This window comes from Lemur catta, chromosome 26 (genome assembly GCF_020740605.2).
Source record: "Lemur catta isolate mLemCat1 chromosome 26, mLemCat1.pri, whole genome shotgun sequence".
Classification (NCBI taxonomy): Eukaryota; Metazoa; Chordata; class Mammalia; order Primates; family Lemuridae; genus Lemur; species Lemur catta.
In genome coordinates, this window is record NC_059153.1 from 15,411 (window position 1) to 151,710 (window position 136,300).

The 136,300-nt window shown below is 37.3% G+C and overlaps 2 protein-coding genes and 1 long non-coding RNA gene across 7 annotated transcripts; 1 reads left to right on the top strand and 2 right to left on the bottom strand.

Moving 5' to 3' along the window:
- Positions 1-720: 720 nt before the first annotated feature.
- CENPE (centromere protein E) lies at positions 721-68,961 on the bottom strand. Of its 5 annotated transcripts, XM_045537336.1 has the most exons (43): positions 68,864-68,961; positions 67,821-67,912; positions 66,952-67,041; positions 66,710-66,828; positions 65,913-66,032; positions 65,518-65,599; positions 65,289-65,356; positions 64,948-65,013; positions 60,985-61,036; positions 58,118-58,205; positions 57,692-57,821; positions 56,503-56,622; positions 55,506-55,664; positions 51,728-51,875; positions 50,949-51,037; positions 49,574-49,741; positions 44,193-44,267; positions 43,850-43,969; positions 42,278-42,400; positions 42,028-42,193; positions 41,191-41,345; positions 39,686-40,000; positions 39,254-39,526; positions 38,950-39,105; positions 37,115-37,318; positions 35,324-35,482; positions 33,544-33,834; positions 33,269-33,427; positions 31,357-31,644; positions 30,637-30,795; positions 30,178-30,459; positions 29,445-29,603; positions 26,829-26,933; positions 24,683-24,901; positions 22,314-22,508; positions 21,280-21,483; positions 13,469-13,690; positions 11,992-12,177; positions 9,671-9,783; positions 8,164-8,261; positions 6,312-6,495; positions 4,041-4,327; positions 721-1,675 (listed from the first exon to the last, which is right to left on the bottom strand). In XM_045537336.1, the coding sequence occupies exons 1-43, from the start codon at positions 68,917-68,919 to the stop codon at positions 1,581-1,583; spliced, it is 6,639 nt and encodes a 2,212-aa protein (XP_045393292.1). In that variant the 5' UTR covers positions 68,920-68,961; the 3' UTR covers positions 721-1,580. The 5 variants fall into 5 exon arrangements, with proteins under 5 accessions (XP_045393292.1, XP_045393293.1, XP_045393296.1 ...); XM_045537337.1 differs by lacking the exon at positions 44,193-44,267 and having other exon boundaries at positions 68,864-68,943; XM_045537340.1 differs by lacking the exon at positions 37,115-37,318 and having other exon boundaries at positions 68,864-68,943.
- A 245-nt stretch (positions 68,962-69,206) lies between these two features.
- On the top strand, positions 69,207-88,800 carry LOC123627678. The gene is made up of 3 exons (XR_006731420.1): positions 69,207-69,351; positions 69,990-70,144; positions 88,770-88,800. It is a non-coding gene; the product is annotated as an uncharacterized LOC123627678 (long non-coding RNA).
- Positions 88,801-91,939: 3,139 nt separating this feature from the next.
- On the bottom strand, positions 91,940-121,347 carry TACR3 (tachykinin receptor 3). Its single transcript, XM_045537310.1, has 6 exons — positions 121,144-121,347; positions 119,692-120,995; positions 106,836-107,024; positions 104,446-104,596; positions 93,588-93,784; positions 91,940-92,201 (listed from the first exon to the last, which is right to left on the bottom strand). Exons 1-6 carry the CDS (start codon positions 121,345-121,347, stop codon positions 91,940-91,942), a joined length of 2,307 nt encoding a protein of 768 aa, XP_045393266.1.
- Positions 121,348-136,300: the final 14,953 nt, after the last annotated feature.

Here is a 136,300-nt window from a genome sequence, read left to right on the forward strand (position 1 = left end):
AGGAAGAGATAATTTCCCCTTAGTCCTAGTGAACTCCTAAGGTAGTGTTAGGAGAAGAAAAAAATACCCAGTGCACAGATTTTACAATAATGGATATGATGCAATTAATAATCTCTCCCTTTGAATGAATCTTCTTACCAGAGTCAAGAATACCTTGAAATCACTTTAACTGTCCTATAACCTTGTGCAACTTGTTTTAAGCAGTTTTTCAAAGTTATATAATATAAAATTAATAGCAAATAATCTATATAACCATAGTCTCTTTTTTTGAGACAGAATCTCACTGTGTTGCCCGGGCTAGAGTGAGTGCCGTGGCATCAGCCTAGCTCACAGCAACCTCAAACTCCTGGGCTTAAGCGATCCTACTGCCTCAGCCTTCCTAGTAGCTGGAACTACAGGCATGCGCCACCATGCCCGGCTAATTTTTTCTGTATCTATATTTTAATTGGCCAGATAATTTCTATTTTTTTTTTTTTTTTTTTTTTTTTTTAGCAGAGACGGGGTCTTGCTCTTGCTGAGGCTGGTCTCGAACTCCTGACCTCGAGGAATCCACCCGCCTCGGCCTCCCAGAGTGCTAGGATTACAGGCGTGAGCCACTGCGCCTGGCCAAACCATAGTCTTTTAAATTTTATACAGTCACAGACTGCTCTGGGAATGTGACAAAAGAAAGTACGAACCCTAGGATCCCAGAAAAATAAATCCACACACTAAAAGTCCACAAAAAATTTCAAAAGTTTTATAGATCACATGAAGTTCATGTTTACATCCTTTATGTATCTGTGGGGACTCCAGGTTTAGAAAACATTACTTTGATAGAAACTCTGGTACTGTTTCTTCACGTCTAACATAAAGAGATAGAACAAATGATCTATAAGGTTCTTCCAGCTGGGAGTGAGGTATGATGGAGAACAAAGTCCATAGTAAACCAACCAATTTACAGTGCTTACAGGGATTGGGGTGGCTGGGTTAACAGAAAAGAAAGAACTTTTACACTTATTACAGCAAAAGGAAGATTAGGACTAGAAAGTTAAGAGGATATAGGGTCTGCTATCTTTTAAGAATTTCAATCTAGAAAGCATGGGTATATTTTCACAGCAAAATTCTGAAAGTCAACAAGAGAGTACCCCACCAAGAAAACATTAATATTACGTGGAGTTGTGATTCAGAACTACTAAACATTTATTGAACTGTGTAAGGTACTAAAAAATAGATTATAATTTTGTTAAGAAAACATATTTTATGTTAATACATGTATTATACTTTGGAATTACCTAAGTCGCATGTGGATAACTTTACATTGCCTTCAATAACTTTATTCTTTATAAAATATATAAATAATAAATATATATATAATTCAACTTTTACAAGCATTATCACATGCAAGAAGGTATTGCCATCAGCATTACACATTACTGCAAAACTTTCATTTCCTGTGCGTCTTCCAATGCTAGTGGCAAAGTGAAAGGTGAATTGAGATTAAGCCGGACTGTGTGACATCATTCCCAGGGGTAGACACATAAGGAAGCAAAGTCATTCCCAGAGGAGGAACGTTGGGCCCCCAGGAAAGTGAAAGAAATGAGTTACTGAGTTCTGCACTCAGGCGCATCTTTTTCTGGGGGCGCGTGCCTGGGACCTGGCTGAGGATCCACACTGTCTGTTCCTGAACTCTGTACCTCTGAGAAACAAAAGAAAAAGAATTAATTCTATTAAAAAACACACAAAAAGCAAGCACAGCTGGAAGTGGAAAAATTAAGACAAGAGAGCTATGAGGATGAAAAATAACAATGCAGTTCATTGTGTTTGGTCATTAACAAGGTGTATTTCACTTCATCAAAGCTGGAGTTTACTCTTCATTTTGTCATAAAATGAACTGTTAGATAAACCAAATTATATGTAAAACTGAGGCGTAATACAGTTTTATTTGGAATTCATCATTTTGAGATTCCATGAGAATCAGACTGAATTTGACTTTCTTTTGTCCTATTTTTTTGGGAAACAAAAGGCATGCTAAGCAAACAATAATATGTATTTTAGTCATCTTTGGAAAACTTTGAGTCTTTAAAAAGCATTTCAGCTACATCTATTTATAAGTAATACTTTAAAATTATTATATTTATAAAAGTAAATAAATTTAGCATAACTGGTCCTGGCAATTGTCTTAATTTGTAGAGGTATTTTAGAATAACTTTTATAATTAAAAGTAAAAACTGACATTAACTTTTTTTTAGACTAATATTACTAATTCAAGCTGGGACTAGCTTCTTTAATTCTGAATTGGTCAGTTTTTGATTTATGCATTCCTCCAGCCTACTTTTATTTATTTCACCTAAAAATAGTACCAGAAAGATCCATATATTGCTCAAATGTTTTTATTTGCATTTGGATGAATTCATTTTATACACATGCCTCTGGCCCTATCAGATAAAATCAAAAGGTGATTATAGCTGGGCACAGTGGCACATGCCTAAGCTATCTGGGAGACTAAGGTGGGAGGATCACTTGAGCTCAGGAGTTGGAGGTCAGCTTGGAAACACAGCGAGACCCTCTTAAAAAAGAATTGATTATAAGTTTCTCACTTTTTTCAAGAGAGTCTTTTGAAATGGTGAGTGTACAGCAGAAGTTCCATGTAAGTGGCAGCCAATGAAAGGTCCTTAAGTGTTTGTTAAATGCTATTCAATGAAGGGAACAGTGCAAACAGTTTTTCCGAATGGTTTTATGCCTATCTCCCTAAGAGCACTTTCACACTGCCAACTTGATCTAATTTTGATGTGTAGTGGATGAGAATGGATGGATTTCTTCACAGTCACCAAGTAGATGTCTCATAAACTCTGGAACCTTTGCTCAAGGCTTTAAACGATTTGGAAGCTGCCTTTCTTGATGTACGATCTTGCTGCTTTAGATTTCCACAGTTGCGTAACAGGGTACTTCTACAGGCAGATACACTATCACAAACAGAAGTGTACACCTGGGCACATAATAGATGCTATGTGTGAGAAAGACTACCAGAAACCCACTGTTGCATTTTCTCCTGTAAGACTCCCCACCTTTGTGCAGTGCCCCCTGCAGAGCTGGGGTGATCCCTGATCCCTCCCCACTGCTTCATTCATTCAGATGCCTGCATTATCTGTCCTCTCCATCTCTCCTGCAAGTCCATGCTACCATCACGTCTCGTTTAAACAATGCCATAACCTTGCTCCCAGTACTTGTTGGTCGCCTTAGAGATGAGGTGATGTTTTCAAACCTTATAACTCGTGCTCCCTTGCTGTTGCTTAAAATCTTTTGAAAGCTTTCTCTATATGCTCTCAAGATAAATTAAAAATGCCTTTGTATAATTTATAACAGTCCTGCATGCCCAGCTCTTACTCTTTGGCCTCACCGACTTCACCCACATAAGCCTGTACTCGCTGTGCTCTGGCCACACCACATGTCTTTCAACCCTTCCCCTGGGCATGTTTCCTCCTACTCCAAAGTTGTCACTGTTCCATTTGCCTGGGATGCTTTCCCCTCCCCTCTTTGTTAAGCTAACTCATATTAGCCTTTCAGATCTCAGTTCCCTTCCTCAAGGAAGACTCCCCTCAATTCCTAAAACAAATGCCTATCATATGCCTCACGGCCTTTTGCACTGCTAGAATTTCACTTCTTTGACTATTTGATTACTGTCTGTACCTCCCATTAGACTGTAAGCTCTGAGGGCAGGGACTACGTCTGGTTTTGCTTATCAAGGCACCATCAGAGTCTAATATCTAACACATAGTAGGGCTCAAAAAATTTTGTTGATTTGATGAATAAGTAAATAATACAAGTCTATGATCTGCCTTGTGTAAAGTGAATATAATGCTATTAGATATACTGGCCCATTGAACTGATAAGAGACTTTTCCAGTAAAAGTTATTTTGTTTTTAGCGTAGTATCTTCATGTCTTTGAGAGAGTTGCTTGTCTATCTTTGGAGAAAACTGAGGGTTTAAGGGACACAATAAGGACTTTACTTGGGGCAAAAGTGATTGAACTTCAGTGCTGTGTTTGGAGAAACGTTACCTACCTGGACAAAGGCCTAAACTTGAGTTATCAAAATAACGAATTGGATGAGGTGCTGGTAGAGACTTTGATCGGCTATCAAAAAACCAAGATTTTGGTGACTCCTTTGGCACAGGATCTTGTAAATTCCATTCCTTACACTGAGAAGGTGTAACCTGTCTCTTTTCAGAAGCTGTTCCAGTCACCTTAGGAGACTTTGGAAAATTCTCACAAAATACTTCTTTGTGAGCCTCTCTTTTAAAGGTTCTTTCCTTCCAAGTTTTGACCTCGTTGGAAAGACGATGATTATTGCTTAAATGTGGGGAGGACAAAAAGAGAGACTGTAAGACTTCTCAATTCTTAAAATGTATACGCAGTTACATTAAAATTTTAAAAATGCTATGATGAAATATACCTAATAAAATTTACCATTTTATAACATTTACATTTTATTTTTAACCTAATGCTTCCTGTTTGGACTAATGCTACTGTTCAGAAAATGAAATGGATCTATATAGATTGAATGATCGTAGTAAACTTCCATGATCATGGAGTCTTGAAAAGAAAGCTCAAAGTATGACATTAGGTTTTCAAACGAATCAGTGATGTCATCTGGAGTGGTTTATCTATTGACACTCTGCCATAATAATTTAATAAATTAGTCTCCTGGATATAGGAATCTCTGATGTACCTTTATTATTGTAAGGGAAATATTACACTGTACTTTCTAAAAGATTAGGTAGTTACAGTCTCGGTTCTACAGAAAATGCCAGCAGCACTTATCTAGTTCCTCCAGAGAGAAACCTGGGACGCAATCCTAGAAGCCTGGCTCTCCTATTTATTTTGCCTATTATTTTACCAGTCATCTGTCTGTTGACACAATCTCATGCCTATCTTTCACAGTCATCTTATGTTTACCATATTGGTGACATTCTGGTCCATGCCAAAACTATCTTTTACCTGGGCTACCATACGCAGACTCTGAATTCAGGTTCCCCTATGATGCTCTAGCAGCCCAAGATGCCATATGATCTCATCAGGCCCTCAGCTTAAAACCCCCCAGTGCAGGTCATCCTCCCATTCCATTCAGGAGAACAGCCCAACATCCTCTGAATGACCTAGAAGGGCCTGTGTGATCTGGATCCAGTTACCTCTGGCACCTCATCTCATACCTTACTCTGCCTCACTCTCTACACCTGGCACAGTGGGTCTCTCAGCCCCACCACTGGTCATTCTTCCTGACTCAAATCCTGTGCATATGCTGTTCCCTTGGCCTTGAAGGTTTACCCCTCTTCTCTCATCTAACCTAATTTCCACTCATTTTTCAGATCTATTCTTATATAGGCATACCTTAGAGATATTGCAGGTTAGTGCCAGACCACAGCAAAAAACCAAGTCACACAAAACTTCTGGTTTCCTAGTGTATATGTAAGTTTATGTTTACACTATAGTCTATTCAGTGTGAAATAGCATATCTTAAAAATAAACAATGCACATACATTACATAAGAAATACTCATGGCTAAAAATGCTGCTAGAGACATGAGGTGAGCACATGCTCCTGGAAAAATGGCACAAATACATTTGCTTCATGCAGGGTTGCCACAAACATTCAAGTGGTTTGAAAAAAAAAAAAAAAAGCAATATCTGCAAAGTGCAATAAAGCAAAGTGCAGTAAAACAAGGTCTGCCTGTGTATTAGTTTCCTGATCACCACCCTTCCTCTCCCACACCTAAGTAATGTTAGGTCCCTCTTTCACAGTAGCATCCTTTTAGACTGTCTTTTGGGGATTTGTTTTTTGCTCATTTTAATAGCACTCATTGCAAAGAACCAGTTATTTGTAAAATTATTGAATGTCTATTTGTCTTCCACTGTCCATTAGCAGAGTGCTTGGCACAAAGATCTTTCATGGAGGCAGAAGCCCAGTAGTTAAATTTGTTAGCTCTGTTTATAAAGTCAAAAGGCCACGATAATGTCCTTAAGGGGTCTTCTCTGAGTCAGGCCTCCCTGGCCTGGGCATATGAACTTGTGGTGTATTTCAGCTGCCCCCTCAAAGGTCTTTGTTTACTCCCTGGTTCCTGGCTTAGTTAAAAATAGTCAGCTGATGGATAGCAAACATTGGGAATGGTGCTACCGTATTCTTATTTTTTTTTAAAAGACATTTACTACTTGAGCTCAAAAAATTACTTTCTTCATAATGTGTGGATAGTTACCACCTGCAAATGTATGCATACTATGCCCCTACTCATATATAAAAGCCATAAGCATAATATCTATATCATGTCAGCAGATCTTACCTTAGCAGTTCATTCTTTTGCTTTGTTAGCTGTTCATTTTGCTGCTTCAATTTAGAAATTTCCTTTTGTAGCCTTACATATTCACTTTTCAAAATAAGAGCTTTTGTGTTTTGTACAATGCCACTGCCACCCCCACAGGTTAAGGGTTTATTTGAAGGCTGAGAATCAATATGTTCTGATACCACTGTGGGAGGCAAATACACAAATAGGTGATAATTTCAACTATTTTCAAAGTTCAAAATAAAGGAAATATTACTAAGTACAGTAAGCCACTACAAAAACCCAACCACCTTAACCACCATGTGCCTGGAAGTCACCCTTGACTTTTTCCTTTTACCTCACCTACCCTGCCTATTCGATCATCAATTCAAAATATCTCTAGAATCTATCTCAACCAATTCCACTACAATATCTAGCCCACTAAGATCTTTCATCTTGACTGCACCAGTAGCAATCCTCCTCTGTTAGAGCTGTCTTTCAATGATCTACCTTCTGTATCAGTGCTCACCTGGAGGGCTTGTTATAACCCAGTGTGTGCTTGTGTGTGTAAGTGCGTGTGGTCCACGCCCAGTCATTCACTGCACTTTAAGTATTCAATACATACTTGTTAATAAACCTTGGTATGATATGGAAGCATATATTATTAAGTATTCTATACTATGTGTGTAAAAGTAACATAAGAGACTGTACATTGTAGGTACAGTTGCATAAAAATGTGAGGTGTTTATAAAGTGGAATAATCCATTGGGTCACCAACAATTCACAAGAGTGGTAGGGGGTGTGTGTGTGTGTGTGTGTGTGTGTGTGTGTGTGTGTGTGTGTGTGTGTGTGTAGATTCTTGCTGTTCATTTTATTTTGAATTTACGTGTACTATGTACCTGAAAGTTGGCTGCAAATTAAGAGTATCCTGACCCTTCTATAACAAAGAATCCTCACTTCCACTTTTATCCCTTGAAGTTTTCCAGGTAGGAGCTGTGATTGTCCTGCAACAGACACTGGGAAAGTTCAGCTACAATAGGTACTAGGCAACATCTTTAACACCATCTCTATTGTTTTAATGAGTGGATAATAATGCAAGCAAATATCATCTTATATTTTGCTTTTCACTTAGAATCTTCAATGTGCTTTCACACATGACTTTTGGCTTGATCTTTATAACAAGTATATATATGTATAAGCTGATCCTGCGATTTCACACAGCCATTAAATGAGGCCTGTGCTGGACTTTCAGTTCAGTGCTTACTGTACTATACAAAGCCATCCCAAGCACTGTTCAGCATTCTCTTTTCAAATAAAACCCAAGAGACAGAAATATGGAAAAAGATAGTTTGAGAAATGTTTAAGCAGAAACATGACCATTAGATCTAAAACGTATATTTAAATTTCAGAGTTTTGCAAGTACATATTAACTTGGTATTTTTAGTTTTAAGAACACTAATTATTTATTCTTATTGCACACTGATTATAATTTATTAGTTGCATAAAATGAAAACCTATTAAGAAATGTGTTTGATTTTTATTAGGAAGGGTACTTCTACTTTGATTATTAAGTCATTCTTTTATAGTATTGAAGGTATCTTCATTAATATGTAAAAATATGATAATGTAAAAGTAGAATTCACATATTTTTCCATAATCTATAATGGATAAACACTTGAGATTATCATAAACTAAGGAGATGTCAATCACAAGATAAATATGATTCCAATAAATTCATGTGAAAAATAGATTAGAGGTTAACTTAGGTTTACTCCTGACTGTCACATATATAATAGTAGTCTCCAAACTCTGTTATAAGTGTGTTGAGAAGTAAAATGGAAAGGATCTGAAAATATCTGCACTTTATACTTACTTGAGGTATCTTGGGCCTGTTGAATTCTTCGAAGATTTTCTCTCAGTAGCCTTATAACTTCTTTTTGATGTTCTATGGTGGCTTTTGTGGAAGTAATTCTAACAAGAACGATAAAAACACAGAATTAATTTTTTATGGGAGAATAACAGAACTGCTGTCAAGAATTTTCAAATACATCATATTGATATAATATCCATCAGCTGCAGCAGATAGGCCCTCATGATATCTCTCTGGTATCATGCCCTTTATGGCTGTAACGCCATCAAATTAGAAGTAGTTTGTTTAGTTATAGGGACAGTCCAATATTCTGTCCGAAATTGAAAAACCAGTTCTTTTAAAATTTCTGTAGGCCCCAGAGCTATTAATTGGATGTTGAACAAAATTATATTTGGAGGTACCATAAAACAAATAATTGAGCTGTTACCATGGGGTCCTGGAAACATCTTAAAGGTAGAACTAATAAAACACCAAAGAGAAAAAGCAGTTTCATTTCTACACTGTCAGGAAGGCAAACCCTGACTGGAGCTCTGGTCTAAAGTGCTACAGTCAAAGGTCAAATTCTGATCATTGTGCCCCATTAGAGAAATTTTATGAATTGTTGGCTTGGGCATTAATTATCAGTGATAAGTTATAAGACTTCCTGCCTTTCTTAACTACTATGAAAGTATCTGCTGACTTCATTCTATAAGTAACATTGCTTTTTATAATTAAACCTAATAGGTATATATTTCATTAAAATCAATAGGTCTTATCAATGGAAGTCTGGTTAGACAGAATGAAGATTCAGAGTGCTACTTTGGGGACAGAATGAGAGGTGATCATTAAATATTTATTCAAGATTTATAGGAAGAATGAAGTGTTAGGAGCCAGAAGACATCTTAAGAAATCCTCTAATATAAACCTCTCTTTTTACTGATTATGAATGTGAGGACCAGAGAGATTAAATGGTTTAAGGTGATGCATTAATAAGTGGGAAGAGATTTCTAATTTAGTTTCCTTGACTCTCTGTTTAATGTTCTCTTCCTTATGCTTTACCACATAGAAATTTAGGCATGCTATTATGCACAATGCTACTTATAAATAAATCAATAAGAAGGCATGCTCTTGGGCCCTAGGAAATATAACCTTTACACAAAAACACAACAGGAAGAACAAATGAAATTAAGAGAAACAGCAGAAACCTTGGTCAAACTGCTAAAGACCCCTCAGACTCATAAAGGTTAACATAACTTTCAAGCATAAAAAAGCCATTTTCAAGTTGTTTTACATCATTAAAGAAGCATTCATAGACACTGTGTATTAACTGATTGGAATTGTGCTTATTTTTAAAAACTTTGCATATGTAATGAGAATTAAATAAGTTAAAAAATCTATGTTTGTATTTTTATAAAAAGCAATAACAATATTTAAATTGTATTTTAAACAGTTAACTAATCAAAGAGATTTATGTAATTTACAATGGAAATTTAAGCTATTAAAGCCACATTCAGTTAAGGCAAAGACATACTCTTTTTCAAATTCTTTGGCATTTTTCATTTTCTCTAGGTCTGTTTTCACCAGCTTTGTCTTCAGATCTTCAATTTCTTCTTTATAGGGCTTCGATCCTAAAGCAACTTTGTCCTAATTTTTTAGAGAAAATAAAAATGAAATAATTATTAGAGCAGTTTCAGTTTCTCCAGTGTTAAAGAGTAGTTAGATGCCTTTGCTGTAACAAAAATGTTTTGAAATAGCAAGCAACTCCAAATATATGAAAACAGGAAACCCATGAATTTTAACTGACTGATAATAACTATTTGATATGAATTATATTTGAAGCTAATATGTATAGATATAACTTCTATTTCTTAAAATGAACATTTTTTCCCCATTAGAAAATGATATACCGACGACATGAAACGGTTTGAAAATAATGAAATGGGTGGACCAAGGTAAATCAGGAAATTAAACAGAAAGATGTCAGAGGAGCAATATAAACATCAAGGGAGAATTAAGTTCAAGCCACAAAGCAAAGCACTACTGGGTATATTTTGTAGCAAAAGACAGTCCAACCTAGTGGTATAAATATATCTATTATCCATGCAGAGTATATGTGTGTGTACAAAATTTTAAAAAAATGATACACTATTTTTTACAGCAATTTTAGGTTTACAGAGAATTGAATGGAAAATACTGAGCGTTCCTATATATTCCTGTACCCACCCCTTTTTCTTCATTTTTCTTTCTTTATTTTTTTGAGGCAGGGTTTCACTCTGTCGTTTGGGCTGGAGTGCAGTGGCATTATCACAGCTCACTGCAACCTCAAACTCCTGGGCTAAAGCAATCCTTCTGCCTCAGTCTCCTGAGTAGCTGGGACAACATGTGTGTGCCACCATGCCCATGTAATTATTCTATTTTTTGCAGAGGCAGGGTCATACTGGTCTTGAACTCATGGCCTCAAGTGATCCTCCTGCCTCGGCCTCCCAGAGTGCTTGGATTACAGGTGTGAGCCACTGTGCCCAGCCCTTTTTCCCTATTATCAACATCATGCATTAGTATGGTACATTTCTTACAAGTAATGAACTAAGATTGAGATATTATTAATTACATAATTAAAATCCATAGTTTACATTAGGGCTTCTTACTGGTATTATACATCTGACAAATGTATAATGACATGCCTATCATTATATTTAATAGTATCATACAGGTTAGTTTCACTGCTCTAAAAATCTCTTGTGCTCTGCCTATTCATCCCTCCCACCCCTCACCAATCCCTGGTAACAGCTAATCTTCTTACAGTGTCCACTGCCTTTCCCAAAATGTCATATATTTGGAAACATATAGCATGTAGCCCTTTTAGATTGGCTTCTTTCACTTAGCAATACACATTTAACATTCTCCCATGTCTTTTTATGGTTTGATAGCTCATTTCTTTTCATTGCAGAATAATATTCCATTGCATGAATATACTGCAGTTTATTTATCCATTCACCTATTGAAAGACAGCTTGGTTGTTTCTAAGTTTTGGCAATTTTGAATATAGCAGCTATAAACATACGCATGCAGCTTTTGTGTACGCTATGTTTTCAACTCATCTGAGTAAATACAAACGAGAATAATTGCTGGATCATATGGTAAGAATATGTTTAGTTTTGTAAGAAACGGCCAAACTGTCTTACAAATGGCTATACTATTTTGTATTCCCACCAGCAACGAATGATGTTCCTGTCATTTCCCATCCTCACCAGAATTTGGTGTTCTCAGTGTTTTGGATTTTGGTATTCTAGTAGGTGTGGCTCTCATTGTTGTTTTAATTTGCAATTCCCTGATGATATATGATCTCTTTATATGGTTATTTGCTATCTACGTATCTTCTTTGGTGAGGTGGCTGTTCAGATCTTTTGCTTTTTGTTTTATAATGCAAACTATTTTGCTAGCACACTGCTAATTTTGGGGATATACAGATGCACCTGATTAGATGTCAGGGTTCAATTTGGGCTGGGCAGGTAAGGAAAGGGTGAGAAGCAGCCGATTCTAAGAATAATGTGAATTTGCACTCAAAAACAAATCCTGTTAAAATTGTATTTATTTTTAGTTCATTAAATTGTTCATTGTAAAAAAAATAATTTATTTTTCTAGCATATAAAAGCAATATTTCATATGACAATATTGCATTTCATTTCTAATTAAGTTACTTCCTTTTTTCATGCTTGAGTATTGAACTTCAGACACACATAGGTATAATAAGAATCTGTGGTGAGAGGGAAGAACACAGCCCCAAATTATTTGTCACATTCAATAGGTGAAAAAAAACCAACAATTTTTATTTATAAAATAAGTTTAAGTTACCTGAAGTACTTGGATTGTTTCTTTTGTTTTTTCAAGGCATCTATTTGATTCATTAACTTCGGCTTGAAGTTTTGCTATTATGTCATTAGTCACTTTAAGTTCCTTCTCCATCTTTATAATCTTGTCTTCCTTATGCATAGCATTTTCTTTTGCTACACGTAGCGAAGTTTCCAGCTCCTGAATTTTCTATTAGAAAAGCACACATTCATAAGGTCTATCACGAAGACAGAATCAGAATCACAGTGCACAAACTTGGGACTAAGATGATCACATTTAGATACTATGAATTTTTCCAAAGATTGCATTAACAAAGAATAGAAAAGAAAGGCCAAATGTCAATCTACATATGTTATTTTCTTCATTTAAAGGATGATTTTTGGTTTAAAAAAATGCCAAAATTTTACATTATAACCTGTCCACAAATTCTTAAACCATGCAGATGAATACGGTATAGTTGTTATGCTATTTATTGGTTAGCAGAGTGCTAAGCATATTCAATAGGCACTCCCATTTTAGGTGAACACGACCTAAAGAAAGTACATTTCTTAATTCACTCTCTAAAGTAATACCTGTAACATCCCTTTCCTTTCATTTTTATTAGTCTTAAATGGAAAAATACAAATATGTGGAAAATATTAAGAAGCACATAAGAATAAGCTTCCCTACTCTCAGATCCCCAGCTGACCCTAGAGCAATGACTAATACACTATTTCAAGAGTATCCTTCTAGAAATTTTCTATCTGTATTCAAACATATATGAATATATAGTTTTAAAGTCAGTAATACACACTATATACTACAGTTCTGCTTTTAACTTGACAACATATTTTCCATATCTTTCTATTATCAACACATAGATCGTTCATATTTTTTGTCTTCATTGACACACAGAATCTCATTTCATGAAGATATCATAAATTATTTAATCAGTTACCTACTATTTGAATGTTTGGGTTGTTTCTAGTTTTTTAGTATTTGGATTATTCAAATAATGCACTGACAATTTTGTTATATTTTTAGCCTCTTTCACTTTTATGGTGATTATAACAGTAAGCAATATTAGAGACACTAATGATAATTAGAGAAAAGCTAAGTTGCTATTTCTTTCCAAGCTATTATTTGTTCTGCATACAGACACAGGCTAGAGTTTAATACAAAGTCACATGATTTAGAAAATTTATAATGTGTGATAATACCTAAAATGGCAGTAACTTAAATATACTGTATAAATTTAATAATCAAATAAGCTACAGTTTACTTCTCTATTATAGTCCAAAGTGAAGAGGTTACCTGATATCTAGCTTTATCATTAATTCAGTTGAATGACGGCCACAGTAGAACTAACTGTATGTAAAAAACAAGGCCGTCACACGAAAATGTTGTTCTCATTCCTTAATAAATATATTCAATACTATAATTTTGCTCTAAACTCCATGATGAAGCTGCATATTGAAGATATCTTACAAAAATTCCGTACCTCTGTGGTTAGTTGTATAGCACTTGAGGTAACATGAGGATTCTTACTGTCTTGTGTGTTGGGATTATTAACATGGGCACCAGAAGCCTGGGTGATCTTCAAAGTTTGGTAGTTTTTAAATAGTTTTTCATTTTGATCCTTCAATGATTTCAGGTCATGCTCCCAGTCTTTAGATATGATAGCACTTCTTTCCTCAAACTCTGTTGATTCATTCATTATGGCCTACAAAACAGTAAAAAATACCATTATAGTTCTAAAATCATTTATAGTAGTCCCTCCTTTTCTGTGGTTTCAGTTATCCATGTTCAAAAGTTCTCTGAAAACATTAGATGGAAAATTCCAGAAATAAACCATTCATAAATTTTAAATTGCATGCTGTTCTGAGTAGCATGATGAAATCTCAAGCCATTCTGCTCAGTCTCACCTGGGATGTGAATCATCCCTGTGTTCAGCATATCCATACTGTATATGCTACCTGTCCATTAGGCACTTAGTAGCCATCTTGGTTATCAGATTGACTGCTGCTGTGTCACAGTGTTTGTGTCCAAGTAACTCTTTTTTTTTTTTTTGAGACAAAGTCTCACTCTGTTGCCTGGGCTAGAGTGCCATGGCATCAGCCTGGCTCACAGCAACCTCAAACTCCTGGGCTCAAGACATCCTACTGCCTCAGCCTCCCAAGTAGCTGGGACTACAGGCATGCACCACCATACCCGGCTAATTTTTTCTATATATTTTTAGTCGTCCAGCTAATTTCTTTCTAATTTTTTGGTAGAGAAGGGGTCTTGCTCTTGCTCAGGCTGGTCTCAAACTCCTAGGCTCAAACGATCCGCCCACCTCAGCCTCCCAGAGTGTTGGGATTACAGGCGTGAGCCACCATGCCCGGCCCCAAGTAACTCTTATTTTACTTAACAATGCCCCCAAAATGCAAGAGTAGTAATGCTAAAAATTCAGATATAACAAGAGGAGCTGTCAAGTGCTTCCTTTAAGTGAAAAGGTGAAAGTCCTCAACTAAATAAGAAAAAAGTCATATGCTGAGGTTGCTAAGATCTATGGTAAAAACAAATCTTCCCATGAAATTGTAAAGAAGGAAAAAGAAATTCATGCTGGTTTTGCTATTGCATCTCAAATCTGCAAAAGTTACAGCCCCAGTGCATGACAGTGCTCAGTTAAGATGGAAAAAGCCTCACATTTGTGGGTGGAAGACATCAACAGAAAAGTGTTCAAATTAATGACAAAACGCTGCACCAGAAAGTGTTGAGCCTGTACGAAGACTTCAGCAAGGGATCCCCTAAAGCAAATGACATCAAGCCATTTACTCTAGGTAAGGGATGGTTATACAGATCCAGGAATACAGAAGATCAATGTTAGCCTGCTAGATCACAGTGCCTACATGGTTCAGTTCACTTCATCTTATCACGTAGAATTGTATCGTCGCACATCATCATAAGAAGGATGAGTATAGTACAATAAGCTATTTTGAGAGAGATACACCACATTCATATAACTTTTACTACAGTATATTGTTATAACTGTTCCATTTTATCATTAGTTATTATTAGTAATCTCTTATGGTGCCTAGTTTATAAATTAAGCTTTATCATAGGTATGTATACATAGGAAAAACAGAATATATAGGGTTCAGTACTACCTACGTGGAGGGTTTCAGGCACCCACTGGGGATTTTGGAACGTATCCCTATGGGTAAGGTGTGTGTGTGGGGGGGACTACTGTACATATAAAAAACCCTAAGAAAAAAACTAGAATTCTAGGACAATGTATGTGCTGAAATTCATTATTTAGAATAATGTTTTAAAAGAATGTGAACATTCTTTGTGGTTTGCATCAGTTACTGAGATTTGAGATGTTGGAAGTGGATGATAGGAATGAAAATAAGGACTGGAGAGGATTCATATTGATCTGCAAGATGATAATCTCACTTTATTAGATTTATACTCACATATAAAGAGAAACTGAAGAATGATGCAGATTAAAATCATTATATATGCTATCACTGATAAGGAAACATTAACTGACATCAAATAGCAAAGCACACCTAGAAACTTAACAATTATCTATTTCTCTACTTCATTTCAAACCTCAGTGTTAATATGGAAAATAACTCACTGACTTTTGGTAATTAATCTGGAAATCTTATATTTCTGTGCAAGGAGTAGCAGTCAATCTATACTTTTTTTTTATACCGAAGGCTAACTCACTCTAAAATTATTTATATCTTTTTTACTTCCTAATTCCTATGGAATGCACTTTGTGTTCTCATCTGCAACTTCTTTGTGGCTTTGTGGTCATTCTCCCAGGTTTGGACTTTAGGTTGGTTGTATTTCTGGTATCCTGGACTCTCCTTGGCTCTGCACTACTGACCTCACACTGTATCAATTCCGACTCTCACGGCGCTGGAAGAAGCCCCATATCCACGCTGATCCACACAGTAGAAATCCCTACTTTCTAACTGCAGCTGGGCCCTCAATATTACAAGAAAAACACCAAATTACATAGAGTTTATCTTTTCCAGACACTGGTTTTGTGCCTTTCTCAATTGATTGTACTTTTTTCTTTTTTCCTTAAAGAGTTCAATTGCTATTTTGTTAACTCTGGCTATTCTACAAATGGGATGAACTATGCATGGGAAGACCCATTGCTCCAATTTCATATAAACAAGCAACCTTTTGAATACTACATATTTTACCAAATATATGGAGAAGAGATTACTTCAGGAAGCAGGATGAATATACCCATCACCGAAAAATAAAACAAGTCAACAAACTGGTCTTAGGCAATGTTGGTTTTTATGAATTAGTAAATTAGGACCAACCAACCACCTTGGGAACAATGATAAAAATCACAACTTTGCAGTTTCTGGTATAGCAGGTCAGGAGCACAGAAGTTGCCAGTCTATGCTAACAACAAATAAAAAGCAAAACACTGAAAACTCTCAACAACTCTGCATAGATCCGTCAGAGAAGTGTGGTCATAGAACAAAGGGCTGGCCCCAAAATTGGAGAGACAGAGGCAGATACAGAGAACCACAGAAACCTTTGCAGGAATCAATTAACAGGTAGGAAAACCTGAACTGTAATTGATGAACTGTTGGAGGCTCAGTGTGGACAACTGTACCTGATTCTGGCAGGAGAGGAGAAAAGGAACCATTTTGAAATAAAACATACCATTTTGTTTTTCTTAACAAGGCCTGGTCTCAGGAGAAACTATTGACCAGATCCTAACATGCTCAGCTTAGACCAGGGCCTAATATAACTGGGGGAAGGGGAAATACCCAGTTCTAGGTGGCTCTTGCCTTCCATGTGGGCAAATACCCAACTCTAGCTTCCTCTAACCTTCCATAGGGGCAAAGGAAAAAGTCCTCAATTCCAGGCACCCCTAGCCTTCCATGTGGGGAGAGGCAAATACACTACTTCAGCCCCATCCAGCCATCCTGTTCCACCTAAGGAGGGGGTACTGAAAAGCACTGGTGAAGTTTACAGCCCCAGGGCACAGGCTCACCAAAAGACTGAGAGCTAGTCATAGGGTGATACAATGCTCCCCCACCACACCTGACCACTGCATTACTAAAGGCCTACTTACTGCACTTCCTTTTACCTAGTACATCATGCCTGACTGCCAACAAAACATTACCAAGGCAAAACCCAGTTTGAAGAGATTGAACAAGCATCGGAAACAAAGTCAGAAATGGCAGGAACATTGGAGTTATCATACCAGGAATTAAAAAAACAGATGGATGATATAAACAGAGAGATGAAAATTCTAAGAAAAAATAAAAAAGAAATGCTAGAGATCAAGAATACTGTTAACAAAAATGAAGAATACCTTTGATGAGCTTATTAGTAGATGGGCTCAGGAAAGAAAATTACAATAGAAATTTTCCAAATTAAAAAGCAAAGAGAAAAAAGGACTGAAAAAAAAAATTCAGAATGTCCAAGAACTCTGGGCAACACAGAAGGTGTAGTATATACATAATGGGAATACCAGAAGCAGAGGAAAAGAAGAAACAGAAGGAATATCTGAAGCAATAATGACTAAGAATTTCTGCCAAATTAATGTCAGACACCAAACCACAGACGCAGGAAGCTCAGAGAATGCCAAACAGGACAAATGCCAAAAAAACTATATCTAAGCATATTATATTTAAACTTCAGAAAAATCAAAGATAAAGGAAAAATATCTTGAAAGAAGCCAGAGGAGAAGAAACATCTTACCTTAGCAAGGCTAAGAATTACACCCAATTTCTCAGAAACCATGCAATCAAGAAGAGCAGAGTGAAATAATTAAAATGTTAAGACAAAAAACACACCAACCTATAATTCTAGACCTTGTGAAATTATCCTTCAAAAGCGAAGAAATAAAGACTTTCTGAGAAAAACAAAAAATGAAGGAATTTGTTGCCAGTAGACCTCCCTGCAAGACATGTTAAAAAGAAGTTATGCCGAGGACAAGAAAATAATGTAGGTCAGAAACTTGGATCTACATAAAGAAAGGAAGAGCATTAAAGACAGAATAAGTGAGTTCTTAACTGAGCTAACAAATAAGTTTGTTCGAAATAATAATAGCAACAATGCATTTGATTACATAAGTGCATATATATGCATGCTTATCAGTGAAATGAATGAAATCAATGATACACGGGATGGGAGGGAGGAATTAGAAATATTTTGTTATAAGGTATTCATACTACTCATGAAGTGGTATAGTGTTATTTGCAAGTAGACTCGGATTAGTTGTAAATCTATATTGCAAATTCTAGAGCAATCACTGAAAAAGTACAGAAAGAGGTATACTTGACATGCTAAGGAAGGAGAGAAAAATGGAATCAATATAATCAATTAAAACCATAAAAGGCATAAAAAGTATGGAAGACAAAAACAGAAACAAAGAATAAGGGCAACAAATAGAAAACGGTAACAACATGGTAGATATTAGTCCAACTATATTGATCATCACTTTAAATGTCAATAGCCTAAATACACCAATTAAAAGATTGTCAGATCTGATCAAAACACAAGACTCAACTATATGTTGTCTACAAGAAACCCACTTCAATATAAAAGCACATAGAGACTAACAGTAAAAAGATGGAGAAACGTATACCATGGTAACATTAATCAAAAAAAGTGAGAATAGCTGTATAAATTTCTCCAGCCCTTTACTTTAAAATCCAGCAATAGCACATTACACATTCTGCTCAAAATCACATAGAACATTTACCAAGACAGACCACATTCTGGGCCATAAAGCATATCTTAACAAACTTAAAAGAAATCATACCGGGTCTGCTCTCAAACTGCAATGCAATTACATTAGAAACCAGTAAGATAGCTGGAAAATCCCCCAAATACTTGGAGATTAAACAACACACTTCTAAATAACATAAAGCTCAAAGGAGAAATATTAAGAGAAATTAAAAAATATTTTGAACTAAATAAAAATGAAAATACAACTTATCAAAATCTGTGAAAGCAGCACTTAAAGGAAACCTTATAGCATTGAATACATATATTAGAAAAGAAGAAAGATCTAAATCAATAAAGTAGGCTTTAACTTTAGGACACTAAAAATGAACAACAAATTAAATTTAAAGCAAGCAGAATTCAATGAAATTGAAACAGGAAATCAATAGAGAAAATTAAAAACCCCAAACACTGGTTCTTTGAAAAGTACAATAAAATAAATAAGTCTCTAGGTGGGCAAACTAAGGAAAAAGAGAGAGAAAGGACCCAAATTACTAATATCAGAAATGGTTGAGGAGACATCACTACAGATCTCATGGAATATTATGGACAACTCTAACCCACAAATTTGATAACATGGATGAAATGGACCAATTCTTTGAAAGATACAATCTACAAATACTCAGCAGAAGAAATTGACAGTCTCAATAGGCCTACATCTATCAAAGAAATGAAATCAATAATTAAGAGCCTTCTAAAACAGAAAGTACCAAGCTCACATGAGTTAACTGGTGAATTCTACCAAATGCTCAAGAAATTCAAGGAAAAAATTATAGCCATTCTCTATAATCTCTTTCAGAAAATAGAAACAGAAGGAATACCTCTCAACTTATTCTATGAGGCCAGGATTATCCTAATATGAAAACCAGAGGATGACATTACACAAGAAAACTACAGAGTAACATGTTTCAACATAGATGCAAAAATCCTCAGCACCTGAACACTGCACCAAGAGAATGAGGAGACAAGCCACAAAGTAGGAGAAGATATTTGCAAAAGACATATCTGATAAAGGACTGTTATTCAAAATATACAAAGGATTCTTGAACCTCAATAATAAGAAAGCATATATTAATAACATCACTGAAAAATGGGCAAAAGACCTGAATAGACACTTTATCAAAAAAGATACAAAGGTGGCAAATAATCATATGAAAGATGTTCAACCTCATATGCCATGAGGGACTTGCAAATTAAACAATGGGATATCACTGCATACTTAGTAGAGTGGCCCAAATCCAAAAGTGACAACACCACAATCTGGAGAGGATGTAGAGCAACAGGAACTCTTATTCACTGCCGGTGGGAATGCAAAATGGTATACCCCCTTTGGAAGACAGGCTGGCAGTTTCTTACAAAACTAAACATACTTTTACTATCGGATCCAGCAACTGCATTCCTTGATATTTACTCAAATGAGTTGAAAATGTATGTCTCCACAAATAGATGCCTATGTATGTTTACAGTAGCTATATTCATAATTACCAAAACTTAGAAGCAACCAAGATGTCCTACAGGAGATGAGTAAATTGGTACATCCAGATAATGGAATATTATTCAGTGGTAAAAACAAATAAGCTATAAAACCATGAAAAGGCATGGAGGAAACTTAAATACATTACTACTAGGTGAAGGAAGCCAATCTGAGAAGGCTAAATACTGTATGACTCCAACATACGACATTCTGGAAAAGGCAACACTATGGACACAGTAAAAAGATTAGCACTCGCCAGGGGTTGGAGAAGAGAGTGATGAGTATGGGCAGAGCCCACAAGGGATTTTTAGGGCAGTGAAACTATTCTGTATGATAACTGTAAAAACGGATACATGTCATTATACATTTGTCAAAACTCACAGAATGTATCACACCAAGTGTGAACTCTAATGTAAACTATGGACTTTGGGTGATAATGAGATATCAATGTAGGTTCATCAGTTGTGCCAATATTCCACTCTGGGATGGGATGACGACAGTGGGAGAGACTGTGTGCTTGTGGAGATGAGGTATCTGAGCATTCTCTGTACTTGCTGCTCAATTTTGCTGTGAACTGAAAACTGCTCTTGAAAAATAAAGTTTATTAATAAAAAACAAACTACATTTTTGAACCTCAAAGTTCAAGCATTAGCACATGGGGCCCTACTAATGTAGCTGGCCAGGCTTGGCTATGGCTTTACTGCAGCTGCTGCCCAAAGCCCTGAAGTGGATTCATGTCTCACCATCTCTGAGGCTACTCGGGGAAAAGGCTCAATTCTTACAAAAGCTGTGAGGAGATGGGACAGAGAACAGTAAGAGGATTCAAGATTCCACAAGTGGAAACTGAATATTACACATCGATATTTTGTTACCTTTATCAGCATAAATTGATATATTTAATTATCTTAAGGAACCATAATACATTAGAGGAAGAACGTGTTTTACAAAACCAATTTTTATAAAGCATATACAAATAAATTTTAAAAAAATACTTTAAGTTGCTCTAAACCCCTTTAAGGAGGTAAAAAAATTAAAGCAAATAACAAGAATGTGGTGGTATAATAAAAATTAATACTTACAATTATTTTGTTGTTAAAGAAGTAATTCACTTGACAAATTCTATCGTTTTCTTTCTGGATGCAATTTTTAAACTTTTCTATATCAAAATGAGTATTCAACCACTCTTCCAAAAACTGCGTCATTTCTTTCCTGTTACTTAAAACTTGTTGAAATTTAGTCTTTAGGCTGGGGAAGTCACTTTCTGAGAAATCTTTAAGAATTTCCTAAGTGAAGAATAAGCATTGAAGGGCCTGAACATTAGGAAAGTTTTTATCCAAATATGATATAAATTTTATCATATATGATACAAATATCATAAAAAAAGGAAAAGTATCTACTGGCCTTTTATTCTTAATGTCTTAAAGTAAACTAAGAAATATAACTCTAATTTAAAACTTTATTCTAGTTATTTGTGTAATAAAATTTTGGCAGTATAGGTAATGTAACAGATTCTACCCGTTAGAATTAGAACCTGTCAAAATGATAAATCTACGGTTCATTATCATAATACATGAAGTGCTGCTTTTTTTTTTCCTGAGTCTCCCTATGTTGCCCGCGCTGGTCTTGAACTCCTGGGCTCAAGTGATCCTCCCACTTTAGCCTCTAGAGGAGCTGGAATTATAGTGCACGCCACCATGCCCAGCTTCATGAAGTGCTTCTGAATGTAGCTTTTTACATACAACATGCATGCTGGGAGCTGGATGCCAGCCTCACATTTTGGGGTTAAAGCAACACACTCCACGTGGAGTTGTTGCAATAAAAAGTTTCTGACTCCTAGCACAGATGAAAGAAGTTTTAGAAGGCATTTTGGAAACTTATTCTGAGGTTCCATGAATTCCCACTTGCTAACATTAAATCTGTTTTTCTCTGTCTACGGAGGTCAGTAGGGAGGCTAGTCCATTACTTGGCAGCCTTTAAGTCTGGCCAGTTGTCACTCTGCAACCCTATCTTTAACTTATGTTAAATAAAAATGGCTCTAGGCACATGAGAAGACCCCTTTCTACTTGTTAAAATGACTTAAAGTCTAATTAAATCCATTTAAAATAAATTATACCTCAATATGTAGATCCATATTCTGGTTCAACTTGAGGTCCCTGAATTCCTTGCATGGTACATCACAATCTTGAAGGTGCTGTATTTTAATTAGCAATTTGTTTTGCTTTTCCACTTCACCAATAAAATCCATTTCCAATTTATTGATGGATTCATGTTGTTCTTCTTTCATCTTTGTAATATAGCTTAATACATACTGGCAGAAAAAAATTAAACAAATTGGAAAATGAAACTTTTATCACATTTACAGGAAGTCTTAATCCTTGAAACTATGAGGTAGGATGGCATTTCTTATTTATCTATATACTCTGATAAGTGAGGAACAGGTAAGGAACTTCTCTCTATCCCTAATTTTTTCTTCTCAGCATCTTGGGAGAATAACTTCCAGACCTCTACTTCCATACTTCTGACTTCCTAATAGATATACCTCATGGATGTCTTGTAAGTACCTCAAATTCAGTATGTTTAAAATGTAACATGATCCCTTTCCCTATAATGATTCCTCCTTTTTCTATTGCCCTCTTTTTGGTTAATTACATTGCCAATCACCCAGGTTTCCTAGTTAGACACTTGAGATTCGTTTTCAACATCTTCTCTTGCCCTACTTGATTGGGTAACGAAACAGATGATGTTACATACCTCAAAACTTCCTTGGTAATCATATTTAGGTGTCTGACTTCAAGGTGACAATGACTTGAATGCCATATGTATCTGCGGACCTCAGGAATAAGTTCTGGATGTCTGATTGCCAGGATTTCAGGAAGCATTATCAGGGCCTGAGGGGCAGTCTACCTGGGAGATAACTGCTCTCCAATTGCTCAACTTCCACCATTTGTTAACCTCTTATAATTTGGCCTCTTCCCTAACCACCCAATGAAAACGGTTCTGACAATGGTCACCAATGAGCTCTATTATCACCAAATTGAGAGGATATCACCAGTCCATATTCTGGCTCTCTGAAGTCTTTGTCTCTCTAGACCATTTCATCTTTTTTTTTTGGGGGGGGGAGGGGGGACAGATCTTGCTCTGTTGCCCAAGCTAGAGAGCAGTGGCATTATCACAGCTCACTGCAACCTCAAACTCCTGGGCTCAAGTGATTCTCCTTCCTCAAGTGGTGGTATGGTGCATGGCTCCCAGGACTATAGGTGTGCACCACTATGTCCGGCTAATTTTTTCTATTTTTTGTAGAGATGCAATCTTGCTCTTGCTCAGGCTGGTCTCAAACTCCTGGCTTCAAGCAATCCTCCTGCCTCAGCCTCTCAGAGTGCTAGGATTACAGCTGTGAGCCACTCCACTGGGTCTTGACCATTTCACTTTTTATACTCTTCTCCACTGACTAAAGCAATACCACTTTTACTCGGTTCTCTCCTATCTCATTGACTTTTCCAACCTTGAACCCATGTATTGCTCCCTTTTCTGCTACTGCCTCTTAGACATTTATCTTTTCCAGAGTTCTCTTCTTAGCCCAAGGCTCTTATTCTTCAAATGCTTTCTGCATGATCTTACCTCACACTTCTATTATCTATTCACCTGTATTGCTGATGAATCTCAAATCTTAGCCCCGACTTTTCTCCTGCCAAACCTCAAAATCACAACTAAATGCCTACTTGGTTTTTCTTCTTGGATATTCTATTATAAGGTTTCAACCTCAAAATATCTGAATCTAATCACCTGGTCTCTCTTGCCTCACCTACCAAGATTCTCTTCCTTTTTTATCTCATTTAATGATACCACTGTTCACAAACCTGACTGAGCCCAAACCTGAGACTCCATCTAAATTGTTCTCCCTTACCACCACCATCTATCATGTGGACCTACCATTTTAAGCTGCTAAATATTGCTTTAATCCCTTTTGTCTTCTCCAGCCCTAGGAAACCTTCCCTAGTAGTATAGTCACACATAGTACCTCATCTGGACTATTGTAACTGCCTCTTGTCTCTTCTTTCTGCCACTAGGAGGATAATATCCCTCCTCAAATTCACTTCTTCTTTATTCTGCACTGAAGTACCTCAATGGTTGTCTGATCCTGTTACTGCCGCCACTCAAAATAACCGTCCAATGACTCCCTATCATCTACAAAATGAACTCCAAGCTGGACTGAGATCTTTGAGATGTTGTTCACATCTGCCTCCTGAGCACCCTGGCAGTGTCTAGACCCATAGGCAGAGCTCAGGGCTTGTTGAATGAACAAGTATTAGGAACACTGCAGATCTTGCACGTAGTATTCACAGACCTGTGTAATATTTAATTTGGTAGTAAGTACATAAAATAGCAAATATGCCAGCACCCATAGCAGGACTTAAATACACTGAAGTTTGTAACTGAAATTTATAGCTATATCTATAAAGATATTACTAAAAAAGGCAGTACCTTAAATTTCTTCACGATTCTATGAAATTCCATGGAACATCTCTGATTTGCAGTAAGAAGTTTTTGAATCTGTTTGATTTGCGAATCCGGAAGTGAGAGGTTTGCTTTTACTCTAATTGAAAGCTCTTTTTGGGTTTCAATTTCTGTCTCCAAGTCAAGAGACAATCCATTTAAGCACTCATAGTGATTATTCATCTCTGAGTATCTCTTCAGGAGCTCCTAAAGGAAATTAGAATTCATTCAACTTAACAATGCATTCAAATTTAGCAGTAAGTAAAATTGTTTTTTACAATTTTCCTGTTAAAATTTAACAGTAAGTAAAACTTACGTTTTTACATGTTCTGTAGACCAGAAATAAATTAAGACCTTTATGCTTAAAACCAAAAGGAAATTGTTATTTTTGATTTTGGATTAAAGAAATAATATACCATTATTGTGGAAATTTAAAAAATTTTAAACATTACAAAGAAAACCAGGAACAAACATTCTTATCATTTTGATGCTTTTTCTTTTAGTCTTTAAATGAACATTGACAAAGTCAGATGAGAAATTTGAGTGAATTCAATCTAGTACACATTGTAGCTCAAAGCTGAATGCTGGCTTATGTTTATAGTAGGCAGTGTGAATTAGCAGCTAAAACAAGAGAACCAAACTGCCTGTCTGCCAGCTTGGTATAGCCACTTCACATGTTTCTATTATCTGCCTAGAATCTGCTTTCTAGCCCTCTATCAGTGCTAGAGTTCAGGTTCTAGCTCTGGCACTTCTTAACTGGGGAAGTTTCTGAGCCATTTCCATCAACAACAGCACAACTACAATAACTGCCACAAAGTTTTCCAGGGAATTAAGTAAAACATTAACCCCATCTATGTATCTATGTACTCTATAAAAAGATACAGACATTAAGCTTGAGGGAAATAAAATTACGTTTGTAAAAATGTTTCTATACCCAAGTTTTAATCTTAGACTTGGTTTCCAATTATTCTACCAATTTATTAGCTGTGTAAACTTGGGCAACTGCTAAATCTCCTTTCTGAGCCCTAGTTTCCTTGTGTATAAATGGAGCGATAAAGCCTATCTCCTGAGGTAAGGCACCCAGCATGCGACCTGGCATGTGGTAGACATGTAATAAACCTGGGCCCACAAACCCCAAAGACTAGGGGCCAGGAAGGTGACACACTGGTCAGAGCACAGGTGGAGGAGCATGTTCAAGTTGCTGCAATCATGTCATCAGTGACATGTTTCAATCAGGGTGTGAAAAGTAGAACAGGGGGCTTCTCACAGTGATGACCCTGTTTTTCACAATTTAAGAAAAGCTCCGTGTTCCTTACTCTGTGATGCTGGAGAGCGGATCCCTACTCCTGCTCTGGGACGAACCATGTCATGGTACGCAGCGGCACAGTGAGCACTGACTTCTGTCAGGACTGTGCTAAATGATAGAACCATAAACTCTACAAAAAGTCCTTCGTGATCTTCCATTCTGATAGGGGTGACGGCAAATCCTGTTGGCTTTATCTTCAGAATCTAAATACTTCCCACTACCTTCCACTGCTCCTTCTCTGGGCAAAAGCACGATCACCTCTGCCTGGATTATTGAAATTAGTCTTTGAAGTGCTCTTCCTGCTTCCACTCTGTCCATTTTCAATACAACAGTAGGAGTTATCCCTTTAAAATGTAAGTCACATATGTCTCTCTTGTAGTCAAAACCCTCCAATGGATCTCCATCTTACTCTGAATAAAATCCAAAGTCCTTTTAATGTCCCGCAGCCTGCCTCCTCCCTGTTAACTTGCTGACCGTATTTCTTATTACCTTCTCTCCTTCTTCACGTTCCTTCAATCCACCACGCAGGCTTCTACCTTAGGAGATTTGTACTTGGTGGTCCCTCTGCCTAGAATGCTCTTCTCCTAGATACCTGTATGGCTTGACCTGGTGTCACCTCTTTCAGGTATTTGCTCAAATGTCACCTTTCCAGAGAGGCCTTACATCACAAACCGCTATTGTTTGTGTATGTATGTATATATGCACACGCATACATACCTGTACTAGATTAGAACCTTTAGAAAATCACTGAGCACCAACTATTCATTCCACAGAGATCCCTCTGAATCCTTTTTAGGAATCCTTAAAGTTTTAACAGGGAGCACTTACTTTTATCCTAAAGCACTTTTCCCTCAGGCTTTCTGTAAGGTGCTGCTGTCCATCGCTTAGTAACCTTTTTTCATATGTTACTACCTCTTCATGGTTCTGATGGTTCTATTTTGGTACAAAGAAATAAACAGGACTTCAGCTGTAATTACATTCTCACATAATGTCTAATTAATTACATACTTTTTTATCACTTTTTTACATTAACTTTCAATAGAATTAAATATTTCACTTATAACTCAAAAGCAATGTTAAAATGATCTGAAAATGAATAACCGTATCACTAAATCTGATACTGAGTGACCTCAACTCATTGGGGGAAGAAAAAGTGGGAGAATCATGTACTTTTTGGAGATAAGATTTATTCTTCATGGCTGTAAAATAAGGTTTTAGATTTATTTCCGACTTTTCCAAATCTCTCCATTATTCATTTGTAGTTTCGACAGGGGGCACTAACTTTCATCCTAAAGCACTTTATTGCCACCAACCAAAAACACTAGCAAAGCTACCTGTACTGTCCAGTGTTCCAAGCCCTAGTCATATATTCTTCCCAGCACCTGGGAACAGAAAGCTCATAACCTGTTTATGTTTTGCATTTCTGATTAAAAAGTACAAAACAAAACACTTTCTCCCACTTGTTTTATCTTGTTCACTAGAGTATATAGGAGAATGACTGTTCAATAAATATTTGTTGAATGAATTAAATCTCTATATAAATTTAGTTAGGAAACACAAATGTCTAGTGTTTCTGCTCAGATAGCAAATGAAATTGTTTTCTACTTTACTATTGATTGAAAATGAAAAGCAGTTTTACAGACTTATTTCATACAACTTATTTACTTGAACTTTCTGTTACTTTTTAGAGGATTCAATCAAGTTTTTAAAAAATATATGTTTCTGGCACTCTGGGAGGTCAAGCAAGACAGCAGGATCATTTGAGGCCAGGAGTTTGAGACCAGTTTAGGCCTGGGCAACATAGAGAGATCTTGTCTCTACAAAAAAAAAAAAAAAAAAAAAGACTACATAATTTTGGGCTGGGTGCAGTGGCTCACTTTGGTGAGACCTTGTCTTTACAAAAAATAAGAAAAATTAGCTGGGAGTGGTGGCACACAACTGTAGTCCTAGCTATTTAGGAGGCTGAGGCAGGAGCATTGCTCGAGCCCAGAAGTTCAAGGTTACAGTGAACTATGACCATGCCCCTGGCACTCTATCACTCTATCCTGGGCAACAGAGCAAGACTTTGTCTTAAAAAATATATATATATATTTTTTCATAAATATTCTCATAAATATATATATGAGATTCTGAATATTTATCAATAGTCATACCAGAAAAACTTCTCTTTTTTGTATTTATCTTGTCTTTTTCCCTTTTAACTTCACCAAAAAGAGCCCATCTCTAGAACTATATCATGTAGTGTAGAGAAATGAGATTATTTGCTCTTTTACAAATCTAATCCTTCAAATATTTCTTCATTTAGAATAATGCTATTTCTTGGTTTAAAAAAGATTTAAAAAATTATATTAAGGAAAATAGTTGCTTTAGCAAATCTTTTCTTAAAAATAATGAATTAAATGGTATTTTCTAAAAAAAAATTTGACTTCATTTAAAACTGTTTACTATTTGTGTGAAAGTTATAGTAATAGTTTTCCCACTACCCTTTACTGTTCATAGAGGTTTCCAGAAAAAAAAATATTGTTATCCTTTTCAAAAAAGCTTGGTTCTTTGGCTGGGTGCAGTGGCTCACACCTACAATCCTAGCACTCTGGGAGGCTGAGGCGGTCAATCATTTGAGCTCAGGAGTTCGAGACCAGCCTGAGCAAGAGTGAGACCCCATCTCTACTAAAAAAATAGAAAGAAATTATATGGACAGCTAAAAATATACATAGAAAAAATTAGCCAGGCATGGTGGTGCATGCCTGTAGTCCCAGCTACTCGGGAGGCTAAGGCGGGAGGATCGCTTGAGCCCAGGAGTTTGAGGTTGCTGTGAGCTAGGCTGATGCCACGGCACTCTAGCCTGGGCAACAGAGTGAGACTCTGTCTCAAAAAAAAAAAAAAAAAAAAAAAGTCTACCTATGTTACTGTCACTGATACCCTGCATAATTCCATAGAATTTAATTTTCTTTTGAAGTACAATATACATTAAGTGCATTAATCTTAGGTATATAACTCAATTATTTGTGACACGTTATACGGCTGTGTAACTACAACCCAGATTAAAACAGAATATTTCCAGTACTTCATAAGGTTTCCCTTCTTAGAGGGAGCCACTGTTCTGACCTTTATCATCCTAGATTAGTTTTGCCTGCTTTTGACCTTATATATCACAATATATGTATCCATTCTCTTACTGATAGCAAACAACTGGAAACAATTCAAATGCCTATTTTTGAATAAAGCTGGTATGAATATTCCTGTACATGTCTTTTCGTGGAAGTATACACTCTTCTGTTGGGAACATCCCCAAGGAGTCAAAATGCTAGGCTTTAAGGCTGGCTATGTTCAGCATTAGTAAATACTGTTATACTGTTTTCCTAAGTGGTTGAACCATTTCACATCCCCCAAATTTTAGGCACAGGTAAATCAGACATCCAATCAAACAAACCCCCACAAAAATACCTTTTCTCGTAATTTAGCATTTGAATTTTCTAAATCTATTTGCATATTTGATATTTCATCTGTCTTCTCAGAAACAATTCCCCTGAGTTTATCGATAGTTTCCTGGTGCTCTTTCAGATGCACGTAAGCAATTCTTAGTTCCTCTTGTTTTTTCAGATCCTTTATCATTAGAGAAATTTTAAGAACAATGACATATCTTAATGTTAACTGAACTAGTACTTTTTTTTATAAAGTGATACATTTTCTTAGTAAAAATAATAGCACTTTTACTCTACACTTTTGTTGTTTTTAGAAAGTTGTAGGCTTCCTTCTTCCCTTGTTCTCATCTCCCCATAATCTTCTCCTGCTTTCCATGAAGCAAACACATTACACACATAATATTTTTTTTAAGTGTTGCATACTATTTTGACTTATTGCTCACACTTACTCAGTTTCCTTCTAAGGAACATTTAAATTATTTCCCATTACAAACTACTACGATGAATAACCTTGTGGTAAATATACATATACACACATATATACACATATTCATTTAACATTGAGTCAATATATATGTATGATAAAGTCCATAAAGAAAATGCTATTTTAAAATTTTCAAGAACAATACCAAATTATGCACTTAAAGGTTATACCATTTCACTCTTGCCAACTATACTGCTCGTTTCAAAGAAGGGTTCATTGCTTTGAGAAACAATACATTTACTTGCTAGGAAGAGGAATGAGTATAACTTACTTTAGCTTCTGTTTCTCTAAGGCTTTCCCTAAGTTGGTCTCGCTCCATTTTGAGAGTTTCCTCTGCTCTTCTTAGGCTATTATTTTCCTTAGTAACAAATCCTATTTCCTCAAGGTTTTCATGAAGTTTCTGAGTCAACCTTAATTTCTCCATTTTAATACTTTCCAGAGTTGAACTCTGGGCCTCTAATTGTTTCTTCAGTTGCTCTGTTTGATACATAGCTTCCTCAAGATCATTTTTTCCTTTAAGAAGTTGATGTTCTTTCTCCTGAAGTTCTTGGATCTTGAGATAATGATACAATAGATTTGAATATCAAGATATACATAAAAATCTAAATAACAGTCTCTGAATAGGCAAGTCTTCACTTGCCTTCAGTTTTCAGCTAATTCATATCTTGTTTCATTACACAAAATATCTGATTCAAACTCTGTTACTCAGTAACAACTTAAAAATAAATACCTGTGCTTTTAAGGCAGCATCAGAGTTTTCTAACTGTATTTGCATATTTGATATTTCATCTGTTTTCTGTGACACAATCCCTCTGAGTTTATCAATAGTTTCTTGGTGCCCTTTCACATGTCTGTGAGCAATTTTTAGTTCTTCTTGTTTTTCTAGGTCCTTTATTATTAGAGAAAGAAAAATAATACACTAAGAGTAAAATAATTCATAGTATAGAAAGATCTAGGGTAGGAAGTAAACATCTTCCTACCCCCTTCTGAGGCCTCCCAGTCCTCACCCACACTACTCTGCAACTTACCCCTTTCCCTAATAGGACACTTCCAAATCAGCACTCCACCCCTACACAACACTCTTTATCTGTGGTGTAGTATTCCATGATGCGAATGTGCTGCATCTATTCATCCAGTCCCCTACCAATGGACGGTTAGAAGCTTTCCCATTCTTTGTTTGCTTTATGTCATTATTGCAACTTGCTGTAATAAATATTCTACAAATATCTTTGAATACTTATGCAAATGTGTGCAGGATGAATAGCCACGATTGAACTTTTTGGGTCAATGAATAAACTTATTGAAAAATGTGGAAGGTATTACCAAATATACTCACTCCAATCTTCCCCAAGATTGGACCTATTTTACACTCCCACTAACGCTACGGCCAATTGTTCTTTTAGGACACAAGGTCTTAGCTACTGAGGGGTGGTAGGAGATGGTAACTCACTAGAATTATGGTTTCTCTTAGCTTTTCCTTGAGCTGGTCTCTCTCTACTTTGAGAGTCTCCTCCATACTCCTAAGGTCATCTCTTTCTTTTGTTATAGATTTCATTTCTTCCAGGTTTTCATGGAGTCTCTGAGTCAATTTAACATTCTCCATTTTTGTATTTTCCAGAGTTAACTTCTGGGCCTCAAATTGCTCCTTCAAGTGTTCCATTTCATGAGTTTCTTCTTGAGCTTCCTTGACAGCTTTCATCTTAAGAAATTGATCTTCTTTTTCCTGAAGTTCTTGTATCTGAGAAAATCATAAAATCAGTTAGGATACAAGCAGAGTCTTTTAGGAAAACAGAATTATTCCTAAATTAAGGCAATCATCTCCACATTGTAATCTAACGTATGTTCTGTTTTCTTTCATAAAGGGATACAAATAACACAATAATCAGATGTCATTTTCCAAATTAACAAAACAAATCCTACTTTTTCCTTTAATCCAACATCTGAATTTCCTAAATCCCAATGAATATTTGCTACTTGAGCTGTCCTCTCTGAAATATTCCCTCTACTAACAGTTTCTTTGTACTCATTCAGATGAATGTAAGCAGTTCTTAGTTCCTCTTTTGTTTCCAGTCCCTTTATGATTAGAGGAAAATTAATAAAACCTAATAGTGAACATCATTGTCACCTTAACATTATTTTTATGCCCAAAAAACATTAGAAGAGAGAAACTTACTCTAGCTATACTGGCTTTAATGTTTCCCTTCACAGTTGGTCTGTCTCCACCTGAAGGGCCTCCAGCACCCTTTTCAGCTCATCTCTTTCCTTAATCATAATTTTTATTTCTTCTTGACTTTCTTGAAGTTTCTCAGTCAACCTGAGCCTTTCTGTTTCTATGCTTACCAGTGTTGTTGAGTCCTTGGTTGTGGACTGTTCTTTTAATAACTCCAATTCATTTATTGTTTCCTGAGACAAGCTGCCTACTCTCACATTGGGAAATAGCTCCTGCTCCTCATGAAGCTCTGGGATCTTATGATATTGATAAAATCAAGGTTACTGTTTGAAGGTCACTATTAATATCATAATTTTTTGAAGGGAAAAGATCAGGATACTTTCTACAACAATGAAAGTGATCTTGAACCCTCAGAGCCTACCTTGGGTCACAACTCCTAGTTATTTTCTCTCATTTCCAACTAAAGCTATTCATGACTTTTCTGCTAGGCATTTTCTATCATAATTTTCTTTCCAGCTTAGACCAGAAGTGAACCAATCCTTACGCTTTACCAACAAACTGTTGATTCAGTCAGTTGCACCCTTATTTCTATACTAGTTTCCAAATGCTACAAGAGCAAAATCATAGTTAAGCAGGCTGTATTCCAATCAATATATGGTTCCCATTTTCAAATGGGTCCCCATGCTACTTTTCAATTTTTCTGTGTGTACAGATTTATTCCCCTTCCCATGGTCATTAGTGGTACCATGTAATTTTGCATTATCATATTTCTGTATTTACCATATTGGACTTGAGGGATTTTCTATATGCCTATATCAGGGGCACAGAACTACGCCTTATTTATATCCATAGTCTCAATGTTGGGCACAGAGTAGGCGTTTAACACGTCGGCCCAGTTATCTCAATGTTTCACTTCTCCATAGCATTTACCATTACCTGATGTTATCTTGTATATTCGCCTGCTTATTTATCAGCTATTTTCTTCCACCACAAATGGATCACAGGGATTTTGTCCACCTTGTTACCATTGTATTTCCATAACCTAGGACTATGCCTGACACATTAGACACTCAACAAATCCTTACCAAATAAATGAATGAACTATAACTTAGCCACTACTTACTGCTTATCTTTTCTTTAAGGAGAAAGGAAGGAAAGAAGTGTCAAAGGATGAGAGGAAGAAAAGACATACCTTTTCTTGTAATTCGGTTTTGGATTTTTCCAAGTCCTGCTGAATACTTATTATTTGAGCTGTCTTCTCAGAAATGCTTCTTCTTAGTTCATCAATAGTTTCTTGGTGTTCTTTTAGATGCATATGAGCAATTTTTAGTTCTTCTTTTGTTTGTAGGCCCTTAATTAGCAAGTGAAATTTCAGAAATACAACAACATTATCCCAACATTGCCTCCCCCTTTGCTCAGTTTTTGAAAGAAACATTTTAACAGATGAAGGAAAAGGGTATAACTTACTGCAGCTTCAATTTCTCTTATATATCCTTTAAGTTGGTCCCTCTCTGTTTCAAATGATTCCTGTAATTCCTTCAGATCATTTCTTTCTTTGGTTATAGATTTCATTTCCTCATAATTTTCATGAAGTTTCTGAGCCAACTTCAGTCGTTCCATTTCCATATGTTCCATTGTTAATTCGTGATTCTTTAACTCATTCTTTAAATTCTCCATTTCATTCACCTTTTCCTGCTTCTCACTCATCTCTTCCTGTACACTAAGAAGTTCTTGCTGTTTTTCTTGGAGTTGCTGGCTCTTAAGATGTACAATTTTTATAATTACCATTTTGCCTGCATTCTCTCAAGATTCTTATGTAAAATCATTAATAGCCCTGCCTCCCCTCCCCACAGGAAACAGACAAGTAGCACTAAAAGTAAACGAATCTTCCAGGCATACGTGTCTGTAGTGGGCTGAATAGTGTCCCACCCAAATTCATGTCTACCTAAAACCTCAGAATATGAATTTATTTGGAAATAGGGCCTTTGCAGATGCAATTAGATTATGATTAAGAAGAGACCCTACTGAGTAGTCTCTCAATCCAATGAGAGCGTACTTGCAGGAGACAGAAAAGGACACATGAAGACCCAGATTACAGAAGGTCTGTGAAGATGGAGGCGGGGCTGGAGGGTGCAGTAACAAGCCAGGGAACGCCACGGGGGCTGGGAGGCGCCGCAAGCGAGGAGGGGCAAGGAGCCTTCCCTAGGGCCTTCAGAAGGAACATGGCACCGCTGACACTTCAATTCGGGACTTCCAGTTTCTAGAGCTGTGACAGGACAAAGTTCTGTTGTTGTAAGCTGCCAATTTTACGGCAGTTGGATATGGCAGCCCTAGGACACTGATACAGGTTCATTAAGGAGGTAAGGGGAAAATGAGATAAAGTAAAAAAGCAAAGAGACTAATGAAATGTACATATATAGCTATCAAATAACTAATTCCTCACTCTCTTAAAAACTTTTTGGATGATTTACTTTCATGTCTAATAAAATGCTTATGAGGGGTGACCCCCCAAATACTGAGACATTGACCTTCACAGGCTATTGATTTTGCTTCTTTAGCAGAAGCATGAAATAGACATAAGGTTTTAGTAAACTCAATTAGGTGAAATGGTGAGACGGATCAGAATTGAAAGAAAACACTTATTAGGAAAAAACACTTGACAGGAGAACAACAGAGACCACAATATATTATCTATCATACATGTGGCACTGCCCTCAGCTTCTCTAGAAATATCTTTGTGGGTGCATTTTAGAATCGCCCGGGCTAAAATGCCCAGGTTGTTACAGGGGTCTTAGCTCTTAGGCAAAGATTACAACAGCACTTTACTTCTATAAAATAAATGATTCAGGAAACTGCAAGACAAAGACATGGTGATAGTCATAATCTTACATTTTAGAGAATGACTAATATATCTTTATAAGGAGAGGATATTTGTTTTGTTGTCTAATGCATCTCAGTGCCTGGTCCATGGTAGTGCTCAATATATATCTGATGAATGAATATATATGATTTCTTTAAATGACACGGGCCATCTCTCACCTAAAGACTCTAGAATAATATAATCCTTACAAAGTAGGTTAATGTAGATCTCAGTACAAGTTGAAAATGTCTAAAATATTAGCATTAAGATCTGGTCATTTGGGAGGTACATGTTATTTCTGGATTTAGGTCTATGGGAATCAAAATACAGTACCAAAAAAAAGTTTAATCAGGAAAAATGGCCAGGAAGACAATTTCAAAAATTCACCTTTTCCTTTAGCTTTTCTTCAACTTCTGCCAGTCTCTCACAGGTCCTAGAAAGCTCTTCTTCTTTCTTTATGGTATGGCTCTTTTCTTGAGCAACTATCTCTTGTTGCTTTTTAAGTTCGTCTCCAAGAATTCTTAATTCTTCTTGGTTTTCAATGGTCTAGAATTAAAAAAAAAAGTTGATATTAAAATATTAACTTATATTTATGAAATCAGGTAAAAATCAGCATTTACCTCAGCCTACAAATGAAGACATCAGGGCAAACTATTTAGGAAAAGACTAATTCAAAAAAGAAAGTGAGTCCTTAATCATATAGATGTTAAGAGTATGTTTTATATATTGTTTCTTTATTGTTCAATTTACATTCCTATTGTGAGAATTAGAACTGGATTCTGCATTCTATCACAAGAGCTTAGCTCACTTCTACCTGTAAGCTAAAGAAGACTTTTGCCAAACTATCATCGACTAATAATGAGATTGTAGCTATGGGATTTTCAAACACTGGGATGGCTTTGATTTGCGGCACGGATCACCAGCAAGCTCAGAATGGCAGCCACCCTTTGAGGGCATGTCTTGGGCTAATCCCAGTCAGTAAGCTCACACAGTGACATTCTCACATCAAGATAAAAACAAAAAACAAACAAAAAACAAAACTAGCCAGAGAAAGAGAAGAGAATATAGTTTTTGTTTGTATGCTGATTTACATTCAGCTCTTTAGACCAAGCTGACAATACCAAGAAACTTAGAAAATTAAAACTCAAATGGTCAAGTTTGACTGTGACCCATAGTGAACTTCTCCAAATATTAATTTCAACCTATACACATTATATTGCTCCTAAACAAAGATACAAAAACTAAATTAGGTGTGAAAATATTGGCAAACACCAATAATAAACAATTAAAATGAAATTAAAACATTACGACAGCATAGATAAGAGAAATTTACCAACAAATTTAACAAAATATGTAAACCTCTTCACTGAAAATCTACAGCACACCACTCAGAGAACACATAAATTATAGAAGATATACAATGGCATAAGAAAAAGTGTTCAATATCTTTTGTCATTAGGGAAAGACAAATTACACACCTACTAGAATGGCTAAAATTAAAAGCAACAATAAATAGGAAGTGTTGGTAAGGAAGGATGTGGAGCCACCAGAATTCTCTTAATTTATTGATGGGAATGTAAAACGGTATAACTACTTTGGAAATCAATCTAGCAAATTCTCATGAAGTTACATACACCTCCCTATGACCCAGCAATTCCATTTAGATATTTACCTTAGAGAAATAAAAAACAAGTGTACATACATAAAGAGTTGTGTTTACAAAGTTTTTTTCAAAACAGCCAAATACTGGAAGTGACCCAGATTTCCATCAATAGGAGAAGCAATAAGAAAAAAAACAGAGGCACATTCATACAAGGACTAATACTCGCAATAAAAAGCAATGTAGAAACAAGTCAAACACAAAACACTACATACTACATGATTCTACTTGTATGAAGTTCTAGAAGAGACAGAATGAGGTGAACACATCAGGATGGTATTTGGGGCAAAAGGGGAGATGAGGATCAGCTGGTAGGGCTATGAGGAAACTTTGGGATGATGAAAATATTTTCTATCTTGACTGGGGTGGGGACTACACAAGGTAAAGACATTTGCCAAAGGTCATCAGACTGTACACTTCCATCAGATACATTTATTGCTGGTAAATTATACTTAAAGTTGATAAAAATCTAAAACAAAGATGAAAATGTATTGCCAATATACAGTGCTAAATTCTACCATTTCGATATTTTCCTTTAGGTCAGTCTTCAATTGTTCCTTTTCCATTGTAACACTCTCTAACATTTGTTGGAGTTCATTTTTCTCCTGTATTAAAGAAAATATTTTCCTCTGTTGCTCAATTACTTCATCATCCTTAACATCTGCAATCAGCGTTTGGGTGTTTTTAGCATCCAAATTCTTTTTTTTATCTATGCCATCTATCTAAAATACAAATATATTAAAGTTGTAGTTAATAACAACTTCAGTAATATTAATAATAAAATAGCCAATACATATATTATGTACCAGGTACTATTCTCATATCTTAACACATTTAATCTTGACTATCACTTTATGAGGTAGGCATTATTATAATCCCCATTTGAGAGATAAAGAAACTGAACTTCAGAGAGGTAAAGTCACTTGCCCATGGTCACTCAGAGAGATATAACCAGGTTTAGCACCCAAATGGCTGGTCCCAGAGTTTGTGCTCTCATCCCTGTTCACTGCTAAGAATTACTATAATAATTATCTTCATATATGATAGGTTAACCTGACTGTATGCATATTCGCTTACTTCAAACCAATTACATAATAAATAAAAGATATTTGCCTTTCCTTTGTACATATCTTCCATAAATACTTTCTAAGTTTCACACTACTAGTAGTTTGTTTTTTTACTACTATAGGAGTGGAATGAGCAACTTTGAACTCTATCACTTTACCTATTCTCCCCTACCCCAAAGCTGGAAATCATTCCCTATCCCCCACTCCCAGCAAATCTATATTTTCCGAGGCACTTGTACTCACAAAAGGCTAGAGAGTGTTATTATATGTAGAGGGTAAAATAATTTTGATAGAGACCTATCTCATAATATTATAGCATAATTCAATTCATCTTTTCTTAATATACTTATTTTTATATACTGATAAGAAAAGCAAGCTATATATATTCAGGTATCCATAAATGTTATAATCCATAAGTCATAACCAACCAAAGGTAACCTAATATATGAACTCATTGGTAAAGGGAGACAGAAACTGACATTACAATTGTTGGCACGACATTAGGGTATTATTCCATAACCTTACATTAGCCCACTAAACATGTTCAGCTCCACATTGGCCACACATGTATTTAAAAGTTTTTATGATAATCTGTAATCACATTAGAAAAAAATGGAAAGATAAAGGAAAGACATCTAATATTAGCAACTTCATATAACCAACTATTAGAATTCTGGTATATTTCCTTCCAGAGTTTTTTCTATTAAAATTTTTCTTACACATAGCTATTGTAATTAATTTATATACATATGATTATTTTAAGCTTGTCTTTTCTATCCACTTAGAGCATATCTATTTTCCCATGCTGTTATGTAATCTTCAAATCATAATTTTTAGTAGCTGCTTCATTCTCTAGAGTGGATATGGATAAACCATACTTTACTGAAATACTCTTTTATTGTTGGCAACATGCATGAGCTTCTGACAATGGTGAGCACAGAGCTAACTACATGAGAAATTAAGGTGGGGAACACATAATCTTTGGGATTAGTCTGTTAGATATCATAATTTAGAATGTTGCATCTTTATTCCTAAAAACAGTAGTATACATAAATACAAAGTAGACTGAGCCAGAGTATTCTGTAGCGATAGTCAAGGTACATTCCAATCTGAATTTAGCCTAAAAGGCATTTCAGCTACCATGGTTATCAGCAAAATCTAACAGATCTAATTATTACATAAAGAAAAAAATTTTGTCCTTTATAAGAGAATAAGTTTACTAATCACAAAGTTTAAAATCTTTGTTGAGATATGCTAAAGCAACTCTGAAAATAAACACCCTTTACCTTTTGCTGAAATTCTTTCGTTTCTCCTATGTTTTCCACCGTATGCAAATTCCTGGAAGTTTCCTTGGAAATTTTCAATTGTAGTGTGTTAATTGTTTCTTGGTGTAGTTTCAAAGACTCAAGAGCATTTCGCAATTGTTCTTGAGCGTCTATATTCTTTGTCAGAGAAACATAAAATAATTTCCATTAGCATATGAAACAAAATTATTTTATAGTTACTACTTGATCATAAATAATAAATGATGGCTCTTAAAATGTTTTTAGAGGCTCTGATTTTTCAAAGTTTAATCAATCAAAACCTTACCATGTTTACAGTATCCTGAATATCACTTTTGAGTTGGTCCCTCTCAATTTGAAGGCTCTCTTGGAGTTGTTTTAGTTCATCTCTTTCTTGGGTTAAAATTCTTACTTCTCCTAAGGTTTGCTGAAGTTTCTCAGTAATCAGTGTTTTCTCCTCTTCTACAGTTTGCAGCATAGAGCCTCTATTTTCCAATTGTTTCTTTAGTTGTTCCACCTCACTTAACCTTTCATGATCTTCAAATGTTTTCTGCTGAAGTTCCTGGGTCTTGTGAGAAAGCTTTAAAAAAAAAAAAAAGTAAACGTGACACAGTAAAAGCAGAGTTTATGCTGTGGCTGTGCATGTGTGTGCATGCACACACTCAAACACAAACACACACTCACACAACAAACCCAAGAAGACTAAAGGTCATTTCTCTAGACAGCATCTTGTACCAACCTCAGTCTTCAAAGCATCCAAACTTATACCAAAGTTTTGTGCTTCTTTAGAGAGATTTCCTATTTCCTGATTCATTCTCTCATTCTCCTCAAGGACCATCTTATACTTTTGCTCAAATTCCATATGAAAGCTTTTGAAATCTTGGAATTCTTGATCAGTGCTTTTATAATTCGACTGGGCAGTTGTTAAGTCATCTTTAGTTTTACCAATTTCTTCAAGTAAACCTTGAATTCTACTCTCCTTATGAACTACCTCAGAGAACAATTTGTCTTTTTCTGATGTTATTATGCAGAGCTCTTCAGATTTATCATGAATCTGTGAAAAGAAATAAGGGTTAGCACTATATAATTCATTGAAGCCATTTTCAGGAAAAAATTTCTCTGCAAAAAAAAGTCATTTAAATTAAAGAATTGACTGAGGAAAGGCAATACAGTATTCTTATTGTCACATTTCTCTAACTTAGTCGGTTTACCTTCAATATTGTGTTTTCTAATCTCTTTGGGTCTAGTAAGGACTGCATGGAGAACAGTCAGTGAAAACACTTCAGTAGGATGTGTCTTTATTTTCTTATCTTTCTAAAGAGTTTTCTAACTTTATTGCGTGCCAGGTATTTTATGGTTTTCCTCAGAATTTGACTTATTTCTTTTCCCTAAAGGCTTTGAATGCAGGTCAGATGTCCCAAAACTTAATCCATGAATAATTTAAATGCTTAATTGTTTAAAGTTATTATTTAAAAAGCATTACTTAAATAATTTAAATAATCCATATCCAGTTTACAAACTGTTTAATCACTGTGAAAGACACAGGTAGAGGGAGATGAGAAAAAGAGGAGAGATAAAGGAGAGACAAAGCAAAGAGGAGGAAGATGGCACAGTGGTTACCATGACAGGCGTAGGAGGCGGATCTCTGTGGCTCAACCATTAGTTTGATAACTGGTTGCTGGGGCTAAAGAGTAGTACCTACTTTCAAAGAATTTATAGGATGACTAAATAAAATAACGTTCCTGAAGTTCTTCACCATGATGTTTGCTGTATAGTAAGGACTCAAATTCTTGCCATTTTTATTTCTTTTAGAAAGGCGGAAGGAAAGAACAGCCATGGATTTACAGAATCATATTCACTAGCCTGTAAGATTTGTACTGACCTCTAAAAGTATATCAGGGCTGCCCCTTTACCTCATTACTCTCTTGGCTACTACCAAGAAAAAAGAGGTAAAGACGAAGGGTGGGCCATTTGAGGACTAGAGGAATGGCTACTACATGGATTATGTTATGAAGTATACTGTCAAATACACTTTGAAAATAAGTATTTTTTTCATCCAGTAGCATAAGAACAAATTAAAAGATGAACTATATTCATTTTTAGTCCTAACGAGTTGAGTCAAATGTTTCAGTGTCTCTTGCTACTAGTTTAAAATAAATGACATCAAAATATTTAAGGTACTATTACAATGTTTTTTATTTCAAAACAAAGGTTTCTGTTTTAAGTGCTTAAAACTGTGTTTACCTCTTTCCTCAGCATTTCTACTTCAGGGGGCAAAGATTTTAATTCTGAGAGCAAATTAACTTCTTTCTGCAAAGTCTCATTTTCTTCAACTTTTTTTTTCAGTTCTTTTTGGAGATCAGTAATCTTTCTTTCCAGTTCCATATTAGAGAGCAAATCTAGGAAGTATTGGTAAATTAAATAAAGAGCCAATGTTGGGAAACATAATTTGTTTTTTTTTTTTTGAGACAGAGTCTTGGTCTGTTGCCCGGGCTAGAATGAGTGCCGTGGCATCAGCCTAGCTCACAGCAACCTCAGACTCCTGGGCTTAAGCAATCCTACTGCCTCAGCCTCCCGAGTAGCTGGGACTACAGACATGCGCCACCATGCCCAGCTAATTTTTTCTATACATATTTTTAGTTGTCTGGTTAATTTCTTTCTATTTTTAGTAGAGACCGGGTCTCGCTCTTGCTCAGGCTGGTCTCGAACTCCTGAGCTCCAGCGATCCACTCGCCTCGGCCTCCCAGAGTGCTAGGATTACAGGTGTGAGCCACCGCGCCCGGCTCATAATTTGTTTTTAATAATCTTCGAATCACCTTTTTAAAGATCAGGCCCAGTATATTTGAAAAATACTTTTTAAATCCTTATGATTTGAAGCCCATGGAAATCATTATAAGTACTAATACCAGTGATACCCATATCTTACATACCGATACCAACAATCTTAAAACTTAATATTAAGTTATTTAAAAAATCAGAGTACAGTGGATGTTTAATCCTTGGAATACAGTTGTCAAATCATTTAGGTACATTTCTAGAGGAAGTCAGATTTGCAAAGAAATATTTGAAATTAAAAAATACCTTTCGGAACTTTTCCATCGATAAAGGAGGTGAGTTTTGTTATTTCATTAAAAGCAGATTGTAATTCTTTCTCCAGATCAATTTGCATTTTCTTTTTTGCCTCCAACTGGCTTTGATATAATTGAGTATCATTTTCCATTTGTTTGCATGTAGTTGCAAGTTCTTTCTAGTGAAAAAAAACACTGTAAACTCACAAAAATGTACTGATCATTACAATTGCTTTATTATAAATATGACCAAAATTACTTACCATTTTCTCTTTCAGCTCCAGATTTTCACTTCTAAGAAAGGCTGATACTCTGTTGGCATCAAGGGCTACAGTTTCAGCATCAAACAGAGTCTGTCTCATCTTTTTAAGGTCTTCAGTGTTTTCCTAGACAGATGACAAAAGGGCCTCAGTGAAATATAATTTTCATAGAGTTGGAAAATACTGTTGCTAACTAAAAATATGCTAATTACCAATAAATGAAAAGAAATCATGTTTTCCTTAATAAAAATATTTTTAAAAATTCCAGTCATATTTTTCCAAAATACAAAAGCAATGTATGGAAGTATCATAATTTAGAAATGTTACTGTTTAATTAAAGGTTAACACAATTGTTGTTTCAACTATGCTGTTTAAGTTCCCTACATATTTTTATTTTGAGTTATTCTCTCGAACACATGACAGGTGAGTAGTTAACAACTAAAAATAAGGATAGTAAACCAGAAATTGAATAGAAAAAGACAATCCAATAGAAAAATATAAAAAAGATATGAACAGGTAACTCACAGAAGAGAAAATGCAAATGACAAATACATGAAAAAATCTATAACTTCATTTTTTAGAGAGCAGTGGCATTTTAAAGTGACTTTAGCTTACATGAATTCAACAATGTGTCTTTGGCAATAAATTAATACATGAATGAAGGAATAAATGAATTGAATGGATAAGAAAAAAAACTGGGCAACTCTGCTTGCCATGCTATGAATAGATACTCCAGAAACATATGAAAGAACCTTCCTACCCAGGCTTTCAGAATAGTGTGGTGTAAAACGGTGTGAACCCTTTTAAAGAGAAACATTTGTGACAAATAGAAGGCAAAAAAAGAATATAATAGAAGGTAACAAAAAGTACTCTGAAAAAGTCAAATGGAAGCAAAAGAACAACTGAAACTAACAGTTTAAGAGCCCCAGCTACAAACTGTTGCCTTAAAAAAGGGTGTTAAAAACGAGAACCAAACTGATACATTCTGGAAGTAATCAGGCAGACTGAAAGCAAATTGAAAAGAGATTATCAATTTCACTACCAGATTCAGTGTTAATGTTAATGTCAACTCAAATCTAGAGATATAAAATTCTGAAAAACTACTCACCAAACTGTTAAAACAGTTACTTAAATTATGAGAATGCATTAATATCTATTAATTAAATTAATAAATTTTAGGAAACCATGTTCCATTCCTTATGTATTTTAAAGCTTCAGTTACTTATCAATTCCGATATAAGTGCTCATCTTAAGATCTTGACTATATACTTCTGCATGAATTTGAATAAAACAATTGAAAAAATCCAAATTTTTTAACATTATTGCTTTTTAATGGAAGCTTGTCCCTAACTTCCTTACATTTCTTCAAAGAATATGATCAACTCTCTATGAATGTTACATTATCTGTAAAAATGGCATTTAATTATACTAATAGTCACTTTCTCATACGGTTATTGACAAATTAAATGAAATATATGTAAATTGATTATAGCAATGCAATATAAGAATTTGCTATGATGATGCTATACTATAAATGCCAATATGATTACATAACAAAATAAACCTGATTTTTACCGATGAGTAGGACAAGTCCATTTTCATATTTTCTAACTGTTGAGAGGCTATGTATTGCTGTAGCTTCTTAATCTGGTCTTCCTTTTCTATAAGCAGGTCTGCTTTTGAACTTAGTTCATTCTAAAAGAACCAAAGGAGAGGGCAACATGATTTAGCATCCGATTGCAATTCTAAGGAATTAAAAAACAACTTGTATATACCAATTTAAATTCATAGTAAAATTCAAAGTTATTAATGTTTCAAAAATAATTCCTCTATTTTCTGAAATCATGTACAATTATATAAGTTGCATGTTTTATAGTTCTAGTTACTTATCAACAGAATTACCAACATGAATGCTCACCTCAAGATCTTGATTATATACTTCTGCATGCTTAACTAAATTCTTTAAGTTGGAAATTTCATGAATTAGTTGCATCTGTAAGAGCATGTGAACAGGCAATAGAGCAAACCAATAGTTAATAAAGCAAAAAAAAAAAAAAAAAAAAAACCTCACCAAAAAACAAAAAAAAAACAAAAACAAAAAAAGATAGCAATCATTCCCTGCTTCAGAATCATCCAAGACAATTAGAAGGGACTGAGAGATCAACTGTTTAAGCTACTACACAACAGAGTACCTCATTATTTAAAAATATAAAAAATAATCACCAAAACCCCATAAAACAAGCAAATAAGAAAAAAAATTTCAGTTTCAGCATGACCCCAGTAGTTATCTGTTAAAGCTACAATAATGCCAATATCAAATTAGTATGCACCATTTCGAGGAGGTAGTGAAGTGGTAATCAAACTTTAAACATTACACTTTTAATAGATTTTTGTTTTCGGCAAGTTAAGCATAGAAATGTATTAATGCTATAAAGATGTTTTTTCATCCCATAAATTATCCATCTGGCTCTACACTGACATAATTTGTAACAAGTTCTGATTTAGAATCTAGGTTTGGACTAGGGTCGTTTCATGTAGTCCCTTTACAATATTATTACTGTTCATCAAAGTTATAGAGGTATGGGATTATCAACTATTACCTTGTTGATTTATTCTACAGGAAATATTGGAAAGATGATGCTATTGTTCAACTGCATAAAAGTATAAAGATACAAGTATTTCTACTAAAGTTGCCTTTCTATCAAAATACCTATAGCATTAAATATTTGAGTAGAAATGTGTTGTGTTCAAAACAAATAAACCACAACTTACCAAGGATAAACATATTTTCCCTTAAAAGTATTTAGCTTCTCAATCAGATGAACACTTACAGAGTGAAAACAAATTCTAATAGTATGTAAGGGATTTAAGAAAAGCGTCTTGTTTAAACACTATTTTCTGAATGTTTAATTCAGTCCTGACTAGTTTTAGATTTCAGACTAGTAATAACGTTGAAATTCCTATTTTAGGTCAGTGCTGTCCAATAGTAAAATAATGTGAGTCACATATGTAATTCAAAATTTTCTAGCAGACACATTAAAAAACATAAATGAAACATTTTACATTCTTTTCCCCATACTTAAGTCAATTTAGACAGGTCCCGTTTCAAGTGCTTAACTGCCACATGTGGTTAGCGGTTACCCTATTGGACAGCACAGTCTCAGACATTTGTACTCGTTATAACTTAAAGTGGCTTCCATCCTTGACCTTTTCTTTCCTATTTCTACTGTCTGGACAAGAAAATCACATTTACCAATAAAGAAGGACCAAATAATCTTTATTTTTGAAAACATTTAGGAAATAACCATTTAGAAAGAAAAACTCTCCCACTTCTCATAGCACTTCATCTTAAGTTTGGTTCTTATATACAGAAAATATTAACTTTTGTGAAGATAAAAGTGTAGTCTGTGACATGTTGCTTAAGTTGCTGAGCAAAGAGAAAGTGTGTGAAAACCAAAAATGATTTAAACATATGACCGTATCAAGAGTTAACCCATTGCTACATAAGAAAATATTACAGATTTCAACTGTAATTTTCAGCAGGGGAAATGAAATATTTAAATCTCTAAGTTGTGAAAATTATAAAATTAAATAAACCAGATTAGAATAGGTAAATGGTTAAGATTTTTCTTGTTCCTCAGCATGATGACACTTGATCTTTTTTATTCTTCCCTTTAAAATTTACTATTTAAGCATCCTATATTAGTATATTCCCACTTGAAAATTACCCACAGCTTTGACAATTTTTGACAAAACCCTTAGTAAAACCAGAAAAATGACCACATGTCCTACTGCCATAATTTGACTTTTATTCCCTTTGATTTAACTCTTCCCCAAAATGCAGGTTTTGGAACATATTTTGCTGCTTACACATAGACTTATATTTTTAGTAACATGGAATAGATACTGCAAGACTGTTTTTGAACAGGGCAAGTCTTTATTACATAATCTTTTCGGTAACCTTAAATTTTGTGTCCATTTAAAAATGAAGGGAGCAGGATTAATTTTCTCCTCAACTGGGGTTAAAATGGAAGAAATGCAGGGATGTGAAAGAAGTCATATACCCTGTGGTATTTTGTAATCTCTCAGTGTGCTGACTCAATTCAATGAGCTTCAGTTTTCGTTATCAACTAGATATAGTAATGATGTGAGAAAAAAATTAAGATAAATTGTTGCCATACTTATGCCCATAGTTTTACGTAATATTATTACCAATAAGAAATATGCAAAAATTAGATGAAATTTTGGAGTCAGAAGAGACCCTAGTGAGCACCTAGTCTCTATTCTCAAGGGTGGAGAAATACAGGAAACTATGAGAGATTCAACGACTTGCTCGAGGCCTTGCCAATAATTCATGATGGGTTTGGATCCGCAGTGAGTTTGTAAGCAGCAAAACTAGGGCTTTAATCCTGGCAGCTTTGCTCTTAACCATGACACTAGACCACCTTCCTCAATAAAACTCAATTTTATGGATTGAAATCCAACGTTGTTTTCATGACATTTTTCACTTTATTAATAAGTACATTTTAAAACAAATTAATGAAACCCTGTGGAGAACTTATAGACTTTTACCTCTCTGAATGTCATACCTGTGAAATGTAGGACTAACTTTAATTTATAGGAAGAATGGAAATAATAGCTTTGGCACAGAATTCTTTTTTCCTTTAAAAAGAAAAAGAGGGTGGGAAAGTAAGCAATGATACTGAGGGAAAAGGGAGAATGTCCTTTAGGATTAGCCACACAGAAATCTAAAAAGCAGCTGCAAATTAACTTATTTTAACTATATCAAAGCACTAGCTCATATTTCGTGGGGGGTTGGTTCATGGATAACATTGTAAGTCTGATAACAGGTATGGTTTTGTGTTTCAGAAAAATGAATATGCATTTAAAAATTTTATAAAATAATTTCATAGTGTCTGTGGACTCTAGGTTAAGGACACGTTGCACTAAGAAGTCTTTTAAATCTTTTGGATAATTTGTGATTGTATAGCCTGATGGTTTCCGGATTAGGGTCTCCTAACATGTAGCCTAATATTAATATTACATACTTAGAAAATGAGTTATATGCTTTATTTCTAAAAAGTTCCATTAAAACTATTTAGTATTAGGTAGACTAATTTTCACAATAACTCTCTTATATGGAGAAAGAAAAATAAAATATGCAAAATCACCTTCTCCAGTTATTCTAATGTTTTAACTATTTAGGAAAATTCTTTCTAAGGAAAAGGAATCCACTAATATGCAACATCCATATATAAAACAGTCAGCTAAGTATGAAAATTCATATTGGTCTCAGCAAGAAATGGCTACGCTCTAGGCGCATTTATGGCATGCTCAATAAATTAAATATTGATAATATAGGAACTGTAAGGAAACTATTTCCTCAAGATAAGTCTACCAAGAGGCAGATACACCAAACGCTCCCATAGATACTTTTAATTCTTCTCTTGTGTAAGCACAAGGGAAACAAATATGACTCAACTATTTTTAAAACAGCATAAATGAATTAAATATTTCTTACATTCTCTAAATTGTGTGTACATCTGAAAAATGGTTAGATACTCAATATCTCAATCTTAGAAATAAATATCTTTCAGAGAATACTTCTGAGGGATATCAGAAAGACGGCGGAACAGGAGGTTACCTGTTTCTATCCCCCCAGAAGAATTCTGCACCCATTACAGACAAAACTTTCTGTGGGAGACTTTGGATTCAGGCAGGAGGTTGTGAAACCCCTGTGGAGCCCCAGACCTAGGAGGGTTGTTTTGAGAGTGCCTAGCAATGTACAGGTGACAGACCTGGCAATTGCACTCCCAGGTTTAAACCTGGAAACAGCTTTGTTTCTCAAAGGGCTTAGCTAAAGGGATGAAAATGGAGACATTACAACTGAAGCCACAGAAATACCAAGGAGCATGAGAGAATATTATGAACAATTATATGCCAACAAATTGGAAAACCTAGAAGAAATGGATAAATTTCTGTAACCTACCAAGACTGAATTACCAAGAAATAAAAAATCTAACCAGACCACTAATGAGACAGGATACTTGGCAAGAATTTTTTGGATAAGTCCTCAAAATCATAAGTAACAAAAGCAAAAATAGACAAATGGGATTACATCGAACTAAAAAGCTTCTGCACAGCAAAGAAACCAATTAACAGAGTGAAGAGACAATCTACAGAATGGGAGAAAATGCTTGGACACTATATATCTGATCAACTATTAATATCCAAAATATATAAGGAGCTCAAAACACTCAATAGCAAAAATCCAAATAACCAAATAACCCTAGTAAAAGATGGGTATAAGTCCTGAAGAAATGTTTCTCCAAAGAAGACATACAAATGGCCCAGAGGTCCATGAAAAAATGCTCAACATCGCTCATGCAAACCACAGTGAAGTATTACACCTCAACTTAGTTAGAATGGCTATTATCAAAAAGATAAAGAGAACATTTTGGCAAGTATGTGGAGAAAATGGAACTCTTTTATAATATTGGTGGGATTGTAGGGATAATAGGAGGGTTCCTTGAAAAATTGAAAATAGAATTCCCGTATGATCCAGCAATCCCAGTACTGGGTATACACACAAAGCAAACTGTATCAGTATGTCAGAGAGAGCTCTGCACCCTCATGTTTATTGCAGCACTATCCACAACAGGCAGGACATGGAACCAACCTAAGTGTCCATCAACTGAAGAATGGATAAAGAAAGCTTGGTATATAGACACAATGCACTACCATTGAATCACATGAAAGAATGAAATCCTGCCATTTGCAACAATATGAATCAACCTGAAGAATATGATGTTAAGTGAATGAAATAAGCCAGTCAGAGAAAGACAAATACTACATGATCTCACACAAATGTAGAACCTACAAAAGTTGATCTCTTAGAGAAAGTAAACGGTGGCTCCGAGGAAGGGGGAGAGGGAAATCTTGGTCAGATGATACGTAAGTACTATGAGATAGGAAGAATAAATTTCAAGAGATCTACTACTATTAATTAGTACAGTAGATGACTAATTAATGACAATATATTATATTCCTAAAACCTATAAAAAGTAGATGTTATGGGCTATCACCACAAAAATGATATCTATCTGAGGCAGTGGATTTGTTATTTAGCTAGATTAGCTGTATCACAATACCTCAAAACATGCTGTACACAATTAAAACATAATGTTATCTGTGAATTTAAAAATAAAATTTAATAAATGTTTACTTTATCAAAAAAGAGAATGACACTTCTTTTAAAAGTATACTTTAGAGTAGTTTCACATTTTCTATCTCTCTTACCTCTTGATCTTTTTTAGTTTTTCTTTCCAGAGCCTCAAATTCATCTAAATCATTCTTTTCTTTTAATTTCAATTCCATTTCTTCTTTTTCTGTTCTTAGTTGTTCATAGTCTATTACCAGGTTATCGTAGTTAGCACGAAGTGAGTTCAACTCACTTTCTACATTTTCCTATTATAAACAAAAACAGATTTTCCAATCAGAGGGAATTCATATCATATATGCTTTGTTTCCTTAACTAAAAGTTGGATTAAGTAATTAATTTAACTTTGATTCATTTGGTGGTTTAAGCCATTCTTTTCTTTAATAACTTTCTAATGGTCTACATTTTGGTAAAGTGGCTCATTTAGAATAGATTATTTTGAAAGGAGTAGAATACAAAAAAATCATGTAAAAAAATCATGTTGCCTGTGTGTGACAGGCACAGTTCAACTGGGAAGGTAGGGTGCATATTGGAAAGTTTATTTGGCTACAAATCCTCAAGTTCTTCAGTAATAAAGCTGATAATTTAATTCCCCAAATCCTATTTTATGTTTCCGATGGCTCCGAATTCAGGAAGGGAAACATATTATTTATTGACTTCTAAAACTAATAGTATGGGTTTGAGTATGGCTATATTTTACCATACTCAAAGAGGCCTATCCCTACTTTCTCTACTATGATGAGAAAGAGTTATACTACAAGTTAAAAAAAAGCTTACACCAGGGATTTTTAAAAAAACAACAAACCTTTAGAGTATGTCTGAGGAACACAAAAGCACTTTGTCTATGAACTTTATAGGCATTAACTAATGATAGTAAGAAGCACTGCAATTGTATTCCAAAATAAAAATGAAATTTCCTTTAATAAATACATTATACAACTATGTGTTTTTGAACATGAACAATCTAGAAAGTAAACATGGAATCTAAACTTATTTTATTATTTACCACAGTATTCCTTCTTTCTTAAGGTTTTTGATGAAAATACAAATCTTTATAGTATTATCTGGAAAAATTACCCCTCCCTAATGTATAGATCTATACATTCTACCTGCCTCAAAATTTTGACACTTTTAAAATCAATCTTTTTATCCTCATGGTATTTCCTAAGGCAAAACAGAAACTTCACAGACATCATAGAGACCAAGGTCTGCTAGTGAAGAGCTAGAAGCAAAGTTTACCTATTAGTACACACTTGCCTTGTGAAATTTTTAGCCTTCCTCTAGATGCCTCATAGGCGTCAAGTGTAAATATAAAGAGAGAGCGAAGCCTTCTTCAGTGCCACAATTGTTACTGAAATTAAGTCAGAGCTAGTAACGTGCTACAAACAAAATCCAATCAGAAAAGAATTTTAAAAAGAGCAAAAAGATTATGTTCTATAAACTACATTGAATTACCTGATTTAGTAGCTTTGTTGCTGGATTCCACTCTATTTCACTTAATGTATCAAGAGTGTTACTGCAAAAATCAGACTCTGAACAGAGAGCTGTAATTAGGGGAAAAAGAAATTTACCCATAAACATATTTGTTGAATTTCCTAATTCAAAGATCTCTAAAAAAATTCAATCAGAGGTAATAAATAATAAGCTCAAATTAGCTTATACGTGTTTAGAGTATGAATGCCAAAAATACATTAACAGATGTGGTCTTTCTTTTTTGTGTGACTTAAGATAACTGGTATGAATGAGTGATAAAATATAAGATCCTTAATGAAATATAGGTAAAAAGGACAAATTCTGAATTTGAAATTTGGTCCCTGTAAGTAGATTTTAAAATGCTCCCCAAAGAAGATTATAATGTTGGAGACATAATTTTGAAACAGATTCTTATGTAAATGCCACCCTTTCAAGATTAGCAATGTTTAAGGTAGATGTTATATCATTAATAATTTAATTGGATAATGATTAGAACAAAGAAACAAACATCTTTCTCTTGTGTGTTTCCCTATAGTGCATCATTCTTAAGAGATTTGGAATTAATAAAGAACTTCATAAATGTTTACTTTCTTAAAATTACTTATTTTTATCATAATCTCCATTGTAATCACATCCGGAATACACACACTTTATTTAAAAATCATGTTTATCACATGAACTAAGTTATAATTAGCTTCTCTTTATAAGGAGGCTTTTATAATTTTATAATTACAAGTAGATTCACTTGAAAAAGAACTCACATTCATCAATTTCTCCTAATAAAGTTATAGCAGGCTTATGTGTTTTCGTTGTTATAGTTGTTGGCATTTGAAATCCACCTGCATAGTTTGAGTCCTTCATTTTGTTAATTTTGCCAAGGCACCAAGTAACTCTTCGTTTTCTTTTAGCCTAAAGAAAATATATCAAAATTATGTCACAGAGGTCTGGTTTCAGACAAGGTAACTAGTTTCTATTTTTGAAAACCACTCACTTGGTAGAATTTTTATTGAGCTAGTTTGATATCTTACTAGTCTAAGGGCATCCCAAGATCAGAAAATATACTCAAAACTTTTCAAATGAATATTTAACCCCATATGATCAAACTACTGTTTAAATTTCACTTTTTATTTGAAGTGTTACTTACAAGCTTCTTCGGGATTTATTTGAAAGGAAGTTGTTGACTTACAACCATTCAAACAATCTGTCATAATAGAGGAGGGATAGCTGCTGCTGCCATCACCATAGCGACCCCTGTGGGTACCAGCCCTAACTGGGAAGGAACAGATTGCAGATAATGTCACAGGTAGTCCATCTCAGCTTCCCTCAGCAAATAAATCTTTCACAGGGTACTTCACAATGCCAACTCCCTTCCAGTTTCCTTGGTAAAGCAAATGCCTCCACCAGTGGCCCTGACCTCGTTGCTTCCTTTCTCTCTTGAGACTTGCTCCTTCAGTTATCTGTCCCTCTGTCATCTCCACTGACCCCCTCCTCTCTGCTTCACAAACGCTCAAGCCTCTCTGGTTGAGTTTTTTAAAAAATAAGTAAGACTTCGCTCTAGCTACCATTTTCTTTTTTTCCTACTTTGTTCTCTCTCATCATTTATCCACTGGCTTCTCATCCCTTTAGGGACCCCTCTGTTTCCGGCTGCTGATCCTACCCAGCTGGCTGTCCTTAGTACTCACTCTGCTTTGCTGGTTTCTGTTCCTCTGCCTGGCGCTTAAGTGTGTGTGTTTTTCCAGGTTTCACAGTCTCCACTCTTCTCTTGCCCCTTACTAGGTACACGTACCATCTCATCTTCTGTGATCCTCTCAACAACCCTATGGGGTTACGTTCTCTTACTAGATCCTTTTAATATATAAGCTGGGTGCCCAACAAGGTTGGAGAAGTTGTTTAAGGTTGTACAGCCAGTTGGTGGCTGAGCTCATGCCTACAAGTTTAGAGCCTACCCTACCACATTGCCTCTCCAGGTTATCTGTTGCTCTCTCAAGCCTCTCCACACGCTGCCCTTCTGCTTGAAATGAACAGCACTTTCCACAGCCCATTCTGCAAAAGCCCAGTATATAAACATCCTTGACTCCCATAACCTTTAGCTCAACCTCATTTGCTCCCAATGCCACCCCTGGACCTCGTCATTATCTGAAACTCATAAACCTAAATCTTAGACCTTCTGCTCTTACTCCAGTTGCCATCCCTCCAACTCATTTATTGGGTTAATCCCATTACAGCTATTTAGCTTACCAGGGACTCTACTCCCTTGTTATACGACTTTCTTCTGGCCAGCTCCCTCTTGTTTCTCATCTCATCATCTCAGATTCCATATCATTATTTAAATCATGTTTGACATTTGAAGTCAATATCCTCAAATTATTTGCCCCATTTTCTATGCCTCACACTTATACCACACAATGTATACCCAGGTGAATACACTGCGTTCTGAGCCTTTATCAGCCTCCTGAGCACTGCCAGAGCCACAAAGCCAGAAGACTGGCTGCCAACGTTAATCGGGTCCTTAATGCTACATGGCAGGGCTCCTCTCCCCCTTGTCAGCTTTCTTTTCCATTACCTACGATGGCTAGACTATTTCAAACCCTTAGTATCTCTGCAAACATGGGACTCTACCATCACCTGCCACATCTGCAGAAAAATTAAACTTATTCCACGAAGAAAACGTACACTTAAATTTATAGAAGTACTACCTGCACTAAGGCCTATCCTTTCCTCTGTGTTTCTTACAATTCAAGAGGTCTTTCTCCTCCTATCTAAGGCCAATTCCTTGTAATGTATTTGAGACCCCATCCCTATGGGCCATCTCACCCTGTAAGTTGGCTTGCACCCCCACCACATAACTCAAATTACTTTTGCAAATGAGCTCCTTGTTTCTAAATGTAAAGAATTTTTGTCTATCTTTATCTTATTTAACTTCTTGGCAGACTGTGACACCCCTGACCACTAGCTGCCTGAAATATACTCTTTCCTTAGTTACCATATTCACCTGGTTTCATTCTTAATTCTAGAACTACACCTGGGTTCCTTTATGGATTCTTTTTCTGCCTTCATCTGAAAAGTTATTTCTTGAGATTTTGCCCTTGGCCTTCTGTTATTTTCATTCTCAACATGCTCACCGAACAAGCTCATTCATTCCCATGACTTTAATTTAGATCTGTAGTAGTTAATGCCCAAATTGATTAACTGTATCTTAGCTCTTCTACCTTATTTTCATGTATTTGCATTTCGACTGCCCACCATCTCAAACTGAAGAAGTACCAAACAAAATGTTCAGCATCTCCACTGCTCTTCATTCAGTGTCCCTTCACTCAATGAGTACTGCCACCTGCTATCCAGGACGGCAAGCAATACTTGCATGTCATTCTGGACATCTCCCTTTCCCTGCCCCCAAATGCCAATCACAAGGTCCTGTTGAGTCTGCCTCCAGTAGCTCTCCAATTTATCCAGTTTGTTCCTTTTCCGGAGCCACAATCCTTGTGGAGGCCCAGCCAACGTGATCAGCACAGCAGCTACATCTTTCTAAACCGCAATTCTGATGTCACATAGATGGCTTTTCTTTGTCCCTAGCATAATGTCACACTTAAATCCCTCAATGTGGTTTACAATGCCCCTGAGACCAGAAAATTTTGAGTCCAAGGAATACATATCATGCTGCTTCACAACCCCAAGCTTTTGTACATACAGGTCTCCACCTGGAACATTCTTCCCTAAGCCATCCATTGGGCTATTTCCTACTCATCACTCAGTCAACCCACAGTTCTTGAGTGTCTTCTGTGTACCCAGCATGGCGGCTTGTGCATATGCCTATTCACAGTAATGTTAATAGCATACATTTATTGAGAACTTGCTATGTGGAAAGCGTTCTGTTATGCACACGCTATGTATTATCTCATTTAATTCTCACAACAACCCTATGAGGTAAGTATCATGCTACCCCACAGATAAGGCAACAGCAACAAAGTGAATTCAAGAAATTGTCCAAAGTCAAGAGTTAGGAATGACAAAACCAGGATTCAGATCCAGGCAATCCAGCTCCAGAGGCCATTCTCTTAACCATGACAACTCTCATACCCTAAAAAATGTCTATTAGATGAATAAACCCCTACCCTATTAATAACAAAAAGTATACAAACTGGAAGCCAGAATTTTGATCACTACATTGATTTATATTCTGGATCAATTTTCCTGAGATTAATATTTCTGTTCTTTAAATAGAAAATACTCCCACATAGCCTGGAAACCTGTGGTTTCCAATCACCCAATCAGTTGTATTAGACTTTATTAAGAGGCATATTGCAAATAGATTCTTTAACTGTATTCCAGGCTTCCTGAATTAGAAATCTTTACATGTGGGAATCAAGTATTTTCAATGAACCTCTTAGGTGTAGTTGATGTGTACGCAAACACACAAAATGTTCTGGGTTTCCTGAATATACTGTATGAGAAGATAAGTGCATAACTATATTATTAGCCTATAGAAATATCAATTCTATCCCAAACCCCAAGCTTAAGCAGTTATCTTTTAAATTTTACCTTTAATTCTTGTTGTGATGTGAGGGAAGAAGAGGTTACCAGCATCCGTGTTAAGTTTTCAATTTTCTCATTCTGTACTTTTTGAAGCAAATCTTTTTCTTCCAAAAGTTGGGCTAATTGGTCTTTCTCCATTGCCCGGGCCCGAGTCTCTGAAGAAACCTATAACATAATAAATGTAGCTAGATTTGAAAACCTTCAAAGTAGCTTAAAAGAACAGAATATTAAATTTCTATGTGAATTTTAATTCTCAATATGAGACCTTTAATTTTACTGAAATAACATATGGCCTAACTGCAGAAAACCAAAGTAGACTTATCATAATCATTTCTCAAACTTGTAATAAAGTAAAATATACATTTCTTATTATTTTATATGCATGTACAAAATAATAATGCTGTTATAACAATTCCATTAATTGCCAAGAATGTATGAATAATAGGCAGAAGTCATAAAATAGACTTGAATACCCACAGTAAAGGTAAGATGTTCTCCTAAGATTACCACTTGATATTTTAGCTCATTTTTAAAAAGATCACTAATATGTAAAATTTTTATAAAATAAGGGACCATGATGGTTAAAATGAACTAAAATGATAGGTGATTATGCTTATTATTAGATTGCTGTCTTAGGGGTAGAAGAGGAACTCAGGATTACATGAAAATATAGGAAGTAGTCATAAATAACTATACATGGCCTCTCTTTTTAATGTAATTTATATGTATTTATGAAAAGTTTTAAATCTCTCTACCTGGCCCATTTCATAATCTGATTTTGTCTTCTGAAAATGAAAAAGAAAATCTAAAATAATTTTTAAAAACCCCAAATCTTATAGTTTATAGTAAATTTAACTAAAATTTTTATGAATTAATTTATTCTTGGTTAAAAACTGTTTTAAACTTAAGTTGTAGCAACTCAGATGGAATCTCTGAGCATTTGGGCAGATTGCCATTATAAATCACTTTCTGCTCTTTACTGAAATAAGTGGTTCATACATACCTCCTCTAATTGTTTTTTAAGATCCATTATTTCTTTTCTATATCGTTTCAGGAGAGCTTCATCACTTGATACCTCATTAACATAAGGCGTATTCTTCATATATTTAGCAGTGCTGGCAAACTAGGGGGAGAAAAAAACAAAACCCAAAGTGCTAAGTGCTCAACACTAAAACAAATTCTAACTTCATATTTAGGTTTCTTGTACTCAATTCTCTTAAAAGAAAGAAAGCCAATCTTTCTAGTTGGCTTAATACTCTTGAACACAGGGAACATTCCATGTTCTTGTAACGGTGCTCTGTAACACACCCTGGCTGATAGTCTTCAGAAGAAAAGAGATATTTTTAAGACAGATACTAACAGAGAACCTACAAACACCAGCTTACTGGGATACCATTGACCCCTCGAGGTCCAGAGCAAATGCTCCCTCTACTCTGAAGTTTTGCTTCCAGCCAAAAGTCTCTCTCTTTCCTTTTAACTCTATCCTACTTATTACTCACTTAACTATTAATCCAAGGCAACCACGTTAGAAGAAAAGTGTTATCAGCCTTGTCACAGAGTTCATAAATTCTGTTAAGCCAGGGACTCCAGTTTCTATTTTTGTACCTCTGACTTTACCTTGGTCCAGTGCTCAACAGCTAAAGCAATGCTTTTCAGAGTATGAGTACCACAAGCAACTTTAAGTGGGTACCTGAAGGTGACCCACTTAACATCAAATCCTTCTTTGAGAAAGCTATTCTACTGACATTTCTCGTTTTTCCTTTCCTTTTTAAAACAGTAAATGCAGGCCTTTGGCTCAGAGCAAAGAAAGGAAACAGGTGGCAGGAATTTAAGAATTATTTTGTTATAGACACACAATTTTTTTGTTACCTTCTACTTGTGGCAAGTAATAGTAGTTTTTCATTGATAGGACTGATATAAAAGTTTCCTTTTATCATACATTAAGTATAAAAAGTGAGTTATTTAAAGAAAAATATCAAGTCAACTTCAGTAAAATAGTGCTGGATGTGGCAAAAATCATGGAGGTGAGATAGAAAATAAATCTGGGAAAATTAAATTAAGGAATGCTACTTAGTTGGTAACACATCAATTTTATTATAACAAATGTATTAATCAATTTAAAAAACCTATGCCTAATTTCAGTAGGTAATTTTTCTTCTTCCATATTAAGTTGAGATAAAAATCGAACTCACCTGGAGAGTTGTAAGGGTTTCATCAAAAGACACCGGAGTAACTGTGCAGATAATACGAGTTTTTGCATTTCCTCCCAAGGAATTCTGGAGAATTCGTGTTAATTTGCTATCTCGATAATTTATGAAACCGCTTAGCAAAAAATGAGTTTAGGAAGAAAAAGATTAAGAATTTTTATATAACAAAAAAAGATGGTTTTTAATGTAGAACACTTAAATCAGCCACAGTTTTAAAAATTAATTCTTTACAAGCTATATGAGGCAGATTAAAACTAACAACTTGTAAATATTTAAAATAGGAAGAATCACAAAAACTTTTGAATATATGGAAGAAATCAGTACACTTATTTGAGTCACCAAAATACTATAATTTTGAATCTAATGAAAAACATAAGCATATTTGGAAAGTGTGTAACGGGATAAACTTACCCAATTTGTCCATCACTAAGTTTCTTGATCACTTGTCCCAAAATAAATAAGCTTCGATTTATATTACAGCCTTCCTTGAGTCGCACACCTGAATTTGTTACACAAATATGAAAACTAAACTTGTCTCCTTCTCTAGATGATAAACTTATGTCAGTAGTTTATAAAATAATCAAGAATTAGGCCGGGCGCGGTGGCTCACACCTGTAATCCTAGCTCTGGGAGGCCGAGGCGGGTGGATCGCTCGAGGTCAGGAGTTCGAGACCAGCCTGAGCAAGAGGGAGACCCCGTCTCTACTAAAAATAGAAAGAAATTATCTGGCCAACTAAAAATATATATACAAAAAAATTAGCCGGGCATGGTGGCGCATGCCTGTAGTCCCAGCTACTCGGGAGGCTGAGGCAGTAGGATCGCTTAAGCCCAGGAGTCTGAGGTTGCTGTGAGCTAGGCTGATGCCACGGCACTCACTCTAGCCCGGGCAACAAAGTGAGACTCTGTCTCAAAAAAAAAAAAAAAAAAAAAAGAATTAAAGGATCAGATGCTAAAGTTTATGCTTAGTATTAGACCTGAGCCCACCTTTAGTATCTCACTGGTAGAAGGAGCTCTTTTCCTATTGCTATCAGCTATTAAGTGAATCAAAAAAGTTATCACCTGAGAGAAACAGTATAAAGATGAAAAGGGATAAAAAGCCTGTTTCCTAAAAGAGCTCCTCTAATACTTCAGTTCAGATCTATTTTTTTAACCTCTAAATAAAGGCAACCATGACTTACAATGAAATTAGTCTCTATATTTCTTACTTTTTGTTAATGTGCTTACATGGCTCATAAAGAAAAAAAAAAGCACACTCTGAAAAAGCTGCCTTCCACTTTTATCCCCCATTCAACCAGTTCCTATCCCTCTACCAAGAAACCAGTTATTATTATGTTTATTCTTCCAGAGATTTTTAAGAACACAAGTCCATATATTCATTTCCTCCCTTCCCTGTTGATACAAATATTCACAGTCCATACACACTACTCTGTACTTTGCTTTTCCTCATTTGGTAACATATCTTGAAAAATCTCCATATCGGTAAACACTGGTCTTTTTCATCCTTTTCTAGCACAGAATTCCATTGTATAAATATACCAAAATTTACTCACCCCGCCCCCCGTTAAGGGACATGTAGGTTTCCAGTCCATTGCTTACGCAAAAAATACTGGAACAAATAATTCTGAATAGATGTTATTTCACAGGTTCATTAGTTAGCTATTGCTGTAATATTGCTACTTAACAAATCAGCTGAAACAAACATTTACTTCTTATCCACAGTTCTGAGGATAAACTGGTGTGGATGTAGGCCAGGCTCGGCTGAGTGGCTCTACTAATGAGCTCAGCTCTGCTGCACAAAGCTCATCCTCCTTGAATCAGCAGCTCTTCTCACGGCGTATGGCGGGAGTGCAGTCGTGAGCTAAACCCACTTAAGCATTACGAAGTATTTATTCATATTCTTTGCCCAGTTTTCTATTGGTTTCTCTGAAGCCTTTCTTTTAAGGTTCCGTACTTTGTGTCATGGTTACAATAGGTCTTTCCCACTGTAAGCTGACTTCCAATAATCTTTGTGATTCTGTTTTGACACTGACTTCTTTGAGTCATTTATAATGCATTCCTTGGTGTATGGTATGATGTATGAATCCAACCTTTTTTATTTTCAAATGGGCATCAACTCAGGTGTAAGCTGTCTTTTCCTCACAAATCGAAGATCATCTTTATTATATTCTAAGTTCTGTATGTACTTGGAACTCTTGTTGGACTTTCTATTCTCTTCCACTGGACTGACAACTCACACTGTTTTACTACAGTATCATAATATGTTTGACTATTTTGTAGGGCTAAATTCCACTTTCAGAATTTTCCTGGCTAGTCTTGTCTCTTTTTATTTTTCGATACAAATTTTAAAATCACCTTATCTAACCAACACAAAAATGTATTATTTTATTGTTATTAGGATTGTGATAAATCTAGAAATTAACAGAGAGAGGCCTGACATCTTTGTGATTTTGAATCTTCCCATCTAAGTATGCTTTTCCATTTTCCCAAGTATTTGTTTGTATCCTTCATGTCTAATTTAAGGTGTTCTTTATATCAGTCTTATGCAGACTTTGTTGTGCTCCTTCCTAGGTTTCACATCTTTTGAGTCATTGTAAATGGAGTCTTTTTGTCTGCTAAATATTATAGCTGGTTTTTGTTTATGCCTTATTTATACCTGTATATTAATTTTATACCTCACTTTCTTAATTTCCTTTTTAATTTTCAAACTTTAGATGATTTTCATGATACTCTCATGGGCTTTCAAACTATATAATCTTATTAATTGCAGAATTTTAGTTTTTTAATTGATGCTGTAATAGCACAAAGCAAATGATCAGCCAGATACAAATGCTAATTTTTTTAAAAAACCCATCTCACTGCATGCTGATCAGATGCTAATTTTTATGTTACAGACTTTTTATCAGAAAACGATTACTATTATTACTTTATCAGTTTCTAAAACTGTCCTGTGGTACTTTTTATCCAATAAAAGAACAGTAAGACATTAATATATTTCTTTGATTGTATTAGGCTTAGCAAATTAAAATAAAGGATGCCCAGTTAAATTTGAATTTCAGATAAACAATGAATAATTTTTTAGTATTAAGTATGTCTCATACAATATTTGATAGTCTCTCAGTACATTTGCTTTTTATTACCTTAAATACCATTTTGGTATTTCCATAATGCAATGTTTGAGAAATACTTATTGTAAAATATTCCTTGATTATTACAAATTCAAATTAAACTGGGCATCCTATTAAAAAAAAAGACTAATGTATTTCATGAGTTTTTATTACCTTCAGCTCCTGTTTGAGCAGCTCTTTCACTGCCTGCAAGGTCAACCAAATTCTGTAAGATAGATGAAATAAATCTTTAGGAAAGGTATTTTGAAATAATAAAATCCAAACTACCAAAAGAACATTTTAAATACATGCCATATTTGAATATCCCATCTGTATCCTTGTTTCCCAGCTCACTGTTTAGGCATTCCCTTTTATGAGTCAAACTATTCTGTACCTTTCCTTCTTTCTTTATAATATATTCTCCATAATTCTGCCAGTGTAGGTTCTGTTTCCTACAAAGTCCAAAATGTTGCCATGGTGAATGATTCTTCACAAGCTGGCACTTGCATTGCTCCAGCTTTATATCTATGCATCCCTTACTCTTGCCTCTCTACCCGAACTACTCACTATTCTCCAAACACCCCCCCATACTTCTATACCTCCAAGCAGCAGCTTTTTGCTATTGCCTTTGATCAGTTAGTTCTAATGTTCCAGTCTGCCCCTATTCTTTATTCAAGAACCAGGGCAAATGTTACCTCCTCAAGATAGCTTTGCATACTTTATCCTTCTTCCCCTACATCTTGAATGAACTGCTCCTTCAACTGCATATCCAGAACTCTTAATAAATACTTATAGACTTATTTATAGATGGGACTTATTCTTAGAGCACTTATTCTATTGGGCCAGTCATCTGTGTCACTAACTACACTGTAGCATCTTTAAAAGCATGGTCCTCTCTTTCATTTCACAAATATTACTGAAAAAAGCGACTGCTTATCATGCTCCAGGTGGTGCATTAGGTGCGGGGATACAGCAATGAACCAAACAAATAAGGTCTCTGCTTTCATGGAACTTACATTCTACAGAAAGACTGCTGATTAGAAAAGGAAAAAGATAGACAAATAAGAAACACATCGTGATGAGTGTAACAGAGATAATATAAATATAGAGTTGGAAGAGGACAGAGGGAGGGACTGAGTAGATTCGCTGGACTGGGTGGCAGGGAAAGGCCTGGCATTAACCTAAGATCTAAGTGACAGAGAGGTGGGGGCCAGCTATGAAAAGATCAAGGGACACCGTAGTCTAGTCAGAAAGAACAGCGAGCACACCTGGTCACAAAGCAGAATGTGCTTGGTGTGTTCACAAACAAAGTAGGACAGCTGGTGAAGTGAAGACAGGAGAAGATAGGGTAAGAGTCGTAAGTAGGCGTCAGATTATGCAGGACTTTGTGAGCAAGCGTAAAAAGTTTGAATTTTCTAAATGCATTGGGCAGCCATTGGAGGGCTTCACACAAGGGAGTAATACAACCCGATTCCACTTCCTACAGGATCCACTGTGGCCCCAAGGTGGAGGATGGATTGAAGAAGGGCAAGAATGGCAGCAGGCAGCCTCATCAGGAGGCTGGTGCAGGGATCCAAGTGAGAGGTGACAGCAGTTTGGGCTAGGGAGACTACCTGTGAGTTAGCGGAGTGATGTTTTGTTTATTCTTTTAATCTTAGAGCCCAGGAGCATGCTCGGAACATGGTCAAGGTTCATCAAATATCCTGAATGTGTTAAAAGAAAGGTAGAGACCGAGCACGGTGGCTCACACCTGTAAATCCTAGCTCTTTGGGAGGCTGAGATGGGAGGATAGGACAGGAGTTTAAGACCAGCCTGAGCAACATGGCGGGACCCCATCTCTACAAAAAGACAGAAAAATGAGCCAGGCATGGTGGCGTGCCTGTAGTTCCAGCTCGGGAGGCTGAGGAAGGAAGACTGATTGAGTCTGGGAATTTGAGGTAGGAATGAACAATGATGACCCCACAGCACTCTAACCCAGGCAACAGAACAAGACCCTGTCTTAAAAGGAATGAGCTTTAAGTTATCTCTCTCTATGGAGATTTTCAAGAGCATACAGGTATTTATGTGTTGTTGTTTTATGGTACTACCTCAGGTACTTCTTTCTCTAAAATACTCCAGGAAGTCTAATTTTTCTTGCATAATATCCACTACGATGACTTAGATGCATAATAAATGGGCAAAGTAGTAATGAGGGCAGTAGGAGGAAGGTATAGATGGCAACCAGCTTTCATAGTCAAAGGCACTAAGAGGCCCAGTCTATGAGAGAGGGGCTCCAAGGAATAGAAGGAAGTAAAGTAAAACTGGTGAAGAGTGGCTAGATCTTGTCCACAGAAGACAACAGAACAAAGCAGTTGTGAGTATATTAGAAATCTGTATGATGTACTGAAGAAAGGAAGACCAAAGTCGAGGAGATCGATGCAGTAATTCAAAAGAGATGAGAACCTAAATGAGCATAACATCCATAGGAATGTTCAAAGGTAGAATCAGTAAGAAACAAGTGAATAAAGAGAACGGCAGAAAAAGATGAGTCAAAAAACTCAGGTTTCCAGCCTAGGTAATTGAGATAATGCTTGTTTTATCAGAAGAAAAGAATATTCATTATGGTTGGAAGGAATTAATTTGGTTTTAGGTATGCTGAAGTTTGAGACAACAGCGGGACACAATTATAACAATCTTTAGGAAGATATGAATTAGGACTTAGAGACTATAAAATATATATTTGGCAGTAATCAACACAGAAATGATGATAGAATGCCCGAGGGCAATAACTTCAAGTAAGAAAGGCCACAGAACACTTCCGAGTTTTTGTTAGTAGGGGAGGACAAAAGAAGCCATGGGAGAAAACAGAGAAGGAACAGAGCTAAGAGAAACTGAGTAGTATTATCCCATCAAGGCCAAGAGACAACCTCAAAATCTAGATAGAATAAAGCTCCACCTCTAAAGAGCCAGGAGATGACTCTTTGGGGAAGACTTCTTTCCAGGAAGATTCTTACAGTCACTGGGTAGCCTGGAGGGCTGGACCACCTGGACCATAAATGACAGAGCATCAAGGAATCTGAGGAAAATCACCAAATACATCACTGATGATGCTAAGAGTATTAAAGCTAAATTATTAAGAGAAACATTAAATTATAGTAAACTGTCAAAGGCCAGGGTTGGAATACAAAACAGAGGTTAGGTTTTGGGTTCTTTTTGTTGTTCAATTAAAACAAGATTAAAGATTAGATATCAAAAGATTAAAATAAAAATTAAAGATTAAAATAAGTTATATACTTTTATAGCAAAATAACTAAAGTGAAGTTAGGATTGGATATTAAGAATCCGATTTTACAAAATATGAAAATGAATAAACATATTATTAAATTTTTCCTGTGAAGTTTTTTTTAAATCAAATAGGGTAATCTTAAATCATATCCACACCAAGCTAAAGAACTGAGGCCCTGAAGACAGAGAGTAAAGCAGAGGAAAGGAGTAAGAAAGATAGTGATTCTGTGCAGCAAGAAGGAAACAGGAAGTTTACTTATGTAGATAAAAGGAATGTTTGCATAATGCTTATATTCACTTATTCAACAAACATGAACATAAACTATGTAATATACAATGTGTTGGGGCTACAAAGATGAATGCAGTATCTCTCCTCCATCTTCAAGAGATTTATAGCCTAAAACACTATGTTTATAATACAAAATATATTTTCTTATTGTACTTAAGAAAAGCCTTCAATAATGTGACTTATTTTTAACCATCCCACTTAGATTTTTGTTAATCACACAAGTCTAAATCATATTGGCTGAGATTAAAAAAAAAAAAAAATCCCCAAATTCTAAGAGTACTTAAACTCTTAAATGTGTACAGAAAAAAATCTACTTCATTAGTGGGTAAAGAAAGCCTCAACTCCTATAGTTCCTACATCTAACTTTTAGGAGATGACAGCCATGACATAACAGGAAGAAAGACTCTCTCAATTTTTCCTACAACATTTCAGCTAGTAAACTGATGCTACTGACAAAATGAAACTGCCAATTGATAGTCCCCGCCCCATTTAGTTAACAGTTCATATTAAACCAAATGCCCGGCAGCTAAATTAACTTTTGTTTTGGCCCATACAGTACTTTATCATGGCTCATTTATACTCACCAAATGGGACACCTTCACAGATCCTTCACAATTAGAAGGCTCACCCTTCTCTCTGCTTTCCAAAATCTAGATAGAAAAGGCAACTTGTATAAAAATTAGTGCATTCTTACACAGAATAATGAAAAATAAAGTACCATAAAATAAGAAGAGGAGTGCATCCAGTTCAACTCTCTAGGCTCAAAATAAAACCCTACCACCAGATGTTGTAGAAGAGAAAGATGAGAGTGAGAGAGAGAGAGAGAGAGAGAGAGAGAGAGAAAGAAATAAAACCCTACCACCAGATGTTGTAAAGAGAAAGACGAGAGACAGAGGGAGGGAGGGAGAGAGAGAATATTACCTACCATCCTAAAAATTGTATGAGAACGACTGCTTCTCTGATTCATTTTTGTTTTTCCATAATGTCTGTTCTCTGTAAAAATGAGTTATATTTCAGCTGCAGATATATTAAAATCCAACGGAAAACAGTAATTTTCATTTTAACTTAATAAAGTATGATTTGAAGTCTAAACACACTTGATTGAAAAGATAGCTTTTATAAGGGTTTTAAAGAAGTACAGAAGAAAGTCTTACTTTCTCCCTTTGTGATCCATTTCAAAGCCATTTCTGATGTATAAACCACTTCTTCTGTGAGATCAGCAACATATACATTCCTCTGAAACAAGTTTAATTGTGGAAAGATTAAAGAAATAGAAGTCACTTAAAAGTCTGCTTTTCAAAAAGAAGGTACAAACTATTACAGAGTTCATTGGAAGTTAAAGGTGGAAAATGGAATCATTATTCTATAAGAATATAACAAGCAACTCCATGAATAATTTATTTCCTATACCAAAGCACACTAAATTCTAACTTGATACGTCCCTGTTGCTATTTTTAGGCACTTAAACCTATTAGAGCTAACAGTATTTTAAAACTATACATATTATTTAATTCCAGTAAGTAAGTTGATTATAATGTTTGGTACTCACATTGACATCTTCTCGAATTATTAAAGGTTTCATTTTTTGAGTGCCACAGAATAAATCTGTAATGGTTTCGTTGTATATCTCCATGTAAGACACACGCAAGAGAAATTCCCTATCAGGAAACTGGAAGAAAAAATATGTAAAAACATCAGTGAGCATCCAATTATGAAAACCTACTATTATATGCTTATGTGCTTATATTAAAGAGGTAAAGAAGGAAGTTATGTTTGTAAAACAAAACCCATGATTCTATGCTGACAATAATCAACACAAAAATATAAAAGCATTGTTTCAGAAATAATGAAAACTAATGTATCATAAAATTAGAAGAGGAGAGCACTCATTCCAACTCTCCAGGCTCAAAATAAAACTCTACCATTAGATATTCTTATTTTAATGAAAACGCTAATTTAAAACCAAGTCTTAACTAATTAGGTTGCCTACTCTGGCCTTGTACTTCCCTTCTCCTTTACCTACACCCACTTTTTACTGTTCCTTTATAATCACTAGCTAGTAGTTAAAGGCAATGAGGAGCAAACCATTCGGATAAGATTTTCCTGTTCCTTAATGACTACTTTTTCTTGCAAGTATTACCGTTGCAGGATTCAAGGGAAAGAATGAAAGAACTTTAAGCTTTAAAAAGTAAGTTTGTGGGGATAAAAGTAAATCTGTGCCATGCCTCTCTTCTTTCCCCATAATCAAGAGATAGCTGTAAATTTACTTCATTATGACACAAGAAAAACACTAAGATTGTTGCTATTTTTACCAGTTTATACTAGAAATTCAGCTAAGTTATTTACCTTCTTAATTTTTTGGAAAATGTCATGAATTGCCCTGGGTATAACTCCCAAGTGATCTTCCGAACCCATCATAGTATACGTTTTTCCTGAAGCAGTCTGCCCATAGGCAAATATAGTCCCTGAACAAACAAAATACACACATATAAAGATTAAAAACGAATCCGCAGTGGGTAAAACTATCAATACCTTTTGCACAGACACCCAAGACTAACATGTTTCTGCAACACTGAGCGAATACAAACCATTGTAGCCTTGTATGGCAGAATCGATGATTGGTGCTGCTATTTCTTCATACACATTTTTAGTAGTTTCATTACTATGAAAGACACGATCTACAAAACAACAACACATTTGAAGTTAAACCAAATAAATCAAATGTGTTTTCATTCTGAATTAGTAATTACCCAAAGAAATAAAATTGCCAATCTAGGATGATAAAATATTTAAGACAGTATTTTCTTCCACTTTTTGGTCCTTTGAGAAAACCTGTCCTTGAGGTAAAATGTTTTGGTCCTCAAAAACAAAAAATATACTACAAGTTAATGATCCTGTGTGTTTTTACAAGCCAGTAGGCCGTAGTGGGGGTCTGGAATCTGTCTGGATACAAATTATGTAACTGTGCTTTAACTATCAATTTATTATCCCACTTATCGTACGTGATGGCTAAACTATTTTTTGTTTCCAATGAAGTTTACAAAAGGCTTAGTCTCATCTTTAGTAATAAATCTAGTATTATTGATAAGCCTTCTGTACTCTTAATAGCAAAAGGATAACAAGGATAATTTTTTTTTTTAGAGTGCGTGGCGTCAGCCTAGCTCACAGCAACCTCAAACTCCTGGGCTTAAGCGATCCTTCTGCCTCAGCCTCCCGAGTCGCTGGGACTACAGGCATAATGCCATCATGCCTGGCTAATTTTTTCTATATATTTTTAGTTGTTCAGCTAATTTCTTTCTATTTTTTGGTAGGAATGGGGTCTCGCTCTTGCTCAGGCTGGTCTCAAACTCCTGACCTCAAGCGATTCTCCTGCCTCAGCCTCCCAGAGTGCTAGGATTACAGGCGTGAGCCACCACACCCGGCCAACAAGCTAATTTTTGATGCTATTATATCTTACCAAAATTGAAGGATTTACTTCCATCAACTTGATAAATGGCATTATTGTCAGTTTTCCAGTAAACTTGGGCAGTTTCTCCAAGTTCTTCTTCTCTAAAAATACAATAATACTGCATTTTACCATAATTGGTCATAAAAGTTATGTTATAGGAAGGATAATTTAAGATTGAAAAATATTTTATTTTGAGATGGGGTCTTGCTCTGTTGCTGGGACTAGAGTGCAGGGGTACAATCATGGCTCACTGCAACCTCAAACTCCTGGGCTCAAGCAGTCTCTTGGCTCAGCATTCCAAGTAGACAGGACTACAGGCCTGTGTCACTATGCCTGTATTTTTTGCAGGGGATTGGGGGATGGTGTACCCATATATTGCCCAGGCTCGTCCTTTTTTTTTTTTTTGGAGACAGAGTCTCGCTCTGTCGCCTAGGCTAGAGTGAGTGCCGTGGCGTCAGCCTAGCTCACAGCAACCTCACACTCCTGGGCTCAAGCCATCCTCCTGCTTCAGCCTCCCGGGTAGCTGGGACTACAGGCATGCACCACTAGGCCCGGCTAATTTTTCTACATATATTTTTAGCTGTCCATATCGTTTCTTTCTATCTTTAGCAGAGACGGGGTCTCGCTCTCGCTGGCCTCGAACTCCTGGCCTCCAGCGATCCTCCCGCCTGGGCCTCCGCAGAGCTGGGACGACAGGCGGGTCCCGAGTGCCCGCTGACTACGACGCGACCGACGGCCCCTGCCCTCGGGGAGCTCACGGGCAGCCGACTAGGCGCCAAGTGGCCGTGACGGCGACGGGAAGACACTCTCCCCCGCGCCCGGGTCACGGCGGGGACGGCGGAAGGGGCTCAGCCGCGGGAAAGCCGGGGCGGCGCCGCCGGAGAGGTCTGGACGGCGGCGAGAGCTCGAGTTCGGCGACTCTCGCAGCCGGAAGTACCGTCCAGCTCTCGGACCCCGCCCGCCGCCCCACCGACCGGGAAGCCCCGGATCACCGCCCCCGGGAAGCAGCCCCGCAAAGGCCGCAGGGCTCCCGCTCGGGCCGGCCCACGCACCTGCTGCTGAGCGGCCGCACCCGCACGCAGACCGCCACGGCGCCCTCCTCCGCCATCCTCTCCAGCCGGGCCCCGGGAAAATGGCCGAACTCCTCCGGCGCTTCAGGGCGCAAGGGCCGGCCCGCCTTTGCGTTTAAAATTTCCCAAACGCCGCCTCTGATTGGGTAGCGTCCTCGTGGCGTCACGGACGAGTCCACCTGCGGCGCGCTGTGGGGGAGCGCGATGCACGCCGGGCTGGCGGAGAGCGGCCGTCGCGGTCAGAGCCGGACGCTGCCATTTGCCCAAGGCCCCTGCGCGCTCTCCTCCGCCCCCTCCCGTGAAGAGTTTGCAATCAGCGGAAGAAACGAGGCAGGGGTGTGTGCTTTTTCCCTAAAACAGAATTACGTGGTTTTGTTTTTTTTTTTTTAAACCACACTAGCAGTTAAAAAAAAAAACAAAAAAACAACCTCAAACGACGACAGCTGAAACTCACTGGCCGGCCTAGGAAGGTAAGCAGCTGGCTGTGCTCCTGAGAGACTCTCTGAGTTTAGGTTTTTCCTTTTAGTTTCTTTGACTCCTGTTTCCGTAGGCTGTGAGTGTCCCAGAGGCTGACTCAGGGGAAGGGGCTACCGAGGACCGGAGAAGTCCCCTAATGTGTTGGTGCTTCCCTCAGCCGGGAGGGAAAGCTGTTCCTCTAAGCACAGAGAGTCCCCCCCGGTCGTGCCTGGTCACCTTTGTCTCCAACCCGGTGTCCCCAGCCCGAGGGGACACGGTCCTGCCCGGTGGGGGCCGCGGCCGCAGGGAAGCCAGCCCTCTGTGTGCCGCGCAGGAATGTCTTTTCTTTTTCTTTTTTTTTTTGAGACACAGTCTCACTTTGTCGCCCGGGCTAGAGAGAGTGCCGTGGTGTCAGCCCAGCTCACAGCAGCCTCCAACTCCTGGCCTCGAGCGATCCTCCCGCCTCGGCCTCCCAGAGTGCTGGGATGACAGGCGTGAGCCACCGAGCCCGGCCTACACTATTTTTTTAATTGCTAAACTATGAGGACACTTGGCTGTATCTAATAAGACCCAGAGTTAAGGAAGGTATGTTTTAACTGTTTTCGTTTTTAATGGCGGGCTAATATTGCACATATTAATATTTACTCGAAAGGAAGGATGCTGTCAAGTGGAAGAAGGGACATGACGAATGAAAGTATCTGATGAGACAAAAGGGAATTGGTTCAAGCCTACAGAGGAGGCATCAGCCTTTCAGAGTCGTGCTTCTGATTGTTGCCGTGGCTGTCTTTGTTGCCGTCACCAGAGCAGGTAACATTTATCGGATATTTACTATATGCCAGGCTCTCTGCTATAGGCTCTATATCCATTTTTTCATTTAAATTTTCAAAATTGTTCCTCAAGAAATATTTACTGAGCACGTGCTATGTGCCAGATACGGTTCTGATGAGTACTGAGAAGAAAAAGCCAGATCAGGAGAGAGGGGGAGGGGGAGCCAGGAGTAGGGGTGCTAGTGTCTTAGGAAACATTCTTATGGGAAGAAGCTGACAATACAGGATAAATGAGTAAAATAATTCATGGCGGGAGGAGGGGACACTTTAGATGTTCAAGGAAGGCCTAGGGAGGTGAACTTTGAGGCAAAACTTATGTGAGGAGGATAAGAGAGAGGGCGTACCAGACAGGGTGAACCCATGCTTGTCCGAGTTTGTCCTGTGTCTGAGACACAGAAGGAAGAAGGCCCCAGTGGCTGGAGCATTTGGGGCAATGGAGAAAGGGGGGCGAGGCCAGATCCTGTGGGGACTTGTGGGCTGTGATAAAACATTTGGATCTTATTCTCATGGCGAGAGGAAGCCTGGGGAGGGTTTTAAGCAAGGGAGTAAAAAGGGATTTATTAATTCTTTCAAACAAGAATTTCTTTATTTCACTATGAAAACAGAAGCTTCCAGAAGAGACTCTGCACTAGCTCCTGTCAACCTATCTATCCACCCACCTGTGCCTGTGCCCACATACCTGCATTCCAGGTTGTGTCTAGATGAACAACCGTTATCCCCTCTGAAGATCTCTCCATGTGTACACTAGATCCTTCCCCTCCTTACTCCTCTCTGTTCTGCCTCGGCATCTTCTCCTGCTCTCAGAAGCCAGTCTCAGCAGCAAACGTCTGGCGCACTTTCTCCCGTCTTAGATATCTAATAGATACTCTAAACTTAAAATGTCCAACACGGATTCATAATCTCCTTCTCACCAACTGCTTGCTCGGCAGCTTTCTTCATCTCAATTGAGGGCAAGTCCATCATCCTTCCAGGTATCCAGTCATGCTGCTCAACTTCTTTTCTCTCAAAGTCTGCATTCAACGTACCTGAAAATTCTGTGGGGCTACCTTGAGAATATTCCAGAACATGACCGTTTGTCACAACTTATGCTAGACACCTGGTCCAAAATACCATCATCTGACACTGAACTCATCTCTGTTTCTACCTTTTCCCAGCCCCCACTGCCAGTCTATTCTCAACCTAGCAATTTGAGGGAGGCTTTAAAAAATGTAAGTTGGGTCATACCACTCCTCTCTGAAGACCCCCAAAGCCTCCCCTGCACCCTCTGATTCTCTAAGAATAAACCCAAATTTTTCATTTGTCTCCCAAGCCTTACGTGATCTTGTTCCTTATTAGCACTCTGGCCTTACACGCCAGCCACACTGGCCTCTTGGCAGTTTTTTTTTTCCTTTTAATTTCTCCTCTCTTTTGAAGAATAATTTTGCCAGATATATAATTCTAGGTTGGTGGGGTTTTTTTTTTCCCAATACTTTAAATATTTCACTCTACTCATTTTTGCTTGCATGATTTCTAACAAAGTAGTCAGCTGTAATTCTTTTCATTTTCTTTTAGAAATATATGTATATTTTTAAAAGTAGAGATGGGGTCTCACTGTGGTGCCCAGGCTAGTTTCAAACTCCCGGCCTCCAGTGATCCTCCCATGTCAGCCTTCCAAAGCGCTGGGATTACAGGTGTGAGCCTGGCAGTTTCTTGAATCCTATACAGACTCCCTCTTAAGGCCTGTGCTGGCTGTTCTTTCTGGCTGGTAGGCAATTACCCCAGTACGCATGTTTCCTCCTTCCCATTGAATCCAATATCTGGTTAAATGTCATCTTCTCAGAGCTTTTTCTGCATAAAACTCCCTTGTCTGTTACTTCTGTTCCTTTGATCTTCTTCTTTTTAAATATCACTTATAACTTTTAGACATAGTATGTATGAATTTATGTACATATTATCTGCCTCCTCTCACTAAAGTGTCAACTCTATGAGGTCAGCAACATAGTTTTGTTTACTCCTTATCCACTGCACCTAGAAAGATGCTTGGCACAGAATAAACATTCAGTTAAAATACTTATTGGCATAATAAGTATTAATAAATACTTATTGGCATAATTTCTGGAAAGATACATGGAATACATCTAGCTTCCTTTGTCGAGGAGGACTGAGTTGGAAATAGATTTACCTTTCATTGTATACTATTTCATAATTGACATTTTAACCATATAAAATTAGTTTCTCTCAACTTAAAGAAATTAGTTAATAAATAAAAACAGTATATAAAATAGAGTGTTTTCAGATTTGTTTTGTTATCCAAATGTGAGCTAGTATATGCTACCCTTTTTGTGGCTGTATTGTGAAGATGTTGGGCTGTAGCTAATAAGATAATCTAGAGTTAAGGAAGGTATGCTTTAATTTAAATTGAGTGGTCGGGGCAGGCACAAAGATTACATAACTTATCTGAAGTTATGGAATTTTTGGAAAGAGATGCTCTTACCTGAAAGATTAATGAATACGTATGATCGAAAAGTTCAAGAATTACAATAAAATTCACAGTGATAAATAAATCTTCTCACATTTAACCCCTAAGGTGCCAGTTTGCCTCCCTGTAGGCAACTGTGTCATTTCCTAAAGGGTTCTCCTCAAAATAATCTATAGATATGCACATATATGCATCTTTTTCTATATTTCATATCTTTTTACATAAATAGGTACCTGCTATGCATACTGTAGTGCACTTTGCTTAAAATGTGATCTTTATTTTAATATTTTCATTTTATTTATTAAAATAAATGAAATTTACTAAATTTTATTAAAATTTTAATATTTTCATTCAGTTCAAGAAGGAAAAGTGAATTTCTGAGGCACGTTAATTGCACACACTTCCATGTTTATGTTTCAACTGCTGTTTTTTCCCCACAAACGGTATTATTTATGCTGAAGCTGCAGAGGGCAGTGTAGTCCTTCCAAAAGCATGGTGTGTCCTTGGATAGTGTTTTGAAGGTCTTGAATGTGGTGCAAATTTTAGAATTTGGAGAAGCTCCTGGTATTAAAACAAATGCATCAGTTCAAATTATTCACCCATGCTCTTTTATGCATTTCATATAAAATTATTTGCAATATGTTTGTATTAAATATCATGCCATCACCTTCCATAGGAGTAATTTTTGCTTAATAGATACAATGCTTATTTCAAAGGTCATTTTTAGCTCCAATAAGTTTAGGATGTCTTCATTAAAGAAAAACTTGAATTGTTAAGAGAGTAGATTTTACGTGTTCTCACCACAAAAAAGTATATGAGGTAATGCATACGTTAGTTTGATTTAGCCATTCCACAATATATACATATTGTAAAGCATGTTGCACACCGTAAACGTATGCAATTTTGTCAACTAAAAAAATAAATAATAACATTTAAAAAAGGAATTTCAAATTGAGGATGGATGAGTGTAAAATTGAATATGGATGCGTGAGGGCTAAGAAAAGTCATCTGTGTTACAGAAAACGTCTAAGGTAGTCACAGTGTGGCAGAGAATGATGGCAGTCCACCAAATCCATTCTCCTTTCTGGCAAGAAACCAAGACTGCGTTGTTAGCCTTGCAGTTAGTGTCTTGCAGTGAGGGGCCACCGCTAGGCCTAGATAAGAAAAACTTCACAGGTGCATTTTTCCTCGCTTGTCATTGGTGAGCATCTTTTCCTCTTTTCCTCTTTGACGATTCCAAACCTTCACCACTCTCCTCAAGCCCAGGTTTCCTTCTCATTTTTACTGAGAAAGCAGGGCCATCAGGCAAGATGTCTCCACTCCTAGCTTTCCCACCCTCCCTCCTGCACCCCTGCCGATCTACATCCCCACCAATTCTTCCCTCTTTTGGGGCACTTGCGGAGTGAAGTATTCATTGGCTTTGAAGTGTGTCCTTCCGCTTACACCCTTGGTTGCTTCCTCTCCAGTCTCCTCCAGGATTCTGATCCAGCAATTATTTGCTCTCTATTTCAGAAAAATGCTAGAAAACAACAAAAAGTAAAAATAATTTGTAATTCCATTACTTAGAACAATTATCTAAAGTTGTTAAGTGAACATTTCTTCTATCACCCACTCATCAAATTTCATCTTCCCAAAGGTGACCTATGTTAAGTTCTTTTCTGACATTTTCTTGAGTGTATGCAGGAAATCTATATGTATAAATAACCACACACTTTTATGTTTCCAAGAATGGAGTCATTATGTGCTTACTGAGCTCAAATTTGCTTTTTACACTAACAAGTCAATATGTAGATTTGTCTTTTATATTGGTTGCATAATATTCAATTATATGGTGGCATTGTAGTTTATTCAGTCATTTCTTTATGTATATTTAGATTGTTTCCAATTTTTCAATATTGCTTATAATACAAAAATCCATCCACACATATCTTATATACCTTTACACACTTAAGCTTTTATTTTCATAAACTGCATTGCTAGAAGTCGAAATGCTGGTGCAAATGATGTGCTTGTTTTGAATTATAGCAAGTACTACCAATTACTTCTCAAATAATTTGTACCAATTATACCACAACCAAGAATATGTAAATGTCTACTTCTCCATTTCTTTACCATCACTGGATATTATCAATATTTTTAGTTTTTGTCAACTTTAAGAGGAAGAAAGATATTTATTATTACTTTGTGTTAGGTTGGTGCAAAAGTAATTGTGGTTTTAGCATTGTTGACATTTGTCATTTGATATTGGAATACATTAAATAAATGTGGTTATGTTTTACATTATTTTAATCCGCATTTCTCACTTTATGTTTTTTTGCTAAGGACTTACTGTTTGCTGTTTATGTTATATTTATTTTAGACTATGGAAATGATGTTATACAAAAAGCAAATTCAAGTGATTTTCTTATTCAAGTTCACAATGGGTCGTAAAGCAGTGGAGACAACTCGCAACATCAGCAACACATTTGGCCCAGAAACTGCTAAGGAATGTACAGTGCAGTGGTGGTTCAAGAAGTTTTGCAACGGGCCGGGCGCAGTGGCTCACGCCTATAATCCTAGCACTCTGGGAGGCCTAGGCAGGTGGATCGTTTGAGCTCAGGAGTTCGAGACCAGCCTGAGCAAGGGCGAGACCCCGTCTCTACTCAAAATAGAAAACAATTGTATGGGCAACTAAAAATATATACAGAAAAAATTAGCCGGGCATGGTGGCGCATGCCTGTAGTCCCAGCTACTCGGGAGGCTGAGGCAGGAGGATCGCTTGAGCCCAGGAGTTTGAGGTTGCTGTGAGCTAGGCTAATGCCATGGCACTCTAGCCCGGGTGACAGAGTGAGACTCTGTCTCAAAAAAAAAAAAAAAGAAAGAAAGAAAAAAAGAAAATTAATTATTCCTATAAACTGGCAAACTTGAAGAGTATGTGAAAGTGAATTGTTCCTTTCCTGTTAGAAAGTTTCAAAATCTTGTCATATAATAATCCATACACAAAGGCAAGGGATATCTGGATAGATCCTGGCAGTGAGAAAAAGTGTGCTTCTAATTACTGTAATAGAACTTTCCATTTGAACTGGACTATGTTTTGAAGAGATTATCTAAATCCATTTATGCCATATGGCCATAGTGACTGACTCTTCAAAATAATCTTTATGACCTGCATTAAAAATCTGACTCCTGTTTTTGCTAAGGGAGGCTCAATTAAATGACCAAGATATCGTTATTTTAAAAATGCCAGAAACCCAAATAAACTAGTTTTCAAAGGGGGAATTTACTGAATCATGCACATAACTAAGAAGTCCAAGAGAGTGGGATTGTCTTTAGAAATGAGAAACACTATGGATTCAAAGAATGATATTTTTTCCTTGCTGTCTCTCCAGTTTCTCTCTCCTCTGTTTCTTGGTTCTGTTTCTCTTTGGTGTGTTTGCTTCCTCTAACAGACAGGCTTTCTCCACGTGTTGGAGAAAATGTAGCATAGCCACAGAGATCTTCAGGGTCGTATCATCCCAGTCTCACGAGCTATGACTAAGAAAAGAAATGGTATCCATGTCTGTCATCAGAATGATTCTGATTGGCCTGGATCGGGTAAACTGCCAGCTCTTGGGCCAACTCTACGGTCAAGGGTCTGAGGTGCTTGGTGGTTGGGAGTGTAGTGGGATGTCATAGCTGGTGGTCTGCACTGAGAACAGAGTAAATCTAAGTTAGCCAAGTTGGCCATGTTGGGATCAAACCCGTGAAACCATTAGCTCGAGGTTCTCACTCAATAACACTAAACATTTTTTATGTTAAATTTCTGTGTGTATTCTGATGGTATTGATAAAGAACTTTGAAAATGCATGTCTAAATGACTCTGCTATTTTGGGGGCGACGCTGAGGTAAAATCACTCTGCTTCCTCCACCTTACCCATGACTTTCGGAGGCCTTCCTTTTAGCACATTTAAAAGCATTGTTATTAAGAGTGGATTAGCTATGACATTTGGAAATGTCAGGGATAATTTTGGCTATGAGAACACTGGCCAAAGCATCTTACCTATACAGACTCCTATTTATTGAGGGCTTGAGTGTTCATGACATTGCTAGGCACCTCCTCTTTGTCCTGTTTCAGCAAATAGGTTTTAGCACTGAAACAATTCACTCCATACAAAGCAATTGTCGTTAGAAAATGTCACTGCATAAATTGTAGGATAAAAAAAGCAGAGAGATCTGATTAGTGGCTGATTTAGGGGACAAGAGCTCATCCCAAGTAGAGCAGAGTATCAGGAATCAAGAACTCATACTCTGTTTTTAAAATCTGTTAAGGTAATCTTATTAGAAGAATTTATTTGAACAAGAGGAATGGTTGGTAGGATTTTCCAAAATTCCACAGATACTCAGTAGGAAGAGAAACACTTATAACTTTTGTTTAAAAGTAGTTAATAGTTTTGTTTTATGCAATTGTTACATTCCTGAATATAGGTATAGATTGAATTAATTAGTAACTAATATTTCTTGACTACTTCTAGAGACCAGATTCTATGCCAACTCCTTTACAAATTTAGTATTATTAAAATTCTTGTAACAGTCTTATCTGTACTATAATCATTCTCATTGTACAAATGTGGGACTCTGGGGCAAGTTTTGTAAATTTCACGTCACCCTGCTAAAGTGGAAATAAGTTCATACCCAGATCTGCCTGACTCAGTTTATCATATATTAAGCAAGCTTGCTAAACTTTGTATATCCTTATCTGGGATGCTTTTGTAAGGCAGGCATGTTATTATTCATGTGGTTTGCTGCTCAATGAAATTAAATAGAATTGAAACCAATTGTTGATGTAGGTCACACCTATAAAATTTGTATCTTGATATGATCCAAGAAGTATAATAGTAGCTAGATGTTGGCTCTTTCCTTTTTCTTCAAGGTTTATTATTCTTTGACTTAAGCCTGCTCAGAGAGGAGCTGAGTTTGGAATGATGCTCTGGAGATGTATTAAAATTCCACTGGAGTTAAGGTTGCCAGTTAGCAAATAAAAATGCAGTTACATTTGAGTTGTTGTTTATCTTAAATTCAAATTTAATTGGACATCTTTTATCTGGCAACCCTAATTTGAGTTCCTCCAACTTGAATCTCTTTGATGTTTGCTTTTGTTCCTCTCCAATTCTATTTTCCTTTATCGGTTTTTTTTTTTAAATTTCAGAATATTATGGGGGTACAAACATTTTGGTTACGCATATTGCCTTTGCACCACCCAAGCCAGAGCCACAAGTATGCCCATCCCCCAGACGGCAAGCTCTGCGTGCATTTGTTGTGAATTTGCCCATCCCCCACCCCCTCCCACCTGCCTGGCACCCAGTGAATGTTACTTTCCCTTTATTGGTATTATTTTGTTACCCTATCACTTTCAGACTAGGCCTGTAGGTTGAGTTCATCATCAGCCAGCATCTTCCACTGTGATTTCTTATTTCAAACTTTATTCTCTGGCTTATACTCTGACTTGAATTTTTTCAGGTAAAGCATTTACTTTTTTTATTGTTCTTTGACAATTATCCACAATACAGAAATCTGACACAGAAAACAGGGAAAGCAGAACAGGAAAGAATAAGAAATATTTATTAAAAGACAAGTAATAAAAATGTGCTCATGTGTAACTTATACGTATATTATTAAAACTCAACAGTAATCTGTGCAATGATCTAGAATTTAGACTAAGAAGGTTTCTGGATAGAGGACTACTTATCACTGATATTGCTTAGAATGACTTGCATACTTTGATAATAAAAAGAAGATTAATTTTAACTCAGTTTTATCATTGTTTTTAAATTATCCACAGCAAGGCACTTCCTAATTCTATTGCCCTGCTCTTGGTAATATTTGAGCAATTCACAGTTAACGTATATTTAATCATTGTGATGAATAAATTAGCTGATAGAATGGGAATACCCAAAATGTCTTTTCTAACATGTTTTAAAGTGGTTTCTGTCCAAGGTTTTTTGGGTTGTGTGTTTTGTTTTTTTTTATTTAACCTAGCCTAGAGGACTTGAGACTGATTGTTCAATTCCATTAAAAACATTAGTTCCACAGGTTGAGTTGGGATTGTATGTGATGGAAGGGAAGAGCCCATGGGGTAAAGGAAAGTCTTTCTGGCTTATTTTCTATTTATTTAATCATGGAGACTTGAAACTGCATTTCACCTTCTTCATAATGATTTCCTTCGCCATTGGTTGATAACATCAAAATATATAATGTTGGTAAAAGCAGTCATATTATTTTCCTGTATTCTTTAAGTTACTATTATGGAAATACAGTGTACTTTTTGTTTCTTAACGCTGATCATTTGGGAGAATTTGTCTGCTGTGAAACAGAATCATAAAAATTATTTTGCTCTTACTATAGATGTTAGAGGGAAATTATTTTCATTTTTCCTTTTCCAGCCCTATTTTTATCATGAAAAGAGAAGGTATTTAATCATTTTCCTATATTTTCTGCCATTCTATCTGTTGAATATATAACCTTGGGAAGGATTTGGTAATTCAATTGTCCCCCATCATATCACTCAGAAACCCTGCCTGCCAGGGTGCCAGGACACTGATACCTGCCCATGTTTTTCTTGCTTATTAGCCTGTCTGCTCTACTCAGCTTCCTCTACCCTGCAGGGCCCCATCTGCAGTTTTAACAATATTGATGATTCATTCTACAGAGAATAGTTTAAACTGCAAAGCAGAACCTGAAACTGAGCCATAGAGTGGCCGTATGCTCAGAGACAGCTCTACGGCCGAGAAAGAAATGTTTTCCTGAAAATATTTCTATTACCTTGCTGAAAGATCGTCTGGAAGGTCCTGCTGTAAGTGGTCTTGGAGGGCCATAGTAATAAGTTAGATGACTGTAAACTTGCAATAAAAATGACCCAGTTTAGGCTCTCATAGTAACTGCATGTTAGATATCAGGAAAGTGGAGTGTTTCTCACACTCAAAAAGGGAGAGCCTTTTGCTTTTCTATATAATTTGTTACCTTTTTCATCTGGAACTCTTTTTTGTGCTTTTTGCTGTTACTTTATCACTGTGTATGGCAATATGAGTATTTGCAGTGATAGCAATAAAAGAGAGCACTGAATTTGAAGCTATTTCCCCTATTTATGAATCACGTGATCTGGGAAATCGCTTATTTTTTGAAATTTTAGTTTCTTCATTTGTAAAATTCTCCTTCTTAGAAATGGTTGTGAAGATTAAACAAGACAACATGTGAAAGTATCTGGCACAAAGCATCAAAGTAGTGTGGTGTCAGAAATAACAGTATCAGGTCACGAGAATTCCCTGAGTCTGTGGAGCGTCTCTATTCACAGCTGCCTGACGTGCCATACTGCAATTATTGGATATTTAAAGGCCAAAGGGTAAAAACTTACCTGTGCTTGATAAATGTCTCAAGTGTGTAGTCGCTTGTGTAGTTTAAACTTTAAAACAAATTTACTTTAGGTAGCTAAAATAAGGTAATTATATCTTAGGTCTTTTTTAAACTAACATGGACAAAATTATTTATTTAGTGTTAAATTTTTTAAACACATTTAGGAAGAATTTGTCTCTAACGACTTATTTTTAAAAAATAGGAGGAAAAGTGGGACGTGTTGATTATACAAAATAATTAAAAAGACGATATAATATTAGCATTGGTGATTATGTCAATTCTCCCCCAAATAAGTCTGTTTCTGACAGCACCTTTATTCCACTCTTGTTTTTATTTATGCTCTATTGTCATAAATTATGAATTGTGAAAGTAAAATAGATATTACTAAAAAACTCACTGAATTCATTAACATGATTTTCATATTTTAATTTAAAATAGTTGTAAAGTTATGACAGTTATTGGATATGCTTATAAACTATTAAATAAAACATTTTTTAATTCCATGGCACTAAAAAGTCATTTTTTTCATGTTGGGAATAAAAATTTACCAATATTCTTAAAATGCTATCATTTAATGACACAGTTTTTTTTATTGTGTCTTTTAGACATTTTATGACTCTAACCCCACTGCCACCATCATTGTTGGATCTTCTCATTCTTATTGGTCCCTTACCCCGATCCTTTAAATGATAACGCTACTGTTTTCTCTTCCTAGAGTCTTTCTGCTCCAATCATTGCTCCACAAGATAGTCATAGTCAGTTATTTTTTTTTTAAAAAAGAGATCATGTCAATTCTTTCTTTAATACCATTGCATGTTTTCTAGGACCGAGGAACAATAGTCTAAAGCTTTTCCTAATCATCCCCAACTTCTACTGCTGATGGATCCCCAGCACCTAGTGTCTAGTATGGATAAAGCACTCAGTGACTTTCTGATTAGTAAATGAATAAAGCTCTCATTTCAGGTTTCTTCTCCTGCCTCCCTGTCCTCTGTCCTTTCTGATGCTCACATCTTGCTTTGCTTTGAACATGCCATGCTTGCTCATTCTGCAGTGCCAAGTGTATTTAGGCCTGCAGAGATGGCTTAAATAAAATAGATCAAGGAGATTTTTTTCTCTGAGACTCACAGGAATGCATTCTGGCCATAATCAAAATTGGCATAGTTACTCATTACAAAACAAGGGACTCATATAGGAACTGATGAAAGTATCAGGCTGTTTATAACTGGAGCTTTATTTTAATCCTGTCGGTCTTGATTAATTTTATGATTCTAGAAGAACAAATGCAGTAAATGAAATAGTTCTGCTTCATAATAATGAGCTGAAATTATTTCTCTCACAAGAGAAATTCCACAATGTTCTGGAAGAAATTATTTGGAGAGAAGAGGAATGTGAGGGTATGAGCAGTTTTGAGAGAGAAGTGAGTATTGAGAAAAAACTGTAGGAACTGAGCAAGCTCTTCTGTTAGGAGAACCTTTTACTTCCTGGAATGAGCTAATCACAGCTATGCACCTGGGGAGAGCAGGATAACAGGGGGAGGCCTGGCTGGACCCTGAGGTGCAGGACGGAGCCATCGAGAGTGAAAATGGAGGGTGTACAGCGCAACAGGGGAAGGAAGGCCCAACACGAATAACAACTCCAGACAGTGAGCTGTGCATGGTATATTCTTACGTAGTATATGTCATAGGGTCAGAGTTACTAAAGGGATTAAAAATAAAGGAAAAATGAGAATAATGATTCCAAAGAGTGTTTTGTTTTCTATTAAGATAGAGATATATTGGTTGGACTCTAAACAATAGTCCAACAGTCAGTTGTGCCCTGACCACTAAACTACTAAGGATTAGTATCTCCTATTTTGTGCCCCTAAGTTTAGTATCTGTTTTTTTTTATTCTAAAGAAAACTTTAATGAAAGCATCTCCACTGATTTTTCAGCATTAAGAGGTATTCATTAAGTAAATATTTTTATTGTGGTAAGAACACTTAATATGAGATAGACATTCTTTTTTTTTAATTTCAGCATATTACGGGGGTAAAAATGTTTAGATTACATATATTGCCTTTGCCCCACCCGAGTCAGAGCTTTAAGAGTGTCCATCCCCCAGATGGTGGGCACTGCCCACATTAGGTGTAAATATACCCATCCCTTCCTCCCCCTCCCACCTGCCCGACACCCGATGAATGTTATTACTATATGTGCACTGAAGTGTTGATCAGTTAATATCAATTTGATGGTGAATACATGTGGTGCTTGTTTTTCCATACTTCACTTAGTAGAAGGCTCTAGCTCTATCCAGAATAATATAAGAGGTGCTAGATCGCCATTGTTTTTTGTGGCTGGGTACACTCTATAGACATTCTTAACAAAATTTTAAATGCACTCTATACTACTCTTAACTATATGCACAATGTTGTACAACATATCTGTAAAACTTATTCATCTTCTGTAAATGAAACTTTATATCTGTTAAATAGCAACTCCCATTTCCTCCTTTTCTCAGACCCTGGCAACCACCATTCTACTCTCTGCTTCTAAGTTCCACAATTTTAGATGCCTCATATAAGCTGAATCATAAAATATTTGTCCATCTGTGACTGGATTATTTCACTTAGCATAATGTCCTCAAGGTTCATGTATGTTGTAGTATATGTCAGGATTTCTTTCTTTTTAAGGCTTAATAATATTCCATTTTATGTCTATACCACATTTTCTTTATCCCTTTATCTGTCACTGGACATTTAGGTTTTCCCACATTTTGAATACTGTGAATGATGGTGCCATGAACACAGGAATGCAAATAAGTTTTTGAGATCCCAATTTCAATTCTTTTGGATAAAAGCCCAGAAGTGGAATTTCTAGATCACATGGTAGTTCTATTTTTAATTTTTGAGTACCTTTCATTCCTTTTATTCCTTAGTATTTAGCTATATTTGTCAAGATTTGCATTTTAGCATCAATTCTTTGAATATACAAAGATATTTTTAAGTATACAAAATTTTCCTTGGGGTGCCTGGCTTCTGGTCCTAGTACCCAACATTTTTAAGTCAGTTTCTCTTGCCAGGAGTCCTCACGCTGCTCTTCACTGATCCAGAGTCCATAGGACCCCCCACTGTTGTACTTAGTTTCTCCTTCCCAAGTTCAGATTCTCAGTCTTTTTGGGTGCTCAGAATTTGTTGTCACCATGACTGCATATTCTGAAATCAATTAATTCAATCATGCATCCTGCCAACTGTCTCCACTCACTACACTTGAATATCCAGGAAGTTATGGCGCTTTGCTAAATAAAGGGTCATGTACTTTTGGGCTTTATTGCCTTTGGGGAGCACAAAGCTAGAGCTTTAAATGTTTTCGTGCTTTCCCTTAGCCTGGCGTGTAAACACATGCTCAGGGGTTGAATTCATTAAAAGATTGTCCATGCAGATCCACTCTCAGGCTGTTTGGAGATTGGTGGAAGAGGGAACTCAGTAAGTGATATCTCTGGTAGAGGGGAGAACTGTGATTTAGAACATAGGAAATATTCTGATAACTTTTTATTCATGCACTAGGATACTTTTCCCTTTCCAGTACATTTTTAGAATAAACTGTGGGTATCTTGTTATAAATTGAGAAGAACAAATCAATGATAACAAAATGTATAGTTAATTAAAAGAGATCTTTACCTCATCCTCTTCACGTTTCAAGACCAGGCAGAGGTTCAAGCTGTCTAGGGGGAGACTGGACTGGTCATCATTGCCTGTGTGACTTGTCAGACTCCTAGGAGTTCCCTTATGCTATATGCAGCGCCTTTGTGAATGTAACATTGTATCTAGACGGCAGTTATGTTAAATTCCCTAACTGTGATATCATCTGCCTGTCACTAGGCAGCTATTCTAGCCTGTAAAACCCACAGCAATTGTTTTGCATGCTTACAACTCAGGGATAACAATAATCTTGGGGGGGAAAAATGAAGGTATTTCCTGTGAGTTCAGTTAAAACAGAATACTCACTCTTTTCCTCAGAATAATGCCTTTACAATTTTTATTACTTATGCAGAAAGTGCTTATTAGGGGAAATATGGTTAACACGGAAAAATAAATGGAAAATTGTAACCTGTAATTCTAATAACCAAAGACATCTATATAACATTAGGTATTTTTTTTTTCTGAAGGCATCTATAACAGACATTTGCCATTCTTACTGAACACCTAGCATCTGTGTCTGAGGTATTTCCACCTTATGAGGCAGATCCTTCCTCTTATTTTATAAGCAGAAAACCCAAAGCTCTTTTTCAGCTGGCCTTCAAGCTACGAGCGAGTGCATTAGCTTAGGCTACACCAGTTTGCTACAGCCACTCTGGGCTTTGGATTGAAATCTGAAGCAAAGCAGCCCGAACACGGGAGAATCCATTCTAGCACCCACAGCCAATCTCCGGAAGCAGAAGAAACAGCAGCAATTCTGGCAGCAAAATCAGGTTGCTGAAAGTTTTGCAGGTAACAGTGAGTGTGCCCGTCGGTTCTGGTGGCAGTGTAGCTCCGTTAGTGGTTGTGGACTGTCGTTTGTGTGCTGGCAGTGACTGTGTGGCCCTAGGCCTGTTCTAGCTCTCAGAAGCTAGTTACCTATTTTATAAAATTAATTTTGACTAAGATTACCTGAATTAGTTTATATTGCTTACAACTAAAAACGTTGAATCAATGGATTATTGTTTATTATCTGGTTAGAATCCTATTTCAACTTGCTTGTGAGTCTGGGGTAAATTCTACCAATGGACTAGGATTTTCTGAAGGAAATATTTATGTCAAATTTCAAGATCTTGTCCATAATAAGAGAAAACATTAATAAGAAAAATTTCAGTTGCATTTGTAAAGAAAGGAACTGATTATTCCACTTCTTGTAAGTTCCTCATTAAGGTCTGTTCAACCAACTGTCGTGCTTGCTGGTTTGATGATTTTTTTCCCCTTAGGGCTACTTTAACAATATAGATTGTTAATACACTAATGAGACTTTTGCTCCATAAAAATCCCCATTTTTAAAAAATGAGTTTATTGATATGTAATTTATACACGTTTAAAGTGTTGGATCAGTGGTTTTTAGTAGATTTACAGAGTTGTGCAGCCAACACAATAATCTCATTTTAGATCATTATCATCATCTGAAAAAGGAGCCGATGACCTGTTAACAGTCACTACCCTTTCCGCCCCTTCGCCTCCCCTCCAGCACAGACAGCCAGGCAGCCACAAATCTACTTCCTTTCTCTGTCGCTTTACCTATTCTGTCCATTTCTTGTCATTGGAATTTTATACAGTATGTGGTCTTTCATGGCCAGCTTCTTTGACTTAGCATAAGGGTTTTGAGATTCATCTATGTTGTGGCACAAATCAATATTTAATTTCTTATTATAGATTGCCAAATAATATTTGACTTGATTGAAATTCTATGAATTATACGTTTTCTCATCCATTCATCAGTGGATAGGCATCTGGGTTGTTTCCACTTTTTTGTCTATTATGAATAACGCTGCTGTGAACGTCTGTGTACAAGTTGTGTGTATACCTATGTGTTCATTTCTCTTGGGTAGATACCTAGGAGTAGAAAATCTGGGGTCCTGTGGTAACATATTGTGTTTAACACATTGAGGAATTGCTGAACTGTTTGCCACTGTGGCTGTACCATTTTATGCTCAATTGAATTCCAATTTATCCACATTCAATTAATTCAGTGTATCCACATTCTTGCCAAACTGTGTTATTGTCTTTCCTTTGGATTGTAGCTATCCTAGGGGAGGTGAAGTGGTATCTCCTTGTGGTTTTGATTTGCATTTCCCTAATTGCTCCAATGATTATGGAGGCTGGAAAGCCCCACGATCTGCTGTCTGCAGACTGGAGACGCAGGAGAGAAAGTTGTGTACAGCAGTCCCCACTTTATTCACGGTTTTGATTTCCATAGTTTCTATATATGTATGTTAGGTCCAGTTGGTTCGTACCTCTGTAGATGTTCTGTGCATTATTGAAGGGAGGGGGCATTGAAGTCTTCAACTATTACTGTAGAAAGCTATTTCCCTCTTCATTTCTGTCAATTTTGGTTTTATATATTTTGGGGTTCTGTTAAGTGCTTATATAGTTACAATTTTATATCTTCTTGATGAATTGGGTCTTTAATAGATATATTAAAATATAATGTCCTTTGTCTCTTGTAATAGTTTTTGACTTAAAGTCTATTTTGTCTGTCAGAATAGCTTCCTCAGTTCTCTTTGTGTTACTATATTAAATGAAATATATTCTATCCTATTTGTTTCTCTGGATCTAAAGTGAGTCTTTTGTAGAAAGCATATAATTGGGTCACTGTTTTTCCTATTCATTATGCCAGTCTCTGTGTTTTGGTTGGAGAGTTTAAATGTACATAAGTAAGAAAGGGTTTACTTCTGCCATTTTGCAATTGTTTTCTATATATTTTATACCATTTTGGGTCAACAGATGTTAAAAGCCTGAAAGAAAAAAAGGGTATTTAGATACCCCAGAGAGGGATACCTCCAGCAAGCAGCAACATTATATAGTTCTGAGATAATAAAAAGGAAGAGGAGATACTGCCAGACTCTGGGGACTGAAAGGAAGGCCCCCAGTGGGCTGGTGTTGGGCATCTGAGAGGGCACCACAGGCCTACAGGCGAGGACATGGGGTGTGGTTGGTGATTTTATTGCCAAAGGGCACAGCGAAGTTGGTACTGTTACGTGGGAAGGTACACGTAAAGCTAGTACTTGGGGTGTAGATAGAAGATAGTGGTAGGTGTCAATGTTTGACGCTGCTGTCACGTTACTGACCAGAGCTGCTCTCCTTCGTTTTGATTTCCCTTTAGTGCCTCCCTCTGGTTACTTTATTGAGAATCAACTCTAGAGAGGGCATGGGGTCGAGACCATTGTAATAATCCAGGCAGCAGATGACTGTAACTTGGACCAGGTTTGTAGCAGTTGGTACAATGTGAAGCAGTAGAACATTGGATGTATTTTAAGAACTTGGAGGATTTCATGATGCTTGGATGTGTGGTGGGCTAGTTCTCTTTTCTTACTTTCTTTCTTTCCCTTTCTTCTTTTTCCATTTATGGTGAGTTGGTAGGGGATGCTTGGCTTGCATCTGAGTGGAGTTGAGACATTGGATCAGGGAACATGTCCTTGCAAGTGGTAGAAGTGTATGGGCAGTGGCCGGGCGTGGTAGCTCACGCCTGTAATCCTAGCACTCTGGGAGGCCGAGGCGGGAGGATTGCTGAGGCTAGGAGTTCGAGACCAGCTTGAGCAAGAGTGAGACCCCGTCTCTACTAAAAATAGAAAGAAATTATCTGGACAACTAAAAATATATAGAAAAAATTAGCCGGGCATGGTGGCGCATGCCTGTAGTCCCAGCTACTTGGGAGGCTGAGGCAGGAGGGTCACTTGAGCCCAGGAGTTTGAGGTTGTTGTGAGCTAGGCTGATGCCACGGCACTCTAGCCTGGGCAAAAAAAAAAAAAAAAAAAAAATCTACATCTTTCCGAAGAAGTGAGTTTAGTTTCACATGACCAAAGCCACTCCTGTTGACTGGCCATTTCTAACCCTTCACTTGTACTGTTTCCCCCCCACTCAGGGCTCAGAGCCAGAGAGCAAATTCCCAAAACACTCACATACAATACAGGAGATTTCATGGGAACTCCGGAAACAGCCCAGGGCTAAGCACTAGGAAGCTATAAGGTAATTTATGCCCCCCACAAAGGGCTTTGGATGGGGGCAGAATGGCAGGCAAGAAAGAGTTTCTCTGATATTCTTCCTTATGCACACAATAATATTAATGATAAGGGTTTTGAACATTTATTTTTTGTTTGGCTCTGCCCTTCTCATGCATTAGCTCATTTCATGCTCACATCTGCACTCTGAAAAAATTATTACTTTCCCTTTTTTACTGATGAGTTAAGTGAAGCTCAGAGCAAGAAACACTGGCCTGAAGTTCCCAACAAGCTGTTGGTGGAGCTCGGATTTCGACTCCAGTTTGTCAGTCCGAATAGCCCAGACACGCAGCTCTGAAGGGCTGTGCTCTGCCTCAGCTCCATGCCCCGCCCTGCACCACAGTTCACGTGCTGTCCACACAGAAGAGTTTTCTATTGTGGTTTGATGACTTTGCTCCCCAGACATGCTTTTTCTGAATCAAGGTAACTTAGGAAAACTAGACATTTTTATGAGGAAAAATAAGAAAGGAAGCACAACATAGTTTTTGAGGAATGGCTGGATGAGTGTGTTTAGAAAAAAGAGCCAATAGGAAAGTGCTAAGACTTCTTTTATTTTTAATATTATTTTTAATGTTTTTAAAGAATAAAATAGAAATTAAATCTGCCACATGTTGCCACATATGCAAATTCAGTATAATTACCACAACTTGAAAATATTTTATTCACTAGCTACAAATTTTATATATATACACTTATTTCTTATATATACAGATTTTCCACAAATATATATTACACCACACAATTAATGACCTTTTATGGCCCTACTGGATTTTATTCTCCATTCTTGCTTGGCCTTAAGGGAAATTATTTAAACCTTATTTTCCTAGATGGTCAGTGTCATGCTTGATTTTCTTAACTTTTGGCACAATATCAATGACAAGTGGGAACTCAAATTATTACTGTTAGGAGTATAAGAACTGTAATTCTCCTGACTTTGCATTTGATGGAATAGTTTACCAGGTGCTGACCAAAAATTTTCAGAGGAAATTTTGCATCAACAAAAATCAAATTAAAATTTTGAGCTGACCGCCATTCTTTCTTACGTTTATTTCATGTTTCATAGGTTTGTAGTAAGCTTCCTAGTGCTTTGTAACGGTGGAGGTCACTTTGAAGTTTGCTTGGAGCTCTGTTTCTAAGAGATTGGCAGGATCTGGAAAAGAATATGAATTCAGCTGCTGGGTCAGAAATGTCAGCCTCACGAAGGTGGAAGATGACACAACACAGCAGTGTTCTGAAGCTGCCAAAAAATAAAATATATTAGGTTGGATTCTGTAAGAATCACGTTTGCTTTAATTTTTTCCCACATAGGTAATTTCAATATCTTGCACTTTGCCCAGATGCAAAATAATGTAAATACAATGTTTATTGTTATTTAATTTTTTCTTTTCAAAAAGAGTATGCTTAAAAAGATGTAAGACTTTTTTATTCTTTCAGATTTCTCTCAAAATATTTTGGATTTTTCTGGTCCTAATCTAAATTCACAAAAAGTAGGATGCCTTAACCATCTGTCTAATATTCTGAATCAGTGTTTGCCTGCACTCAATGGAAAGATCCACATTGAACTTTAACACCAGAGGGTAGAGTGAATTTTGAAGGCAAATTCTTCCAAACCGTAGCAAATATGAAAACACTGGCATAACTTTATTTACAATGAGTCCCACTGAAGTTGATTTCCATGCGCAGTATTCTATAATTCTCACTGTCAACATGCAGACAAAAGGGCTAAAATCTTTCCTCTTTCATGTTTTACACTTATTTCATTATTAAATTTTCAGACTTAAAAAATCTGCCAATAAGTCTTGGTTTAAGAGCTATGATTATTGAGTGAATGATGTCAGTGTTTCTTAAACAGCATTAAAAATATTCTGTCTGGATCTCAGGTATTTCTTTCATACTAGAAGGGATGATGTTCAGTAAACAAATCAACAATAAATCTACTAAAAAAATTCCCAAACTAAATGAACAAAACAACTGATTAGGGTGGTATTTTTCCTTATAAATGTCTTAGCAAATTCTACAGAATTTCCTTAACATGTATGAAGGCTAGGAGCTTTGTTTTTCAAATGGGCTTTGGGTGTGGCTGAGGCCCAACTTCACATTCATATTCTACGGCTAAATAAGGTCCCATAATGTCTAGGATGTTAATTAATGCTAGTTATCACATCATTCATAAATTTAAGAGGAAAATAATACCTGTTTTTACATATTAGGATTTTTCTTGATACTTTTACATTATGTGATAAGCATTTACATTTTTAAGAATGAACACTCACAAACATTATATTCAAACAATGAGATATTAAATAATAATGAATTTGCTCATCTAAAACATGCACACAGGCTTCATAACTGCATTAAACTATGGCAACCTTGTAACAATCACTTACTATTTCAATATTTAATTTTGAATTCAGTTCTTTGAAGTTGTTACATTCATTTTGTATGTGTCTTCACTCTTGTATGTGTTTGGGGCTGTTTATTGGTGTCATCAGAAGAAATTCAGCTCAAACACATCTGGTTGGGTTGTTTGGACTTTTAACACTTTGTAACAACTGTATAATTCTGGTTTTGGCTCCAAAAAAGGAAGGCGGATTAAGAAATTAATGTAGTAATAGACCGTAATTTGCCATTAAATAATTGCATTTAAACTGCTCTTCAAAAAAATATTTGGTTCTAAGATTGATGGAGGCATAACAATCCAGTAAAGTGTTAGAGGAAATCATTTTAGACAGATGGCTTTAAAATTCCAACTGAATAGTTGAAAGAAGTTTGTACTACACATCAGCATTCTCAGAAAGTTTCTGCTTTCTTGAGCAGGAAGATAGTATCTCTGATTCAAGGAAAGATGATTTATAAGTACTGAGGTCTGGAAAATAAATTTTACACCTAAAGTGTTCTTTGTTCTGTTACGGATCTCAGAAATGTGCCAGGACATATTTTCTTGTAGTAAAATGAGTGCTTTTTATGACTGTTACCACATTTCTTCTTGGCCACACTTATGTATTTTCTAAGCGGACAAAAGAAAAGGTCTCTGTATAAGGCTGTGTGTCAGACGCAGCCTCCTGTTCACCTGGAATTAGTTCACATGTATCCAAACCACTGCGCAAGTTCCCTTCCTAACAGTTGACACGCGTTCCTATACCTTGCCTGATTTGCCGTATGCAAATGTATGGTACATGCGTAAATACCGTATGTAAACATACAGTATACAGGTACCATATATTGGTATTTTTCGACCACATTTATTTGGTCACATTTACAACTTTTGTCTGTATGGATTTGCATGTGAATATATTTTCCGATACTGTCTCCTAGTGCTCATTCCTTTCTCAGTGCGAGGAGAGGAGGCTGTGCAGCTGCCGAGGTGGATGTCTACCTTACACTTTTCGCTTGGGTTACAAGGAACAAAAATCTTCCTTTGGAGCTGGGAGCTTCCCGTCTGCCTCGAAATTAGGAATCACGATCTTTACTTCCTGGCTAAGGACTGGCGCCAGGGTCGGAGGCCAACGGGTTCTTCCCTTCCTTACTGGAATGCGTCTTCAGTGTCTTATAATCTACCTACTTTTTAAAAAATCTGTGATAAATAAGATAAAAAGGATCATAGGAATTTTCTGTCTTTTTAAGGTTCTGACTTTGACTTTTTTAGCTTGGCATTTAAAAATAGGTAATGGTCAAAAAGTATATGATTTTTTTTCCTTCGAAATCACTTTCTCAGAAAAAATACTCAAGAGAATGACATGCCCATCTGTGTAATGGCTTTAACTAGATTTCCTCTTCAGTTAAATTTTGCCTTGGAAGAAATTTTAAATCTTAAAATGTTTTCATTTTACAAAATGAGTTTTCTTGAGAAAAGGGTTTTATGAATTCCTTCCTTTTGGGGTTACTGTTCGTCACTGGGACAGGGAAGTGGGTCTTTTCACTTTTTTCTGTTTTATGGCGAGAGGGGAAACAGTCCCTCGCCTGCGATTTTGTTTCTCTTCCCTCACAGTATGAGGTGTCTAAGCTTTCGACCTTTTGGAAACCGCAGTTCGCAGTTTGCGGCTGTAGGTGCGGCCGCCCCGCTGCCCGTGCCCGAGCGCGCGTGGCCGGACCCGCACAGGCCCCGTGACGCCCCGCGACGCCCCGTGACGCCCCGTGACGCCCCATGATGCCTCGTGACGCCCCATGATGCCCCGCGCCGCCTCGTGACGCCTCTTGACGCCCCGTGAGGCCCCGCGACGCCCCTTTCCCACCTCAGGGAGCGGGTTGCCAAGTGAGACCGTCTGGCCCCGCGGGCTCCCGGCGCCGCTCTCCGATCCCGACCGGACGGGCGTCGCCTGCGTGGCCTGCGTGGCCGGGGCCGAGCGCCGCCGTCACGGACTCCAGCCTGGTCACCGCGTACAGGCTGCTGTGCCGCGCGGGGCGGAGCCGGGCGGCCCCGAGCTCCAGGTCGTCGCAGCGGGAGACCCTGACGAGGGGACACCAGCGAAACGCCCTCTTGAAGCCGGCTCGGAACCTGAGGGGAAGGGGCAGGACCGTCACGACCGGGCGGACGTCCCCTCGGCCGCGCCAACCGCTGAGGGAGACACGCGCCTCGGCCGCCCAGGTGGGTTTGTTTTTTTCTTTCTTTGAGACACAGTCTCGCTCTGTCCCCCGGGCTGGAGTGGGTGCCGTGGCGTCAGCCTCGCCCACAGCAACCTCGGACTCCTGGGCCCAAGCGATCCTCCTGCCTCAGCCTCCCGAGTAGCTGGGACTGCAGGCATGCGCCACCACGCCCGGCTAATTTTTTCTATATATTTTAGCTGTCCAGATAATTCTTTTCTATTTTTAGTAGAGACAGGGTCTCGCTCTCGCTCAGGCTGGTCTCGAACTCCATCCTCCTGCCTCGGCCTCCCAGAGTGTTGGGATGACAGGCGGGAGCCACCGCGCCGGCCTTAATTGCCAGTCTTGATTATTTTTATATAATCTATATGAAAGTACAAAATGTTTATCTTCGGGGACCATCGGATGAGGCTGATGAACAGCAGACGTGCCGCTCGCGGCCGGGCCGGGGCTGGGGCCGTGAGAAAGCAGCCACAGGTAACTTGGCAGGTGAGGCCCGGGCGGAGAGCCGTGTCCGGCTCCGCAGGGCCTGCAGGGCCTGCTCTACCCGGGGCTTACCTAGGGGTCGCCAGCCCTGTGAAACGCAACTTCCCCCGGTGTGCTGACCAGACAGCAGAAGTGCTTTTAACTGGAAGCCACGTTTTATCTTTTTTCTAGTTTTAAATTAGACCGTAAATACTCCTACTTTTAATTTTTTAAACTTTATAAACATCTTTCCCGTGATGACTCCCATTTTTTCCCGAGCCATCCCCACGGAGGCTGCCGTCTCTCTCACCCTACCTCATACTGCATTAAGGACTGGAATTCTCCTTGTCCTTATGTATCTTTGTAAAATCTTCTACTTCGAAGTCTATTTACAATATATCCGTTTTAATAGAGTCCACTGGTATTTCCCATCGTCTCTCCATCCTGTAGAAATTATCTGTGACTTTCTAGGAAGTGCCTTCATTACTTTGAGGATTTGAGCACATTTTCAACTCACCTCCTTCAATCATTAGGGCATTTCTTTTTCTTTGTTAGGTAAAACTCTGAAGGATTTGGAGGAAGAAGCTGGCACATATTAAAATTGCCCAGTTAGAACCTCTAAAAACATCGTTTTGGGCGTGTAATGGTTAAGACGGGACATTTTAGAACGTAGGGGAGTATTAAAAATATCAAGCTTTGTGTTCCTTTCAGTGAGTTTTTATATTTTCCCTTCATTCTATATTTTAAATCTGCATCATGAAGCTGGGACAACACTATGTGTTTCTAGATAAGGCAGGAAGGACAAGCGACTTGCATTTGGTGGTTTTGTGTTTACCTCTTGTTCAGACAGCAGTAGATGATGGGGTTGTACATGGTCGAGCTCATGGCCAGCCAAAAGCTGGCCAGGTAGACCTGCTGGATGTATTTCCACCTGTTCAGCTGTTGGTAGATCGCGGTGAGGATAAAGTAAATGTGATAGGGCAGCCAGCAGATGGCAAATGTCATCACAACAATAATCATCATTTTTACAACCTAGAAAGAAAAAAAGAAGACATTTTTGGCAAATACACACAAGTCATTAAATATAATAGTTCCAGCAGCTTATTGCAAATCATACTTTTCTGTCAATACAGTTAAATCCGTATTGGCAGTTAAATGCCTAAGAAACAGCATATTAACGGTGAAGCAGTGTAGGGACAGTTGCCTAAGGTAGGTCTCAAGAAAGTAGGTTTGCGTCACCATTTCTCTCTCCCTACCTGAGAGAATGGGTAGCACTGACACGAACATAGACAACTGTATTTTAATTGTCCTGAAGAAAATATGCTTACACAGACTCGGAAAGCCTGCAGGAGAAAGAGGCAGGAGCTAGGAAGTGGCCGTGCTAGGCTGCACTGTGCAGGAGTGGAGACATTATGCCCAGGAAACTGCCTGCTAAGTCACACTGGAGGGACACTGGGCTCAGCGGCAGGGCTGCTTCCTCAGCATTTGTTATAGCCTAACTACAGCTGAAGACTGCTCAGATTCTTTTAATACCATTCTTTTAATACTAGGCAACCTTATGGGTATTAATTTGGTCTTTCTTGTAATCTGATATGAGGGAAGGTTTTTCCAAAGAGTGATTATAAATATTCACATTAATCTGAGAAGAATTACTAAGTTTAAATTTGCAAATAGGCAACTGGCTTATGCAACTGTTTCATATATCAGGTCTTTTGAGTTTGGTAAGCTTAGGTCATTTCCTTTGATTCTACTTTGGAACCATAATAACCTAGCCAAAGTAGAATGTCAACTTCTGTTTCTCCTCCACTGGGCCTTAAATTCCTGAAAGACAGAAAGAATGTCTTAATTATCTTAATATTCCTAGGATTTAGCACAGTCCCTGATATAGAGCTGGAGGTAAAGAAATATAGAATGAATGAATAATTGAATGGGGGATGTTTTTTGTTTCTCAGAATAAAACAAAATCTACCATTGTCTGTGTCTATAAGAAAGGTAAAATCGAAGGAAATGAACGCTGAGTAGCTTGGTTTTGTGGATAAAGGAAATTAACGTAATATTCTCTAATGACCTCATTGAATATATCTCATTATTCTGTCTGCTAAATTTGTTTACACTTCTTTTGGGAATCTGGAAACAGTAAAAATTGCTCAGAATAAGATATAGTAAATAAAGTAATTTTAAGGCTTACCTACAGCCAGATTAATTAACACAAACCAGAGAAAGTCCTGATGTAAATGGCCTATGAGGGATCTTAGAATTAGGAAAATACAATATTTATGAAATACTTATCATTTGACTACAAGTTTGAGATTCAAATGAAAGTTGACAAGGTTAGGAGTCATGATACTAGAAATAAACAAAGCATGAACTGGATCAATGTGGAAGGCAAAGCTCCCCCCAGGGCCTAATCACTGCACCATCCAGGTGACCAGCATTGAGCCGACAGAAAATAGGCCATCAGAGTTGAAAATCCAGGTCAACAGCTCACAGAATGTCATCATTGGCTATACTATGGAAAGTATTTTGATTTTCTCAGTGTTTTTCAAATTGCATTGTTTTCTTTTGAAGAGCTGCATTCATATTTGTGCATTTTGATTCTGATGTCTTACTGATATATTTGTGAAATATACCTAAAAGCCATTTTTAATTTACATTTATGCATATTTGACATATTTAACAACTTACTGTCTGTCAACTGTAAATTAGAAAACTGAGGCAAAGACCAAAAGATTTGACCACTATGATTCATTTAGAACTAAGGAAGGTCTTTAACCTCAGACTTTTAAGTCCTTTTTATTTCCTCAATACAGTTAACATTTATTGCATTTATTCCTTTCTTTCGTAAGTCCCTGCTCTACTCTTTTTTTTTTTTTAGAACTATATAATTCTTTGTCTGGATTAATATACATGTCTACTAAAAAGCCTCCTCCCTCCATTATATCCCAATCAAATGAACTCCATTCTAAACTGCCTTCAAAGTGCTGTCTCAGAAGGAAATATACTTGAGTGCTTTTAGAGTTAATTTGAGGGAACTTGTCATTGATTGGATGTTGATTAAGGAAAGGAAGAAGTTAAAGATTATTTCCAGATGTTTTGCCTGGACCACTTTATGGATATTAGTAACATTCTATAAATGGGAAGAAGGATTTCAGAGACCGAGATTATTATTTAGTTTTGATTAGCTTAATTTGAAGTGTGTACTGCATATAGGTTTGGCGTGAGAGATGATTAGCAGAATTGTGATCTAAATCTCAGGGCCTAGACCTCAGAAGAGAAATCTAGATATGGGCATGATACAAATATGGATTTGGAAATAATTTTCCAGGGAGTGGATGAGATGATACAAATAGGACTCTACATGAAAGCTACATACACATAAAGAATGGGACTCTGGGGTGAAGGGTAGCATTTAAATGGTAGTTAGAGGAAAAAAAGTCAGAAAAGGCTACTGAAAAGGAAAGGCCTGAGGAGAGAAAAAAGCAAATACCAAGGAGGGGACACCTCACAAGTGGGGAGTGATCCAACGGGGTGTCTGTTGATTCAGTCTAGCCAAGGACTGAAAGTATCCAACCAATTTAGCCACAAACAAGTCAAACGTAAGTTTGGTATAAGGGTAGTTTCAGTGCAATGGAGTGTTGGAAGCCACAGAGAATTGATCAGAGGAGTAAAAGATTAGTAAGTCATAGGAGAAAGCAAATGTAAACAGCATGAGATGGAAGAGCTGTGAGCATGCTCCGTTATGAGCAAGAACACGGTTCAGTGGAACAGGTCGTGGCTCAGAAGATAGATGGTTTAATCGATGGGGGAAAACTCCAGAGAAGGAAATGGTAAGGACCAACGCGGAACACGGGTGATGTGTGGGTGAAGAATATGAAGAGCCAGACACCAGAGGAAGTTGGCAGAAGCTTAATGAGATGTTCAGACAGTGAGACTCGTCAACAATTTGTGGCCAGTTGAACCCCCAGGTTCCACGTCAGAGAATTCAAACACAATTCTAGGAATTATTCAGATGCTGCAGAAAAGTTGCATTGCCATGGATTGTGGAGCTCAGTAGCAAGGAGCTACCAAACCCAGAAGAGACAATGTCAAGGTGGTTAGAGAAAGACATTCACCAGTTTTAGGGAACCACACTTGCAAAAATAAATGCATGTTAAAGTCCTAATCAAAATGGATCGGAAGGCAAAATTAGAGATTGAACCGTCATGAGGACATTTGCCAGATGTGTCTGTCCTCAAATGCAAGTATACCTGCTACTCCCTTGGGAAAAGGATTCAAAATAAATACAATAGTCCCGTCTCCTTACACTTAAATTTTATTTACACAAATAAAACCATAAGCTTTTTTCCACTCAACTAGTATAATCAGGGACTGGAGTTGGATGAAAAAATATGTGCAGAACTACACATTTCTGAGAGATGAGAATCTTATCTGTGCTGCTAAATCATGCAAAGACAGAGACCCTGTGACTTTAAAATTAAAAAAAAAAGCTAACTACTTCATGTGCTAGAAAATAGATTGCTTATTTTACGGCAAAATTTCTTTTGGTTTGTAATCACAGATGATAACAAAACAACAACTTTTGTGCCTTATGTATATGAAAAATTTGATAACATTACTATAGCAAAATGTTTCTGGACTATGCTGTACATCTTAGGCTATGGCACTTAAGGAAGATGTGTTAAATCCTTCCTTTTTAAATCATTTGTTCAAAGTTGCTTACATTCTAAGAAGTTTTATAGGAAGACCAGAGAGCAACAAAAACTGAATTATAAGATATAGGGTCTTCCATTCAATCAATGTATTACAGGTGATCCCTAAATAAACATAAGTTTATTTATTTATTGTCTCACAGCACTGGATTTAGAGGTTTCTCTGCAGAGTCCTTCTTAGTAAAAATCCTAGTTTGGCAATGAAATGTTCCAGGAGATGCCCCATGAAATCTTAGGGCCAGAAGGTCGACTGGTATTAGGATAACGGGGACTTGGCTTATATTCTCAGTGAAGTAAATAAAACTGTGACTTCGAATTCTCCAGGAAATCTTGTTTAAAAAGAAAACACACTGTCTGTTCAATTTGAATTAACTGTGGCATATAAACTACTCATCAATTTTCAGTTTCTGGTGAGATACTGTTCATATGAAGGGCATTATTCCATACTTGGTCTTCTGCCTTTTCATTGGCATGGACAGCATTTGAAGGATCTGTTATTTATTCTAATTAATATTCAAGTTCCTATTCCTTTTAGATATGCAACGAGTATTCTGTGTGTTGATTTCAGTTCTTTTAGGATGCTCTCTTCCTTTGCAGATTTAATATGTGAAGCATGTATGTTCCTTCAGGGTGTCTGTGAAAATCATTTTCCTCATCTGGGCTTAGATGGCTGTAGCAAAAGGCTTTAGAAATTCCTATTGCAGAGATTTATATAAAGCTGCCACATCTTGTTGGAGACTAAAGAAATAATGAGGCAGAAATAATCTGAGGATAATACCCGAGAATCAAATGGTACAAAGTAATTACAATGTATTATTTCCACTAGTTCTAAATATTTCCAGATCAAAACAGATTAAAGACAATTTTGAGAGGCATACGAAGGATTTGACAAAGTCAAAAATTTGGAAATACACTGAATGCAGCATACTGATACACAGAGAATCAAAACACTTCCAGGATCTACTATCTGGAGCAAAGTAGAAGAGGAAAGTCTCCTTGAAATCTTGGTTAAAATGAAATGAAAATGAACAATTTTAGAAAGATATCTGGAAAGACTTAGAGCACATAATTGGAATAATATAAATAAAGCATTTGTGCAACACGGTTTGAAAGAAAAAAAATCCCACTATTTTTCTATTTATAATCCCCTTCTGACTTGAAAAAGAATGTTTGCTGTGTAGGGTACTGATGTATGTAGGGATTGGAAAGTTTAGAATAATTTGAATTATAGGAACAGTGCTGCGGTGTGAATTGTAAGAACAGATTCAAATTTGTATTTAAAAACTGGATGAGGCCAGGCACAGTGGCTCATGCCTGTAATCCTTGCACTTTGGGAGGCCAAGGTGTAAGGATTGCTTGAGGCCAGGAGTTTGAGACTAGCCTGAGCAACATAGCAAGAACACAAGACCCAATCTCTACAAAAAATTAGAAAAGTTAGCTTAGTGTGATGGCTTGCACCTGTTTAAGCTGCTTGGGAGGCTGAGGCAGGAGGATCACTTGAGCCCAGGAGATTGGCATTGCAGTGAGCCATGATGATGCCACTGTACTCTAGCCCGGGATACAGAGTGAGACCCTGTCTCAAAAAAAAAAAAAAAAATGTCTTCTGAAGCAGAGAAATGGATCAAGGAAGGGCAGTAAGAGTGAAGGGTGGTGAAGGAAAAGAAAAGAGTGAAGGAGATAAAAAAGAGAGAAGCAGACACAAATTTCCCCGTGCCTGGGAGCTGACTTAAGAGGAAATGTTGAAAGGAATTTTATGCCATGAGAGGCAAATTCTCCTTTTGGACTAATCTACAAAATCCTCAGTAAAATTTAAATGTTTCATTAAGGATACGTGAAAAATTTTAAAAACTGATATATAAAGAGTGAGTCAAAACCTGGGATACCTAGATAATGGTGAATGAAAACAGTAGATTACTGGAAACTGGATAATATAAAAAGAGGAAGGGGTCAGAGTCATTTACAGAGAGATCTCTTGCGAGGAGGCAGGGGTCGTGCAGTCACATTAGAAGATTGTGATTTGTCCCTTGTTACAAAGATTATGTAGAGGTGGAAAGGTGACATAATTTGGAAAGGAACCGTTTCCTCCAAGGCAGGGATGGAGAGAGAAGAGGAGAAGTACAAGGGGAAATTGAAAGCAAACTTGCCAACCAGGGATGAGAAAAAGGGGTGGAATGTTCAAGTCCAATAAACAGAAAAATCGTTACCTCAATTTTCCTGCAGCTAACGGATTTGCCTGTTAGAGCGAGGTGGGAGGAATTCTGTCCATACCATGTGCTCCTGTTAGTAGCACCCTCACCTGCCCAGGAACTTGCGTCTTCATCATAGAGCAGAATTCTGGCAAGGTAATTGATATGTGATGTTGATGGAAACATAGTGTTGATAAAAACACTGAAGTGGTTTTCTCCACTATAAAAGGGAACAGGCATGTGCTTTGTCATTGCTGTTTTCAACATAGTTTAATATTTGGGGAATTTGTAATTTTATATGTGCGTGGTGTAATTCCTTTTTTACTGAGTTAGAGGTTACAGTGAAGTATGATGGTGTCACTGCACTCCAGCCCAGGTGACAGAGTAAAACCCTGTCTCTAAAAACAGACAAAAAATACGATAATATAATTATGTAATTCAGTGGAAAGTAATTAAACAAACATAAAAATAAGTAAGGAATTACTTTATCTTATTTATTTTTTGCTCCTTGAGCAAAGTGCCTAAATGATCAGTACAACACAGAGATGGACACATTCTCTAGGATAAGACTTTCTGGGTTCATATGCCGACTTTATTATTACATAAAATAAGTAAGTTTCTTAACCTTACCAATTAGTATTTATTTTTTCTTTTTTTTTTTGAGACAGAGTCTCGCTTTGTTGCCTGGGCTAAAGTGAGTGCCATGGCATCAGCCTAGCTCACAGCAACCTCAAATTCCTGGGCTTAAGCAATCCTACTGCCTCAGCCTCCTGAGTAGCTGGGACTGCAGGCATGCGCCACCATGCCCAGCTAATTTTTTCTACATATATTTTTTGTTGGCCAGATAATTTCTTTCTATTTTTAGTAGAGACAGGGTCTCGCTTTTGCTCAGGCTGGTCTTGAACTCCTGACATTTAGCGATCCACCCGCCTCGTCCTCCCAGAGTGCTAGGATTACAGGTGTGAGCCACCACGCCTGGCCCAATTAGTATTTCTTAATCTGTGAAAACAAAATAGCAATAGAGTCTTCCTCTTGTAGTTGTCAGGATTAAATTGATTAATCTGTCTAAACACCTAAATCAAGTGTCTGGCACATAATGGCACCAGTCAATGCCAGTTGCATTCATAGAATTATCACAGCATTATTCTTTTTATTAATGATCATAATTAGGTTTATTTTTGTTTCACGAATAGACTAAGTGCAGATTGGATTTGCATATTTATTGGCATTAGGTACCAGACACTTTGACACATACATTATCTTGATTAACTCTCATCAAAAATGCAATGAAAGAAATGCTATTTTAGTATTTTATAAATAAGAAAATGGAGGGTGAGAGATTAAGAGGCAGGAAACCAGTAAGTGACAATGCAGAAATCAAGTCACCGGTCAGACTCCACCGTTATGTTTTTCCCCTTATATAATATAACATTGCACAGATACGTGTGTATGTGTTTGTATTAGGCATGATGTCAGAAAGAACTTAATTAAACTAAAAAGCTTCTGCACAGCAAAGGAAATAATAAACATAGTGAACAGGCAACCTACAGAACGAGAGAAAATATTTGCAAAGTATACATCCAACAAAAGACTAATGTCCAGAATCTACAGGAATTCAAACAACTCAACAACATCAGAAAACAAGTAGCCCCATTAAGAAGTGGCAAAGGACATGAACGGGACAGACATGTTCCAAAAGAAGACATACAGATGGCCAAGACGCATATAAAAACGTACTCAACATCACTAATTGTCAGAGAAAGGCAAATTAAAGTCACAGTGAGATGCCATGTTACACAGTCAGAATGGCTGTTATTAAAAAGTCAAAAAATAACAAATGTCGGCGAGGATGTAGAGAAAAGGGAGTGCTTATACACTCTCAGTGGGAAGGAAGTATAAAGTATTTCTGCAGGCTATTCTTCAAAGAATTTCATCTATTCTACAAGGCTTGAAATTGAGCACAATTCCTAAATGTGGGAGAAAGAGAAATGGAAGCAGTGTTTCTCAATAGTTAACAAGGATCTACCGTTAGTGCTTGACTAAAATTTCTTCAGCTTTTATTTATTTTTGCACATGTGTATTTGGGAGTTCAATCAACATCTGCTACTCTCGTTTGTTAAGAGGCTGACTTAGAGTTGTGTATAGAATTGTTTTTTCCCAATAGTCATGATTAATTTGAACTATTGTAGCCAACATTTTTGTATTTTATGTGTCAAGTCCAATCTGTCATACCAAAAATGTATTTTCTTGACAATAAAATATAATTAAATGGCCCATCCAGGGTAGGACTTCCGTCTGTGTCCTAAATATTCATATGAAAAATATGAAAATAGCATGATTACTTGTAATAACTATATTACAGACCATTCCAGAATAATATTTTAATTTCAGATAAAAATAAAAGAGCTAGTTGTATTCTGAAATTTTAAAATTTAGAACAAAATGAGTATTACTGTCTAGCTACTGGTGGTCATACCCATAAGTAACTATGACAGAAATCCAAGGACCAGGTGAATCATTATGAAAGTCCAAGACATGAATGTCATTTTGCATTATTTCAATCCAGAACGCAATCCAGGAGAAAGACATATGGACTGGAACTTTTAAATGTCTTCCTTTTTTGAAATATTCTAGAATAGTCACACTCCCAGTTTGAGTTGATATTTCCACTTTGAAATTGTACAGTCATGACATCAAAAGGGAATATTGATGCCTTATTCTCACCAGTCATACAGCGGCAAAGTAAAAAAAAAAAATCCCTCTTGCTTTGTTCCCTCTGAAACTCTATATTGAAAAATAAAAGGAGCACTCAGATTAAATTTTTATTTCTTCCTAGAAAAATATCACATGTATATGAAGTATAAAGAACTATAATCTACAATATCTACAATTACTGAGCTTATTTTAGTTTGTCTAGCAGTGAACAGGGAAAATGTAAAAAAAAAAAAAAAAAAGATAACTAAGCCAATAAGAAAGAAAAAAAAAGACAGGAAACTAGGTAATAAAAAGACAGAAATTATTCTGAAATATGTTGAACATCACATCAGTTATTTAGTGTGATGATATCCAAAACACAGTTATAAGAAATTATCTCAGAAAGAGAGTGTCTTGCAATAGGAGAAAGAGGTTGAAATTACACAGGGGAGATAGAAACTGTTCATAAAAGACCATGTTATTGAAGTTCTCCTCATTTTAGGATTCTGTTTCAGGTGCTAAAGGCATAGTTTGGCTGTTTGTGCACATTGTTTTTATTTTATTTTATTTTTTTTTTGAGACAGAGTCTCGCTTTTGTTGCCCAGGCTAGAGTGAGTGCCGTGGCGTCAGCCTAGCTCACAGCAACCTCAAACTCCTGGGCTTAAGCGATCCTACTGCCTCAGCCTCCCGAGAAGCTGGGACTACAAGCATGCACCACCATGCCCGGCTAATTTTTTTTTTTTTTTTCTATATATATTTTAGTTGGCCAGATAATTTCTTTCTATTTTTAGTAGAGACGGGGTCTCACTCTTGCTCAGGCTGGTCTCGAACTCCTGACCTCGAGCGATCCACCCGCCTCGGCCTCCCAGAGTGCTAGGATTACAGGCGTGAGCCACCGCGCCCGGCCCGCACATTGTTTTTAATGTGTCTTAGGGTTTTTGAAAGAGAAAGTGAAATTATGTATACAATTCAGACATATTTGTTTATAGCCCAGAATTATAAACTGATGTGGAAAAGATCATGCTTTTTGTTTTCAAATAGTAGAGATCATGGTAAATATTAACCAGACATAAGTTTTGTCTACTGTTATTTGTTAATATCAGAGAAAAAACACAGTTAAAATGGAATCCATTTTCTACGTTTTGTTTTTAAACCTGATTAATCATGGTTAAGTGAATGCTTGTAGTTAAGTGGTTTTAAGAATGAGTTATTTTTAAAGGAATTGTCCATTTGGTTGGTAGTAGTTCTACATATAAATAAAATGATCATAAATGAATAGTAATGATTAATATAATCAGTAGAACTCACTTTTCCTTGGAAAAACCACTCCAAGATGCATTAGGCACACACCAACTGGAGAGAATAGGATAAAATAAGATTCCTTTTAACCCCACAAATTTATGAAAAATCTCACTCATTGAGTCACATAATGGTAATTAGGAAAAAATCATAATAGAAATCATTCTAGCAAAATGTCAGTATAATATTTTTAGAGTTTTTTATTTAATATAAATTAGTCGGAAATAGTCTTTTTCATGTCACCCAATAAGTTGTAGAAGAGCATTGATATAATTCTTGTTTTTTCATCAGATATACGTGATTGTTTATCAGAGGGAAGAACAGAAGGAGAGAGGAGGAGGAGAGGGAAGAGAGAGCAGGAGGGATGGAAGAAGGATCTCTGCATATTAAGGAAAAATAGCACTTTCTAGGAGAGACGTCATTCCTAGGATAAAAGGTGCTTTGGGCAGATTATGGAGTATATTAGAGTCATTCTGTTTAATAAAGGACAAGGATAGCTGAAGTTGCAAAAGTACAGTCAACTGGATTTCCACTTACAGTGAAATTTCAGCAATTTCAGGCCGAGTAATTAAGAATACTCTATGGAAGGTGATAAAACACAAGCCCTCCTGTAAGGAAGTAAGTTTTTCATCACAGACTGATATTGATATGGTGTATGGACAGTGGCTATAGAAGACAAAAGTAAAAGAAAAGAATCTGAAAAACAAAGAAGACATTTAAACGTAGGAGTAGAAGATTCGATCATTCTATTAACACGTTGTTTCCCTCTCTAGCACAAGCGCTAGGAGCATCACACGGACAGTACCTTTCTTTTGGCTTTGAGCTGCTCGCGGTACTTGTTACAGGTGTCTCCTGGGATCTCTCCTCCCCAGAGAGTGACTCCGACGACTGTGTACGTGACTCCCATGACGAGCAGTGGGAAGCAGTACACCAGCACGATGACCGCCATGTGGTACCTGGGAGAAACGAGGAAAGCACTCGCTGAAGAGCCCGCTGGACTGGTCCATGTGGGACTTCGAATTTCAGCTGTAAACCACGATTAAAACTGCTGGAGATTATTGACACGTTCTCTCTATGCCCTTAATTCACAAATCCATTAGCTTCTCCTGCTGTCATCACCTCTGGTCATGTTTCAAATGCTGCCGGCTGATCCCAGCTCATCTTCACTGTGTGCGTGAACACAGCAGTTAGCTGTGGCGCTCACTGAACCTACACGTGTGCCCCTGCCTGGAGGTTGGGGACGCCACCCAGAGGGAAGAGGCAGAGCAAACTAATGAACTGGCACATTGTCTCCCGTGTAGGGCTGTTCTACACACCCCTGCAACGTCAGATATGTTTGAAATGAATCGTTTTTCATCCAAATGGGGAAAAACGTAGGTAGATGCTCTGAGCCACACTGGATCCACAAGTTACTTGGTTGTGATTTTATAAAATCACGTAAAGACAGTTACACGTATCTTTCCAAAGTCATAGCGCATTACATAGCATCATTAACTTAGTAAAAAAAAAACCTGTAGAACTACTAGTCACACCAAAGGCGTGTTACTTTAAATTATCAAATTAAATTCTAGGATTTCATAGCTTTCAACCAAAATTATAAGAATGCAACTAGAAAAGGACAGAATGGTAGATGATAATATAATAGCCCAAACAGAATTTTACAAACTTGTGTGTGGATTCCGCTGTTTCAGGAAGGCTTTAAAATGTTAGTTTGTTACTCTGGTCTTCCCAATAGTGGTGTTTTTTTGTAAAGTGAATCTTAAACCTCTTTGCCTTCCTGTTTCCTGGTAGCTTACCAAGTATGTATTCAAAGTCAATGAGAAGTAATTTGGCCAACAAACAATTTGAGGATGACAACACTATCATACAACTAAGATTTACTACTAATTAATAATGGATAGAATACAGCGCTCGATTTAATAACGACCGCTTAATTTTCCTAAAGTAAGTGCTTCCTCACATTTTTCTTAAAAAATGTGGACTCTGGGTAGTTAGATAAAATGACTGCTTTAAAATATAACCATTATTTGCACCATTTTATATTTTTAAAATTTTATTTTAATAAATTTAGGGGGTATAAATTTTTTTTTACATGGGTGAATTTTATAGTGAGAGGTCTAGGCTTTTCAGTGCACCCATCACCTGAATAGTGTACGTTGTGCATCAAATCCAACAAGTAATTTGTTAGTTTTAGAGGGAAAAAAATAGTTGCTAAAATAGGAAAATAAGCATTTTATTGAAATAAAATTTAAATGATCAGAATTTTAAGAAATGCAATCAATTACACAATTATGCTTTTTATCCTCCTTTGCTCTTTTTAAGGTGGGTCCACAATATGAAACAGGAAATTCTATCTCGTAGCACTCCTATTTCCTTTTCAACCTAGTGTTCTGGGTTTTCCATGATGAAACAAAGGAACACAAACCGCATCAAACCAAAATAAGATTAAAGAACCAACCGGGGCCGGGCGCGGTGGCTCACGCCTGTAATCCTAGCACTCTGGGAGGCCGAGGCGGGTGGATTGTTTGAGCTCAGGAGTTTGAGACCAGCCTGAGCAAGAGGGAGACCCCGTCTCTACTAAAAATAGAAACAAATTATATGGCCAACTAAAAAAATATATATAGAAAAAATTAGCCGGGCATGGTGGCGCATGCCTGTAGTCCCAGCTACTCAGGAGGCTGAGGCAGTAGGATTGTTTAAGCCCAGGAGTTTGAGGTTGCTGTGAGCTAGGCTGACGCCACGGCACGCACTCTAGCCAGGGCAACAAAGCGACACTCTGTCTCAAAAAAAAAAAAAAGAACCAACCGGGATGCTCCTTCTCTTCATCCAAGCTTCTTAAACGAGCAGTCAACACTTTAGGGCTTTAGTTTCTTCCTTCTCACTCATTTCTCAGTCAATAAAAACCCTATTTGCTTGGCACATTGCTTTCATCTTTTATCACTTCCTTCAGGAAACTCTCTAATACCACCTCACATACAAGTCCTCGTATTTCCAATTAAAAACTTAAGTAACTTATACAAACTTATTGACCCTCTCCTACCGAATTATAGTATTTTTATGTGTTTCTTTTGCCAGCTAACGCGTGAGCACTGAAGGAAATGTGTATGTCTCATTTGCTTGATCAGTGCCCCTAATCTGTAGTTTCCTAATTGCTTAATAAATTGAATGGAAAAGCATTATAGAGAAATAACTTACGTAAAATGTTGTTTGGGACCTTCTGGCCATTGCACATAGCAAAGAGTACGGCCTGGCATGACTTTGGTTTTGGAGTAAAGACACTGAGGGAAGGCGAGTAGAAATGCTAGGATCCAGATGCTTCCAATGACAATCTTGGTAGCCGTGGCAGAGAGTCTGGGTTTCAAAGGATCAATAATGGCCATATACCTATTTAAAAACAAACAAAATCGTTTTGTTGGTTTTCTTATTAACAGAGTTTAACATGGAATTTCAAAGGCATTTTAATGGCCATAGTTATCACTCTTTTGGTAAGCAAGTTGATAAGGATTTTGCTTTATAGAGGCATCATAGAATGATAATCATAGCATAGTCTTAGGAATCGGGCAGATATAGGTTCGAATCTTATGACATTTGTTTAACCTTTTTGAACCTCAGCCTCGTTATTTTTAAAATTGGAATAAGAACGCACACCTCTTGGGGTAAAGTAAGGATCGATACAAATAATGTAAGTGAAAGGTATTGATTATTTAGTGCTGTGCCTAACACACCAGAATTCATAAACGCCTGCTGAATTGAATTGGAAAGACACTTAAGTACTTAAAAATACTGGTTCCATGACTCAAAACCTTCATTTCTCTTCTGTATGCTTAACTTTTTAAAAGAAAATTCTGGAGAAATAATATGGATAATACCTATATAATTGACAAAGATGAGAAACCCCTATGAAAGATATGGTCAACATATCCATTTAAAAGCAGCAAGAGACAAGTTCAAGGTTTAGATAAGAATGAATAAATTAGTCTGACTGAGGCTGTGAGTTCCTGTCATCCTCCATACTGAATTCATACGACATCATAAAAATCTTCATGGTATTTTCTACGTAACTATGCATAATATAGCTGTAATGGGAAAATATATTTTAATCTTTAAAAAGCATACTTACATATGACTTTTAGAGTGCAACTTTTTGGGAAGTTGGGAACTCTATGGTAAAGGTGGCAAAAATATATCTGGAAGAAGTAATTTTCAGTTTTAATAGGATATAATACGGCTAGTTGTCAAATTCTGGCTAATGTTCAGAGCTAAAAATAATATGTACCAATAAAACAAAACATTTACATTGTTTCAATTTTACTTTTGGCCGTTTAATGTTCACAGAATGTATTTTGATTTATGCAAAATTTTCAAAGGCCATACTTTCATCAAGAATAAATATTACTTAAGCCAAAAACATTTTAACCTTAAGGATAAATATTTCAAAATAAGACTATTTTATCAATGTATCACTCTTTGCTTTTGTAACTCTTAGGCAGAATGAAATCTCCAGTAGATATATTGGAAATTATCCATATACTATTCTTAATAATAAATTTACTCATGACCTACCTAAAGGAAATATTGTTAATTCATTATATATAAGAGCTAATAGGTAAACATGAAACTTAGATATAAAAAAGAATCATATTTGTCCGTTTGTGACTGGCTTATTTCACTTAGCTGCACGATTCCACATAAATGAGGTATCTAAAATAGTCAGACTCATAGAAGTAGAGAACAGAATGGTGGTTTCCAGGAGCCAATGCGTATAAAGTGTAAATCATGCAAGATGAAGAAGTTCTAGAGATCTACATAGTATCTGTAGTTAACAATATGGTATCCTGAATTTTAAAATATGTTGAAAGGATAGATCTCATGTTAAGTGTTCTTAACCAAACCATACACACACACACACACACACACACACACACAAACACAAGAAAATTTTGGAGGTGATGGACATGTTTAGAACCTTGATTGTGGTGACAGTATCACAGGTGTATACATATGTCCAAACTCAACAAGATGTACACATTAAATATGTGCAATTTTTTATATATAAAATATACCCCAATGAAGCTTACAAAAAAGAAAAGAAAAAAATTATAAAAACAGTACCTCAGTTTAGGAAAACAAACTGAACGAGTTCAGGAAACAGAGAGAGACACAGAGAGAGATGCCATGTGAAGATGGAGCATTGGAGTGATACAGCAGCAAGGGAAGGAAAACCCCAGAAGGTGGTCCCAGAAAGCCAGCAGAAGGAAGATGCGAGGAAGGGTTTCCCACAGGGTTTTTTGAGGGAGCACGGCCTGGTCCACACCTTGATTTCAAACTTCCAGGCTCCAGAACTGTTACACGATACATGTCTATTGTTTTAAGTCAGCCACTTTGTGGTACTGTATTACGGCAGTCCCAAAAAAACTAATACAATGGGTAGGGATGGGAGAAGCTTTGTGTTCCTGACTAATGAAAGGCTACTGCAATTTTAACATAGAAGGTAAAGAGGGAAAGTGGTTTGAGATGAAGTTATAGTATAGGTTTTCCCCCCTATGGAAAGTAACTGAGGTGATTTAATCAGGAGAGTAAAATAATCAGATTTTCTTTAGAAAAGAGCATCTGGCTCAGTCTGGAGAGAGGACTGGAGAAGAGAAAGAATGTAAGCAGGGAATTAAATAACCTAGTTAATGTTTTGATTTGAACAAGAGATGATTTGTTGCTTGGAATAGGGCGTTACCACTGGAAGTTGAATTAGGTGAATGGTTTGAGGAAAGTAAACAACAACAACAAAATGCTAGAATATTGTTGTAATGAAGGAGACCCCTTTGGCAAAAGATGTAGGTAGAATTGCCAGGCTTTGCTGAAGATGGATTTGAAATTGGTGATTAGGAATTCATTTTGCACCAATATTTCCTCTTCTGCAACTTTCTCTGACCACGGTAATTTGCTCGGAAGTAGGCATGGAAAGAATGGATACTGAGGCTCATCTGGACCAATAGTCTCTGGACTTTGAGAAGAAATGGTCCAATATAATGGTCAAATATATCTGAAATATAACTTCACCCAAATAATTGTCAGTATTTTATTCCTTTAAAGAAATATATGTCTTTTATGTGATTACATTAGCTTTTCCTAGGTTTTGGGTGAGCTTCTCACTGCCATTCTTCCCTCACCAGACTCCCAAATACGTTACAGTCTCCTTAGAGTGATTATTTCATATGTAACAGCTAAGATTGGATTCTTCACTCTTCACATTAGCAGATCACCCAAACATGTTTTAAAGTCACCTTTTATTATCTCTCAGCTAAAATTCCCAGAAGCATCCATTGAAAGCTCATGTTTTAGTGCCATCTCTCATCAGTTTTCCTTTCCACTCTAATACTAGACTCCTTTACCGCTTGCTTTTTTTCTGATGCAATTGAGGGGGTCTTTTATGTTTACTTCGATGTCTTTTGAAAAATAGCGTTTGTTGACATGACTTTGGTTTGCCTACTCTCAATAAGTACACCTTTTCAATTTTGTAATTTTCACCGGTATCTGGTGTAATTCTTCCTTTTGTTGGCATTTTTATTAAGGTGTCTCAGGAATTTTATGTACTTTTACACATTTTCAAGTTTTGCGATGAAGACAGAGTGCAGCCTTCAGATGTTTACGTGATTGTCCCCACCAGGCTAAGGAGATTTGTCTGAGATGATATGGATTTCACTATCTTCCAATTTGCCTCTGGACACAGGAGAACATCTCCTAGTGCGTAAGTCCCAGAGATAAAAAGTGATCTGGACCCTGTCTGTGAGAAATGAAGATTAGTTGCAACAGCTGCTCATGATCCGTAAACTCTCAACTCTGGCTTTTGCTGCTAGAATGTTTTCTGCTTTGACAAATCCTTTGAGAGAGACATAACCTTTTACAAAATGGCATTTTTTTAGATAAATTTTATTTTGTGTTTTCCATAAATGTCTTAAGCAAATGTAAGAAAAATTAATAGATCAGTTAATTATAAATATTATCTTAATGAATTTCAAAGTGAACAAGCTTTTATTAAAATAAACCTTTATATACATACATACACACATATGAATGTACACATATAATAGGATATTATTTGGCAAGAAACAAATCATTTGTTCACTTACTTACCTTTAAAAGTTCAAACAAAAAAATTTTGTTAGCAGCACATATACATAAAACATTTCAAAACAAATGGAGAGAATTGCTGGCATGATCTAATGTGATAAACTCTCTTAATTATGGCATGTTGGTTAATCATGTTCAAATCTTTGTCTTTACTAAGTTATGTTATTATTGTTTTGTCTTCTTGTTTTATTGGCTACTGAGAGAGGTATAGTCCAACTAGGATTGAGGATTATTTCTCATTTTAGTTATGTCAAGTTTGCTTTGTACATTTTGAAGCAATGTTAATACAAATCTAGGATTGTTACGTCCTCTTGTTGAATTGATCCCTTTTATCATTATTAAATGTTTCTCTTTATATTTACTAACACATGTATTAAAGTCTAATGTTTGTGATATTTATATTGACAATCTTTTTTTTTTTTTGTAAAACCTTTCACATAAACATTTTAATACCAAGAATGTCTAATACAATAAATCAAGAAATTTGATTTATGATAATGGGGCTTGTAAATTCCAACTGCACATTTTTTTTTCATTTTTACATGAATATACAGTAAAGTTTATTTTAATTGATGTGCAGATCTAGGCTTTTTAGCACATGAATAAGTTCCTATCACAGTCAGGGCCCAGGACAGGTTCATCGCCACAGAGGAAGTTCCTTCACGCTACCCCTTTGTGCTCACACCCTCTTCCTGACCTAAAACCTGGGAACCATTGATCTGTTCTCTACCACTATTGTTTGCTCTTTTGGGGAAAATGTCCTGTTAATATAATCATGCAATATGTACCTCTGAGACTGGCTATTTTCACTCACCACAACATCCTGGGATTATTCCAGTTGTGAGTGTGTCGAGTGTGTTTCCTTTCACTGCTGAGGTTACTCCAGTGTATGGAGCTCCACCGTCTGTTTCTCACCCTTTGCAGGACATTTCGGTTGTTTCTGATTTTAAACAATTATGAACAGAGCTGCTATAAGCGTCTGTGTACAGGCTTTTGTGTGAACACAAGTTTTCATTTCTCTAGGGTAAAAGTAAATAGGAGCAGGAATACTGGATCATATGGTAAACGTCTATTTAACTTTATATGAAAATTCAGAACTGTTTTTATAGTGGATGTACCATTTTGTAGTCATCCCGGCAGTACACAAGAGTTCCACTTGTTCCAAATTGTTTAATTTAAGCTGTTCTAATGTGTGTGTGGTCGTATCTCAGAATGGTTTTAATTCACATTTTCCTAATGAAAAATTATATTGAATATCTTTCACGTACTTATTTGCCATTAGTATGTCTTCCTTATTGGAGTTCCTGTTTAAGGCTTTTGTCCATTTTAAAACTGGGTTATTTTCTCAAGGGTGTTTTTTTTTTTTTTTTGGACAGACTTCTTGAGTTATAATTTACATACCATAATGTATACTAATTTTAAATATATAATTCACTTATTTTTAGTAAATTTTTAGAGTTATGTAACCATCAACACAATCTAATTTTAGAGCCTCCCCATTACCCTCTCCCCCCCCCCCCCAAAACCTCCCTTCAATTGCAGTTACTCCCTGCTGTGCTCTCAGCTCTAGGACATCACTGAGCTATTTTCTCCTGATACAGCCTTGACTTTCCTGGAATTTGATATAAATGGAATTATATAATAAGTAGTCTTTTGTGTAGACTTCAACTTGTTTCCTCTATTTTAAAATTGGATTATATGACTTATTAAGTCATAAGAGTTTTTTGTGCATTCTGGACACAAATCTTTTACTAGGCATAGGATTTACAATATTTTCTCCAAGTCTCTGGCTCGTCTTTTCACTTTCTTCATCATGTATTTGAAAAGCAAAAATTTTTAATTTTGAGGAAGTACAGTACATTGATTTTTCCCTTTATTGTTTATGCTTTTGTGGCCATATCTAAGAAATCAGTGCCCAACTAGAGGTTGTGATCGTCCATGTTGTGTGGATTTCCGACTACCTGGGAGTCAGCGCTGCTAACTCCCGAATTATTTAAGGGTCAACTGTATACAGGGGTGTGTGTGTGTGTGTGTGTGTGTGCAAAGTTTCCTTCACACAGGTCTCACATAATGTGTTTAGAAATAGATATTGTTTATGGTATTAAGAAAGTACTGAATATTATAGTTGGCCAAGGATTGTCACTCGGGAATAGGTATTGAGTTATCTCGGATGTACTTCAGAATGTGCTTGGATGATCATATGGTTACTTTTGAGGTCACATATAGCAGTTTTCAGTATTTAGCCATCTGTACTTCTCTGGGTTGTCCTTTCTGGTAGTTGTTTCCTTCCCTCCTCTTTTCTTTTCCATCCTACTTATAAAGCCATGTAATTTATATCTCTGAAAAAGATATTTTCAGTAAGTTATAATGTCAGGTGAATAGAACGGTCTATATTACCAATTAGCTAAACAGTTTGCAAGTGTCTGAGAGAAAAGTATCTACTGATGACCAGACTTCAGCAACTAAGTTGTGACATTTGCCATACAGGAGGTTCTCACTTTGCAAAAAGGGGTGAGAACACCCAAATGACCAGGAGCGCTGAAACCATACAAAAGTGACCTTGGCAGTCAGCGGGAAAAATTACAGTTTTCCTGTGATCTTGAAAATTTTTGTCAAAATCTTTAAAACTCTCTTACTTTTCGTTATGAATGCGTAGAGAAATGAAAAATAGAAAAACTAATATGTATTTAGTAAAGTGTAATTTTAAAACATTAGAAACACTAATAAAGAAAATTTTATTGCTTTGTAAAAACTACATCCTGGAGAGCGTGAGCAGCATTTGATTCTTCCCGTCATATGAGATGATGCAGAGCAAGCATATATTCTGGGCCTTGGCAGAAAGGACTCCTGTCTAAATTTGAATTAACTTCCAATATTTTATCCTTTGCACTTTCAAAAGTGGTGAACTATCTGTATGAGTCTTTTTATGTGAAGATTTTTGCGATGCCATTTACTCTGAGACAGCTTCCCTTTTGTCACTACCAGTTTCCTCATTTACCTTGATAAGTTCACCTGGGCTAACTCCCTCAGGCTGTGTATCTGGGGTTTCCACACAGTGGCCTGTCAGCATTCCCTCCATCAGCTATTCTTCAGTAACTCCATTTACGCTGCATCCGAGTTGCAGTCTCAGTCTTATCTCATTGCATTTCTTCACTACACTTTCATCTGTGTTGCTAAGTCTCTCTTTTGATTAGCCGTTTTTCAAATGTCACATGAGTTTGTCTCTGGAAGACAATTAGGCAGGACAACTACATGCTTTGCTGTTTGTGCGTGAACTTAATAACAGATGATCAGCGACAGATTTTAAAAGAAAAAATGTAATTGGTCACTGACGATGATGTAAATCTGTTCTTTGCAGAGCAATTCATAGACTAAAGAGCCGGCAGCTAAGTTTGTACTTTAGGCAAATACACTTAATAGGACATGGTAACTGAAATTCGAGCCATGTTGTTGGGAGGACCTGTGTTATTTAAATAAACCTTGGTAACTGAAATTTGTGTGTAGCAAGAAGTGCATCTTTAGACTTTGTAATCTTTTCATGCAAATTATTTTATCTTTAGCGTATGTATTCTGTTTGTGGACTCCTAAAACTTTAAAGGTAGTATTCTTTTGTTTGTTTCCAAGAAGTCCTGTTCATTGAATGTATTCATCAGCAATGGCTCTGTGACTGGTGAATGGGGATTGCCAGTAATTTCTTATATAGGAAAGATATTTCAATTTATTATTTTTCCAATACAATATTGGATTACATTCCTTTTGTTTGATTCTGAAATTCTGTTGTCTTCAACATGAAACTAGATTTTGTACATTATTATTGACGATATACTGAAAACATTTTTATTTAACATTTAAAATATTTTCAGTTAATGAAAACATAATTCATACTTTAAGAGATTCGAATTTATTTTACACCACATGGTTAACTATTGGGAAAAAAAACTACTTTGATATGTACATTCAATTTGAAGGTATAGAAGTAAATACACATGGCAGTATGACATCTTTTAAATTCAATGGGTTTATACATCTGAGAATTCTAATTAATAGTACTTATATAACAAATACTATATTTCATGAGTAAGTGCATAGCATCTTCTGTTTGATTTTTTCAAAATTGTTCTTTATACTCATTTGAAAACCTTCAGATCTATTTTTCTATTGATGATTCAACTTAACATGAACGTGAGCATCATGCTTTAGGTTGTATAGCATCTAATATGTTTTCTTATTTAAATTTTAACAATATAACTACGAGATTTAAAAAATTTTTTTTGTGGCCGGGCGCGGTGGCTCATGCCTGTAATCCTAGCACTCTGGGAGGCCGAGGCGGGTGGATCGCTCAAGGTCAGGAGTTCGAGACCAGCCTCAGCAAGAGCGAGACCCCATCTCTACTAAAAATATAAAGAAATTATCTGGCCAACTAAAATATAGATATAGAAAAAATTAGCCGGGCATGGTGGCGCATGCCTGTAGTCCCAGCTACTGGGGAGGCTGAGGCAGGAGGATTGCTTAAGCCCAGGAGTCTGAGGTTGCTGTGAGCTAGGCTGACGCCACGGCACTCACTCTAGCCAGGGCAACAAAGCGACACTCTGTCTCAAAAAAAAAAAAAAGCTTTATGGAAAAGAGTGAAATAGAAGCTTGCTAAAGAAATTGAAATAAAATAGAATTGCATATAGTATCAATTTTTATTTACTTAGCTATTATTACTATTATTTAGTTTGGTTAAATGTTCCTTTTCATAATTATTCATGTCAGGTATGTCCATAGGTTTACAAAATGTAAAGTATATTTTGTCTTTGTTAATGCTTTTGTATTATTAGATAAAACACAGTTAACTATTCCCTTAAAATTTACAAGAAAAAGTGAATGTAATTTTTAAAATTCTTTAATTAAATATTCAGATCAATACTGAACCGTGTGACCTGAAATTTTTCTTTACTGTGTGTTAATAAAACTTCCTACAATTTTTAACTTAAGCTCAAAACATGTGCTTAGAAAATGGAAGAGGATATTTAACTGTTTTCTAGTACGACCATATGTTAAGTGTTATATGCCAAAAGTGAATAGAAATCACAATATTTGTATTCTATTAACTGCTCTATTAATAATTTTCTACTTTTTACATTGTCAATAAAGCCATAGGTAATATATACATAAGGTGTGTTATGTGTGTATGTGAGATATACAGTATAAGCAAGGGCCAAATTCTAACCTGCTTACAGGTAATGGCTTTGTCTAATCAAACCCTTCAGTTTTCAACACTTGTTCGGAGGCAGAATAGTTCAGGGTTAAGAGGAGCACAGGCCCTGGAGTAAAGCAGTGGTTTGAATTTGGATTCCACTTGAAGATTTTTAGCTTAACATCTTTTAGATCAATGTTATATCTACATGTTACATTCCTTTTTTTTTCTTTTTTATTTCAGCATACTATGGGGGCACAGACGTGTAGGTGACGTATATTGCCCTTGCCCCACCCGAGTCAGAGCTTCAGGCGTGTCCGTCCCCCAGACGGTTCACACCGCACCCGTCAGGTGTGAATATGCCTGTCCCCTCCTCCTCCATGTTACATTTCAAAATGGCAAATTGGGGAAGGATGGTGGAGAGAAAAGTAAATCTTCGTTGGCAAATAATTCCAATATCGTGTGTGTGTGTGTGTGTGTGTGTGTGTGTGAGACAGAGTGTGTGAGAGAGAGTATGAGAGTGTGTGTGAGAGTGTGTGAGAGACAGTGTGTGAGAGTGTGTGTAAGAGTGTGTGAGTGTGAGAGTGTGTATGAGAGACAGTGTGTGGGAGTGTGTGAGAGAGTGTGAGTGTGTGTGAGAGACAGTGTGAGAGAGACAGTGTGTGCGTGTGTGTGTGTGTGAGAGACAGTGTGAGTGTGAGAGAGACTGTGTGTGTGAGAGAGTGTGTATGTGAGGGAGACAGTGTGCGTGTGTGTGTGAGTGTGTGTGTGCACGCGCGCGCACGTGTGTGTGTGTGCGCACACGTGTGTGTGTGCGTGTGTGTGTGTGTAGGAAGCGGGCTGGTGGTGAAGTAGTCTTCCTGGTAAGACGGAAATGTGTAGAACCGAAAGATGGAGTCTTAGTCAATAGATAGGAAAGTAGTTTGGCAGGAATTTGTAACAGAGCAGAAGGAAACATGCTTCAGAATAAGACCAGAACCTTATTCACATCTTTAGCAGAGTTGTTAGTATTTAATATCATTTAGAAATTGAACATAGAAACTGAGCAATTTTCCCAGTGCAGAATGAGTACTGAACATTTCAAGGAAAACTCATATATTAAATGTGTAACCATTTGGCTTAAAGTCCTCCATCTGTAGGTGTTCATTAAGGAAATATCTATGATCCTTTCAGATCTAGAATCTTTAAGAGTCATGAGAGGCTGCGAGCGTTTCACTGTAGCCACAGGTGCGTGAGTCACAGCTGAAATTGTTTTCAAGCTCAGGGGATCTTTTGGTTTTAGGCAGATGGACAGAGTGAATTGAATATATTTTTCCATTTAGGCTGAGATAATACAATTCAATTTATATTAAATGGGCATAGAAACCACTCAAAATTAAATAATTGACGTGTTCATCCTTCAGCTTAAATGATTTGTTCCTTTATCAATGAGAACCAATTATGGATTATTTAACCTTTATACTTTCAATAAAGCATTCATTGCATAGGAAAAAATAATTTCTGTGAGCATTTACTGTTAAGTATATTCCCAGCTAACGAAGGCAGTAAGTCTGTGCAAACAATCAAAGGCACGTGACTCAGATATCAATCTCACAAGGTTTAACTTTGCAAACTTGAACCTATAAAATGACTACAAACACCGCAGGGACAGTGTTTCCAGTTCACGTTTGGTAAGACACGAATGCAGAAACATCCTATGGATTGGTAAACTATTGAGAGTTTACTGTTATATTTATAATCTTTGATTCTAAAAAAATACCTTAAACAGGTTTTTCTCTATCTCTTTTTACCAACTGTCTGCTCAAGTAAGAGTATTCTTTTAAGTAAATGCTAAAAGAGACTTTCAGTATTTGATCTGAGTGCCCTTAGGATTTTATAGCAAACTATATGCTCCAAAATTTTGTATACTTTTTAATAATGAAATGTTTTCTAATAAAGAAATAGAAAATATTAAATAATAAATTATCTATTAATTCAAACCAGTGAGTGTAATACAATAGTACTTAAAATAGAGACCATTTCAGAAATGTTAGTGGGAAGAAATTGGAAAAATAAAAACAAAAAGTTTTTTTTCTTCAGAAGTGAAATACCAGATTCCCAGGCACTAAAGTTTTCATTATATTTCATATAGTATTGTCAATATTTCAAGAAGATCGTAAGCATTTTATAACATTAGATGCTAATATCTGTCCCCTGATCACATTAAAAACCACATACTTAGAAGAAATAAAAAAGAAAGAAACCAAAACAGAAAAGGATGCTAAAATCAAAGGAACATTCATTTCTATCTTTGTGGAGTAAAATTAGTGGCAATTTCACTTGTTCCCCTACTTGGGTCTGATTTTGTTCATTTCTTTGCACCTACTTCTATCCCTAGCAGAAATGAAGGGGTGAGTACATGTGGAAAACCAGAGACAAAGGAGAAAGGGAAAACTGACAATATCAGAGGCTTTTACAAAGTGTGATTTTGTGTTTATCCTAGTTAGTGGCTCCTAGCCACTTGACTGGTCCTTCAATCTAATCCTCTGAGCCTGGCATATGAAAATATTTCTATATATTGATGTTATGAATATTTACGTGCTATCTCAAAATAGTAAACATTGAGGATGGACTTAAGGAGAGAACTTATATTTTTCTTAATTTTTTTTCTCATGGCAGGTAAATGTGGTAAGAATATTTAAACATTTTATTTTGAAATAGGGTTGTTAATGTTAAAAAAAAAAAAAGTGCTGTTTTCTTTTCACAAATGAGAACATGGAGACTTCAAGTTAAAGTGACTTGACCTCTGGGGCTCCCCCACGCAGCTGCCCATCACAAAGCTGAGACTGGACTCAACTGTCCCCGGTCATTTTTACCACTGTTGAACTACAGTGTAACCAGCTTTCAATCATAGGTAGGAATTCGTTATTGCCGTTCCACAGGTATCTATATTTCATAATGTTCAATATGAGAAAGCAAATGCACACGGAATTTTTAAAAACTTAAACATGGGAACAGATGTTTGGGGTTCATTTGGCACCTATGAATTGTTTGAGCATCTCAGAATCCCAACTGTAGATGGAAGAACATTCTAAAAAAATCATCTTAAGCAGTGTGTCTCATTTTTAAATCCTTCATTCCTTAGGCTTAATGTTGCCCCTTATCTGAACGGTGTGGTAGCACACATCCAGGCCCGGGTTTTGCGCAGGTCATCGCCTTCCCAGGTTACTGGAATTAAATCTAAGCCTAGACTTGGTGGAAACTGCCTCTCATGGATCCTCTGAGACTGGGGGCGGGGAGGAGTGTTGGCCTTGGGGCAAATTGAAGGAATGGGGACAGGTAGGGATGAGGACCAGGTGGAGGGTGACTCATTGTCCATTTCTCTGCCAGTGACCGACAGGACACAAAAGTACATTTTGCAGAGACTATAAATTCTGTGCAATGGTCTGAAGTCATTTGAGAAAGTTCGCTGATATTAAATGTCTCTAGCTAAGTTTGCCCTACTTGGAATGGCAGTTTCACGTCTCCCTCATTGGCCACCTCCGGTCCCTCCAGGTGCCCTCACTGGGGCTCGGGGACTTGGGACTCAGCCCTGAAAGCAGCAAGTGGCTCAGCCGCTGGCGGGGGGCGGCCGGGGGCTCTAAAAGGGGCTGCGACCTCCTTTCTCCAAGGACCTTCTCGGCCCCTCTGCTTTTGCGGGTCCCCTCTGGCCCCGTCCCCTGCGTAGCCGCGTCGCGCTGCCCGCCCCCCGTCGCCCCGTCCCCTCACCTGTGCACCGCGATGGCCGTCATGGAGCAGATGCTGGCGAACACGGCCGAGATGGGGAAGAAGTTCTGGAAGCGGCAGAAGCCGGCGCCGAAGTACCACTCGCCGTGCAGGGCGTAGACGAAGTTGACGGGCGTGTTGAGCGCGGCCACCGAGGCGTCGGAGAAGGCCAGGTTCACGAGGAAGTAGTTGGTGACGGTCCTCATGCGCTTGTGGGCCAGCACGATCCAGATGACCGTGAGGTTCCCGAGCACGGCCACGGCCACCACCGCGCCGTAGGCCAGCGACCAGAGCGCGACGCGCCAGGACGGCTGCACGAACTGGCTGGCGGGGTCGGGCGGCGGCGGCGCGGGGGACCCGGAGCGCGGGGACGGGGACGAGGGGGACAGGTCGCCGGCCGCCGCCAGCAGCTCCAGCCACTCGGCCCCCACGGCCCCCACGGTCCCCACGGCCCCGGCCGCGAGCGCCGCGCTCAGGTTCTGCGCGCCCGCGTCGCCGGGGGTCGCGTTGCCGGCTGCGGCCCGAGCGGCCATGCCCGGGGGTCTGCGGGGCGGGACCGCGCCGGCCACGGGCTCCGAGAGCCGCACTCGCGCCCGGGAGAGCCGGACGGTCCGGGGGGGACAGACCAGGGGCGGGGCCCAAGGGGTCGCACGTCCGCGCCGGCTGGAGGACAGCGGAGCCTGCGCCGCGGGGGCGGTGTCGTCTCCGGGAGCCCGGCTGGGTGACGTCGCGGGGACGGCGGGGCTGGCGACCCCTCGCGGGCGGGGTGGCCCTGCGGGCGCTCTTTGTCGTCTCCGGGAACCCGGCTGGGTGAACCCGGCTGGGTGACGTCGCGGGGACGGCGGGGCCGGCGACCCCTCGCGGGCGGGGTGGCCCTGCGGGCGCGCTTTGTCGTCTCCGGGAGCCCGGCTGGGTGACGTCGCGGGGACAGACCCCTCGCGGGCGGGGTGGCCCTGCGGGCGCGCTTTGTCGTCTCCGGGAGCCCGGCCGGGTGACGTCGCGGGGACGGCGGGGCTGGCGACCCCTCGCGGGCGGGGTGGCCCTGCGGGCGCGCTTTGTCGCCTCCGGAGCCCGGCCGGGTGACGTCGCGGGGACGGCGGGGCCGGCGACCCCTCGCGGGCGGGGTGGCCCTGCGGGCGCGCTTTGTCGCCTCCGGAGCCCGGCTGGGTGACGTCGCGGGGACGGCGGGGCCGGCGACCCCTCGCGGGCGGGGTGGCCCTGCGGGCGCGCTTTGTCGCCTCCGGAGCCCGGCCGGGTGACGTCGCGGGGACAGCGAGGCTGGCGACCCCTCGCGGGCCGGGGTGGCCCTATGGGCGCGCGTTGTCGTCCCCGGGAGCCCCGGCTGGGTGACGTCGCGGGGACAGACCCTTCGCGGGCCGGGGTGGCGCCCCCCGCGTCCCGCCCTCAGGGTTTCCTGCGTTCGCCGCTCGTCGCCTGCTCAGCCGGGCTTCAAACCGCCCCAAGTCGGTTTTCCCTCTTTCCACGTCGGGACGTTTTACCGCGGTTCCCGCTCTCACTGACGGTGTCATTCTTTGCCGCTGACATCTCTCGCCCGAGAGGCAAAGGCAGGGTCCCCGGTGATTGTCCGGGCAGTGCGCGTGCCTGGCGCCTGCTGCGGGTGGCGGCCCACGTGGCTGCCACCGGGTTTGGGAATGTCATTCGGCTTTCTGCCTCCGTGTTTGTATTTCCCGTCTCGGACCCCTTTTCCTCTCGCCCCACTTTTGACGCCCTCTCATTGCTCCTCTTTCTCTAATCCCGGCCCCGTCAGTCCTCCCTGTCCCCGTCGGTCCTCCCCGTCCCCGTCCCCGCAGGCCTGGAGGGACCGCACTTGATTCCCCTGGAGAATTCTGCTGGGGCGGAGCGTCCTCACCTCGGTAAATCGGAAATTCTGAGACCGAAGTGTTCTTGAAACAAGAGGACAGGACTTAGATCTCCAGGTTTCCCTGGGTCGAATGTGTCCTGTGAGCGCTGTGAATGCACACACGTGGTGATAGGATTCCAGACATTCGGTGCTCTGGTTTCCAGGGCCTGACGGAAGGACACAGTGGTGCCAACTAAAGAAATTACTTTGGCTTCCTGGGTTAGACCTGGCTTCTGAGCTTTGCTTGGGGGCAGGTGAGCTAGAGAATTGGGCGAAGTGCAAGCTGCAAGGACATATTTGGGAGGTTCTAGAGCCAGAACTCTCCTTTATTAGTGTTTTGGAGGCAGATCTACAAATTTAAGGTCAAACATATTTATAGCCACCTCTTGAATATACTTGAACTATTTGAACCTCTGTTTACTCATTTGAAAATGAAGACTTGAAAAAATCTAATTTATGGCATAAGTATGGAATTAAGTAGTTTCAACAGACTTCCTTCAACAACCAGGCAGGAGGAAGGTCTCAAAAAATGTTAGCACTCTTCCCCCTAGTTATCATTGTGTATTACATCCAAACGTTTTCAGGTGAAATGAATCCGAGTAGCAAGTTTTATCAAGAGAAAGTAGCTTGTGATTTGCAGACATTCTGCTTCTTTAGTTTTCCAGTTCAGAACACAGTCTTCAAAAACCCTGCTGTGATTGCCGCACAAATGAATTTAAGGAGACCATTAGTGAATAGTGTTTTCCTTCTAACAGTTGTTATGTCTAAATAGATAGTGTATAGTAATAATTTTAAGGAACCTGATAGTAATTATCACAGCCTTGACAAAAACCTGCTTCAAAGTAAATGCATGCTATACGTCATAGTTAGCAAATGTTATTTTTCCTATTTCTTCCCAGAGAGGCCTGTGAAAATATGTGATACTCAGCAAGGAAAAATTTATTAGATTTTAGGGCCTGAAAATTATCATCTATGGCTTGGTGCTCTGTCCTCTGGGTCTGTGGAGGCCCCACCCTAGTCTCAATTGCATAACACATAAATTACATGTTCACAGAGACAAGAAAGAATTTAAAGAGAGTTACCTCATTGATATCAGTGGTTACTGTTGGGTTTAGGATTGTTCATGATTTTAATTTTTTATTTGTACACATCCCTATATTTCTACATTTATATAGTCTAGGTAGCTTTAAAACATGTAATACTAAAAATGTAAATTATAAATAAAAAGATCTGGATTAGAAACTCTTTGATGTTGCAAAAACAGGGACAAAAGAAAAATGATATTTGAATCTGAATGACTAGTTAGAAGAAATATGTTTTTTTTTTGAGACAGAGTCTTACTGTGTTCCCCGGGCTAGAGTGCTGTGGCATCAGCCTTGCTCACAGCAACCTCAGACTCCTGGGCTCAGGCAATCCTCCTGCCTCAGCCTCCCGAGTAGCTGGGACTACAGGCATGTGCCACCATGTCCAGCTAATTTTTCTATATATATTTTTTTAGCTGTCCATATAATTTCTTTCTATGTTTAGTAGAGACGGGGTCTCGCTCTTGCTCAGGCTGGTCTCGAACTCCTGAGCTCAAATGATCCGCCTGCCTCGGCCTCCCAGAGTGCTAGGATTACAGGCGTGAGCCACCGCGCCCAGCCTAAAATATCTTCTTTATTCTGATTATCTTACCAAACAAAAATCCCAGATGAACATTTATTTACTGTCATTAAGGCTCTGATATTCTTGACTAAATAACTTACTAGCTCATTGAATCTGATGACATATTAATGGTATTACTATAGTATCTTCAAAAAATATCAAAACATATTTTAACAAAAATCAGACACTACACAGTAATTATCAAATTAATGTTCTACACTTCAGTAAATTGTGGCTTTTATTATTTATTTATTTTATGTATTAAAACATTGTAATTTTTATATTTGTAAACATTTTAAATTGATGCATGATAAATGTACATAGTTTGGGGGTACATGTGGTAATTTAATACATTCATATGATTTGTAAACATCAAATCAGTGTACCTTAAATATCACCTTAAATATTTGTCTTTTTTTTTTTTTTTTTGAGACAGTCTCACTCTGTTGCCTGACCTAGAGTGCTGTGGCATCAGCCTAGCTCACAGCAACCTCAACGTCCTGGGCTCAAGAATATTTGTCTTTTCTTTATGCTAGAAACATTTGAATTATTCTCTGCTAACTATTGTGGAATGTATGATGGATCACTGTAAACTATTGTTACTCTATTGATCTGTCTAACACTAGGTCTCATGTCTTCTGTGAAGCCATATCTTTGTACCCATTAATCAGCTTCTCTTCATCCTCCCCACACCTCTACCCTTCCCAGCCTCTGATGACCACCAATCTACTGTCTGTCTTCATTAGATCCTCTTTTATTTATTTTTTACCGCTCCTGGGAAACAGTGAATAGTACAAGCTTTGGAAACTGAGAGGTTAGGGGTTCACTGGAGACCGTGACGCTCTCAGTTAACTGGCCTTTCCTTCTTCCAGGCTCCATTTCATCCTCCGTAAAATTGTGATAATTATGTTTAACTGTACATATTTTGTATAAAATATCTACTATAATGGGTACTAAATATATAATGGCTATATTAATTGAATTCAGCTCCTAAGTATGGAAAATTATTTTGATAAAAACAAATAGTTAACATTTATTGAGTACTTTGTATATTCCAGGCAGCGTTCCAAGCATGTTCGGTACATTAATTGACTTATTTCTATATCCTAAGGATCCTGTTTGATGATATTGTTGTTATTGCCGTTTTTGGATTAAAACCTGAGGTATAAGATGACTAAATAACTTTTTATCTGAAGTCACATACAATATCTAGGAAATAGTGGAAGGTAGAATTGTACCCAGAATCTGGCATCTGAGTCTGGGATCTTAGTCACACTATCATCTTTCCAGAAAAACAAACCAGCCAACCATGTAAAGGTTGGCAAGGAAATCACTTAAAAAGTTGAAACTACAACTGAGTGCAATTTAATACATTATTCTTTCCCCTCATTGCTCTCCTGCTAATCAGCTCATCTTCAAGAGAAAAACAAAAGGAGCAAACAAAAACTATTTTAAAAAATAAGCATGAACATTGTCTAATTAAAGTTGATGGCCCAAAGATATCATTACTCTGCTCTGTGTCTGAAACAAATAAACATAAAGTAATAAAAATAAATAAAAACAGACAAGAACACTTCTTCAATAGAACCTGTGGATAATCTCAATTTCAGACAATCATAAATGGAGAAGGATGGGCCCATCCAACCAAATATTGTATTAAGGATAAGGGGAGTAGTTGCCAAGTGGCAATAAATTGGTACCATTCAGAGTTTTTCTAATAAGTGGAATACTCAGACTGCCTTAGTCCATTTTGTGTTGCTCTAACAGAATACTTGAAACTGGGTAATTTATGAGAAAACAAAAGAGACCTATAGGCTGAGAAGTTCAGGGACATGGCCCTGGCTTCTGGCAAGTTTGTGCTGCATCATGACATAGAAGGTCAAAAGGGAAGTGGACACATGTCAAGAGAGAAAACCCTCGGAGCATCCTAGTTCTGTAACAACTCACTCTTGCAGGAACATTCCTTTGAGAATGTCCTCAGAGAGTGAGAACTCACTCGCTACCAACCCATTCATGATGGCTCCACCCCATAATCCAAGCCCTTCCCAGAGGGCCCCACTCCCAACACTGCCAGGTCAGAGATCAAATGTCAACATGATATTGGTGGGGACAATCTCAAACCATAGCACTTAGAATCTAATTACATGATTGCTTCAAAGGACTGTGTGAGCATTTTTGAGACCTGTGTAACAACAAAAGTTGGCAGGAGAAGTAACATTGAATGGAGACAGGGGAATGAATTCAAGCCATTTTACCAGAATAGCTTCCAGAATGATATAGAGTAAAGGTAAAGTGTAATTGTCAAACAGTGTTACAATTGCTGATTTAAAAAACCAAAGAAATTTAAGGAGATATTACTCAGTAAAATTTAAAAGATGGGAGCTTCATTAAAAGGCATTTTACTTTACACTGTTTTGGCCAATAGCTGGCTCAGAAAGAACAACCTCTGCCCTCACCCCCTCACACATTCAAAGATAAACAATAATTAATAAAATATCATCAAACACTTCTCCAAAGTTTTTATGCAGAATAAAAAAATTAAAAGAAGAAACATGATCAAAAAATGTAAGATAAAGAGTATCTTTAAAATCCAATAAAATTTATGAATGGAAGATGAAGAAATTTAAAGCAATATTCAATTAAATCAAACCCCAAGAACAAAGAAATTTATAGAAAAAAATCATATGAGATGATGAAGAAATAAAAATAGCTATTGCAAGACACAGAACATGGAGGGCAGGTTTGAAAAGAATCAAACACAATTTAGTAGGTAAAACTAAAAATAATTTAACAAGATTATAAAGAAAATTATGGCAATAGAAGAAAAGAAGTGATCTGACATATGCATAAATAGAATTTCTGAAGAGGAGAATCAAATATATGGAATGGAAAACTATGCAAAAATACTATATATATATTAAATATGATAGGAAACTTTTCCTAAAGAAAAGCAACTAAATCTAGATACAGAAAGATTTGTCATGTCACAATCACAATTTACAAAAAAAGAATCAAGTCAAGATTAAAATTAAGTTCAAATTAATTAAAATATTAAGTTCAAATTAAGTTAGTAGATCTAGATCTCTGGATGAGAAACAATATTATATGTAACAGGTAAAAAACATCAAATCACTCATAAGTTTAATAAATCAATTTGGCCTTAGAATTTTACAAAACAACATTACCCATTGGAAGACAGTTGAGAAATTCTTCAAATTTCAAATAAAAACATGTTCAAAGACATTTATATACATTGATTAAACTCATGTTTAAATATAAAGATAGCAGAAATGAATCTTTTCAAGAAGAAAAAGAAAAAATATTCCAACAAACAAACCAATAGAAGTCAGATAATTTCTTTGGAATTAAAATCCAGCCAACAAAAGAAGGACTGAAGAAGCTATGATTTAACACATTGACTGCCACACTAGAAATATAATATTAGAGTAAGAACTCCGAAACATTGTCTCCTCAATAAAAGCAATAATGGCAATGGCAAAATATGTCAAAATCAAAAACTTTTTCGGAACTCTGGAATAACCAAAGGCTTGCAAAAATCCAAGGAGCAAGAGAATGGCTAAATCTTAGGAAAACATCTTCATATTTTCCTTGGGAATGGCAGGAAGGGGGCAGAGTATGTCACATTTTGTTATGCCACTAATGATTTTGGGATCACAGAATATATCACAGGGGCATTGGCAAATAAATAGAATAATCAAGTAAATTACATGTAATAGACGGCATGTCTGAAACATAATTTCATATTTTAATTTTATTTTACATTAGCCCAAATGTAAATTATTTTTAGTAATGCTAAATTATATTTACTTAGATGTCAAAACAATTGTTTAAAATTTAAAAATTATTAATCAGACCATTGTTTCGTTTATGCAAAGCTATAGCCCATTGTATCTGTGAATGTAATAATTGCTTTAAGTAGATAATGTATTTAAATATTAATTTATTAATTCATTTATATTAACCATATAAACTGATATAACTTTTTTGTCATCAAGCAAGATAAATAAACATTTACTGGCAATGTTTATATCTTTAAGAGAACAGATGGATGTTTAACCAATATAGCACTGTTTTACCACTCTTTAAATTTTACATTTATCCTATGATTAGTCTAGCTTAACAGCTAAAAATTCAGTATAATTGACTGATACCATAAGAAATTGCATGATTTAGAGACTATGAACCTAAATACTATTATTACTTTTATTTTAAAATGCCTTACTAAGCATTTGTCATTCACATTTGAATTTTTGAAGGAAATAAATAGAATAGAAAGTTGAAGAAGAAGAAGGGTAGTCTCTTGATAATGAATTTGTAACACATTATGCTCTAGGAGATACTGACTTGGAATTAAAACTCAACTTGACATTTTAAAATATTATTAAATTTACTATCAGTCAGAACATCCTTTAGAACAGAACATTTTCATTGAGTCTATGGCAAACTATTTTAGTTTGGCATTTAGGACTCAATTGCTTTGGAAGGACATTTGCCCATGGAAGTTGATTGTTTCATTCCTATTCTCTACTGAATGATGTCATAGCTTAAAAAGTGAACTCTATCCTCACTCCCTAATGTGTTGTTTATTAAATGCTCTCTATCATTAAACAGATATTTCTGAAACAATAACTCTCCTTGATATTATTTTATCCTAGAAATATAGCAAATACTAACGTACTTAATTAACAAAATAAAATTAGCAGCATCATCAGAGCTTTCTTAATACTTTGGTAATATTGAAGCATCCTTAGTAAAATAATTAGCCTGTTGGTTCCGTGTGCTCTCTCAGTAATTATATTAGTTATATTGAGATTTCCATGGCAAGGATTTGGACTGATGAAAGCAAATATTATTAGAGAGACCAAAACACTGAATGCCTAAAGAGTATGTGATTAGGAATACTTTTTCTTCATCTCAGGTCATCAGAACAAGTCACTGGATTTTCTAAGCATTTATAATCTTTTAATTTCAATTTTTCTTGACAGAAGTCCAAAATTTGTATGGTGACTTTTCTCCAAATCAAGCTTTGTGGAGAAACAGAGCTAATATCAAAACGGAAAAAAAAAATAAACATTTCCTCTTTTCTGTGTGTTCAATCCTGTTCATCACCAACCTTCATTAGATCACTTTAATCTCCTAGTTCTATCTAACATGCCATCTATTCAGGTGATCTCTTATTTATGTCATTGTCTTACATTCAGCTCTGCATTGGTTCCTTGGGATACTGCAAATCAGATTTGCCTCCTTTTTCTTTTTTTGATTTTTTAAATTTCAGCATATTACGGGGGTACAAATGTACGGGGGTTACATATATTGCCTTTGCCCCACCCAAGTCAGAGCTTCAAGCGTGTCCATCCCCAAGACGATGTGCATTGCACCCATTAAATTTGAATATACCCATCCCCTCTCACCTCCCACCTGCCTGACACCTGATGGATGTTACTACCGTATGTGCACATAAGTGTTGATCAGTTAATACCAATTTGATGTGAGTATGTGTGGTACTTGTTTTTCATTCTTGTGATACTTCACTTAGTAGAATGGGCTCCAGCTCTATCCAGGATAATACAAGAGGTGCTAGATCACCATTGTTTTTGTGGCTGAATAGAACTCCATGGTATACATGTACCACATTTTATTAATCCACTTGTGTATTGATGGGCACTTGGGTTGCTTCCACACCTTTGCAATTGTGAATTGTGCTGCTATAAACATTCGAGTGCGGGTGTCTTTTTTATAGAATGTCTTTTGTTCTTTTGGGTAGATGCTCAGTAATGGGATTGCTGGATCAAAGGGTAGTTCTACTTGTATCTCTTTGAGGTATTTCCATATTGCTTTCCACAGAGGTTGTACTAGTTTGCAGTCCCACCAACAGTGTACGAGTGTTGCTATCTCTCCACATCCATGCCAACATTTATTGTTTTGGGACTTTTTGATAAAGGCTCTATCTCTGTGACTGACTTATTTAATTGAAAGGTGTTATCTTCAATCCCTGAGATTCTTTCTTCTGTTTGATCTACCCTGTTCTTGAGGCTTTCCATTGTGTTTTGTAATTTCTTAAATAAATTCTTCATTTCCAGGCCGGGCACCATGGCTGATGCCTGTAATCCTAGCACTCTGGGAGGCCGAGGTGGGAGGATTGCTCAAGGTCAGGAGTTCGAGACCAGCCTGAGCAAGAGTGAGACCCCATCTCTACTAAAAATAGAAAGAAATGATTTGGACAGCTAAAAATATATAGAAAAAATTAGCCGGGCATGGTGGCGCATGCCTGTAGTCCCAGCTACTCAGGAGGCTGAGGCAGGAGGATAGCATGAGCCCAGGAGTTTGAGGTTGCTGTGAGCTAGGCTGACGCCACGGCACTCGCTCTAGCCCAGGCAACAGAGCGAGACTCTGTCTCACAAAAAAAAGAACAAAAAGTAATAAAGTCAGTGTTCCTTCAGGACACATTCATGGACTGTAAAGACTGTATGTTGATATCCTTTGGAGCAAAGTAGGTCTGCAAAAGGGATGAGGAACCTGCGGCCTCTGGACCACATGTAGCCTTCTAGATCCTTGAGTGCAGCCTTTTGATTGGATCCAAATTTTACAGAGCAAATCCTTTTAGTAAAGAGATTTTTATTAGATCTTTAAATTAAATCTTTAAAATGACCTAAAAGTCATTTTATATTTTCAGAGGTCAAGACTTGGAATTGGAATCCTTTGTCCAAACCCTACCACAATTGTTAACTGTGTGAACTTGAGTAAGTCATTTAACTTCTAGCAGCCTACATCTTCATTTGTACAATGGGATCATTATTACGTACTTGATGGAATTTTTTGTGAAAATTAAGCATCATATGTAAAGACAACTAAAATGGTATGTAACCAGGCAATAAATAAGGATGATTTATAGTTGGAAAAATATATCTACCACTTATTAGACACACAACCCTGAACAAAATAGATAGTACATTTGTGTTACAGCGTTACAATTTCCACTTTGCAGAAAAAGGCAATTATATTATGAGTCTTGGAGGGTTGTTTTATGGATTAAATAACATTAAAGCGTTTAACAATGTTTCTGGCACAGTGTAGGTACTTGATAAACAACATTGTGCTAGACAACTTCTGTTTGTTTCTCAAGGTCTATTCTCCATTCTGCTCTCAACTCTGGGGGCCTAATGTCTATTAAAAAAAGAAGAAGAAGGAAAATCGATGCTTGAGTTAGGCTAATGTTGAGAAACTTAAAGTGAGACAGAATCTTTATTCCATTTCCTTGTTTCCCTTCCTGGAACTATCGTGTTCCCTCAAGGTAGCTTCTTACAAAGACTATCTCCTCTGTTCCAGTCATTGCCTACAGATTTATGGGTGCCCAGGGCTCCCCCACCCTCCCTGTTGTTTCCATTCTTATCATCCACTCATTTTAAATCAGATCCTTTGTAAGTAAACCCCTTTGAATTATTCTGATTTGAGAGTCCCATCTGTTTCTTCTTGGGTGCTTAACTGTCATATTTTTCTTTTGTTTCTATTTTCATCATATTATATTTCTATCACTTTTCAAAGTTTTGGATAACTTTAAGTCACAGCAATTAACTTAATGCTCAGATTACACGTGCATATGTGCACATTTATATTTGTACATATATATTTTTATATATGCATATATCTACACCTATGTATATCATTTCTATCTCTATCTATCTATACCGATATCAAGAAAGGGGGGGGGAGAATTCCTTGGAGAATGTCCTAGAAACTTTCTTCAAACTGTTTATTGTGATAGTTAATTTGGAAAACTAGTTATAGCTTTTCTTTTGTTTCTAAGATAAGAAAAACAAATAAATACAAGAAAATTATATCATTTTTGTATCCTTGTTTCAATGTGAAATCGTGGAAAATGATATTAATTAAAATTTTAAATCAGCTATACGTCTTGAGCTACCACTAAAATAATGCAAAAGTAATTGTACATATTTTATTTTTTATTCAGTATTATAAAATGTTATAAGTTCATTTATCATTAAAATTTGCTGAAAACTATGAAGAATGGTATAGTAGATGTGAATCCCTCATTTTCATTTCTTTGAAGAAATATTCAATTGCTAGTTCTAGTTAAAGTTTGTTATTTGGAGCAGACGAGCGCCCCCTTCTGGTTCTGTAATAAAACTTGATTTTATAATGCTACCTCTAGTGGAGTCATTTTTTGTTAGGTTCTAATTAGTTTCCCTTTGCAGTCAGAGTTATTTAATAAAATTATGTCCACTTTGCTGTTTTATCCTGTGCTACAGCAACATAATGGGTACCCATTACTTCTAAGCAATTTCCATTTCTTGTTCTTAATCTTGTTAGTCTTTTTCTAGGGAATAGTATGAAAGGTTGTCTCTTTAAAGTTTTTATTCCTTAGAACAGAGAAACATATTTCAAATATCAGATTATGAACAAGAATGTAATATTTTTTAACTAGCTTGAAAGAAAAAAATGGAAGGCTAGCAAAGGAGGGAGGGTTGTTAAACTTAACAATTCAAGTCAGATTTTAATTATTGGGATATCATAATAGGAGGATACTAAGTACATGACTTCTAATCTCTCTCTCCCTCTCTCTCTCTCTCTTTCTCACACACACCCCCCCCATCAGATGCCTGAAAAAAAATCATTTTTGACTAATGATTTGCTCTATATGTTCTGTATCCATAGTTTCTACTCCTGAGTGCCCTTCCCTCACTTAAAAAAGAAAAGAAACAAACTAACACACACACACACACACACACACACACACACACACACAAGGAAATATAGCCAGTGAGAGAATAATTTTTTTAAGGAAATAAGTATGCATTTCACTTCTCTCATCATTTTATTTTTATTTATTTATTTATTTTTTATTTTTATTTTTTTGAGACAGAGTCTCACTTTTTTGCCCGGGCTAGAGAGAGTGCCGGGGCATGTAGTATGATGTTAGTGACATGGTGGTTGAAGGGGACTGCTCAGTGCCAGTGGGACGGGGCGAGGAGTAGTTTAAGTAGTTTGGGTGCTACAAACTGAGATTCCATATGGACATTGTTTCTTTCATTTTATTTTGAAGAAAAATATTGCTGAAAGTCATTCCACTGGAAACGAGAACTGTCTCTCTGTTTAGTATTTTATTTAATCGTTTAAGATAAAAAGTCCTGACTTACCTAGCCTTTAATAAAAATTGGCCATGGGAGTCTGAAATAAAAGCAGCAGTAGATGGCACTAGAAGATCTTGAGTCTTAGAGGAAAATCCACACCTGCCATTTCCTCCTCCAATCCCTGTAAAACATCTGACAAGGGGCCAGGCAGGGAGTTGGAAGGAGGTGCTGGAGACAGAATCACAGCTACAGTGGTAGATACTAACGCCTTTGTTTATTTTTCCGGAAGGCACTGTGGAATGTGTTAGGGGGAAAGCAAATGATCAATTACTACAAAGATTCTGCTCAAAGCACATTAACTGTCCTATTAAGTTGGAATCAAAACCAGATAAAGGCGGGTCCACCATGACTTTTATCAGGGGTTTGTGCTATTTCATTTGCTGCTATTGATAATTGAGGTCTTGCTGCTTAGAGAAAGCTCCATGAATGTATTCATCATTAAGATAATTATTACCTTCCCCCCCATAGGCAAATAACCCACAATCACGTATGAAATACAGATTTTCTTTTTTTTTCCCTAACAAAAGCAGCACAAAGGCATTTATAGCATTTTTTTTTTCTTTTAGTCTGAAATGGCCTGCATTTCATAGCAACATATTTGTTTTATTTATTTTTTATGGTGTAAATCCATCAAGGCTGAGCCCTGCCTGCACCACACTCACTTGTCCCAGCTTGACTGGCCTTGCGGCCAGGACTCATCCCTTATAGGTGCAGCCTTTGAAGCACATTCCAGACCTGCTGGTCCCCACAGCTCTCCTAATCCTCCTTCACGTGACCACGAAGACAGACTTTAAATCCAACAGAAGATGCTTCTGACATTTTTTTCAAGCTATAAAAACTATTTCTGTCCAGGAGTGGAGAATGAGAATCAGTGGTTATTGTTTCTCCCCCAGCTAGCTGTTCAGAAGGGTCTTAAAAAAAAAAACCAAAAACTCAGCCTTCTGTAAAAATGATCCAAACAAGTATTACCGTTCCAGGACTGTATTCTCAACAGTAAGACATTCTTTAAAAATCAGCAGTTTCTGAAGATAAATTTTTATTTAATTTGGAATCAGAGACTATTTTTAAACATTTTTAATGGGTCATAGAAATAGTATAAAAAATTTCAGCTCCATTTACTAATTAATAGGATTTATTTGTTTTCTTCTATTTTACTCTCTCTTTTTTTTTTTTCTCCTTTATCAGTGACCAAATACAGAACTGGGTCTTGTGAAATTTAGTCACACATGTAACGTTAAAGAATCTCTACTACTGGGAGTCATTATGGATCTATCATAGGAATCATGTACATGAACTGGAAGTATCTTTCTCGTTTTTCTTTTTCCCCTCCTTCCTTCTTTTCTTTCATCCTCTGTCTCCCTGTCTGTCCTTTTTTATTTCTTTACATAGCATTTTTGAAGTCTTATTCTGTTCTTAAAGATTTTTCCACACATTGTTTCTTCCAAATTCTCTATCTAATTGTATCTGTCCTTTGGCTTTTAGCAAAGAAAAACTGTATTAATGTATATATATATGTGTGTGTGTATATATACATATATATATGTGTGTGTGTGTATATACATATATATATGTGTGTGTGTGTATATACATATATATATGTGTGTGTATACACATATAGAGACTGAGAGAGAGAAAATTTCATGTTTAAAAGATGGCAAGGAAATTAGAATGTTTTTTATTTTCCAAAATACTTAGTTCAAGACCAAGTGCATAACAACAGCATTATATAAAACATAATCAATGAGATGGATACATTCTCCTTAACACAAATAATAAAATTAATTATGAATCACTCTGTTAGGAAATTGACTGAAACTAAAAAAAAAATGATTTGAGACATTATTCCTATAGCAATTTTAGTAATCTGCCTCTGGAATGTCATTGCACATTGCAATATTAGCCAGGATTTTATTCACAGATGGAATGGAGAAAGGATGGTAAGACAATCCCTCTTGTCTATAATAGAATTCTGACATTTGCCCTGCCCAGGAAAATAACTTTTTTTTATAGCGGTAGCCAGAGGCTTCTTATTATCATTTAGCAGATCCTGACGACAACTTTTCCTTGCATTCAATTCTATCACAGCTTCCACTAAATTATCTTAAGTACTAGAAGAAATTTTTGTTGAATCTTGACCCACTTTAATAATAAGATAAGTGAGATAACTGGCATTCTGTTTTAGTCACTAAATGTTAATATGTGGACATGTCTGTGAGTTAGTAGCACAGAACAGCTTTCCAACGCTTCACACTTTACTTTTGCCTAATTCTTTAAAAAAGACAAAGCGTATTCGCAAACATTGCTTCACCTTATCCTCAGAACCACTCCAGGAAACAGATACCCCCATTCTCTCTATGTAACAGGAAGAGTGAGGCACAGAGGAGGAAAGTGTTTTACTGAAAGTCGTACGTGTTTTAACAGCAGAATCCAAGTGTGTCTAGATCAATACAAAGCATCGGGAAATCGGTAAGACACAGCCCATTTCTGTCAGCGAATCTGCCTCCTCGGCCCATGGTCAAAATGAGCAATAGCTTCATGGCCGGTAAAAGTCACACCTTAACCATGGCAGCCCTTCAGCCCAGAGCAGCACCGTCGTCCCCAGGGCCCTGGAATGCTGCATTGCACCGACTGGCCATCTGGGGACGCTAAGGCCTCCCTCTGACCCCGGCCTCTACCACTGCCACCCTCACTGAGCCACATCTTCTTGCCTTGGAGTAAGATTTCCTTTAAAGACCTCTTTTTGAGTCCAGGGTGTTTGCTGCGAACTCTTTCCTTAATCCTGTGCCCTGACAAGCCAGGAGGGCGGGTGAGCGGCCTGCAGACGGCAACAGAAGGCTGCCGGCCTTGTCACAGGCCGTGCAGGGACACCGAAAGTCCCACGTGCCTGTGTTAGGAAGATAACTCTGTGGCTGTTATCTCTTCTGCCTCAGAACTCACACACTAAAAATAAACCCCCATAGGTTTAATGTCTGGATTTCAGGCACAGTCAGGACATATTGGAAGTTGGTGCCTCTTAGAAAATATTTCTCCTTTAAATATGTAAGTGTGAATGAAGGGACACCTTCTCCTGGGGGAATCCTATCTCCTTCTTTCTCTCCTCTCAGTGGGGATGTGGTGGTGTCTTCAGGAGCCCAAGGAGAGTCAGGCCCGTTGCAGTCAAACAAAAAAGGTTTGCAGGCCGGGCGCGGGGGCTCCCGCCTGTAATCCCAGCACTCTGGGAGGCCGAGGCAGGAGGATCGCTCGAGGTCAGGAGTTCGAGATCAGCCTGAGCAAGAGTGAGACCCCCGTCTCTACTAAAAATTGAAAGAAATTATACGGACAGCTAAAAATATATATATAGAAAAATTAGCCGGGCATGGTGGCACATGCCTGTAGTCCCAGCTACTCGGGAGACTGAGACAGAGGGATTGCTTGAGCCCAGGAAGGAGTTTGAGGTTGCTGTGAGCAAGGCTGATGCCACGGCACTCACTCTATCCCGGGCAACAAAGCGAGACTCTGTCTCAAAAAAAAAAAAAAAAAAAGATTTGCAGCGAGTTTAGTGCCATGTAGATGAATGAATAAAAGTGATTTGTTAACTTACATAGCTGAAACATGAATTGTTTGTGAATGAAATCTATGGAGAAAAATGGAACTAGATTATAAAGAATTCCATGAATAGAAATGTTGACAGCAACAAAATAAAATTGTTGCCGAATGGATATTAACCGGATGACTTGGGTATTAATTAAGCAATTTGGGTATTAATTAGATAATTTGTTTCTGCTTCAGAATCCCGTGAACTAGAAATGAACCCGCAACAGTGGTTTTTGCGGTGCTCGTGCCTGTGTGTAAGTAACATCCTGAGAAAAGTGCCAAATTGAAGTCCCCAGAAAATTAAAGCTCTCAATTTATCCAGGGAGCAGGTACCGCTGTGTTAGCAGAAAAAGTGACATCAGGT

Excerpts from the sequence above, each read along its gene's own strand:
- CENPE (XM_045537336.1), bottom strand. The coding sequence starts at position 68,919 with ATGGCGGAGGAGGGCGCCGTGGCGGTCTGCGTGCGGGTGCGGCCGCTC. Across the intron at positions 42,194-42,277 it reads TGGAGCTGAAAGAGAAAATG|AAAGAACTTGCAACTACATG; the intron begins GTAAGTAATTTT and ends TTTTTTCACTAG. Across the intron at positions 1,676-4,040 it reads AAGTTTAGGCCTTTGTCCAG|AGGTACAGAGTTCAGGAACA; the intron begins GTAGGTAACGTT and ends TTTGTTTCTCAG.
- TACR3 (XM_045537310.1), bottom strand. The coding sequence starts at position 121,347 with ATGACATTCCCAAACCCGGTGGCAGCCACGTGGGCCGCCACCCGCAGC. Across the intron at positions 93,785-104,445 it reads AGCTCAAAGCCAAAAGAAAG|GTTGTAAAAATGATGATTAT; the intron begins GTACTGTCCGTG and ends TTTTCTTTCTAG. Across the intron at positions 92,202-93,587 it reads TACTGCTGTCTGAACAAGAG|GTTCCGAGCCGGCTTCAAGA; the intron begins GTAAACACAAAA and ends CCTTCCCCTCAG.